This window comes from Anopheles gambiae, chromosome 3 (genome assembly GCF_943734735.2).
Source record: "Anopheles gambiae chromosome 3, idAnoGambNW_F1_1, whole genome shotgun sequence".
Lineage (NCBI taxonomy): Eukaryota > Metazoa > Arthropoda > Insecta > Diptera > Culicidae > Anopheles > Anopheles gambiae.
In genome coordinates, this window is record NC_064602.1 from 52,506,298 (window position 1) to 52,630,402 (window position 124,105).

The 124,105-nt window shown below is 43.6% G+C and overlaps 5 protein-coding genes and 4 long non-coding RNA genes across 9 annotated transcripts; 4 read left to right on the forward strand and 5 right to left on the reverse strand.

The window, feature by feature from the left end:
- Positions 1-53,006: 53,006 nt before the first annotated feature.
- LOC133393683 (uncharacterized) lies at positions 53,007-54,624 on the reverse strand. The gene is made up of 2 exons (XR_009766329.1): positions 53,424-54,624; positions 53,007-53,316 (listed from the first exon to the last, which is right to left on the reverse strand). It is a non-coding gene; the product is annotated as an uncharacterized LOC133393683 (long non-coding RNA).
- Positions 54,625-55,051: 427 nt separating this feature from the next.
- Positions 55,052-56,728, forward strand: LOC133393830 (uncharacterized). The gene is made up of 3 exons (XR_009766417.1): positions 55,052-55,326; positions 55,387-55,536; positions 55,824-56,728. It is a non-coding gene; the product is annotated as an uncharacterized LOC133393830 (long non-coding RNA).
- Positions 56,729-56,749: 21 nt separating this feature from the next.
- Positions 56,750-59,995, forward strand: LOC133393829 (uncharacterized). The gene is made up of 2 exons (XM_061660513.1): positions 56,750-59,604; positions 59,670-59,995. Exon 1 carries the CDS (start codon positions 56,875-56,877, stop codon positions 57,940-57,942), a length of 1,068 nt encoding a protein of 355 aa, XP_061516497.1. The 5' UTR covers positions 56,750-56,874; the 3' UTR covers positions 57,943-59,604; positions 59,670-59,995.
- A 5,964-nt stretch (positions 59,996-65,959) lies between these two features.
- On the forward strand, positions 65,960-71,425 carry LOC133393757 (uncharacterized protein K02A2.6-like). Its single transcript, XM_061660083.1, has 2 exons — positions 65,960-66,204; positions 66,689-71,425. The coding sequence occupies exon 2, from the start codon at positions 68,202-68,204 to the stop codon at positions 70,029-70,031; it is 1,830 nt and encodes a 609-aa protein (XP_061516067.1). The 5' UTR covers positions 65,960-66,204; positions 66,689-68,201; the 3' UTR covers positions 70,032-71,425.
- A 1,764-nt stretch (positions 71,426-73,189) lies between these two features.
- On the reverse strand, positions 73,190-79,283 carry LOC133393783 (uncharacterized). Its single transcript, XM_061660254.1, has one exon. It carries the CDS (start codon positions 78,848-78,850, stop codon positions 73,616-73,618), a length of 5,235 nt encoding a protein of 1,744 aa, XP_061516238.1. The 5' UTR covers positions 78,851-79,283; the 3' UTR covers positions 73,190-73,615.
- A 6,928-nt stretch (positions 79,284-86,211) lies between these two features.
- LOC133393357 (uncharacterized) lies at positions 86,212-90,815 on the reverse strand. Its single transcript, XM_061658025.1, has 2 exons — positions 89,093-90,815; positions 86,212-86,327 (listed from the first exon to the last, which is right to left on the reverse strand). Exons 1-2 carry the CDS (start codon positions 90,420-90,422, stop codon positions 86,281-86,283), a joined length of 1,377 nt encoding a protein of 458 aa, XP_061514009.1. The 5' UTR covers positions 90,423-90,815; the 3' UTR covers positions 86,212-86,280.
- Positions 90,816-90,819: 4 nt separating this feature from the next.
- On the forward strand, positions 90,820-91,115 carry LOC133393359 (uncharacterized). Its single transcript, XR_009766121.1, has 2 exons — positions 90,820-90,897; positions 90,963-91,115. It is a non-coding gene; the product is annotated as an uncharacterized LOC133393359 (long non-coding RNA).
- On the reverse strand, positions 91,103-92,154 carry LOC133393360 (uncharacterized). Its single transcript, XR_009766122.1, has 3 exons — positions 91,718-92,154; positions 91,549-91,647; positions 91,103-91,470 (listed from the first exon to the last, which is right to left on the reverse strand). It is a non-coding gene; the product is annotated as an uncharacterized LOC133393360 (long non-coding RNA).
- A 20,979-nt stretch (positions 92,155-113,133) lies between these two features.
- On the reverse strand, positions 113,134-117,046 carry LOC133393878 (putative nuclease HARBI1). Its single transcript, XM_061660792.1, has 3 exons — positions 116,304-117,046; positions 116,171-116,248; positions 113,134-115,118 (listed from the first exon to the last, which is right to left on the reverse strand). Exons 1-3 carry the CDS (start codon positions 116,676-116,678, stop codon positions 114,330-114,332), a joined length of 1,242 nt encoding a protein of 413 aa, XP_061516776.1. The 5' UTR covers positions 116,679-117,046; the 3' UTR covers positions 113,134-114,329.
- Between the last annotated feature and the right edge of the window lie 7,059 nt (positions 117,047-124,105).

The following is a 124,105-nucleotide window of genomic DNA, read 5'->3' on the forward strand; positions in this document are numbered from 1 at the left end:
ATTTTAATTTGTTAAATGCCTTTTGATGCTCAGATTTCCAGCAGAAATTTTGGTTCTGGCCTGTTAATTGTCGTAATGAAAACGTTATTGTTGCCAAATCCGGTATAAATCTCCCTAAGTAATTAACTAGTCCCAAGAAGCTACGAACCTCTTCTCCAGACTTTGGTTCTCTAAATTTTCTAATTGATTCTACTTTATTGTTATCTGGTTTAATTCCATTCGCTGACAGAATGTGTCCCAAAAACTTCGTTTGCCGAACTCCGTATGAGCACTTTTCTGTATTCAAAATTACATTCCACTCTACTAAGCGTTGGAGAACCTTTTTCAGCCTTGTATCATGCTGTTCCTGGTCAGATCCAAACACAATTATATCGTCGATAAAATTCAAACAGCCATCGCAGCCGGTTAAAATTTGTTCCATTATCTTCTGAAATATTTCCGGAGCACAATTTATACCAAACATAAGTCGTGTATAGCGGAATTAGCCTCTTCGTGTGATGAATGTTGTTATACTTCGAGATTGTTCCGATATCTCTACCTAAAATTGAAACAAGTACACAGTTAGTTTAGCTGCAGAGAACTTTTTTTTTAAATTTTATTTTAACCTAATTACAAGTGTTACAAAAGAATTCTCAAATGTCAAAAAACTCCAAAACTTTTCTTATGCTGCATCGATGTTCATTTTCTTCATACCTGGTGAAAAGCATTCTTTACATCTTACCGGGAGAAAACATTTGCTTTCGCTAATTGTGGAAGAAAATCTTCGAAGGTTGGTAAAGGATGGTTCTCTCTTTCCACCGCTTCGTTAGCTCGCCGCATGTCTACACAAATGCGAACGTCATTATCTCCTTTTGGGACTACCACTACTGGAGATATCCACTTTGCTGGCTCGTTTACTTGTTCAATAACTCCTTGATGTAGTAGCTCGTCCAGCTTTTTGTCCACCAGCTTTTCTAATGCTATTGGTATACGGCGATATGGTTGGGCTACTGGTATTGCATTGGGTTTGATAGGCAAATCCAGAACGATATTATTAATGGTTCCCAATTTCCCTATTGTGTTTTCAACTGCATTTACTGGTATGCTTATTTTCAAAACGCCCATGAAGGTGGCAGTATCACGGCCGATAAGAGTTATTCCGTCTCCTTCTACGACGTAAAAATCGGCAACTGTTTTAGCCATGCCCAGTGAGATCGTAGCTGTAAACATGCCGATCAGTGACAAAGATTGTCCCCCATATGCTTTAAGATCAAGCGCAGATTCGCGTCGTTGATTTGTCACGTGAACATGTTGCGATTTCATCTCCTCCCATGTTACCTTGCTGATTAAATTGTACTTGCATCCCGAATCTATTACTGCGGTTAACGGAACACCACCAACATTACATTTTACTTCGCTGTTGTTGCCTGAATTAGTTAGATGAAAAACATATTCTGTGTTTTCATTGGCGATGTGGTTTACAATGCTTGGTTTTTGGTCTCCTTTGTTATTACTTGCGATGTAGTTGCGGTCCTGCTTTGAATATGTTTTTCTTGTATAGTCTGACTGCTTGGTACGGCATTTCTTTGCAAAGTGGTCTCTGCCACCACATTTGTTACACAATTTTCCTTTTTCTGGACATTTGTTTTCTTTTGCAAGGTGTCCTGAGTATCCACATCGATGACACTCCCGTTGACTTGATTCAAGAAATTTTCTTTTCTTGCCATACTGAGGTTCTTCGATTTTATGCACCTGTTCAACTTGTTCTTTGTTATCAGCGAATAATTTTTCTTGATACGCAACAGTTTCAAAAATTTTGGCTACGCTCACTATTTTGTCAAGGCTAGCATCACCTTGCTTAAGTAATTCTCGGCGTAATGAAGCGGATTGGCAATTTTCAATGACCTGATCTTTCACGTATTCTTCCATCTTGTTTCCAAAACCACAACGGTCTGCTTGTACACGCAATCTCAAGATAAAAGAATCGAAACTCTCTCCGGATTTCTGTTTTACTTGACGCAACAGATGTCGTTCGTAGGTTGGGTTTTGTTTTGAAAGAAAAAAAATATCCAGTCTGGCAATTGCTTCTTGATAAGCAGTCCTATTCGGGATATATCTTTCTACATTTGCAAGTGGCCCGCAACTGTCGGTGTTCGGTAATTCTGGTAGTGAATCAAATATTTGCTGTACGTTTGAGCCAACAAAATGTCGTAAAAGGTCTTTTTTCCAATCGTCATCGTCGATTCGACAAGCCCGTAGCATAATTTCGAACGATCTGAGCCACTTTTTCCACACCTATATTTTCGGAATACCCTTCGTAATTGAACGGTTGAGCCGCAAGGCCCGGCATTCGCAAGATGTCTGAAATAAAATTCATAGCACAAAAAAATTAGTCCAATACTCATTTACATGCATGTAAGCATACATGTGCACACGTTTACACAGCCACTCACACCGGTGTTAACCAGTGCAAATTTTCTCAATGTAACCATGAACATGGAATTGAAGAGATTGTCCATCCCTGCCTATTGTATGGGGGCGTGTGTTTGTGTCTTTATGTGAAAGGACAATACCGCGTTTATTCTTTCACTTTTTTCGTTTCTAAAAATTCTGCATTGAAGCAACTCCTATCGTCTCATCATACTCGCACACGCACACACATTGGAAGGACAAAACCACGTTTTGTCGTTATGTGTTGCAAAATTCTGCATTGAAGCAAATTCCAACGTCCCATCACGTTCGCACACACACACACATTGAAGGAACAAAACCCCGTTTCACCGTTACGTTCCGTAAAATTCTACCTTGAAGCAAACTCCAACGTCTCATCGCGCTTGCACATACACACTTGGAGCCCATTCTTTTCACGCTTTCCGGGTACTTCTGCATTGAAGCAACTGATGACAAAATCCGGCGTCATTACGATGAAAATTATTTTTTTCATTTGTCACTTAACGGCATTTAAGCTATCGTTTGCTAGCTGTATTTTAGCACTGCATTTAAGCACGCAACCAATATTCACTTTTCCCACAGAACAAAACAAATTTATCATTCACTGCATTTAAGCAACCAAACCGGTAGTTTGGACATTCTTGTAGTACCTTTCCTACACTTCAACTTTAACAATGCTTACCCATAGAATTCATAACTCTGCCTTCTTTGAATTTCACTTCTTTTTGGAGCCGGGTTCGTTTTTTTTTTCTCGTCGCCAATGTAGTGTCGTGGTTTAGCACGTCTGGATCCTTCCTCGGTCTCCACACAACTGACTCTTTATTCTTCTCTAGTCCATCATTCCCAACTGACATACCAAGGTTGCTTAACTAAGATATCCCCCAAAGGTTGCTACACTACAATAATGTGCTGGAAACTGCCAGACGCGCTCGTTCTTCGTCACAGTCCTACTGCAATGCGGAGGTGATCTGTTTCGCAGCTTAAGCGATCCTACTCCATTTTTCTTGACTTTGAAGAAGATGAAACTGCAGTGTTTAGGGCGTAATCGCGTCAGTGTTGGCTTCACCAAGCAACTGTTGTCTGATTTCCGCAAATCTGGGGCACTCAAACATTGCGTGCTCGGCAGTCTCCGGAACACCCGGACACCTGATGCAATCTGGCGACGGTGTGAACCCCATCTGACACAAGCCGTCACGGAAAAAGCCATGACCGGACAAAACCTGAGACAGATGGAAGTTAACTTCTCCGTATTTTCGGGAATGCCATGCCGCGATGTCAGGGATGACACGATGTGTCCATCGAACGAATCTGCTGGCATCAGCTTGACTTGCGTCCGCGTCCCATTCTTCCTGCCAGCTTTGCATGGTGTTGATGCGATCCTCTACTCGAAGCGTCCCAGCCGAAAGGGCTCCTCCCGCCTCTTGTTGTCGTTGCTAACATCGAGTGTCTTCTTGTACCAACAGACAAATAGGTATCATGCTGGCTAGCACAACTGCTGTTTGATAACGTATCGTCCGAAATGCGCTTGACACTTTTATTGCACAATGTTTTTGCACCCTTTGCAGCATCCTCCGGCATTCCTGACTCTTGGTAGCTTCATGCCAAACGGGCGCGACATAACGAAGGATGGAGTCTACAACGGATGCCAGAAGACGTCGTTTTGCACACTTGGGGCCACTGTGGTTGCGCATAAGACACCCAAACGCCTTTGCTGTTCGAAGCGCTAGCGAGGTTTCCGTCGGTGTGCAGGACTTTGTCGATGAAAACGACGCTGCTATGGTTGAAGATGGTGTAGATGACGTTGAAGTTGTATACCATTACCTAAAACAGATGAACTGTCAACAGAAAATCGGACATAACGATGATCGCTATACGAATAACTTTTGAGCACTTCCCATGTATTGTAGCACACTATCGATGGGCTTGCAAAAGTCACATCTATCACGCTTTCTCCTGCGATTCCTCGTCCGGTGAAAGTTGAGGTATTACCACGGTTTAGCACTATTAGCCCGAGCTGTTCGACGATATTTAGCAGCTCCTCGCCTTTTCGCTTCGTTCTAGCACTTCCCCAAGCCTCGTGCCAGGCGTTGAAATCCCCTCCTAGCACTACGTTAGGGAGCGCACTTACTTCGATTTCAACTGCGTTAAGGAATTCCTCAAATTCAGCAACAGTCATCCGAGGAGAAGCATAGCAGCTGATGAAGGTTATACCACCAATGTCAGCAGCAACTAGACCCGGTACAGCGCTGCCCCACATCCACTGGATTGGTCGAGATCCAGCAGCTACCACCGCTACTCTTCCCGATGAGTCCACCGCCCAATTATGTATTTTTCCCAATTTGGTGGTTGTCGGTATAGCTGCGATACCAGTATCACGTCAGCATGTTGTTCCTTCGCTGCTTGAAGCATGAGATTCTGCGAAGTACTACAGTTCGAAATATTAATTTGCAGCGTAATCATCATTGAGCATTAAACGGAACACATTGAGCACTGCCCACACGATGCGCGCCAGCACAAGAAGCGCAACGTACTTCTGCCTCGCAGGTGGTCGCTAAGTGACCACTACTGCCGCAGCGGATACACACGTTCGAACGATTGTCTGGGCTATGATAGTGTCGCGATAAATGGCCCCTTTCCAAACACCGGTAGCAACTCAGTTTTTCTATGGGAGTCTGAGGAGCTTGTTTTCACTCCACACATGGTGTATAACACCTTTAGGCGCAGTCCAATTATTAGTTTTGCATGAGCCAGAGGCAAGCGAACTCGTGCCCTCTGGGAACCATCTGACAGCTGCCATAGTTGTATAGTCGCGATGCTCGAAGCAGACCCAGTTACCTTCCCGATGGAGCTTCGAATGTATCCGTCATTTGCCAAGGAATCTACATTCGTTATGATGACCTCAGTCATCTGGGTGAGTACACGGACTGAGCCCTCACCTCGAAGAACTCTTTGTATGCGTGCCATCGCCTCAGAACTGTCAATGCTACGAGCCACTTTCATGCGTAGATTGAGCTAGGCTGTACGACGACCAATATGCAATTTGTCGTTCATCTCCTCCATTTCAGGTGCTTCGCGTATTTGTTTGTACACCTGATACCACATTTTACCTATAACGGAGACTCACCAGGTACGCGGTTCGACTCCTTCCATGGCAATCCCACCACGCTTGGCCCTCCTACCATCAGCGGTGTCTCCTTCTCGGATTTGAACCACTCTGCTCTCGACGTAAAAACGCCCAATGCCTTTTCATATTCCGGCTCCTTAACGGAGAGATCGATTCCCCGGCATTACTAGCCAGCATCAATTTGTTCGCTCACTGTCGGATTCTTAGATCCAATTTCCATCTCCGTGTACCGCGTACCCGCAACAACCATAGCCAGGGACACCCTATTATATGTATGTCCCTCGAGTTCAATGAAGTGTTAGATTTGTTCGATTTTAGTATGTCTACTTCCACGTTCAAGGAGAAATTGCGTATACGTCACATATAATGTTTGCTTATAACTAGAGGTTTATTTATATGCTCCTTAATTTAATTATAAGGTTGCCGATTAGACACGATGGTCCGTCGGTTATATATATATGAAATAAATAAATAAATAAATAAATAAATAAATAAATAAATAAATAAGTGATGTTACCTCCATTATGTCTTGCCGGTTCGGACGTGTAATCTGAGGTCGATGTTGCGCACCATGCTGCTGGCCCCGGGAACTGTTTTGAGATTGATGCACGCTTTGTTGATATTGCATAGATTCCCTCTCGTTCTGGAGATTGTCAGACCGACGTGACTTGCGTCGAGTCACCTCGCGCCAAATACCATCTGATTCCACGAAATTAGGAATTGGTGACCTCCTATTTGCTCTGTAATGGGATGGGATCCGAAGCCCTCCGAGGGATAACATAGGCTCTCCCATCCAACTCCTATTCCGACACGTCCTCGTCGTGCCGAGTGGTAACATGTGTCACCACATATCCAAGCTTGGGTACACGGGCTAGATCCAACCCCTTGGGCGGATGGTGGCATATGGTGAACCAGGAGGGGGGTGGGTATCCCGGGAAACTGGGTGCCTGAACGTCGGGGGGGGGGCAACCCGACGCTAAATAAAACGGCCACGTGGGCGCAGGGCCAGTCACCCAGTATCACGGAACAACTGACTACAGAAAGCACCAGAAGGATACGAAACGGACTTAACGATACCGACTCAACGCAATGCCCCAGGACAACGATCAAAATGGGCTCATGGAACGTACACACTCTACGTACGGCAGAGCCTTGAAACAAATTGATGATGCCCTAGCCACACTGAGCATGGACCTCGTAGCTCTACAAGAGATTCGGTGGCTAGAGAACGGTGTGCACAACAGGCGTGGTAAGTAATGCTACGACATTTACTACAGCTGCCACGACCGCCACCACGTGCTCGGAACGGGTTTCGCCGTAGGTCCCCGGCTGAAATCCGTAACCATAGATTTCAAGGCTATAAACGATAGGCTATGCACCCTGCGCATGCGAAGCAAATTCTTTAATATAAGCCTCATAAACGTTCACGCCACTACCGAAGATAAAGAGGAAGAGGAGAAGGACCTTTTTTACGGCCGCCTCGCTAGAACTATAGATGCGTGCCCCAGGCATGACCTCAAAATCATCCTGGGGGACTTCAACGCAAAAGTCGGTAGGGAGCCAATGTACCGCCAATACACTGGCTGTCACAGTCTGCATGAGCACAGTAACGATAATGGTAGTAGATTGGTCCAGTTCGCCGCAGCGAACAATCTGGTTGTAGGAAGTACCAAATTTGCGCGGAGGGACATCCACAAAATGACGTGGGCGCACCCGGATGGCGAATCCTTCAACCAGATCGACCACGTGTTAATAAGCCGCCGACGACAGTCGAGCCTGTTAAACGTCAGAACTTATCGAGGAGCCAATATCGATTCCGATCACTACTTGGTTGGCTTAGTGATACGTTGTAGAATCGCCCGCCCCCGCGCCAATGGGGGCGGAGAAAACACGCAGCCTCGGCTCAACACGGACTCTCTAAGGGACATTACAGTCCAACAGGAATTCAAAGCCGCTTTAGACGAGTCTCTACTACCAGAAAACAGATATGAAACTACGAGCGAGAGGTGGAACGCTCTAAAAACAAAAATAATAAACTGTGCAAAAAATATACTACCACCACGTCGTGGCAACACCAAATCTGGCTGGTTCGACGATGAATGCAGACTAGTGACCGAACGTAAGAATACTGCATACCGAGCAATGCAGCAACGGCATAGAACGCGGGCATGCGCAGAGGAATATTCACGGCTCAGACGCGAAGAGAAACGAGTTCACCGCTCCAAGAAGCATGCTTTGGAAGAGCAAAACATGCGGGAACTCGAGCAAACCAGAGAGGCGTACGGACCGACACGAAAGTTTTACCAAGCGATAGCAGGTCACCGAAACAACGTTGTACCTAAAGTAACCTGCTGTCGCAACAAGGATGGAGGTCTGGTTAGTAACCAGCCAGAGGTCCTCTCGCGGTGGGCTCAGTACTTTGATGAATTACTCAACGACCAGTTTAACGAACAGCTAGAAGCGCCACTAGCAGATAGTGTCATGCTACTGCCACCTAGCATAGAAGAAACACGAAAGGCTATCCGTCGGCTGAAAAATAACAAGGCACCCGGAACCGACGGAATTGCAGCTGAACTGGTCAAGAATGGAGGTGCACGACTAGAAAACGAGATTCATCAAATTGTTACTGAGGTGTGGGATAGCGAATCGATGCCTTGTGATTGGAATCTCGGCATCATCTACCCCGTATACAAGAAGGGAGACAGGTTGGACTGCAACAACTACAGGGGTATTACGGTGTTGAATACTGCCTATAAAATATTCTCCCTGATCCTCCAGGATCGCTTTGTCCCGCACGTCGAAGAGATAGTAGGAAACTATCAAAGAGGATTCCGAAACGGAAAATCAACCACTGATCAGATCTTCACCATGCGGCAGATCTTGGAGAAGATGGCTGAATACAGAAACGACACATACCATCTCTTCATAGACTTCAAAGCCGCATATGATAGCATAGCCAGGGTAAAACTGTACGACGCTATGAGCTCATTTGGAATCCCGGCCTAACTGATAAGGCTAGTTAGAATGACTATGACCAACGTCACATGCCAGGTGAGGGTGGATGGAAAACTCTCAGGACCTTTTGCTACCACCGAGGGTCTGCGCCAGGGGGACGGGCTTGCCTGTCTCCTATTCAACTTGGCGCTAGAGAGGGCCATCCGCGACTCGAGGGTGGAGACTACGGGAACCATCTTCTATAAGTCAACCCAGATCCTGGCATACGCTGATGATATAGACATCATTGGTCTGCGGCTCTCCTATGTAGCAGAAGCCTACCAAGGGATTGAGCAGGCGGCAGAGAACCTCGGATTGCAGATAAACGAGACAAAGACCAAACTGATGGTGGCAACATCAGCGGACCTACCAATAAATAATCCGAATCTACGTAGGCGTGATGTACAGATAGGTGAACGCACTTTTGAAGTCGTCCCAAAATTCACCTATCTGGGGTCAAAGGTCAGCAACGACAACAGTATGGAAGTCGAGTTGCGCGCAAGGATGCTGGCTGCCAACCGGTCATTCTACAGCCTGAAAAAGCAGTTCACCTCAAAGAACCTGTCGCGACGGACGAAGCTGGGACTATATAGTACCTATATAGTACCAGTACTCACATACGCCTCTGAGACATGGACACTGTCCAAATCTGACGAAGCCCTCTTAGCCGCGTTCGAGAGGAAGATGCTCAGAAGGATACTTGGCCCCGTATGTGTGGAAGGACAATGGAGGAGCCGATATAATGACGAGCTATACGAGATGTACGGCGACCTCACTGTCGTACAGCGTATAAAGCTCGCCAGGCTCCGGTGGGCTGGACATGTTGAACGCATGGAAACGAACGAGGAAGCCAGCCCGTAAAGTCTTTTTAGGCCGTCCACAAGGACAGAGGAAGCGTGGTAGGCCCAAATTGAGGTGGCAAGATGGCGTGGAGACGTCCGCCATTAAGGCCGGGATAACGGACTGGCAGACGAAGGCGCGAGACCGTGAGCGGTTTCGAACACTCCTGAGGCAGGCCAAGACCGCAAAGCGGTTGTAGCGCCGGATAAATAAGTAAAGTAGACCTCCTATACTGTCTTTGAGTCAGCGTCGCCTGGCGAGATGTAGACGCTGTGTCTCCAATTGCCACTACCGATGCCATAGAAGGCTGCGGAGAAGATTGCTGCCTCTGCGATAAGGAAGCGGAAGGAATGCTCTCTGCAGTTGTTGTAACTGCCTTCATTGCCATTAATTTGGCTAGGAGTTTTGTATTCTCCTCACGGATTAGTGCCATGTCACGCCGGTACTCCTCACGATGTCTGATGGCTTCTTCTTTATCACGACGTGCCTCTTCCTGGGTCTCTCGAGATTCTTTCATCATATTGCTAATTTGAGCTTGTGGTTCCTGTAAAAGCACGATGAGCTTCATCTTCTCCTCTTTCTCTGCTGCTAGCGCCCGCTGTAAGTTTTCCACTGTCTTGGAGACTACGGAGCCAGCGTTCCCAGCGGCCATTGGAGCGCGTAGTGTTGGTATTCCAGAAGCAGCCAACTGCTTCCCCACGTTTGTTTTTGATGTATCCGCTGACATGCTCCGAGTCAATCGCGCATTCTGCATTTGAGATGAAACACTCATCTTTACCACCAAAACTTGACCCCCTTTGTGAAAAAAGATTAACTGCCTTCAGCTGTTGTGTGGCTGTCATTTCGATGTGTGTGCATAAAATTCTCGGAGTGTACCAGCACCCTAATCTGTCGTATGACACTGGGTCGAGTGTAAACGCACCTTAAGCACGCGATGGATTAAACCAACACCAATCTTTTTACTTTAATTTTATTCGTTTTTAATGCGGTTTTCTCACTATTTCAACAAATTTGGCAATTAACTGTTGTTATCTTATGAAATGCCTATCTTCTTGCGTCTTTTAACAACAAAATCTGGAAGAAAAACACGGAGCTCCTTTGCCTAAACTGTTGACACTTAACCCCTTCGGAAACGTCCAAACCGAGCTACATGAACTTTGGCGTATGTTCCCCGCTGTGCAAAGCGACGGAAAAAATCATGCCGTTCGGAGAATTTTATCATGCCTTCTTTTTCCCTCCAACGGCAAATTTGTCAAGCAGCTCGTCGAGCTACCCCAACAGACAAAGCCGAAGTCGCTCGAAGGAAATAAGGTTCGAGATGGGTTCGAGGGAGCTTATCGCTCGAACCCTTGCTGGACTTCGAGCGGAAGCGATGGCTCGAACCTTTATTCGTGCAAAAAGCCGAAATTAGTTCGGGTTTCGAATGGGAAAGAAGCAAAACAACACACGCACACACACTGTGCAGTTTGATTTTGGGGCGTTCCTTTTTTTCGCGTTCGCCTTGGGGGGGCAAGGGCCAGGTGGGGTGGACGGCGGGTTAAGCCTGGAGCCGCTTGTGCTTTGTGGAATCCTCTTTGCTGCCTGTTTGCCTGTGAACTGATGGAGAGTTATTTTTGTATATGGATTAAAGGGTATTTACCGCCGGGTCTTGATCCAGCGTTTGTGATGGGAGAAATGTCAAACCAGCCGGTCAAACAATTTAACCATTTATTACATCGCGCTTGGCGAGATTATTAATGAAATAAGAATGGATCTTTTCCATCGTTTGATTTTTGTCTAGTATCACAGGCGCTAGCTTCCGCGCAATGAACAGATACCCGCTTACTGCTGAACATTTCAAATATGTGTGTTCGAAGAAAGCAACAGGTTTTTGATAAATATCTTTGTAACTATTCATCGTATCCAAAAACGATCTTCGAGAGCTAGATTCAGCAACTCAAAATATACTTAGAAAAAGTTTTTCGTATTTTTGTTTTTTTTTTTTTCATTACGGGTTCAGAAACTTTTTTTTTAAATCGATAATATAATCAATCTTAGCGGCTGCGGCTTTTTAGCGCCGTTCCTATGAAAATATTATCTATAGAAACATTCACGTGTATTTAAATGAAATATTTGAAAAGTGGTGTGCCTCGTAGTACTGTCGTCAACTTGTACGACTAAACAACATGCCCGTCATGCTTTCAATCCCCAAAAATAGACCGTGCCGACATACGTAGGATTGACTATCCTGCTATGGTGGGAAATCAATTAGTATCGAAAGACAAGCCCAAAAGTGGTACAGGCAGGTCTTAACCGACAACGGCTGTTGAGCCAAAGAAGAAGAAGAAGATTGGAAAAGTGGGGAAAAATTTAGAAAATGGTGAAAACAATAACATAGTAAGCAAATGTTGCAAAGAACATACAGTTTTTCATAATCATGAGCACGAATCCCACCGCGCGAAAAACTAGCACACCCTTCCCTCAGCAGCGTTGGTATTGGACTGATAAAACCATGGGGAATTGTTCGGGTCCCTCAACTGAACGAGAAAACCCCGCTGCTTCCCATCTTCATCCATACATTCGCTCCGCACACACACACACATCTACACGCGCTGTGTTTGCAGCTGTAGAACTTGATTCAGAATGCATGTTTTCTCGCTCTGGCACAGAGTAAAAGGTTCGAGCGACTTCGGCTTTGTTTGGTGGGACCCGTCCCTGGCTCCACCTCGTACCCCTCGCCTGAGCGCGCTGTCGAAGGTTTGAATGTGTTGGTGCGTCAGACGGCCAATCGCTGTCAGCCGTCGTCCGTGCTTTTTCCCTCCATAGCGCTATCTCTTTCTCGCGTGTGGACAATGCTCATGCGTTGCTGTGGCGCTTAAAAAACCGTTTACACACATTGCTGCGATGCATTTGAATTTTCACAAATCAAACAAAAAAAGCGCAATAAGTTCAATTGCTGCAATGTAAAAATGACAAAGGAATCGCTAGCTAACGCTGGAGGGTTTGCTGTGCAACGCGCTGAACCCTAATTCGCATTGACACGTTCATCCCGGCCCTGATTTTCATCAACTTTCCTTTCCACCAGCACCTAGAACGCAGGCTGGAAAGTTCACTGGCAGGCATTGGGGTCTGCCATTGATCTGAACGTGTTAAGCATTAAACATAACTTTGTTACACTAAGCTTTTGCTTTCGTATGTTGTAGATTACACAGATATGCTGTGCCGTCTGCGCAAGGGTATGAGCGTGCGTGTGTGTGTGCAAAACTGTCGCCAAATGTGTTTTCTTCCGAAATGTTGTGATCCATCGGTCAAAGAAAGGAAGGTGTTCATGAAAGGCGGAAAGACGAATTGAGGCCTCTGTCAATGGTAACTTATGACCGGGAGGAGGGGGTACTGGCACACTGTCATCGGTCACAGGCCCTAAAATTTGTCGCCATGGGGGGGAGGGGAGGTGCAAATGGTTCTCCAGCCACGGAGCCCCAACGACCTTCTTTCCGGGGGCCCTTGTCGCTAATACTCTGTCCACTTGTAAACATACGGCATACTACAGACTAGAGATCTTCGGCGTCCGCCTAGTCCGCCTACCGTTAGATCCGCCGCTGGTTTATGACGGTGTTTTTTTTTTATTGTGGAGGTGCATCCTTCCCCCTGCCTGCAACGTATGCATCGAGCAGGAGACAGTGTGGCAGTTTGCAAGTTACCCGCTGGATAGGAGAGGTCGCGCGGCTACGCAATCATTCCGCACATCTGCATGCCCGTCGCGGGTTCTAACCGCGTATGAACCGTCCGCCGTAGCAAGAGCTAACTATCCGGCTACGTAGTACTCAAGTCCTGAAAAGGCCGGCATGATCGCGTAGGCCATAATGACAATAATAATAATAATCATAAGAAGAAGAAGAACTTAGCATAACAGTCCACACCCGGTGAAGAGTTTGTCATGACTTTGGTGCTGCCGGGTCTACCGCTGTGGCGCGACATATCAACGGAATGCAATCGACCAAAACATGAACCTACTGATCCGAACCCATTCCAAGGCATTGCCGGTCAATCGGCGTCATGATAACTACTCCAAACCAACAAGCCACCAGATTCTGGACGGACATGTGCAGCACCATACGCGCACCGTAATAAACAAATCCAGAATCCTCTTTTGTATGAATTCAATTCAAAATGTTGTTTCCACTTGCGTCCGCTAGCTGAATTAGAAATAAATGTGCAACATATCACACGCACGTTTGCTTAGATCATGTGTCTTTTTAATACCCCCAGCAGCAGAGCCGATCGCAAAGATGCCAATGCCAATGGTTGTGTTGTCTCTCAGGGAGCGAGATCGAAAATGCATGGACTTTGTAGCCGCAGCGGATGAAAATGTACGCATCAGAATCTAATAGTTTTGGAGTTTCCAAACGCACGCACAAACACGCGCACAAACTCACACACACACACGCACACATGCATGAACGCGCGCACGCCAGCACGCACGCACTCACGCAAGCACACACACACGCACGCATGCACGCACACATGCACGTACGCGCGCTGTTTGACCTGCGCCCGTGCTTCGTCATCCGAGGAACTTACTTACACTTGCGACGGCTTCTGCAAGCGATGGGCTCATCGTTCGTGTCTTGGTGTGAGTAGTGCCGCAGTCAAGGATCTCATCAAAGAAGATTCTCAAATTCTGTGGCTTTGCCACAATTGTTCGGAGAATCGCCGCTACCGACACTCAGTGATGATTGCTGAGCTAACGGCGGCACTCACCGATCTCAAATCTCAGCTGTCAGCTGAGTTCCAAACACGTATGGATGCTGCTGCGGAATCGCTAAAACGCACGATGTTATCCTCACTCGATCAACACACAGATACTCGTCCTGCTTCACACACTTCTACATTCACCATTCAACGCAAGACATCGACATCCAAAGCACCAGTTCTTTCGTCAACACCAGCCATCGAACTTAGCAACCCGGCAAAACGTCGTTTAATGGACCGTTCTCCGCCGTCCGTTGTCGCCACCTCTCCGCTTCTAAATGGCACCGCACCCATCGCCACTTCAGCTCATGCCACATTGCTCCTACCACCAGAAACGCCTAAATTCTGGTTGTACCTGTCGCGCTGCCGCCCGACAGCCACAATCTTAGAAGTGGAGACTTTCGTCAAGGAGCAAATCGGCATCGAGGATGTCACCGTTTTTAAGCTGGTGCCACTTAACCGCGATGTCCGCACTCTGACTTTCTCTTCGTTTAAAGTCGGTTTGTCGCCGGATTATAAGGAGAAAGCATTATTCTGCTCATCGATCGGAACTGTCTTCAAAGAGTTCACGGATCGTTGGAATGCTCCTATTTCTACATTGTCGGCAAATCTCCTGATCACTACCACTACAGCACCAACAAATACACACGCTTGCCGTTAACCCTGCCACATCCTAATTAATAGACGGATTAGCTGAATTCAATCTGCGTCAACTTTCAGGGGTCGTAAATATTTTTCGGAGGCAACTAGATTTAGTTTTTGTTAATGAGTTAGTGACATATTCATGTTCACCAGTTTCTTGTAGTATTGACCCTATTGTTAAATTAGATCATTATCACCCACCTCTTGAATTCGTAGTAAATGCTCCTTTACCGCATAATGGTAATAATGTTAGAGATAACAAATCTGAGTTGAATTTTCGGAAAATGAACTTAGAAAAATTTAGGGAAATCATAACCAATTCTGATTGGAATTTTTTAGAAATTAGAACCGATTCTCCCTCCACTGTGGACGTAGCGGTGGAGCAATTTAGTAATATTGTTAAGGCAGCTCTCCCTTTATGTTGTCCTCGTTCTAAACCTTCCTCTCGCCTTCCTTGGTACGATGGTACATTGCGGTCATTAAAGGCGGATAGGACACGTGCCCTCAAAAAACTCGGTTCAACTCCTTCTGAGTATAATCGTAGAGTTTTCAAATATGCCGCTTCTGCTTTTCGTATTTATAATCGGGCCAGTTATAGGTTGTATCTTGGAAGGCTTCAATGCATGTTATACCGTAATCCTAAACTTTTTTGGTCTTATGCCAAGAAGCGTCGTAATCCCTCTTCCCTTCCTACTTCCATGTCGCTCGGTTCGGTCACTACGAACAATGCTGCTTACACCTGTTCCCTATTCGCTGAGCATTTCGCCAATGGTCTGTCTAAACCGGAGAGTCAACCTTTGACAGAGTCTGAGGGCATATGGCCTGGTTTAAACTCCGTCGCATGGGCTGAGGGTATTGTCAATGTTAATACAGTCTCTGAAGCTCTTAAAAAACTTAAGCCATCCTTCTCCCCTGGACCGGATGGAATACCAGCCTCGGTTTTAAAAAAGTCACCTTTTCTATTCGTCCCTCTATTGGTAAAATTGTTTAACCTATCTTTGTCCTCGTCTTCATTCCCTTTATTGTGGAAGCGAGCATGGCTAGTTCCCATTCACAAAAAAGGTAACCCGTCTGTCATTTCCAATTACCGTGGCATCTCAATACAATGCGCAATAACCAAGGTATTTGAGCATATTATCCATACCTATGTGTTTAAACTCACCTCTTCTACTATTATCCCTCAGCAACATGGCTTTTTTCCTAACCGTTCTACAACAACTAACCTTATGTCCTTCACCTCTTTCGTATCATCCCAGTTAGAGTCAATTAAACAAGTTGATACTATTTATACTGACTTCAAATCTGCATTTGATCGTATTCCTCATTCCTTACTTCTAAATAAAATTTCACAACTTGACGTCAATAATCTTTTTGTATCTTGGTTACGTTCTTTTCTATGTGATCGTTCCTATAGTGTTAAATTTAATGATATGTTTTCGACTCCCTTTTCATGTAGTGCAGGCGTACCGCAAGGTAGTGTTCTAAGTCCTTTGCTGTTCATAATTTTTATTAATGATGTCCGTACCACCCTCCCTCCTGAGTGTTTCCTCTGCTACGCAGACGACCTCAAAATCTTTCTCCCAGTTTCGTCTCCTAGAGATTGCATTTCCCTACAAAATATTCTTGATCGTTTTTCGTCTTGGTGTTCTAGTAATTCCCTCACATTATGTCCTGATAAGTGTAACGTCATTTCGTTTAGTCGTTCGCAGTCTCCAATCACTTACTCGCACGTCCTAAATTCTGTACAAGTCAATCGTGTTTGTGTCGTAAAAGACCTCGGTGTCTTGCTTGACAGAGGCCTCACCTTCAGCCACCACATTGACTCAGTTGTCAATCAGGCGCGGAAAACATTGGGTCTCCTAAAGAAAATTGCTTGCAACTTCTCCGACCCAATGTGCCTGAAGACTCTGTTCTGCTCTCTGGTCAGATCGATTTTGGAGTACTGCTCAGTAGTCTGGTCCCCTACAGCTCGAACCCACGTGGAACGTATCGAGCGGGTGCAGCGATCGTTCACCAGGTTTGCTATATGTAAAATCCTGGGTAGATTGTCCTCCCCCATACCTCCTTACGAGGACAGGTGTCGGCAGCTTGGCCTGGAACTATTGGAAAACCGCCGTTCCCATGCCCAATCCACCTTTATTGCCGCATTACTCCTTGGTAATATTGATTCTCCTTCCCATCTTTCTTCTATCCCTTTCTACGCCCCTAACCGTGTTCTTCGAAACCGCCCTCCCCTAGTGATCCCTTCCCGCCGAACTGCAGTGGGCCGTAATGACCCCCTTCTTCGTGCAATTCGTCGATTTAACTGTGTATATTCTATGTTTGATTTCAACCTTCCCTTATCCTCTCTCCGATCCCGCATCAGAACCCTCCATAATCCCGTGCTGCCTTAATTTTTAATTTTAAAATTTTAGATTCTAATTTTCTAAAAAAAAAATTTTTCTCAAATTTTTGATAATTTGTGTTAATTTTTGTTTGGTTAGGAACATAGGTAATAAGTATTATTTAAGTATTTGTGTAACCAAAAGGTAGACAAATAAATATGAATATAAATATGAATATGAAACTATTATTATTATTATTTATTATTATTATTTATTGTTTAATCTTCAACGGCCGTACGGCCTAATTAAAATAAGTAACAGACAATAAAAAAATACATAGCATCAACAAGATTTGTAACGCAATTCACTGCAGCTATGTCAGAAGCCGGAGACGTTCCTTGAAGCACTGAGTTAAGATTTCGAAGTCGGAGCAATCCGAAACAGTGTTGAAAACAGCCGACATGCGGAACATAGGGTCAGACCGACCAGCGCTGGAACGGGGTTGAGCGAGCAGTAGAGTCTTTCTAGACATAACTGTTCGGGATGGTGCACTCGATGCAACAAAGGCGATGAGTCTATAGAGCCATTTAGCAAACCTGCGATGAAATAGCACAGTGCGTTGCGTCTTCTGACCGTAAGAGGTTCAAGGCCTAGAAGACGGCACCGCGCAGCATACGGAGGAAGATTATTGCGATCCTGCCAGGGAAGTAGGCGTAGGGCATATCGCGTGAGCTTACGTTGAATCGCCTCAAGTCGAGCAATTGAAGAAGCAGTGGGTGGGCTCCAGAATACGCACAAATATTCCAGAACCGAACGAACGATACAGTTATAGACAGCTTTGATGCACATGGGGTTGCAAAATTTATTAGTTGTCCGGATAACCACGCCAAGTAATTGATTTCCTCTGGCTACAACGTCATCAATATGCTGTTTAAAGTTCAAACTTGTATCAAGCAGAACGCCCAGGTCTTTGGCATGATTTTTTCGAATATCTGCAGTGCCTTTCATGAAGTAGGTACCAGTAACTGGGCTCCTGCATCGATTAAAAGACACACAGAAGCATTTCTCGATGCAGATAGTCAGTCCATTGCGCTTGCACCACGATCAGAAGATTTCAATGCAGTCTTGCAGGAAAATACCATCACCTGTGTTTTTGCATCGTCGGCAAACAGACTGACACTGCAAAGGGAGGTAAAGCGAGGGTAACATCGTTGATGAACAATATGAAGAGAAGCGGGCCAATATTGCTTCCTTGTGGCACACCCGAGCTGCTGACTATTTCATTGGACATGTGCTTATCAATTTTCACGATGTATGTGCGATTAATTAGGTAAGACTTAAGCCACTGTACGAGCGAGCAGGGAAATCCTAGCTTATCGAGTTTAGCGAGAAGAATTGCGTGCGGAAGAGAGTCGAATGCTGCTTTCAGATCTGTATAAATTGCATCGACTTGAGCTCCGGCATCAATTTGACTAGTGCAATAGGTTACAAATTCAACCAGGTTCGTGGTAGTCGACTTTTTTGGCACGAATCCATGTTGATACGGGCTTAGGTAGCTGCAGCATGCATATAGCAGATGTTTGTATATCACTAGTTCGAACACCTTGGCAATGGCACACAAAGATGTAATACCCCGGTAGTTGATGGCATCTGTCCTGTCGCCCTTTTTACAAATAGGAACCATCCAAGATTTCCTCCATGTTTTGGGAAAGTAGCCATTGGCTAGTGATGCATTGAACATTTTTGCAAGGATTTTTGGGCATTTTGGACAGCGTTTCAGCACTGTAGAAGGTATTCCGTCGGGTCCAGGAGCGAATAAAGGCTTTAGTACTCATGTTAATTGCGCCAGCGGGAGTGTTGACGAGAGCAGCATCAATGGTATCGGTATCATTCATGGCTGGTGAAAAGCAATCTGCGAAGCGATCCGCGAAGAGATTGCACATTTCATTAGTGTTGACACTTGTTGCTCCTTTGTACGTAATAGATTTCGGTGTATGCGTGGATTTTGTTTTGCTCTTGTAGAAGCGCCAAAACGAGCCAGGTCACCTGCAGAGGTTACGTTGAATGTTACTCAAATATCTGCCATATCGAAACCTGTTATAGCTGCAGTATAAAGAGTGCGTGTCAAAGTAGATCGAGCGAGATCTTTGGCAGCGACGCGTTTGGTATTGTCGATAAGCAGCTCTTTTTACACGTTTGAGTCGTTTGAGTGTGCCGACCGCCCAGGGGGGCTAGGTTTAGGACGCTGAACTGGGACGCATACAATAAAGGCTTGCAGCATAAAGGACGAGAATGAACATAATGCTTCGTCAAGTGAAACAAAATTGGAACAGTGAAAGCTATTGTTAAACATTGATATCATGTCGTTCAGTTTCATATAATCAGCTTTAGCAAAGTTATAACGATAAAATGCTGTTGTCGTCGTGTTTTGTCGAGTCGTCGAATTGCATCGGGTCGGCGAGTTAATACGTATATTGAAGTCAAACGCCGTATGGTAGGAGTCAAGAGGTACAAGCGGAACAACACTTGGAAAGACAGGCGAACACGATTTAGCTGCAGCATTGTTAGCGTAGAGCAGGTCAAGCATGCGTCCGTGCGAATTATTGATGTGATTAAGTTGCACTAATCCGTTAAATTTAAATCCATCCACAAAGGTGTTGTTGGCCAGTGAGCGCGCAGTTGGTTCATAGTGCGTGATTGATGAGTATGCTGGCGAGGACGAAGGATCAGCTGTGGACCAGCTTACAGGGTTTTCGAGGATTATATAGACATGTTCAGCGAGTTGTAGATTCGTTCAGGCATATAATAGACTCTTTCAGCGAGATATAGAATTGTTCGGAAGTAGACGTAGACATGTTCAGCTATTGTGTAGTGTTGTCATTTGTTTTGTTTACACACTGTGCCGCAGGGTTCAATTTTTCATTCTTAAAAGTCCTAAAAGTTGCTAATAATCATTCTCCAAGCTGTTGAATACATAAATTAGTTGAAAAAAGCATATTTTTTCGAAAACCGTTTGTTTACCTTCTGATGAGAATGATCCAACTTGCAGTCCAAGGGGTACGAAAGTGACAGCTCTACAGTATAACCGAACATGTCTACACCTACTTCCGAACAATTCTATATCTCGCTGAAAGAGTCTATTATATGCCTGAACGAATCAACAACTCGCTGAACATGTCTATATAATCCTCGAAAACCCTGTATGCTAGGCTGATTGAAATCGCCAATAACAAACAGCAGATCCGAAGGCTTCAGTGTGAGAGTGAAGCCGCTGATACAATCATGTAAAGAGCGAAGAGTCGATATCTCGGAGCTAAGCTGCGGTGGAATGTATACTACCATGACGTACAGATGTGCGTTATTGCAGGCGACGCGCACACAAATATACTCAAGAGAACGATCACGGGAAGGTAATTCTATCGACTCGTAAGCGTTAGAAACGGCTAGCAAAACACCACCACCGCGAGAGCTAGAGCCGCTGAGAGAGCGATCACTGCGTTAAACAGAGAAGTTGCTGTTGAAGAGAAGAACAGATGGAATGTTGTCAACAAGCCAAGTTTCCGTGAGGGCGATGAGATCGAAGTCAGCCTCCGAAACAGCTAAGTGAAATTCTTTTGTTTTAGTAGGCAAACCTCTAACGTTTTGATAAAAGAAGCTTAAATACTCAGCGGTACCGTTGTCATTGTGGCGGTTGGATAAAGCGGGTATATGGTAATGTAGCGCCCGATAGTTAGGCAATTAGTATAATACTAGGAATAATCAATTATAGTAAGCAATTATGGTAGCGATCGTTTATGGTATGACAGGAAGGATAGGAAGGATAGGAATAATTATAGCAAGTAAATTACATAAAAATGCATTAGCTAAATAAGGACAGAATATAGGGCATATGATAGAATAGGATAGGGAGATAAACTAATAGCCACATAAGATATGTTTAAGATAAATACTTTTAGCCAATAGAAAAACGTAGGGTAAATTTTGGCGCGAAAAGGAGTAGTATAAATAAGAGTTAGGAATAGGAATTAGGTCATTAAGGAAACTGTATACTAAGAGGAAACGCTGCCCGAAAATATAAAGAGTAAAAAGTATTTCTAAATCGGTGTAGTTATTTCGAGTTGGATGTAAAGAAACCTGTGTCCACCACAAAAAGTATTTCTAAATCGGTGTAGTTATTTCGAGTTGGATGTAAAGAAACCTTTGTCCACCACATGACGACCGTGACAGTGTGCAGAAAGTGATAATTTAGTAATGCACGATTTTAATAACGAGAAACGATTTTAATAACACGAGGTTACTGAACTTACGTAAGTGCGTAAGAATGTGTCGCGTAAGTGCGTAAGTGTGCAATATCGGGAACTGCATAGAATCTACGACATATATTCATATTCATATTTATTTGTCTACCTTTTGGTTACACAAATGCTTAAATAATACTTATTACCTATGTTCCTAACCTAACAAAAATTAACACAAATTATCAAAAATTTGAGAAAAAATTTTTTTTAGAAAATTAGAATCTAAAATTTTAAAGTTAAAAATTAAGGCAGCACGGGATTATGGAGGGTTCTGATGCGGGATCGGAGAGAGGATAAGGGAAGGTTGAAATCAAACATAGAGTATACACAGTTAAATCGACGAATTGCACGAAGAAGGGGGTCATTACGGCCCACTGCAGTTCGGCGGGAAGGGATCACTAGGGGAGGGCGGTTTCGAAGAACACGGTTAGGGGCGTAGAAAGGGATAGAAGAAAGATGGGAAGGAGAATCAATATTACCAAGGAGTAATGCGGCAATAAAGGTGGACTGGGCATGGGAACGGCGGTTTTCCAATAGTTCCAGGCCAAGCTGCCGACACCTGTCCTCGTAAGGAGGTAAGGGGGAGGACAATCTACCCAGGATTTTACATATAGCAAACCTGGTGAACGATCGCTGCACCCGCTCGATACGTTCCACGTGGGTTCGAGCTGTAGGGGACCAGACTACTGAGCAGTACTCCAAAATCGATCTGACCAGAGAGCAGAACAGAGTCTTCAGGCACATTGGGTCGGAGAAGTTGCAAGCAATTTTCTTTAGGAGACCCAATGTTTTCCGCGCCTGATTGACAACTGAGTCAATGTGGTGGCTGAAGGTGAGGCCTCTGTCAAGCAAGACACCGAGGTCTTTTACGACACAAACACGATTGACTTGCACAAAATTTAGGACGTACGAGTAAGTGATTGGAGACTGCGAACGACTAAACGAAATGACGTTACACTTATCAGGACATAATGTGAGGGAATTACTAGAACACCAAGACGAAAAACGATCAAGAATATTTTGTAGGGAAATGCAATCTCTAGGAGACGAAACTGGGAGAAAGATTTTGAGGTCGTCTGCGTAGCAGAGGAAACACTCAGGAGGGAGGGTGGTACGGACATCATTAATAAAAATTATGAACAGCAAAGGACTTAGAACACTACCTTGCGGTACGCCTGCACTACATGAAAAGGGAGTCGAAAACATATCATTAAATTTAACACTATAGGAACGATCACATAGAAAAGAACGTAACCAAGATACAAAAAGATTATTGACGTCAAGTTGTGAAATTTTATTTAGAAGTAAGGAATGAGGAATACGGTCAAATGCAGATTTGAAGTCAGTATAAATAGTATCAACTTGTTTAACTGACTCTAACTGGGATTATACGAAAGAGGTGAAGGACATAAGGTTAGTTGTTGTAGAACGGTTAGGAAAAAAGCCATGTTGCTGAGGGATAATAGTAGAAGAGGTGAGTTTAAACACATAGGTATGGATAATATGCTCAAATACCTTGGTTATTGCGCATTGTATTGAGATGCCACGGTAATTGGAAATGACAGACGGGTTACCTTTTTTGTGAATGGGAACTAGCCATGCTCGCTTCCACAATAAAGGGAATGAAGACGAGGACAAAGATAGGTTAAACAATTTTACCAATAGAGGGACGAATAGAAAAGGTGACTTTTTTAAAACCGAGGCTGGTATTCCATCCGGTCCAGGGGAGAAGGATGGCTTAAGTTTTTTAAGAGCTTCAGAGACTGTATTAACATTGACAATACCCTCAGCCCATGCGACGGAGTTTAAACCAGGCAATATGCCCTCAGACTCCGTCAAAGGTTGACTCTCCGGTCTAGACAGACCATTGGCGAAATGCTCAGCGAATAGGGAACAGGTGTCAGCAGCATTGTCCGTAGTGACCGAACCGAGCGACATGGAAGTAGGAAGGGAAGAGGGATTACGACGCTTCTTGGCATAAGACCAAAAAAGTTTAGGATTACGGTATAACATGCATTGAAGCCTTCCAAGATACAACCTATAACTGGCCCGATTATAAATACGAAAAGCAGAAGCGGCATATTTGAAAACTCTACGATTATACTCAGAAGGAGTTGAACCGAGTTTTTTGAGTGCGCGTGTTCTATCCGCCTTTAATGACCGCAATGTAGCATCATACCAAGGAAGGCGAGAGGAGGGTTTAGAACGAGGACAACATAAAGGGAGAGCTGCCTTAACAATATTACTAAATTGCTCCACCGCTACGTCCACAGTGGAGGGAGAATCGGTTCTAATTTCTAAAAAATTCCAATCAGAGTTGGTTATGATTTCCCTAAATTTTTCTAAGTTCATTTTCCGAAAATTCAACTCAGATTTGTTATCTCTAACATTATTACCATTATGCGGTAAAGGAACACTTACTACGAATTCCAGAGGTGGGTGATAATGATCTAATTTAACAATAGGGTCAATACTACAAGAAACTGGTGAACATGAATATGTCACTAACTCATTAACAAAAACTAAATCTAGTTGCCTCCGAAAAATATTTACGACCCCTGAAAGTTGACGCAGATTGAATTCAGCTAATCCGTCTATAAAGTAGGATGAGGCAGGGTTAACGGCAAGCGGTGCGAAATAATCCTCATTTTGAGACCACGATAGTCCAGGTTGATTGAAATCACCGCATAAGACAAACAAATCCCTATCTTTCATGCGAGATTGTATTAATGTAATTGTATTGAAGAATGAGTCTAACGTGTCAGTATTCGAGCTGAGGTTTGGAGGTAAATACACACCACCAACAAAGAGTGAATGACCGTTCAGTTTAATTTGAATCCATAAAAGTTCTAACGAGCATTGGGATACTTCAATGTGCAGCGACAAGAGCTTAGCGGAACAGGCAATGAGTACACCACCGCCGCGAGAGCAGGTACTGTTAGCGCTTGAACGATCACAACGATAGACGGTATACTTTCGGTCACAGAAGAGGGATGAAGGAATCGAATCGTCCAGCCATGTCTCAGTTAATATTATGACATCATAGCTCGCAACTTCGAGAGAGATGCGAAGATCCGAAAGTTTGGTTTTGAGACCGCGAGTGTTTTGATAGTAAAATTTTAACGGAGATTTAGAGTGCGAGTGTGTAAGTAGTGTTGCTATTGCTGCAGTGATGATCGAGGAGGTGACGTCGAGACTGCAGTGTTGTTGGTGGAGGCAGTAATGTTGTTGTTTGTTTCCATATGAATAGATACATCAGTGTTTGTGGTGACAGGTACGTGTGTATTTGTTTGTGCTGTAGTGGTAGTGGTCAGGGGATTTGTCGACAATGTAGAAATAGGAGCATTCCTACGATCCGTGAACTCTTTGAAGACAGTTCCGATCGGCCACGATGAGCATAATAATGCTTTCTCCTTATAATCCGGCGACAAACCGACTTTAAACGAAGAGAAAGTCAGAGTGCGGACATCGCGGTTAAGTGGCACCAGCTTAAAAACGGTGACATCCTCGATGCCGATTTGCTCCTTGACGAAAGTCTCCACTTCTAAGATTGTGGCTGTCGGGCGGCAGCGCGACAGGTACAACCAGAATTTAGGCGTTTCTGGTGGTAGGAGCAATGTGGCATGAGCTGAAGTGGCGATGGGTGCGGTGCCATTTAGAAGCGGAGAGGTGGCGACAACGGACGGCGGAGAACGGTCCATTAAACGACGTTTTGCCGGGTTGCTAAGTTCGATGGCTGGTGTTGACGAAAGAACTGGTGCTTTGGATGTCGATGTCTTGCGTTGAATGGTGAATGTAGAAGTGTGTGAAGCAGGACGAGTATCTGTGTGTTGATCGAGTGAGGATAACATCGTGCGTTTTAGCGATTCCGCAGCAGCATCCATACGTGTTTGGAACTCAGCTGACAGCTGAGATTTGAGATCGGTGAGTGCCGCCGTTAGCTCAGCAATCATCACTGAGTGTCGGTAGCGGCGATTCTCCGAACAATTGTGGCAAAGCCACAGAATTTGAGAATCTTCTTTGATGAGATCCTTGACTGCGGCACTACTCACACCAAGACACGAACGATGAGCCCATCGCTTGCAGAAGCCGTCGCAAGTGTAAGTAAGTTCCTCGGATGACGAAGCACGGGCGCAGGTCAAACAGTGATCAGCCATGACGATTCAACAGGCTCACCGCGCCAAGGAGTATACACTTTATATCACGTATACAGGCTTTGAGCACTTGAGTATATGAACAGTTTATTGAGGCTTGCACAACTGATAATCAAAACACAGTGCAATGATAGAACCAGATCGGAATTTGCGAAAATAAGTGCACAAAACGCAAATAAAGCGGAGCGAAATGTAGTACGTGCTATCAGTGTGAGTGTAAGCGAAGGAAATATATAGTGACGTTATGCTAGACTATATATATTGGAAACTGTCTTAAAATGAATGGCATGTGAAGTACAGTTTCCATAAAATCCGATAAGCTATACCGTAAATTAATAATAGTTAACGATATCGTGCGTAGCCGGATTAGTGCAGTGACCTATCGATAAACTATCGACGTGTGAACACGAAAAAAAAAGAGAGAAAGAAGTACGAGTGAGAGAATTGGAAGTAAAAGTGGATCGAGAGAGAGAGACATATCATCAAATAGTCTCAGTTCAACGTGTGAGAAGCGGAAGAGACTGTAAGGTGAGCGAAAGAGCGAATCGACCGATAACGGCTGTACAAGCGAGAAGGAAAGGCTGAACCGTGCTGTGTGATGTGATGAAATTGTAGCTCCGTGAGATTATTCAGTTCGTCCAAATTAGTGCGAGTGAAAGAGAACGCTAATTAAGAAGGAGAGCGAGAGTGAGAAAACCAACACAGTCGTGACGACGAGAGATCATCCAGATCGTTTTAACGTGACAAAGATAAACTAGGGTAAACGTACCTATAGTGGTGCTAGTACCAATAGTGGTGGTATTGCACTAAAATGCGTCTCATACGATAAATTAACAGTAATTAAGTTATTTATGATAGTGTGAAATGTTCTCTAGCCTTTTACAAAGGATTTAAAAATGAAATGGGGCCATTCCGTTTCTTAGTGACCGAAAAAGCCATTATTTTGTGAAAGGTATCAACATTTTTCCAATATCCTTAGGATTTCATAACGATACTCATATTCTTGTTAACGTTCTAAATGACCACATAACAACGCAATTATTAGTTTTTTAGCATAATTGTTATCAAATGATATTGTTTTATTCAAATTCATTGGCTTTTGACCATATTTACGTATTTTTAAATGTTTTTTACGATAGTGCCATTATAGGTACACCAAACAGGCATGTTCCTATAGTGGTCCTAGTTCCAAAATCAATAAAAACAGCTAATTTTAGATTTTTTTCGACGACATTTTTGACATGTCGTACTGTTTTCATTAAAATAAGCAACAAAAATTAGTTTTCTGTAAGTAATTTGTGAAACAAAGGCCTAAATTCGCTTATCTGGCTGAGTGAAAAATCGACTTCAAATCGAGCAAACTCTTCTGAGTATGGGTTGACGACAGGTACTGAATAACGTACTTCAGTCAATATTTTCATCAACCAAATTCATACATTTTTTACGATCAAATTACGAAAGATATCATTATTATGGCAGTAATCCATGCTATTCATACGAAAACTTAGTTTTGAGGCTAAGTTATATTAATATTATACACTGTTTTGAGGCATCTTTGTTTACCACCACTATAGGAACACAATACGACGACTATAGGAACCATACCACCATTATAGGTACAACGAAGCAATCACAAAAATATGTATTTTTTTCGTAGATTCGATGTGTTTTATGGTAAAAATGGTTTTGATTGCGAAGATAAAACATATTCCAACTGTTATGTGTTGAAATATTCAGAAATTGTCGTTTCTGACACTTTAAATCCATTAAAATACATCTGTACCACCACAAATTGCACCACTATTGGTACATTTACCCTATACACCGTTGTAATTCGGTAGAACGAGTACGAAGCTCAGCAAGAGAATCGGAGCTTACAGTGAATGTGTTTATACGGCGAAGAGGTGACGTGACGAAGCGTCGAAGCGACGAAGCAACGAAGTGGTGAAGCGACGGATGGCGAGCGGAAAGCAGACGTATTAATATATCGGGCAGCGGCGTAAGGACTAAGCGTAAGTTAGGAAATAGAACAAGGTAGGCAATAGAATAGAGAAATTTATAAATGATATTATTGTAATTGCTCAATTAAATATACGTTTATTTAATTTCGTGCACTGGTTGCTCACAATATTACAAAAAAACATCCTTCCTTTACATTACCCAACTTCCCACTTTTCAATGCTATCAAAAATAAACGAGAATGTTCTAAGATAAAAAAAAAATTGAAAAAACATTATCTGGTGATAGAAAGTTTCGCGGATGTCTGCTTGAACACTATAGTGCCTCTGCAAACCGCCTATTTGAAAAAACTAAGACCTATCTGAATAGTTATCAAGAAATAGAACCATTAACAAACAACATTGAACTCAAACAAATTTTAAAAGAGATCATTGAAATTTTTGGTAACATTCAAACCCACATAAACTATCATCAATCAAACCGTATTGGGATTAAATTTAAAACCTTAGCCAAACTCGTTGTCGTGTTCGGTCGTTGGAGTGAAAGCAAAGTGGACAATTTTGACATCAAAACAGCTACTGCACTGGTACACACATATGATGGCAACCCAGATGGGTTAGACAATTTTGTAGATTCCGCCAACTTATTAAATGAGCTTTTTCCAAAAAACACACTAATGTTGGTTAAATTTTTAAAGACCAGATTAACAGGAAAGGCACGATTAGGTTTATCGCCTAAGATTGATAATTTTGAGTCATTAATAAATGATGTTAGGTCCAGGTGTCAAGAAAAACTAAACCCCGACAGAATTATATATAAATTAAAAGCGATTCGTCATGGAGACATTAAAACTCTTTGTGATGAAGTTGAACTACTCAGCACTAAACTTAAAAACGTTTATTTACAACAGGAAATACCCGAGCAGGTAGCAAAAGAAATGGCGTTAAAACAAGGTATTAACACTCTTATTGAAAAAGTAAAAAATCATGAAACAAGAATCCTTTTAAAAGCGGGTAAATTTTCTTGTATTTCTGATGCTTTTGAAAAGATGTTAGAAAATGAAAAAAATAATAATGATATGCAAATATTATCCTTCGGAAGAAATTACTATTACACACCACACATAAATAGTAACCGAAGATTTTTCCGCAGCAAATTTCCCCATAACACAAATAGTAGATATATGCAAAATACACATAATAGAGGGTTTGGCAATCGTTTAACGTACAATAACAATCAACCCGATAACAATCGATTTCAAAATAAAAAATATTTTCATAACAGTCAAAGGCGAATGCCAGCGTCAAACACAAATTTTAATAGGCTATACACAGGGCAAGCTGAAGAACAGGAGCATTTTTTAGGGGATCCAGATACACTGGAAGAAACTCTCCAGAGTACGGAAAACTATCAACATTCGCAATAAATTTCCATGCTAGTAATTTCATAAAAGTTCAAATAGAAATGGCTACCAATAAAACAAGTATACTGATTTTAGATACTGGAGCAGATGTGTCATTATTCAAAGTGGATAAAATAAAGTTAAAACAACAAGTTTATAAACAAAATAAAATAAATCTAACAGGTATTACTAATAATTCTGTAAATACATTAGCAGCCACGTTTACTAATATATCATTTGGCAACGTGTCTGTTAATCATAAATTTCATATCATACCTAAAGATATAGATATAAAGGCAGACGGTATTTTGGGAAGAGATTTTCTCACAAAACATAAATGCGTAATCGATTATGATCACTGGCTTTTAAACTTCAACTATGAGGGCATAACAATATGTCATCCAATCGAAGATAGTATCGATGATGGTTTTATACTGCCGTTACGTAGTGAAGTAGTACGAAGAGTAAAATTAAATAAGTTACCCGAAGATTCAATCGTTCTTGCAAATGAAATTAAACCAGGAATTTTTTGCGGCAACTCCTTGGTATCAATCGATAAACAGTATGTAAAGTTCATAAATACTACTGATAATAATGTGTTCATCGCCAATAATTCATTCAAACCTCTGGTTGATCCAGTTAAGAACTATACAACTAAAAATAAAATATCCAAAAATAGTTTAAAACGCCAGTCTAAATTAAACGAAATTCTCAAACAAATAGAGTATAAAAATATTCCAAATTATATAATTTCAGATTTAGAAAAAATTCTCATTGAATATAGTGATGTATTTTGCACTGATGATGAGCAAATAACTACTAACAATTTTTACGAGCAATCAATAGAGTTGAAAGATAATGTACCATGTTATATTCCAAATTATAAACAAATTTATTCTCAAATGAATGAAATAATGAAATAAAAAATCAGGTAGATAAGCTGCTCAAAAATGACATAATAGAACATTCAGTCTCACCATATAATTCGCCTATCCTCTTGGTTCCAAAAAAAATCCAGATACCAGCAAAAAATGGAGGTTAGTTGTTGATTTCAGACAACTAAATAAAAAAATTATGCCTGATAAATTCCCTTTGCCTAGAATCGATACTATTTTGGACCAATTAGGTAGAGCAAAATATTTCAGCACCTTAGACCTGATGTCCGGGTTTCATCAAATCCCTTTGAACAAAGAATCAAGAAAATATACAGCTTTTTCAACATCATCTGGGCACTATCAATTTAAAAGATTACCTTTTGGGTTGAATATAAGCCCTAATAGCTTTCAGCGTATGATAACCACAGCAATGGCAGGATTGACCCCAGAGAGTGCTTTCGTCTATATTGATGATATCATAATAACAGGTTGTACAATAAAACATCACCTTGAAAATTTAAGAAAAGTTTTTGATAGACTACGTTGTTACAATTTGAAGCTGAATCCATCAAAATGCAAATTCTTCCAGAGTAGTGTAACTTACTTAGGGCACAAGATCACGGATAAAGGTATATATCCTGATGAATCTAAGTTTGATACCATTAAAAATTATCCTTTACCCAAAAATGCCGATGATGTTAGAAGATTTGTTGCCTTTTGCAACTACTATCGTAAGTTTATTCGTAGTTTTGCAGAAATAGCAAAACCACTAAATAATTTATTAAAGAAAGGGTCAATGTTCTGCTGGTCGAAAGAATGTCAGTACGCGTTCGATACTCTTAGAAGGAATTTAGCATCACCAAATATATTACAGTATCCAGATTTTGAGAAAGAGTTTATTATCACAACAGATGCATCGGATGTTGCATGTGGCGCAATTCTATCCCAGATAAAAGATAATTATGATTTACCAATTGCCTTTGCAAGTAAAAGTTTTACAAAAGGGGAAAAATTCAAACCAACGATAAAAAAAGAACTGACAGCTATTCATTGGGCAGTAAACCATTTTAAACCATACATTTTTGGGAGAAAGTTTAAAATCCGAACAGATCACAGACCTTTGGTTTACCTATTTAATATGAAAAATCCCACGTCAAAATTAACACGTATGAGGCTGGATCTTGAGGAATTTGACTTCGAAGTAGAATTTGTTCAAGGTAAATCAAACACAGGGGCGGACGCACTATCAAGAATCGTCATTGATTCACAACAACTTAAAGACATGCAAGGAAAAACATGGAGGTGCTAAAAAATAAATCTCTGTTGATGGTAAACACTAGAGCAATGACTAAACAAAAAACATTAAAGATACCACAGAAAGCTATTGAAGAAGAAGAAGAAAATAGGTCCGTAACAGAACCTACTTTTTGGCAAACTGAAAATCCTTCAGAAGTAAATAAACTCTTAAAGATTCAGTCGGTAAAGCAATTTAACACAATTAAATTTGTAGTACTCAATAATAATCTTAATAAGGAATTGGGAAGCACATCTATAAAATGCAACGTAAATGGAAGTCAGGCACTCGAGTCTGCTCTTCTACAAGTATGCAAAATTGTGAAAGAATATAAACGAAACAGGGTAGCGATTTCTGTACAATATTCATTATTTAAGCAATACTCGATACAAACCGTAAAGGAAATCGCGGATAAAGCCATTTCCGGTTTCGAAATCATTGCATACACTCCGCCGAAATGGGTTACAGAGCAGGAAGAAATACATAATATTTTGAAAAATTATCATATGTTACCTTCGGGAGGACATGTTGGTCAATATCGATTGTATTTAAAAATACGAGAAAAATTTAAATGGAGAAATATAAAAGAAGAAATTAAGGATTTTGTACAGGGATGCAAAAAATCTAAACAAAATAAAATAATGAGACACACAAAAGAAGAGAGCGTAATTACGACTACGCCCATGAAACCATGTGAAGTGGTATGCATAGACACAGTGGGCCCATTACCAAAAACACAAAAAAACTATAGGTACATTGTAACGATGCAGTGCGAGTTAACAAAGTACATTGTTCTCGCTCCAACACAGAATAAAGAAGCGAACTCAATTGCAAAGGCTATGGTAGACAATTTTATTCTGAAATACGGAAAATTTCTTGAGATGAAGTCCGACCAAGGCCTTGAATATAATAACGAAATTTTAAAGAAAATAGCAGAGATACTCGAGGTCAAGCAGACTTTTGCAACCGCATATCATCCACAAACAATAGGTTCTTTGGAAAGAAATCATAGAACATTAAATGAATATCTAAGAGCATTTACGAATGAGCATGGTGATGACTGGGATGATTGGGTAAAGTTTTATGAATTCAGTTACAACACAACACCTCACACAGATACAAATTATACTCCGTATGAATTGGTATTTGGAAAAAAAGCTAACCTTCCACAGGATTTACGGAGTAGTAATATTGAACCAGTGTATAATTATGATGCATATTATAACGAAATGAAATACAAATTGAAAAAGTCTAATGAAATAGCACGTAAAAATTTAATTGAGCAAAAATTAAAAAGGCAGGATAGTGCAAGAATTTAGGAGGAAGAAGAACGAGTTAGGAATAGGAATTAGGTCATTAAGGAAACTGTATACTAAGAGGAAACGCTGCCCGAAAATACAAAGAGTAAAACGTATTTCTAAATCGGTGTAGTTATTTCGAGTTGGATGTAAAGAAACCTTTGTCCACCACAGTAAGTTAATTGAGCTGCGTTGTCATAGCTTGTGGCTTTACGTGTTTGTTGCGTGTTGTTATGTCTACGTTCTCAACTTGACGGTAAACAAAACATATACAGTCGCAGGTGATAAAACTTATATCTATTACAATAAAACTTATATTCTACAAATGCTTAGACGGAGACCCGCTCACGTCTATCTCTCGGCTCGGTTCGTGGGGGAGTGACCTCTTCGTGCTTACTTCGTCTCTAGGTGACAGTCCCTGTCACCTGAGAGAAAGGAGGCCCATGCAGCATCTGCATCTGTAAGGCCTTCTACACGAGGGCACTCCCCAACATCCCCTTGCTTTAATACGGTTTGTACATAGCCATCCACCGTGGCGATCTTCGTGTTCGGGAAGAACGGCGTACAGGCTGCACTGGCATCGCAGGCTCACTATGCATGTCTTCCGGGAATGTTTCCGAACGTATGGCAATCTCTTTTGATGGTGGTGGACAAGGAACCTGCAGTGGTGGCGAGCACGTAGCTGCTGCGCTTGCTAGTGTGGAATCGGACGGTTGCGCACAGACATTTGGAGCCGAGTCTGGTTATAACCACGATACCATGAATTTTGATCGATTAGTGGCGGCGACTGTGGAGCCATTGGTTGCTGTTGATGTTGGTGCAATGCGTGTGGTTGGTATGGGAACTGAAACTCCCGTTGCGAACGGTAATCGGTAAATTCACGAAACGCAACTTCAGCTGTCCAAGTATTTTGAGACAGAGCCACATTCTTCACAGTTGATAGGATGCCGACTTTGAAAATAGCCAAAAACGAGGTTCAGGATTAGCCACGGTTTTTATCTTAATACCATTATCATCAGTGTTAGTGCCTCGCAGTAGTGGTCGGTTGCGATTTTCGAGTATTTCCCGTTGAATGTGTGAGTGTTGTCCGAGATGAGTGCCTTCGTAAAACTGTGTGCGTGTTGACTCTAAGGTACGGATTTTAGTCGGGGCAACAACCCTATTCTCCGTAAAAGGTAACTCTTTCAATAGCTCGACTTTCATTAGTGCCAGGGAATCCGTGATTGTTGATGTTAGTTCCTTGATGATAGGTGAAGTTGATGCCTTTTCGCAATTCTTGCAAAACCATTTTAACTGGGAAAATCTTCGTAAGTCACGCAATGATTCACTTGAGAGGCTAGTGTAGGACGGATGAAAGTGTTGTGCGCAGGCACCATCACATACAAACGGGACACCAGTAGTGAGCTCCAGGCAGATTCCACAATTCATCTTGCTCACTTTATATATGTGCAGTTGGATGTGAGTGTAGTGATAAGTGCATACGCGTATCGAGTTGATAGTAGTGAAGGCGATAGATGCAATGTGCGTGTGCAGATAGCTGTGTGTGGAAGCACCTCAGGCTATGATGGCGAACACTCGAACTTCAACACCAGCACGGTACGCCAAAATTAAATTCACTAAATAAACCTGCAATCGGGCGACAATCACTTAATGCAACATCCAACCAGCACGATGGGCAAGTTCAGTGATCAGAATTTCCGTGATAAACGTGTCACAGGCGAGTAATGCACGGACAAATAAACTATTTGAAGCGGAGAGCTAGACGAATCGAACCACACTCATGAATAGATACCGAATGATCAAGATACACAAGATCAAGATACTCATATCCAAGGCACGTTTAAACGGTGTGTATGTGCTTGAAGAATTTGCAAGGGTATAAGAATTAGTGTAACGAGGATTTAACTGATTGATATGTGATCGAAATATTTTTCCTTCTTCATCGACTACTTGGTACATGACCTTCCCCATCCTGTCTTCTATAACACCTTTTTCCATTTCCATTTGTTTTGTGCATAGACCTTCGCGTATACCAAATCGCCTCGTTTGAAACAGCGAACGCGTTGTTGGGGCACAGGAGATTTACGTTCGGGAGGTATACGAAGCAATTCCATACAGGTACGCATTCTTCTCCCTAGCATCAGTTCCGCTGGTGATTTGCCGTTTTCTAAATGCCTATTGGGAGAGCTTCTATACATCAATAAGAAGATGTCCAGTGACTCTTGGGCCGATGCTCCTCCCTCCACGAATCAATCCGCCTGTCCATTCGACTGGGGGTGGTAAGGAGCGGTTCATATATGTTCTATCCCGTTGGTGGTACAGAATTTTCCAAATTCCTCACTTGAGAACTGAGTGCCATTGTCACTAACTGGTACATTCGGCATACCCAGTCTTGCGAATAATTCACGTAAAATACGAATCGTTGCTTGAGTCGTGATTTTGGTCGTTTGCACTATCTCTAGCCACTTTTAGAAAGAATCGATTGCAAGGAGATAATAAAATCCATCGATTGGTCCCGCATAACCCACATGCACTCTTTGCCACAAAGCAGACGTAGTGGGCCAGGCTATTGGCGTACTATGTGGAGCAGATTTTGCTGCTGCTGCGCACTGTGGACACGACTTCACTAACTCAGCTATTTCCGAGTCTAAACCAGGCCAGTAAACATAGCTTCGTGCCAGTGACTTCATACGCTGCATTCCGGAGTGTCCAAGGTATAGTTGTCTACAATCGATCGCTTTTTTCTCAACTAGACGAAGTTCCGCTCATTGCACGCAACAAACACGCCAAGCCTCATGCTCTGACAACGCAGCTCAATTGACTTACCGTATACCCGCTTTATCCAACCGCCACAATGACAACGCTACCGCTGAGTATTTAAGCTGCTATTATCAAAACGTTAGAGGTTTGCGTACTAAAACAAAAGAATTTCACTTAGCTGTATCGGAGGCTGACTTCGATCTCATCGCCCTCACGTAAACTTGGCTTGTTGACAACATTCCATCTGCTCTTCTCTTCAACAACAACTTCTCTGTTTACCGCTGTGATCGCTCTCTCAGCGGCTCTAGCTCTCGCGGTGGTGGTGTTTTGCTAGCGTTCTAACGCATACGAGTCGATAGAATTACCTTCCCGTGATCGTTCTCTTGAGTATATTTGTGTGCGCGTCGCCTGCAATAACGCACATCTGTACGTCATGGTAGTATACATTCCACCGCAGCATAGCTCCGAGATATCGACTCTTCGCTCTCTACATGATTGTATCAGCAGCTTCACTCTCACACTGAAGCCTTCGGATCTGCTGTTTGTTAATGGCGATTTCAATCAGCCTAGCATAAGCTGGTCCACAGCTGATCCTTCGTCCTCGCCAGCATACTCATCAATCACGCACTATGAACCAACTGCGCGCTCACTGGCCAACAACACCGTTGTGGATGGATTTAAATTAAACAGATTAGTGCAACTTAATCACATCAATAATTCGCACGGACGCATGCTTGACCTGCTCTACGCTAACAATGCTGCAGCTAAATCGTGTTCGCCTGTCTTTCCAAGTGTTGTTCCGCTTGTACCTCTTGACTCCTACCATACGGCGTTTGACTTCAATATACGTATTAACTCGCCGACCCGACGCAATTCGACGACTCGACAAAACTCGACGACAGCCGCATTTTATCGTTATAACTTTGCTAAAGCTGATTATATGAAACTGAACGACATGATATCAATGTTTAACAATAGCTTTCACTGTTCCAATTTTGTTTCACTTGACGAAGCAGTACGTTCATTCTCGTCCTTTATGCTGCACGCCTTTATTGTATGCGTCCCAGTTCAGCGTCCTAAACCTAACCCCCCCTGGGCGGACCGCACACTCAAACGACTCAAACGTGTAAAAAGAGCTGCTTATCGTCACTACCAAACGCGCCGCTGCCAAAGATCTCGCTCGATCTACTTTGACACGCACTCTTTATACTGCAGCTATAACAGGTTTCGATATGGCAGATATTTGAGTAAAATTCAACGTAACCTCTGCAGGTGGCCTGACTCGTTTTGGCGCTTCTACAACAGCAAAACAAAATCCACGCATACACCGAAATCCATTACGTACATAGGAGCAACAAGTGCCAACACTAATGAAATGTGCAATCTCTTCGCGGATCGCTTCGCAGATTGCTTTTCACCAGCCATGAATGATACCGATACCATTGATGCTGCTCTCGTCAACACTCCGGCTGGCGCAATTAACATGAGCACTCCTTTCATCGACAATGAGATCGTTTTATCTGCCCTAGCACAACTAAAGCCTTCCTTCGCTCCTGGACCCGACGGAATTCCTTCTACCGTACTGAAACGCTGTCAAACGACAGTAGCACCTATCCTTGCAAAATTGTTCAATGCATCGCTAGCCAATGGCTACTTTCCCAAAACATGGAGGAAATCTTGGATGGTTCCTATTTACAAAAAGGGCGACAGGACAGATGCCATCAACTACCGGGGTATTACATCTTTGTGTACCATTTCCAAGGTGTTCGAACTAGTGATGTACAAAAATCTGCTACATGCATGCCGCAGCTACCTAAGCTCGTATCAACATGGATTCGTGCCAAAAAAGTCGACTACCACGAACCTGGTTGAATTTGTAACCTATTGCACTAGTCAAATTGATGCCGGAGCTCAAGTCGATGCAATTTATACAGATCTGAAAGCAGCATTCGACTCTCTTCCGCACGCAATTCTTCTCGCTAAACTCGATAAGCTAGGATTTCCCTGCTCGCTCGTACAGTGGCTTAAGTCTTACCTAATTAATCGCACATACATCGTGAAAATTGATAAGCACATGTCCAAAGAAATAGTCAGCAGCTCGGGTGTGCCACAAGGAAGCAATATTGGCCCGCTTCTCTTCATATTGTTTATCAAAGATGTTACCCTCGCTTTACCTCCCGACAGTGTTAGTCTGTTTGCCGACGATGCAAAAATTTATGCGCCTATTCACAACACAGGTGATTGTATATTGCTGCAAGACTGCATCGAAATTTTCTGTTCGTGGTGGAAGCGTAATGGACTGACTATCTGCATCGAAAAATGCTACTGTGTGTCTTTTAGTCAATGCAGGAACCCAGTCACTGGTACCTACTTCATAGACGGCACTGCAATTAATCGACAAAATCATGCCAAAGACATGCCTGGGCGTTCTGCTTGACTCTAGTTTGAACTTTAAACAGCATATTGATGACGTTGTAGCCAGAGGAAATCAATTACTTGGCGTGGTTATCCGGACAACTAATGAATTCCGCAACCCCATGTGCATCAAAGCTGTGTACAACTGTATCGTTCGTTCGGTTCTGGAATATTCGTGCGTAGTCTGGAGCCCAACTACCGCTTCTTCAATTGCTCGACTTGAGGCGATTCAACGTAAGCTCACGCGATATGCCCTACGCCTACTTCCCTGGCAGGATCGCAATAATCTTCCTCCGTATGCTGCGCGGTGCCGTCTTCTAGGCCTTGAACCTCTTACGGTTAGAAGACGCAATGCACAGTGTTCTTTCATCGCTGGATTGCTAAATGGCTCTATCGACTCATCGCCTTTGTTGCATCGAGTCAATATCCATGCACCATCCCGGTCTAGAGAAACACTACGGCTCGCTCAACCCCGTTCCAGCGCTGGTCGGTCTGACCCTATGTTCCGCATGTCGGCTGTCTTCAACACTGTCTCGGATTGCTTCGACTTCGACATCTCAACTCAGTGCTTCAAGGAACGTCTCCGGCTTTTGCCATGGCCGCAGTGAATTGCGCTGCAAATCATGTTTTGTTATGTTTTTTTTTAATGAACTGTTACATCTTAATTAGGCCTTAGGTTGAAGATTAATAAATAAATAATAATAGTTGTCTCAAACATTTCCTACGCAATGCTTCTGGAACGACCAATCGCTCTCTAAATAAGATGCATTCTCTAAGCGTGCTTAATGCTTCACTTCGTGCCTGGAAGCTTCTCAACATTATTTCGTTTGATTTTCTCTGAGTGTTGTTTACCAACAGCGGTTCTAGTTTGACAGCTGCGTTGTGGTGAAGTGAGAGAGAGGGACAGGTAGCACAGGCGAAGCAAACACGGGCGAAATAGAGAGAGTAGGAATGGTTCATCCCGAAGGAGCTTCGCGTGCAACGGATGAACCTGCGCAAATTAAGTGGAATGACCGCAATCGGGTTTGCGTGAAGTTTTAAAACGGGCACGAAGACGAAAATCGACCTCTTTCTACCATCGCGCCAAGAGCAGAAAGTTCGGTGAATTTTTTAATACAGTTTAAGTGAATTAAGAAAACTGAAGTTTCAACTTTAAATTCGCAAAAGAAAGAGCTTTGTTGCTGGACGCAACACTGAGGCCAACCCTCCTGAATGTACTTTGATACTGTTTTCAACGTAGGATCTCTTTTAGTTGCTTCCCTAACATCGCGTATGTTAGCGGCATTGCTTTAGTTACGTTATCTATAATAGCATTCATATCATTGTCTAATTCGATGCTCGCTATAACATACGGCCTCAGCACAATTTTTCGATCGAAAAAATTCGATAGGCGCTCAGTATAACTATTTCTTTTATACCCCTACATGAAGTTGGCCCCCCAGGTAAACAATTTTTAAAATAATTTTTTATCACCCAAAACATTGAAAAAGAACCAAAACATTTACCAACTTGCTTTCAAATAACGTTTTTCAAAAACATCAACCTTGATTTATGGCATTTTTCTGATATTCGATAATTTCCGCAGCTCAATGTGTCGCGTATTTTTCCCCATACAAAGCGGAACGATCGAATTTTTGTAGCATAGTTCATTTTGCTCGTGAGTGTCATGGTATACCAGTTTTCAAAAAGACCAGTAAAATGAACACCTTGGCGGCGAAATGAGTGTCAAATGACACCAAAATGACAGCCGGATCGATCGAATTTTTTCGATCGAAAAATGGTGCTGAAGCCGATAATCTTCTTCTGGGTGCTCGTGTTCTTCTATCAGTCGGGACAATATATCAGCGTTACCAAATTTGTCTGTTGGTTCGTACTCAATTTTAAAATCATAGAGCAGCAACGTTAAAGCTCAACGCTGGAGCCTATTTGCTGTGTAAATGGGTATACCTGTGCGTGCACCGAAAATTCTTGACAGCGGAGCAGGATCCGTTTGTAACATGAATCTACGCCCATAAATGATGCGGTGGAAGTTTGTAACAGCAAATATCACGGCTAAACCCTCGCTATCTGGCTGACTGTAGTTCATTTCTGCTTTTGTCAATGTTCTTGCTGCGTGCTGTACTACTTTCAAGGTTCCATCCTTGATGGCTAATCGTCTCTCCGACACATACAGAAGAAGCATCAGCAGCTACTATAATTTCTTTACTGGAGTCGTAATGTGTCAAAAGTAGATCCGATTTTAAAATTCGTTTGAACATTTGAAAAGCATTTTGACATTCAGGAGTCCACTGAAAAGACCCTTACTTTTTCAACAACTCATCCAAGGAATACCGCAGATTGCGCATGTGTAGTACAAATCGACCGTAAAAATTGATTGCTCCTAAGAAAGATCGCACCTCAGATAGTTGCTTTGGAGCCGGCATCTTGAGTATAGCCTGAACCTTAGTAGGGTCTGGTCGCAAACCGTTACGATCCAATATATATCCTAAATACTTTATCTCCTTTTTCATAAACATACATTTCTCTTGTCTAAACGTCTAATTAGACTCATGTTCACGCAGTCTGGTAAACACTGCTCGCAGATTTTGTCTGTGTGTGGTTTCATCAACTCCACCTACTACGATATTATCCAAATATGCGGCCACATCATTCCATCCCGACAACATAGTGTCCATGAGTTGCTGGAAGGCCTCTGGTGCAGATTTTATACCCGGTGGAAGGCGATTGTATACATATAAACCCCTATGGGTATTCACGGTAAGGAGCTCGCGGCAATTTTCCTCTACCTCTACTTGGAGAAAATCGTCTAATAGGTCTATCTGACTAAAAATTTTCGACTATCCTAATGCGGTAAAAATGTCTTCAGGGCGCGGAATCGGATACTGATGGGGTTGCAACGCATCGTTCACCCCCGTAGAATAGTCTCCACAGATGCGTATTGACCCTTTGGCCTTGCGCACTACCACAATAGGCGCGGCCCATGACGAATAATCTACGGGGTGATAATTCCCTCTCGCTCCAGCCGATCCAGTTCTCCATTAACAGCTGCCATCATAGCGTACGCCACTGGTCTCTTAGGACGAAAAACTGGAATCGCGCCTTCTTTTAGGACCAACTGGATTCTTCCTTTCTTACAACATCCTGGTTCATCTAAAAATAGATCTTCAAAATCTTTAAAATAGTTAGAACTCATGCTCACCAAAGACAGTTGGTTGCAAACAGTTTCCAGCGGTACGTTCCAGAGGTTGAAAATGTACATCGCATCTCTTCCAAAAAGTGAGAGGTTCTCCGAGGCAACTCGTATCACACAATCTTTGCGTTGTTGGGCTGGTTTAATTTCAGCAGTAAACTCACCAAGTAGATACAGCTGCTCTCCCGATGCCGTTCTTGCCGTTATCGTTGATGGTTTCAACACTGGTTCCGCCATCTGTTGCCACAATCTCGATGAAACGATGGTTATGTCTGCGCCGGTATCCACCATCATTCTCATCCTAGTTTGATTTATCAGCACATCGATGTTTCTTCCTCGCCCGCTTCCAACTTCCATAATCGTAACGCTTCTGATCGCACTTTTTCTTCTGTTCGCGTTCCAACGAAATGCCAAGCTACAGTAGCCTTCTTTGTGTCCCATAGTGTTGCAAATGGAGCATTTATAATTTATAAGATTGCACTTTATTGCATGACGGTCGCCTCCACACAGCCAGCAGCTTCTAGCGCGGCCATACTGATAATTTGGCTGTTGTGTGTGTTGAATATTCTCGTAACCATTTTGTCTTCTACCATATTGTCGATCATTGCTCTTTACTACTGCTGACACTTTTTCTATGGGTGTTTTTTCTATCATTGCGCTATCCATTTTAAAATTTAGTACACGTTGGCACTCTTCCGTTAAATCTTCAAAGCGTACCTCCGGCCGGTTTTCTATTAGTGAAAGAAGTCAAGTACGAATCTCTTCGTCGCTCCGTAACCAGCGCACGAAGATGAGACACTTCAGTTGGTCTTTGCTTATTTTGCCAACCTCAAAGTCCAAACACGCTCTGTTCACCCGGCAAGCAAAGGACAGATAATCCTCACTATATGCGTTAGTGGTATTCAAACACTTATAACGTCTTCTTAAAACGGACTCTTTGCTACCAAAAAGAGCTGTGAGTTTCTTTACGGTTTCGTCGAACATGTTATCGCGAGCATGTTTTGGCAAAATAAAATTTGGCGTATCTGTTGTACTCGCTACTGCCCAACTTCCGAATTAATAGCCGCACTTTTGCTGCATCATCGAGCTTCGACGCGTCCTTAGCGTATAAATCTTCGCATGAGAAAACCAATTCGCGAAGATTTAACCCTTTCCTCTTCATCGAAGCGAAACTCCTTTCAATGACCACTAAGCGAACTTAGAATTAGCTCGTGGTTTGGGGCTGGTGTTGATACAAGCGGTGGTTGTGAAACATTACCTTCACAATGAATTAAAAGTAATTTGTTCACTTGTGTTTGGAGTTGCAGCACGATTTGCATTACATCCTACGCTCCCGGCGTAGGTTGATGACCCGACGTTCCTGCGATTTGCGATGGCGGTACACCATTCTCGGCTGCTGGCATCTGAAATGGCGGCATCGCTGGCACTGGAGCAGGATTTGCCAGTCCTGTAGGCAAAGCGTGTTGAAACCATTGCTGCGACCGCCTACGCTGCTCATCCACCTCATGGTTGCCTTGGCTGTTCATTCTAGCCCTTTTTCGTCTTGGTGGTATTTTAAAATCACTTAACTCGAACGCACGTCAAACGAATAAATAAATATGACGCGCACTACGTAACTTCGGGTTTCAAATGTTGCTTTTGACGGATACAAAACAACGCGATCACTTTAAAACTCGTCGCCAGTTGTTATGTCTACGTTCTCAACTTGACGGTAAACAAAACATATACAGTCTCAGGTGATAAAACTTATATCTATTACAATTACTTATATTCTACAAAACATAGACGGAGACCCGCTCATGTCTATCTCTCGGCTCGGCTCGTGGGGGAGTGACCTCTTCGTGCTTACTTCATCTCTAGGTGACTTCGTCTAGTAAACTTCGTCTAGTTGAGAAAAAAGCGATCGATTGTAGACTGGTGCAGGTGCGGAGATGAAGCGAGGTGGTTTTGGGGCGGTCCGGAAGCAAGTGTTGAGTTCCGCAAGTTACCGCACAGTTACTGTGTGTGTTATCGTATAGGTTGTGTGCTCTCACAGTTACTGTACTAACGCACAGTTTTAGTGCTAAAGTTTATTTTAATGTTTTAGTGATTTTTTTTACTTTTGACTCAACAACCGTTGTCGGTCAAGACCTGCCTGTACCACTTGCGGGGTTGGCTTTCAGTGACTTTTGGATTACACCCCATAGCAGGATAGTCAGTCCTACGTATGGCGGCACGGTCTATTTGGGGGGTCATGGGCTTGAACCCATGACGAGCATGTTGTTAAGTCGTACGAGTTGATGACTGTACCATGAGACCGGCTTAGGGATTTAGGGGCTCTTTTTATTTATGTGGTTTTTTATGTAAATAATACTTATCAAATCATGTTGAATGCTGTAACAAAGTGATTGTTTCTAAGAGTTTTTAGAACAAAAGTCCATTTTTTGCAAATTATTTTCTTTCGGGTTTTCCAGATGTTTTTTTTTTATTATTTCATTCCAGACAAGCTTTTTCATTTCATTTCTAATCGTTCATATTGCATTGAGATTCGCCAATCATTATTTCTGATCAATAAACTCTGATTCTACCTGAAAAACTATAATTTACCTTAATTCCTTATTTGTATTGAAATTGAAATTCCTTAATTTACAATTCTATTCTAATTCTAAATTCCTTTATTACTATTCTATTCTATTTGGTATTCCTTAATTTACAAATTGTAATTCCCATAGATTCCTTGTTCCTAATCCACCAACAGAACCTACAGATTATAGGGGTTTTCAGTGGTTCTCATAGTTCTGGGTCCTTTTTTGACTCTTTCATATGGTTAGTGAACTTTATATGAAGGGAATGGGACTCTATGACACCTTTTTTGGACAGGCTCGTAGCAACTTCCTGATAGATTTGTCCAAAAAGTTTGCTATAGAGTCCCATTACTTTCACATTAATTTGTATTCCCATAGGAAAGAGTCAATAAAGTGTACCACAACCATGGAAACCCCTGAAAACCCCTTAATACCTTTGGTTCAGGCTTAGGCACAAGCCCTGCCAGTTGATTCGTGTTTAACGAAACACGAAGATCGTTCGTTGAGTTCGGAGCGTTCGGGAACGATCGATTAGTTTATAAGTATAAGTGAATTGCGTGAAATAAACTCTCTTCTAATTGTGCAATACAAGGAACAACACCAGGTAATTATAAAACGCTAGAAAAAGTTACACCGAAACGCCAAAGAACATTATCCGAAATCGTAAGATTGATCACCTTTTCTAGATTATTCGTCTTTTAAGTTATACTTTATGAACTAGATTTTGCTTACTTTGTTAGCAGACAATCTGTTTTGCTTCGCTGTTTCTATGTCTCCCGCCTTCGAAAACACGCGCTCACAAGGTACTGACGAGGCCGGTATACTAAGTGTTTGTAACATTATTCTATAAATATTTGAGAAGTTATTTTTTTGGAGCTTCCACCATTCTAGTGGATCGTCTTTACGGTGTACCAACGGTATAATTATCTAATTATCTAGTAATCTGGCTTAGTAATTATTATCTAATTCTTTTTTGCTACTTGTTCGCCGATGGAGGACTAGTTGTGAATTCGAATTTTCATCGAATTCGTTCCATATACTGTCTACAGGTTCATCCCGGTTTGAAGATTCATTGACTTGTATTACTTCTTCTATATCATATTCACATTCTTCTTCATTATCCATTTAAGATATCAAGCTGCGGCATTTTTCCTCAAATTTTACATCATTTTCATACCCTTTTTTCTTAAATCTAGGGTCTAAAATAGTGGAATGCGCAATTATTTCCTTACTTAAATAACGAAATTTTCTACCTAAATTATCAAGCAAATTATGTACAACGATTACTACTTCTGGGCATAAATTCAAATTACTAAAACTTCTTATCTTACAAAGTAACAGACGTTTAATTACACTAACTTTCGATAATGTAATGTTTTTTTTTTTCTGCCGAAATTTCTTGTGTGATGCAATGGAACACTTTCAGTACACTCGCTGCATCTGTCATTATCACCCAATCGTTTTCTTCTATTGGGTTAGTTACTCCTAAGAGTGCAAGAGAAGAAATTATCGGTTCCTTGTTTTCGTTGAACCTTTCCAGCATAAACAAAGTAGAATTCCACCTTGTTGAAACATCAGGAATAAGTTTTTGTTCTTTGTGGTGGAGGTTTTTTTGTAGCTCGCCTAGTTTAGCTGTGGCGATCGAGCTTCTTTTATAATAAACCACTATTTTCTTCACTCTCTCCACTGTATCACTAATAACGGCATTGATAGAATTTTGTACAACAACTCCAGATAACATGACTGCATTTTTCATATTGGCAGCATTGTTTGTAACTACACATACCACTTTACTTTTTATGTTAAATGTTTCTTGGACAACAGTTAGCCATTTAGCAATATTTTCCGATGTGTGTCTACCTGTAAAATTTCCACACTCTAAAAGCTGGGATTTTAATAGTCCACTTTTCTCATCGATGTAGCGAACTGTTGCTGCCATGAAGTTATCGTTATTGATTCCTGTCCAACCATCTGAAGTTAAGGCAACAGCTTTGGCTTCGGTAAGATTGTTCTTTACCTTTTCTAAAAGGTCCTGATAACTTGCATCTAGCATAGCATTGCTCAGAATTTTTCGTGCCGGAAGATTGTAGCTAGGACATGTGGCGACCACATTATGACCTCACCACTAGTGATGCGCAAAACGGCTCTGAAGCCGGAGCCGGCTCCGACCGGCTCCAGACAATTTCGGAGCCGGCTCCAGACAATTTCGGAGCCGGCTCCGGAGCCGGCTCAGCACCCACGGCTCCGGAGCCGGCTGCACACCCACGACTCCTGAGCCGGCTCCGCACCCACGACTCCTGAGCCGGCTCCGCACCCACGGCTCAGGAGCCGGTTCTAACACAAAGGACCAAAATAACTTTTTCAATGAAGTTTCAATCGAGAAAATCCGTAAATAGCGGAGTAGGTCATGTTTAAAAGAATTTATCAAAGAAAAACATCGATGACTTTTGAATATTGTTACGAAAGGCGAGACTAACAAATGCTACACAACGTAATGCATGTCAATACTGCAATCACATCGTGTATTGGTTTCCACACGTGCGAGAAGATATATTCGTTTTTTTTATTACGCTATCATACAATGATGTCTCTATTCAACCGTTAGTTCGGAGCCGTTGGTCTGGAGCCGTTGATTCGTCGCCGGCCCCGGAACGGTGGGCCTGAAGCTGGCTCCGAAGCCATTGGAATGGAGCCGTGAGTGCAGAGCCGTTAGTCCGGAGACGGCTACGGAGCCGTTGGTGCGGAGCCGGCTCCGGAGCCGTCGGAGCAGAGCCGGCTCCGGAGCCGTTAGTCCGGAGCCGGCTCAGGAGCCGTTGGTGCGCTCCGAAACGCCCATCACTACTCACCACAGTCTGGAGCTGACGTCAACTGTCAATTCAAAATATCGGGCACCCTGATTCGAGCACCCAAATTCGAGCACCTGTTACCAACTTAGACAAAACTATTTCCTGTAAGAAAGATTATAAAAAGCCGTCGTTCCCACCACGCGCTCTCTTCTCTTTTCGTTCTCATCCGCTCCTGGACGTGCTCCCGTAACTGCGTAACGCCCCGCTGCGTAAATTCGAGCAGTTTCCTGCGCAGGAAACCCGCCCGCTGCGCAAATTCGAGCAGTTTCCTGCCCGCTGCGCAAAGCGACGGAAGAAATCATGGCGTTCGGAGAATTTTATCATGCCATCTTTTTCCCTCCAACGGCAAATTTGTCAAGCAGCTCGTCGAGCTACCCGTCCCTGGCTCCACCTCGTACCCCTCGCCTGAGCGCGCTGTCGAAGGTTTGAATGTGTTGGTGCGTCAGACGGCCAATCGCTGTCAGCCGTCGTCCGTGCTTTTTCCCTCCATAGCGCTATCTCTTTCTCGCGTGTGGACAATGCTCATGAGTTGCTGTGGCGCTTAAAAAACCGTTTACACACATTGCTGCGATGCATTTGAATTTTCACAAATCAAACAAAAAAAGCGCAATAAGTTCAATTGCTGCAATGTAAAAATGACTAAGGAATCGCTAGCTAACGCTGGAGGGTTTGCTGTGCAACGCGCTGAATCCTAATTCGCATTAACACGTTCATCCCGGCCCTGATTTTCATCAACTTTCCTTTCCACCAGCACCTAGAACGCAGGCTGGAAAGTTTGTAGAGACCGTGAACGGTTTGCGAGATTTAGAGACAGGGTGGCCTCAGGCCTGAGGCCTCAGGAATTAAAAGGCTTAAAGGAACAGATGCGAATTTCTCGCGGCCGTGATCGATCGATTGAACGAAATCGGATGCGCAATCGTAGTACTTCTCGCGGCAAAGTAGGAACACCTAGAAAACCTTTTTGTTGGTATCACTATAAGTTGGTATCACTATAAGTTTCAACGGTGGAACACATTTTAATTAATTGTTTTGAATATTCCGCAGAAAGGCAGAAACACAGACTTGGAGATCATTTGGATATTGTACTTTCCAACAATTACAAGGAATTTGAAAAACTTTTGAATTTTTTAAAGGAAACCAATCTCTACAAACAAGTGTAGCAAATATGGATAAAAATATTTATAAAAACATAATTGAAATGAAAAAAGCACTAGAATTAACAAACATTTTCAACTTTCACCAATACCATAATAACTCTTGTAATTTTTTCTTCTTTTTCTTGAACTTTTAATTTATTCTTTTTTTGTATCTCAAATAGTATTAGCGACTTCTGAATTTTAAATTACGAGAGGCGAATGCTAAAAAGCCTCGTAAAAAAATAAAACAACAACAACAACATCACTATAAGTTTGGCAGTGCCGCAACAAAATGTGTGGAGCCATGTAATTTCTATAACAATGACGCGCAAAAAAAACGAATAAACGCTGCAGATACGGCGGGATCTGTGAGTGTTTTTTTTCTAATTCAAGCCACCTTTTTCTTTATGACGAAGAGTCTAAGCTAACATTTCTTATAGATAGTGGGGCCTATGTTTCTGTCATTCCTAATTCCATTTTTGGCATTTCAGCAAAATCGAATGATACGTTAGTTGCAGCAAACGGAACTCCCATTCCAACTTATGGGGTAAAATTCTTAAAGGTGTCCTTGGGGCCACGTCGTTCTTTTCCCCATACTTTTGTGCTTGCTGCAGTGAACCATCCGATCATTGGGGCAGATTTCCTCAAACGATATGGTCTATTGGTTGATCTGAGTAACAAACGGTTAGTTGATCCACTCACTTCTTTATCTACCAAAGCGAGTATAGCCAAAGTTGATACTCAGTCCCCAAAATTGTTTGCGGTTTCTGATGTTTACACAAATTTGTTGAAGGAATTTCCATCCTTAATGGAAGCCCCGGATTTCAACAAACCAATTAAACATAATATTGTCCACCACATTCAAACCAAAGGGCAGACCTAAACCACGCAGATTAGACCCAGTAAGGCATAAAGCTGCCCAGGCGGAATTCCAGCATATGATGGAATTGGGCATCTGCCGTCCTTCATCTTCACCTGTGTCATCTCCATTGCACATGGTGGCTAAAACAGACAATGATTGGCGCCCGTGTGGGGATTATCGGCGTTTAAACGCTGCCACAATACCCGATAGATACCCAATTCCACATATTCAGAACTTTGCCATGAATTTACATAATTGCTCATTTTTTCAAAATTAGTTATTATAAAAGCTTATCACTTGATACCGATTGCTCCAGAGGATGTGTACAAAACAGCGATTACTACTCCTTTTGGGCTTTTCGAATTTTTAAGAATGCCTTTCGGTCTACGAAATGCCGGTCCAACCTTTCAACGTTTTGTGAATTCAATTTTCCAGGATCTAGACTATGTATATGTTTACATCGATGACATATTGATAGGAAGCACCTCACAGGAAGAACACCTTGTTCATTTGAGGGAGGTTCTAAAAAGATTGTCCGAAAACGATGTAAAACTAAAACACTCCAAATGCGTTTTTGGGGTACCACAGATAGAATTCCTTGGTCACAAGGTTAATAGTCAGGGCATCACCCCTACTAAGGATAAGGTCGAAGTAATCACGAATTTTCCTCAACCAACATCACTAAAACAATTACAGTGGTTCGTGGGGATGGTCAATTACTACCATAGATTTATCCCTCGTATCGCAGAAATTATGAGACCTTTACATAAGCACATAGCCATGTACTCCAAATCAAAGACTCTTCCATGGAGCTGGACATCAGATTGCGAAACTTCATTTGAAGCGTTAAAATCCAGCATATCGAACGCTACTTTGCTTAACCATCCGAGAGACAACACACAGTTAAATATCACAACCGATGCTTCCAATGTCGCGGTCGGTGCAGTACTGCAACAAGAGAATAACGGTTGTTGGGAACCTCTAGCATTTTTCTCGAAGCAATTGACAGTAGCAGAACAGAAATATTCTACATTTGATAGGGAATTGTTAGCAATATACCTTGCAATCAAGCATTTCCGGTATTTTGTAGAAGGGCGAGATTTCTTTGTTCTCACGGACCACAAACCACTCACATCGGCTATTTCATCGAAAGCTGAGAAAACTCCAAGACAGGCTAGACATCTCGACTAAATTTCTCAGTTTACTGCGGATATCAGATACATAAAAGGAGATAGCAATATTGTTGCTGACACTTTGTCACGCGTAGGAGAAGCTAGTACCATAAATTCTCTCAATTATGAGGAATTAGTAGAGGGCCAAAAACATGATATAGAGCTGAAAAAATGTTTAGAAAACCAATCAAGTGATTCAAGGTATAGACTTAACAAATTAAACGTAAATAACCAAGGTTTATTTGTTTATTTGTTTATTTGTAAATGTTAAGTGATTGGCCATAATTGGCCTTATCACTGATCTTATAAACTAAACTTATAATAACATAAAGCATCACGGTACAATGTAACATCAGCACAAAATAAATAACACAGAGTATCACAGCAAGAAAAACAGGTTAAATTAGGGAATTCCAGTCAAAAGAGTCATAATGTGCATTAAATCTGATAGCCATCGCAGTCAAAGGTTCATTATCGCTATATGCACGTCTAGTTTGGTCAACTCTTAGTAGCCTAAAGTTTCTTAAAATACGAGCAGGTACGTGGAAATTAACTCTAGCTAAAAGGTCCGGTGAATCTATCTCTCCTAGGATGATTTTTTTCATGAACAATATTTGCGCCGTTTCGCGACGAGTAGCGAGAGATTCGAGTCCAAAAATTAAACACCGGGCATGATAACTAGGTCTCGCTGCTACGTTACGCCAGGGTGTGAACCGTAAGACCAAACGGGTGAATTTTTTCTGCACTGACTCAATCTTATTCGACCATAACGACGACGATGGGCACCAAACTACTGAGGAGTATTCTAAGATGGATCTGACTAGTGATTTGTAGAGTGCGACAAAACAATGTGGGTCGGAGAATTCTCTCGACTGCCTGCGTATAAATCCTAGCATTCTGTTCGCTCTATCAATAATTTCGTTATGATGCACATGAAAGTCAAGTTTACGGTCAAGAGTAACTCCTAAGTCTTTTACTGCACTGTGTCGTTGTAATTGTGTACCGGAGATGCAGTAGTTAAACACTATTGGACAATTAGAACGGTGAAACGACATGGACAAACATTTATCAACAGAAATTTGTAGGTCGTTGTTCAGACACCAGTCGGAAAAAGAGTCGATCGATGCTTGCAGGACATAACAATCACCAAAACACCTCACAGGAAAAAAAAGTCTAAGATCGTCCGCATACAATAAACATTCAGATTCCCTTACTACAGTAGTAACGTCATTGAAAAATAGAGAAAACAGCAAGGGTCCAAGGTTACTACCCTGTGGCACGCCTGAACAACTCACGAATTCCCTAGATGTCATACAATCAACTTTAGGTATATACTTTGGAGACATACTTGGTATATATCAAGGTATATACTTTGGAGACATCAACAGGTATCAACTGTCCTTACATCCCTGAACCATTTAGATTTTCCGTTTTTAAGGATCAACACAATCTATCACACCCCGGGATTAGAGCCACGCGGAAATTAATAACATCAAAATATTTCTGGCCTAGTATGAATAAAAACATAACAAAATGGACCAAAGCTTGCGAAAATTGCCAGAGGGCTAAAATCAATAAGCACATGCACTCACCATTAGCACAATTTGATCTTCCAGCTGGTAGATTTGATCATATTCACATTGATATTGTAGGACCGCTTCCAATTTCCGATAACAAATCGTACCTTTTAACAGTTGTAGATAGATACACGAGGTGGCCGGAGGCTTATCCAATAGAATTCAATATTCACGGAGGCTTATCCAATATTCACATTGATATTGTAGAACCGCTTCCAATTTCCGATAACAAATCGTACCTTTTAACAGTTGTAGATAGATACACGAGGTGGCCGGAGGCTTATCCAATAGAAGATATTACAGCAAAAACGGTAGCCAAAACATTGGTGTCAGAATTCGTATCAAGATTCGGTTGTCCTATTAACATAACAACAGATAGAGGTAGACAATTCCAGTCAAAACTGTTCATAGAGCTAGCTAAACTGTTAGGAAGTCATCATATATCGACTACAGCATACCATCCTCAATCCAACGGTCTTGTGGAGAGATTTCACAGGCACTTAAAAGGCTCACTGATGGCTAACGATATTTCTGAACGATGGACCGAACGATTACCTCTCGTGTTGTTAGGAATCAGAGTTAGCTATAAGGAAGACTTGAAATGTACTCCGGCCGAATTAGTATACGGACAGAATTTGCGGTTACCAGCATATTTCGTTTCACCATCAGACAAAAATATTCCTGATTTAACTGATTACTTAACCAGGCCTAGAAACGCGTTTAGCAAAGTATCTCCGACATCACCTCGCGTCACAGAAACAAAGGTTTACGTAGCTAAGGAATTAGAAACATGCAACAGGGTGTACGTCAGGATAGATAGGGTTAGGGAAGGCGTCGAACCGCCATATGAAGGGCCTTACAACGTGGTAAAGAGACTCAGGAAGTTTTTTGTGATAGAAAGAAATGGTAAGCAAATGTCCGTATCAATTGATAGGCTCAAACCAGCATACCAACTGAACAGAGTAGATAGGAAAGTAAATTTTTCACTCCGAGAATTTAGGGGGGAGTAGTGTAGAGACCGTGGACGGTTTGCGAGATTTAGAGACAGGGAACGGTTCTGGAACTTTCGTTAGGAACAAGGATGAGAACATTTCTTCTCTTTCACGCAAGGGTCAAGGAGGATATAAAAAGCCGCGATCGGCCGGAGCAGATCAGAAGGTTCTGGCTCGGCTTACTGTATGTATCGTCGTGGAATTGAAAGTGAAATAAAGGCTCACAGTTGTGTTACACTTTAAGTTCACTGGCAGGCATTGGGGCCTGCCATCGATCTGAACGTGTTAAGCATTAAACATAACTTTGTTACACTAAGCTTTTGCTTTCGTATGTTGTAGATTACACAGATATGCTGTGCCGTCTGCGCAAGGGTATGAGCGTGCGTGTGTGTGCAAAACTGTCGCCAAATATGTTTTCTTCCGAAATGTTGTGATCCCTCGGCCAAAGAAAGGAAAGTGTTCATGAAAGGTGGAAAGACGAATTGAGGCCTTTGTCAATGGTAACTGATGACCGGGAGGAGGGGGTACTGGCACACAGCTGTTGGGAGATTGAACATTATACTTAAATTGCAGGCGGATGGAGGGGGGATGGCCATGGAACCCCTACGATCATCGGTCACAGGCCCTAAAATTTGTCGCCATGGGGGGGAGGGGAGGTGCAAATGGTTCTCCAGCCACGGAGCCCCAACGACCATCTTTCCGGGGGCCCTTATCGCTAATACTCTGTCCAATTGTAGACATACGGCATATCACAGACTAGAGATCTTCGACGACCGCTTAGTCCGCCTATCGTTAGGTCCGCCGCTGGTGCATGGCCGTGTTTTTTTTCATCGTGGAGGTGCATTCTTCCCCCTGCCAGCAGCGTATGCATCGAGCAGGAGATAGTGTTGCAGTATGCAAGTTACCCGCCCGCTTGGCAAAATGTCGCGCGACATGCATGCTTGAAATCGATGCTTGTTAACATTATATTTCAAGCATCGTGAGTGTCCCAGCGTGAGCGCTGAGCACACCTCCTCTCATTCTCAATGCCGCGTTTTTGGTTAATCCTCACTCCCACCCTTTCTTTCCTTCTCCTCTATGGACACACCATTCCCGCGAGCGTAGGCCGACCAAATAATTCCTGGAAATTCCGACAGTAAATGTGCAGTTTTTTATTCACAAAGCTATTCGGGAATATTTCAATTCTTGATGGTGCGCGCTGGGCGAACAAAACGTTAGCTGCTTGCTCCACCGATGGCGCGTGCTGTTGGAAGAAAAACACTTGCTGTTTGATGCGTTTTCCTAAGGAATGAAAGATAAATCGAGCATTAGAATGGTGAACAAAACTAGGACTATTTAAAACTTACCGATCACGAAGATATTTTAAGTTAAACGGCGACTCTGTAAGCCCGATTCACCTGCTCTGATCTGTTATCAGGAGTTTTGGTAATGAAATAGCTACGTGTGATGGAAAATAACAGAAGAATAAACAAAAATTTAAACCAGTACGATTGTTATAACACAAACATCATTGGGAAGATTCTTCTTCTTATGCATACACTTACCCGTAGATCATGTAACAAAACATACTGCATTTACGCCTGCGTTGACATCTTTCACGATTTACTTAACCACTTTTCTATTAACATTTCATAATTTTCGCTGCATCTACCGGCACCAATCCTTCCCAAATGAAATTTGCATTTGTTCTGGCAATGAGTTTCTTACGTTCACAACACAGCGCGAGAGCGAAGAACACAAAGTAAATGGCACTATGTTGCAGTGTTGATCATAAGGTCATAATAAAGTATGGCCGCGGGGCCACGGGGCTTTCTCAAGCTGAGAAAACGTTCTCAAGCACTCATTTAAGTTTCTCAAGCACTCAAAACTTGTTCTCAGACTCAAGCCCGTGGCCGTCGTCAGTTTTTTCTCACCCTGAGAGACTGATATAGACACTCAAGCTTTATTTAGAGCTTTAAATAGAAAAACAGTTTTTAATCGCATATTTTTTTAACGTTTTCAATTATAAACATTGAATACATTTTCCAAAGTGATTTCCGATAAACAAATAGCACAATTTTCCATATTTTAGTTAGCCGATCGCTGCATCGTCAACTTTCTCAAAGATTCTCAAAGATTCTCAAAACCGATTTTGTTCCGATTCGACAAACGCTGAGAACGAGGATTTCTCAAAAGCACTCATGAGTGCTTGAGAAAATGAGCGTTGAGAATCCCCATGGCCCCGCGGCCTATAATGGAATTTATTTTGCTTCCAATAAATTTATTTTTTCTGATTCACATTTCATATATTGTTATCAACCTAGTTGTTAACGTTTAAATTTTTGATGAAGTAAAAACATCATTACCAGATAAATAAAACGATAATCGACGCATTTTGACCATATCGAATTATGACTGTCTTTCACACATAGTGTCATCTCTTGCGCTTCAGGATCTCACGCTCAGAGTAAAAATTCTCCCATCTTCGCAACGGTGGGAGCGATCGGCTATGAAGGACTGGAGGAGTGCGAGTGTGTGTCTCATGCACACAGCGAAATTTTGGTCAACACCTCGATGGTGGGAGCGTTTTTCCATGCGATGGGGTAGTGGAGTGCGAGTGTGTCGCATGATTCCTTCAAAGCTAGGGCCAGGGGTAGCGAGAGGCATCAAAATGAGTTACTCTTTGCCAAGCGGGCGCTGGATAGGAGCGGTCCCGCGGTACGCCGTCATTCCGCACATCTGCATGCCCGTCGTGGGTTCTAACCGTGTATGAACCGTCCGCCGTAGCAAGGGGTGACTATCCGGCTACGTGGTACTCAAGTCCTGAAAAGGCCGGCATGATCGCGTAGGCCATTACGCTAATCATAATAATAATAATAATAGTAATAATAATAATAATAATAATAATAATAATAATAATAATAATAATAATAATAATAATAATAATAATAATAATAATAATAATAATAATAATAATAATAATAATAATAATAAGAATAATAATAATAATAATAATAATAATAATAATAAGAAGAAGAAGAAGAAGAAGAAGAAGAAGAAGAAGAAGAAGAAGAAGAAGAAGAAGAGCTTAGCATAGCAGTCCACACTCGGGGAAGGTTTTTGTTTTGACTTTGGTGCTGCCGGGTCTACCGCTGTGGCGCGACAAATGCACGGAATGCAATCGACCAAAACATCCCCGCGGTGCAAAATATGAGAACCCCACTCACGGATCTCAAAGTTGCAGTGTTTCTCCCTACCTCCGCGATATTTTTTACCCTTTTGGCCCAAGTTCTGCTTTGTCGCGCGATTACATTTGTTCTCACTCCATGGTTTGCTTGGTTTTTTGTTATTTTCTCGTGCGAACTCACTTTGTGCTGCTTCTTCTAGTCTTAGCTTGATTCCTGTTCACGAAGACGTTGTTTTCACCGTGTGTTTTGACAGTTTAATTCTGTTCCATTTTTCAAAGCGGTACGTTCGGTTTGCTGCATTCTCGTATTTATGAATAAAGTATACTTAAATCTATTTTAGAATAAACCATCATGTCTAAGCGTTCGAAACAGACGGGAAATTTTTATACGAAGAGGGCTCGGTTGATGGATGAGGTCGAAAGGAATGTGGATGCATTAAACATCACGCTTGAAACGGCTTCGACTTCTGTTTGGCCGGACCTTGGAGTGGGTAAGTAGAATCAATGAAATTGAATGTTTCCAGCAATCTACGAACAAATCAGCTTAGCCACCGTTAGCTTAAAGAAAGTGATTAAAATAGTGTGTGTGTGTGTGTGTGTGTGTGTGTGTGTGTGTGTGTGTGTGTGTGTGGCGAGGGGGGAGTTCATTTCTTAAGAAAAATATCCTTAGTTGTTGGGTATAATCTGGAATTCAGGATCCATGTTAGGCGAGGTTTAGTCAGGTCCTTGGTACATACAAACCATCATTTTTAATATTCCCTTTTATTTTCATCTCTAGAAGTTACACCAGAAGATTTGGAATTGTTGTTTGCAGGATGTAGTTCGGCAGAGCCAACAACATCTACCACTACAACAACATCGAACGCAACCACGACATCGAACGATTTTCATGAATTTGAAGATACCTATAATTCGGCAGATGTTGTGACTGATGCCAATGATCGCTTCGAATTCATGAAAAATTTGAATTTGAAAGATGCACTTGTGCATCTTATCATTCTTGGCCATGCTTCACGTTTTTTAACAGAAGGCTTCCTTGCCAACTTAAGGAAGTTCTTTAAAGCTAAAGTCCCTAAAACAAAAAGAACTTTGCTAAAAACTGAAGCCGATATTAAATCAGAAATTACACCAATTAATGGGGGTAAATTATGGTACCGTGGCATAGAAAAAGTGCTTCTTAAATATTTTGAGTAAGTATTTTTGAAACATATTGGTACTAAATGAAATTTCTCATTCGATGTGTGTATATTACAGAGATATTGATCCTGAACCGGACATATTTACCATCGATGTTTCTATCGACGGGCTTCCACTGTTTATAAGTTCCCGTAAACAGCTTTGGCCAATACAAATAAGGGTGGTCGAATTACCAAAAGTTCCACCATTTGTCATTGGAACTTATGGAGGCCCGAAGAAACCCCATAGTATTGGAGAATTTTTGAATCCTTTGGTAAAGGAAATAAACGATCTCCAAAAAAGAGGCCTTCAGTTTAAGCATAAGTTGGTGCCAATGTTTCTTCGGGCTTTTATTGCAGATTCGCCGATGCGGGCCACTTTGAAAGGTATGTTTATGATTTTACTATGGAAGTAATTATAGCTTCCATACCATATGTTTCACCAACTTTTCCATCCGTATATTTGCAGCTACAATGAATTTCAATGCAAGACACATGTGTTGGGACAACAATTCAGGTTGGACCTAATAAAAAAAAATTATTTTAGATTCCATCGATGCACCTCCTCGCACGAACGTTGGATTTAGGCAAAGAGATGACAAAGCTCATCATAAAGAATGGTGCAGTCCTTTGGAAGCCATCGATGACTTTGATATGGTCGAAGGAATGCCAGTGTCCGACAGGTTGCATTTATTGGATGAGGGAATATTCCAAAAAATACTAGTAGGGTTTTTGAACAACGTTTTCGAACTATTAGGCCATATTTATCCTCGTCAGAAGGAAGTAGTATCTGCCTATATAATCAAAATTAGGCTTCCCTATGAAATACCTCGTAGAATCCGGTCCCTTGATGAAATTGCGCAATGGAAAGCTACTGAATACCGTATCTTCTTCCATTATTTAAGCGTAGTTATACTAGACGATTTTTATCAATATGAAGGTTCATTTAACCATTTTTTGATGTTATTTTCTGCGATAACAATATTTTCTTCAAGGGCCCATCAACAATATTGGTCTCTGGCAAAAATAATGTTGGACGAATTCTTTAGACACTTTGGGAAATATTATGGACGTTCTAACATAACCAGCAATGTTCATAACCTTCAGCATGTTGCTCATGAAGTTGAAAAGCTTGGGCCTCTGGATTTATATTCCGCATACGATTATGAAAATAATTTAAGATTTATTAAGCAAGACGTAAAATCAGGCACTAATATAGTTGAACAAGTAGCTGGTCGTCTAACCGAACGCAGTCAAGTAGTAAAAGCCAAAAACATCGCGAAACTTATATACCCGAGACTTAGACCAAACGGCCGTTTCTTTATTACCGAGGATTTTTCCCTTCACACACAGTTCCAGAACCAATGGTTTTTAACTGAAGAAAGGAACATTATTAAATTTGTAAATGCAAAGAAAGATGCTTGTGATTCCTTTATAATTGTTGGCGATTTAATCGAATCATGTGAGGAACTCTTTAATGTAGTGTCTGATGAGGACAATGTGATAACAGATATACATTTATCATCGACTGAAATTTGTATCTACAAAGTTAAGCTTAATGTTCCTACAATAAGGGTAGAGGTCCCCTGTACATCTGTGCTATGTAAGCTTGTTCCAATTTTTAAACCATCGCGGTCTTTATTGCAAATGCCTGTAAGGACAACACCCCAGCCAAATTCAATAGCTTTATTTCCTTTGTTACACACGTTTAGGAACGCATAATATGTAAAATAGTTTATTAAAAATTATTCAACAAAAAACAAGTCGTTTATTTATTTACTAATCGTGATTTTAACTTTAATAAATGGTATGATTTTTATTAATTTAAAATTTCAGTTAAATAAATAACTTTGGTTTTTGCGGCACCGCATCGAACTCAAAATAGAAAAGAGCTTATGGGTACCAACTGTAAAAGTAAACGAATGAACATGTTTTAATAGTTCACGTATATTTAACTAAACATTATTTATAGAGCCCAGGTCTATTCCATCTCTTATAAAACTAATATGTTCCTAACAAAGTAATAGTCAACAATACTAAAATAACTTAACTAGTTCGTTTGTTTTTTGTTTCGCTTGTGCGCTTTATGCACTACGCTTTTAGTTATTCCTCTTGTTAAGCTTGCACTTTTTGCATTACTAATTTTGTTTTTTAAGAATTGCTCGACATCTTTTTCTGTTGTCTGGGCACCTCCTACCCGTTTGAAGACATTCAGAATGTTTCGGTATGCCACTAACGCTACCTTTTCCGAGCCATTTCGCGAAACACCTCTCCAATTGCACTGAACCACAAACTGACGACAAAACACATTGTAAAATGATTCGTGAATCCTTTGAAATTTATCTGTTGATTGCATTTGTGCTTTTAACCAGTTTTTTAACGCTTCTGCATTAGATGTTAATGAAAGACTGGACTCTAAACTGTCCAGTTGTTGCTTGTTGGTAACGACCGCAGGATGAAACATCGGTCGCTGGACAGTGCTTTCTGTTTCCAGGTTAATTTCGCTGCTTCTTTCGTTAAATGCATCCGTATTTACAATATCCTTTATTGCAACAGAAATGCCAGCCACAACCGTGGTCATTCGTGCCGTTTGTACAAGATTTGCTTGTGTAGCAGATTTGATAAGCTGCAACTCCTGCAAAATGTTTTTTCCAGGATTGTTCGCCATTTTGTTCTTGACTGTAACATTACCAAAATATTAAATGGAAATATTTTAACAATTTGTGGTAACTACTTACTTTTGTGAACTAAATTATCGTTTAACTAAGCGTATTGTAATCGTAAAATTTAAGCAGTCCACAATCTGTTTCGGCGTACATAAACAAGTGCATTCACGTTTGAATCTTCAACATTGAATGGAAAAGGTTTTGCATGAAAAACAGTCAACCTTATGTCATATAGAGGCTAAAAATAATTCAAGTGAATATTTTCTTAGAGATTGTTAAATTATTTCGCCGTAAAGTTATAATTTAGAACATATATTTATTTCTGATTTAATTTTATTTTAAAATAATGACGACAATGCCCTTTTTCAAATAGTTTTAAGCTTTAAAAAGAAATATAACACACATACACCATCAATAATATTGACATTATGGCTGCTGTCACAATCATTGACCGACCTGTCTCAAAGCAATGTTAGCGCGCTTGACAGTTCCATCATTGTTGTTGTTTGCAGCAGCCATGGCGAGCAAAGGAAATCTGTTTGCCGAAAAAGTTGTCTTTACAAGGCAAAATAGTTAGTTCATGTAAGTTTAATTGTAATATAATGTCCCATTAAGTATTTTTTAACAGGTGTGTCGCAAATTCTAAGCGTGATGTGAATAACAAGACGGAAAAAGGATCCTCGAAATTGCTCAACATCTAGCAACCAACAGCACCATGGTATGTTGGAAAATGTCTTTCCCGATTGTGTTTATTTCCTAATTTGTTTGGGTTATTTCTTCTAGCTTCACTGCATTACCAATAAATGCATTTATTCTACGCTGTGCCATTCAACTATGGTGTAAAATATTTCATGAACACACGGAGGAAATCATCATACGAAGAAGTGCCGGTACAGAAGGAAAAAGGCCCCCAAAAGAGTGATAAATTAGTCGATGAAGTGAAGATTATTATTATAATGCGTTGTAAATTGCTTATTGATACGTTAAATGTTAAAATATATCCCTTTTTTGAAACGATGGAGTGTTTCATTTTGCATTTGGGGCTAGGAGCGGGTGGTCCGGGGTAGGAAACGAACTAAAAAGCGGGGAAAGGGGGGCTGGGCACTCATAGACACTCAAAATCACTCATCGTCACTCAAAATCATGTCGCGCGCTTGCTTAACCACCGTCTTCCTTTAAGCAATCGTTAAGCAAAGGTTAAGCAAACGTGTGACGCGATTTCGCGTCGCGGGGATGAACCTACCGATCCGAACTCATTCCAAGGCATTGCCGGCAATCGGCGTCATGATAACGACTACAAACCAACAAGCCACCAGATTCTGGACGGACAGGTGCAGCACCGTACGCGCATCGTAAAAAACAGATTCAGAATCCTCTTTTGCAATCGTTAGGCAAAGGTTAAGCAAACGTGTGACGCGATTTCGCGTCGCGTGGATGAACCTACCGATCCGAACTCATTCCAAGGCATTGCCGGCAATCGGCGTCATGATAACGACTACAAACCAACAAGCCACCAGATTCTGGACGGACAGGTGCAGCACCATACGCGCATCGTAAAAAACAGATCCAGAATCCTCTTTTGTATGGATTCAATTCAAAATGTTGTTTCCACTTGCGTCCGCTAGCTGAATTAGAAATAAATGTGCAACATATCACACGCACGTTTGCTTAGATCGTGTGTCTTTTTATTAAAAAGACCCCCCAACAGCAGAGCCGATCGCAAAGATGCCAATGCTAATGGTTGTGTTGTCTCTCAGGTAGCGAGATCGAAAATGCATACGACCGTATCGGGGTGGTCGTTCGTTCCCGGGAACGTTCGCCGCGACGCTCATTTTCACTCATTTCATAGCCCTCTATGATCAAAAATTAGAAAACCGTCTAGGTTTTGTTCTGCCAAATCTAGTGGTACAACCCTGTCCACTCATGAGCGACGAACGTGCTTCGACGAACGACCACCCCGATACGGCCGATGGACTTTGTAGCCGCAACGGATGAAAATGTACGCATCAGAATCAAATAGTTTTAGGGTTTCCATACGCACGCACACACACAAACACACAAACACGCGTGCTCAAACTCACACACACACACGCACACATGCATGAACGCGCGCACGCCAGCACGCACGCACTCACGCACTCACACACACACGCACGCACGTACACATGGACGTACGCGCGCACGCGAGCACGCACGCATGAAAGCGCGCACGCCAGCACGCACCCACGAAAGCGAGCGCGCGAGCACGCGCCCCCGAAGTCGCGCAAGCGATCACGCACCCTCCACCAACCCCCACCCCCACACCAACCCCCCCCCCCCCCACCATCCCGCACGAGCGAGTACAGCTCCCTTATCGGAAGAAAGGCTGGTTCAGCTATCATGTAGCGCATCCTCATCCCTAGCGCCGGGTGGGGTGGGGGATCGCGACATGATAGAATGAACGGTCACTTTCCCCGCGCTGTGTGCGTGTGTGTCGAGACCCGAAAACTCGAGACAGATTTCGGCACATTAAAAAAAAAATATTGCCACTATACATTGTGCTACATGATGCTTAGAAGGTCGTTGAAGTATCAAACATGTTCAAATTAAAAAAAAATATTAGATTAGTGTTAGACGTTCTCCTACGCTTGTTTTAAATAGGCTTCTTCACCCTCGATTGGCACGGGCATCGAATGGTCTCATCAGCAGCGGCACGAAGTAAAATAAACCATCAATACACCGATAACACTTCAAATCCCAATCCAGCTTCTCCCACAGCGTCTCAAGGTCACACACAAATTAATAAATGCTAACACCCACCAATAACAATACACAACCGCAATGCACAAATGAGTATCAACGCATACACCGCAACAGCCAATCAGCTGGCGGCGGAAGGCACGGGCAGACGAGCAAGAGAGGCAAGGCAGGGTGAGGGAGGGAGAAGAAGCGGACGAAAAAATGGGCGCCAATATTTTTATTTTTTTTGACCGTTTTTTTTTGCTCCGCCGCCATAAATAGTTCGTCCATTTCGCCAACAGATGGCGCTAAACCTGCGCAGGCCTGCGCAGGAATCGCTGAAGTCCCGCGCGGGAGACCAGCCAAAATCTGCGCTGGCCAGCGCAGGCTTCGGTACATTTCCTGCGCAGGAAACTGCTCGAATTTGCGCAGCGGGATGCGATTAGTTCGGTAGCAAAAAAAAACATTTTCTGAGTGAGCCTTGTATGGGTGAATGTGAGCGCGCACAAAAGACGAGCCCGGTGATAACCGTAGCATCGGGAAAAGAATTTCGAGAAGTGAGCCCGGTATGACCGAAGCATAAAGGACGAGCCCGGTGGTACCCGTAGCGACCAAGTGGAAAAAAACAATGATACTAATACTCCAAAAGACAAGACCGGTGGTACGTACCCGTAATGTTAGGAAAAAAAACGTTTCTCGAGAAGTGAGTCCGGTTCAACCGAAGCACAAAAGACGAGCGTGGAGGTAACCGTAGCGTCGAAGCAAACGAGGAAAAGAGGAAGGTAAATAAGAAGCAGATAAAACCAATCCACCAAAACACGAGCTCGGTGGTACCCGTAGCGTGCAAGTGGAAAAAAAGAACAATCATACTAACACTACAAAAGACAAGACCGGTGGCACGTACCCGTAGTGTCAGAAAAAAACGATTCTCGAGAAGTGAGTCCGGGTCAACCGAAGCACAAAGGACGGGCCCGGTGGTAGCCGTAGCGTCGACGTGAGAAAGCTCAATCACAAGTGAGCCCGGTACTATCAAAGTAAAACAGACGAGCCCGGCGATAGCCGCAGCGTTGAAGTGAGAAGGATTATTTAGAAGTGAGAACGAGTATTCACGAGTGAAAACGGCATGATTGAAATGCACAAGACGAGTCCGGATGTACCCGCAGCGTCGAAGTGAGATGGAAGTAACACAGAAATAGTGAGACCGGTTTAACCTCAGCTTAAGAAACAAGCCCATGAAATCAATTAACCTCTATAATGTTGTCGAGATGAAACAAGTTGAAATTTTGATAATCAAATAAATGGCCTAACTTAATCGTACGTCGATAGTACCAAAGGTTTCAACTGTACATATATTTTACAATGCTTTTCCAGATGGATCCTGGAAAATTTCCGCTAGAACCCTTCAATTCCGACGTAAACTGTTCTGATTTACGTACGGAATGCGAAGAGTGGTTTCGAGCTCTTCTCCGAATATTGGAACTAAAAGGGTCACTTTCACAGCATGAGAAATTCGTGTATATGCTGGCCCGAGGAGGTAGAGATCTTCAACGTATATTTTTCCACCTAGGCCAAGCTGAGGACGAAATCATTCCATCACAGACGCAGGTGCCATTTGCTGCTCAAGAAACACCTGAATTTGACAACGCCATCAAACGCCTAAACAAATACTTCGTAGGAAAACGAAACGAACGCATAGAATTGAAGGTGTTTAGAAATATTAAGCAGGCAAACACGCACAGGAAACAAAAGGCCGTCCGCAATGTCATCGGAATGTGATCTGTGCGGATCTCGTGAGCACACAAGAGAATCCACCGGTTATTTCGCCCGGAAAACCCGATGTAACGAATGTGGAAAGATAGGACATTTCGCCCGAAAATGCAGCAATGGGAGCAACAAACGACGACAGCCTTATTCTCCCTATGTTTGGAAGCAACCAAGATCAACAAACAACATACGAGAGATGGATCGTTCTACTGCACAAGAAACGCGTCCTACAAGAGAGGTAAACGCACAACATATGGCTGTGCAGGTTGGGTTTCAGGCAGCCCTCACAGCTGCTGTTGATGCCATGAAGGCTAGCTTGGTCCCACCGGTAATACAGGAGATTCGGGATGGCTTTGCCGGAATCGCCACGGCCCATTCGGCATCCTTGCAACATAGCAATCAATTGCTCCCAGATGCACTACCAAACGGAAAAAGACGAAGATTATTTCGTGATGCAGTTGCATCCTCAGATGCCGTGTTTGTTGACAGTGCAGCAATCTCAAACGTCACAAATACAAACAACACTCACCGGATCGATCGACCTTCATTACCATCAATAATCACAGGTACTAATACAACCTCCGCTTCAATACCAACTGTTTCACAGACACCAAGAACCGGTTATTTATGGCTGCATCTTTCAAGGTTGGCTGCGTCCGTCACCATAGAGCAAGTTGTCTCGTTGGTGTGTTTGCAGTTGGACACTGCAGACGTAATTGCTTTTAGTCTGCTAAAAGCAGGAACGGTTCCTAGCCCATTGAGTGCTGTATCGTTCAAGGTCAGAATCCCTGCTGCCCATCGTAGTAAGACACTTAACGCAGCCTCCTGGCCGGTCGGGCTCGGTGTGCGTGAGTTCATCTCGCTCCCGCTGCGATCTCTACATTCACGCACACAACACACGAACACTTACACACCGGTACCGCAATAACCCCGTACTCAGCAGACACCGGCACCACTATAGCCTCGCACTCAACACTCACCGGCACCACAGCAGCCTTGTACCCAATACAATAATCCCCACAATAATCCATACTCACCTGCACATATCCATGAACCCGCACGAACACAAACCGAACAATCACCAACCGATATGAACTGCACTCTCCCTTCACCCACTCTTCCGTCCACGTCACGTTCAAAAACACTTCAAACTTCTTCTTCTTCTTCTTTGGCACAACAACCGTTGTCGGTCAAGGCCTGCCTGTACCACTAGTGGGCTTTGGCTTTCAGTGACTAATTGAATTCCCCACATAGCAGGATAGTCAATCCTACGTATGGCGGCACGGTCTATTTGGGGATCCAACCCATGACGGGCAGGTTGTTAAATCGTGCGAGTTTACGACTGTACTACGAGACCGGCTTAACTAGACTTCAAACTACACTGGTTCAATTTTTTCCGAAGTAACCGCACTACAGCAGCGCACCCATATTTTGCGCATGCGGCTCGAGCAATTCCTTCGACAACAAACACAATACACTCACCTTCTACGATAAGCTCGCTCTATTGCAACACCCCAGCGCCTACTAACACTATGCAACAAGCACCCACTGATCGAGCGGCTTGTATCACTGTGTACTATCAGAATGTGCGTGGCCTGCGTTCTAAAGCCGATGAGTTCCGTTTGTCGGTTCTTGAGACGGAATACGACCCGTCCGGCAAAATGAGTGTATTTTTTGAGTGATTTGAGTACCGTCCCCCGTTAGCAGTTACTCTTGGAGGAATGAGTTACACCCTCGCGCGAGCCCTCCCCCTCCACACCCGTAACGCACGGTGCGCTCTGCAGTTCTCAATGTGTTGTGTTCTTTCCAATCATGCTACCAACACATCCACAGATATTTGTTTCTTTCGTTTATCGTTTTCTTTCATGCATTGCCACGATCGCAAATACGCACTTATTCCAACAACAAACACAAACACGGTCATTTTTTATTTCATTAAACACTTTATTGAAACATAAATTACACTTTCACAACACATTTAGAATCCTTCATACTCACGAATGGCGTCATACTGCAAAGTACCGGGTCGAGCCAGGCTGCGGGAAACTTGTCGACAATCTGCGTTGCCTCTGTTCAGCAAATTCTTACCTGTCGATGCACGCACTGCATGTGCGTCTGTACACACTGTTTATTCACTTCACACTTTACCAAAACACACCAGCGCACGAGACTTATAACGAAATGCACACCAACGCACAAACACTGCGCGCGGGACTTATAACGAAACGCGCACAACCATCTCCGGCAAAGCGTCGCGCTGTACTGGTGGTTTTGCACGCGTAGGAGGGGGGGACATACGGAGCGATGGTTCGATGCTGTAGTGTAAGCGAGACAACACGATGTGACGAGCAGCTAAAAGTTGAGCTCGCTGAAAGAAGACACACACACATTCACAGACGGCTCGTCAAAGCACGGTATTTGTATTGGTGTTAGTGAAGCGCGCGTGTAAAACAGAATGCGAACTCTCATCGCAGCGCGCTTCTCCGTGCTTCCTCAAGCTTCCTCATACCCCTCGGCCTGAATCACTCAAAATTTGGGGTCTCATTGTTTGCGTGGGATGTATTGGTACTCACTGAAACTTGGCTCGATCCCTGTGTGATATGGCAACCAAGCATGCCCATCACTAAGGCATGATGACAAACAGGGATGACAAGTCCGGATGGGACGGCGACACGGAACGATAATCCGGTGCGAGGTGCACCATCCCTATTGCACGGCAAACAGGATACGACAGGTTCAGTTGGTACGGTGACATCAAGCGAAGCGGAGCAGAGCAGAATACCACAACTGGCGACGAGATTAAAACGGTGAACTAGATACTAGATAGATACTAAAGGTTAATAATAAATGTAGTAGTTGTGAATGTCTTAAGTGTAACTGTGTCCTAGTTTATGTGTTATGATCATCTGAAGGACAGCGAATGATCAGAAAGAAAGGGTTGCCAGAGGGCATGCTTAGAAACACACACACATGCAAATGCGTGGATAGCAAGACATGAAATGAAAGCCGAAGTGCACGGGTCAGAAGCATACACATGCAAATGCGTGGATCGCAAGCAAACAATGAATGCCGGAGAGCATGAGAGAAAAAAAAACACACTTGAAACTGCGTGGATCGCCAGCTAACAAGGAATGCCGGAGAGCATTAATTAGAAATATGATTTCTTGCCGGAGCGCAAACAACACGAAAAAAAGGAATCTGCCGGAGAACAGAAAAGAAAAAAAATGGAGAAAGGGTCAGATGGGTTTAGAAAAAAAAACAAAATGGGTGGACAAACAAAAGAATGAGCACATGTGCTAATAATGTATAATGGTTTCAAGGAATGGACACTTGGAACATTTCTCATTTCCTTTTTAGGTCAATGGATCGGAATTCTATCAGAAGCGAATGGGTTAAGTACAAAAGAAATTTTGACTTCATCATTGCGGTAATCGAAGAGAACAACAGAACTAAGATACGGAACATTTTTTTGGCAAGGGCGGGACCAGATGTGCAGGAAATCTTTGCCACTATACCAGGCGCGGATGTAAAGGAAGACGCGAGCCAAGGTATCGATCCTTATCATGTGGCTATTCAAAAGTTGGACGAATACTTTTTTCCCAAGCAGCACGAGGTTTTTGAACGGAATCAATTCTGGACGCTAAAGCCGGAGCAGGGTGAAACGATTGAACAGTTCACGTTCAGGTGTCAAAGTTTGGCCCAAAAGTGTTATTTCGGCAAGACCGAAGAGGAAGCTAGAGCGAATAATGTCATCGATAAGGTAATATTATTCGCGCCAAATGAACTAAAAGAAAAATTGTTACAACATAAAGCGATGAATGTAGAACAAATGATTCAAGTAGTTAGCTCGTACGAATCAGTTAAAAGGCAGGCACGAGAAATACTCGCACCAGGAAAAGTCGAAACAAGGGACTATAATGCAAGCGAACAGGTTGGTTCCGGCCAAGAGAGAGTGTTTCAGATGCGGGAAAAAGGATCATTTGGCGGCTGATCCAAAATGTCCTGCACGTAATAAGGAGTGCTATAAATGTAAGAAGGTCGGACATTTTGGTTCGCAGTGCCGCACACCTGGATCCACCAAAAGGCAAGGAGGAAATGACAATAATGGGGCGAAACGTTACCGACAGGAAAGAGTTAGGGCTATTGAAAACCGGACTGAAGAAGAAGAAGAAGGAAAATGAAGCACAGAAAATTTCATCTACAACATCAGCAATAGGGGAGAGATGCTGTGGATTAAAGTGGGAGGTGTGATGCTGCATGTTTTAGTTGATTCGGGATGCAACAAAAACATAATAAGCGAGAAAGCATGGGAATATATCAGAAGAAATATTATAGAAAGAGGGGTAAATCTAACAGAGTGCAAGGAGATATTTTTACCATATGGGGAAAAGGCTAAGCCGTTAACGGTATTAGGAAAATTTGAGGCGTCGGTTGAAATTGAAGATGAGGAGAGACGGATATGCAAGCCAGCTTCATTTTATGTTATAAAAGGAAGCCAACAGTTGCTACTAGGTCGAATTACGGCTAAGGAGTTAGGAGTGTTATTTATAGGGTTGCCGAGCACCCACGGGGTTAAGGCTATAGAGCATAGTGAACGGAACGTTTTCTCGAAGATAAAAGGGCTAAAGATAAAAAATACCTATTGACTGCGATGTACAACCCGTATGCCAACATCCGCGACGCCCACCAATAGCACTGTTAGATAAGATAGAGGAGAAGATTAGGTATCTGCTTGAAAAAGATATTATAGAACCGGTGGAGGGAGGCTGTGAATGGGTTTCACCACAAGTACCGTTCGTAAAAGATAACGGAGATCTAAGACTATGTGTTGACATGCGTAGAGCAAACGCGGCGATTGTAAGAGAAGGGCATTTTATGCCTACAATAGAAGATTTTTTGCCTAGATTTACATCGGCTAAAATCGTTAGTAGATTAGACATAAAGGATGCATTTCACCAGGTGGAACTGGATGAGAAATGTAGATACATAACAACATTAATAACCCATATGGGCCTATTCAGGTACAAACGACTCATGTTTGGTATTGTGATAGCACCGGAGGTTTTTCAGAAAATAATGGAGGAGGTGTTAGGAAAATGCAGTTCAAATGCAATCAATTACATTGACGATATTTTGGTTTTCGAAAAATCTGAGAGGGAACATGATGAGGCCCTACGAGCGGTTCTGGACGAGATACGGAAACAGGGCATATTATTAAACCAGGAAAAATGCATATTTAAAGTACCGGTGATCGAATTTTTAGGGCATAGAATTTCGAGTCACGGCATCGAATCCACAGAAGGAAAAATTGAGTCGTTGCGAAAATTTCGGGCACCTTCCTCCGCAGAAGAAGTTCGAAGTTTTTTAGGCCTAATAACATATTTAGGAAGATTTCTACCAAACCTGGCAACAATAACGGCACCACTACGCAAGTTACCACATAAAGGAAACAAGTTCGAATGGGGGAATAGCCAAAAAGGAGCATTCAAGAAATTGAAAACAATGGTGGCGGACGTAAAACTTTTACATTTTATTGATAATTCCATGAGAACAAGAGTTATCGCTGACGCTACGCCGGTTTTATTAGGTGCAGTACTAGTTCAATTCGAGGGCTCACAAGACGATCTACCTAGACCAATAGCGTATGCTAGTAAGAGTTTGACAGACACTGAACAGCGTTACTGCCAAACAGAGAAAGAAGCTTTGGCATTGGTTTGGGCGGTAGAGAGGTTTGCTCCGTACTTTCTAGGGCGTATCTTTGAATTGGAAACGGACCATAAACCGTTAGAAGTCATTTTTAAGCCCTCATCACGTCCATGCGCCCGTATTGGAAGATGGCTGTTGAGATTGCAGTCTTTTAATTACGTGGTAAAATACAGGAAAGGCTCCAATAATATAGCGGATCCATTATCGCGATTAGTGGATAATAAAGAGGGAATTCCATTCGAGCAGGAAAATAAACATATGATATGGGCCATAATGAAATCGGCAGCCATAGACGTACAGGAGTTAGAAGACGCTGCCAAGACAAATGAAGAATTGTTGAAGGTTAGAGATAGCCTCCAATCTGGTAGCTGGAACGAGGTAGAAACCAAACCATATTCCCCTATCAAAGAAGAGCTAGGTATGGCGGGGGATATGATTATTAGGGGTAACAAACTAGTTGTACCGAAAGCGCTACGGCCAAGGATGTTAGAGCTAGCCCACGAGGGACACCCGGGGGAGTCCATCATGAAACGCCAATTAAGGAATAGAGTTTGGTGGCCCGGAATGAATCAAGAGGTTGCAAAACACGTTGTTGGATGCGAGGGATGTCGTCTGGTAGAAAACCCGGAAAAGCCAGAACGCTCGTTACCTTTAAGACCGTGGGTCGACGTTGCACTTGATTTCCTAGGGCCATTACCGTGTGGTTCATATTTATTGGTACTCGTAGATTATTTCAGTAGGTACAAAGAAGTGGAAATAATGACCAGAATAACAGCCAAAGATACGGTAGGGAAGTTGGCAAAAATATTTACGCGACTAGGGTTCCCGAGAACTATAACATTAGATAACGCGAAACAACTGGTCGGAACGGAATTAGAATCGCACAGCCGGGAGCATGGCATACATACATCTAAATCATTCCACCCCATACTGACCTCAAGAAAACGGTCTAGTTGAACGCCAAAATCGATCGTTGTTAAAAAGACTAAAGATAAGTGCAGGTTTAGGAAGGGATTGGAAAAAAGGACTTAGAGGAATATCTTATGATCTACTACACAACACCGCACTCCACAACAGGGAAAACACCTAACGAGCTATTATACGGAAAAACCATTCGTTCAAAAATACCGGCATTGGAAGATATAGAGACCGCCGTAATAAGAGAGGAAATAAGGGATCAAGACCAAACGCGGAAATGGAAAGGAAAAACAAACGAAGATGAAAGGAGACGAGCACGCAAGTCGTCCATCTCAGAAGGAGATATAGTGCTAGCGCAAAATATGCTCCCGGGTAACAAACTGCAAACAAACTTCAACCCAAAGGAGTTTGTGGTGATAGGAAAATAAGGATCAAGGGTAACGATTGAGGACCAAGAAACGAGCAGATGCTATAAGAGAAATGTAGCCCACTTAAAGAAAATTGAGAAATTGGTTGATAAGGAATCGGGAACACAGGAAGCGAAAACATCGGGGGAAACATTGAGTAAAGACATAACGCATTGTCAGAGAAAGAGAAATCCACCAGCTAGGTTGACAGATTATGTAAAAGAAAAGGAATTTATTAAGAATTTAAATTGGTCTCATAGGTGATGGCACATGGGAATCAAATGGGAATAAAAACAAACAAAAAAAGGAATGATGTGGTATGGCAAACAAGCATGCCCATCACTAAGGCATGATGACAAACAGGGATGACAAGTCCGGATGGGACGGCGACACGGAACGATAATCCGGTGCGAGGTGCACCATCCCTATTGCACGGCAAACAGGATACGACAGGTTCAGTTGGTACGGTGACATCAAGCGAAGCGGAGCAAAGCAGAATACCACACCCTGTATTCCCACCGCTCTCCTTCTAGGAGATGAGTATCGTGTTTACCGATGCGACCGGGATGCCACTAACAGCTCTCACTCTCGTGGGGGTGGTGTTTTAATTGCCTGCAACGTTTCTCTTCTCTCTTATGTGCTTCCTACGTTGACGCAACTGTTAGAACTCACTTGCGTATGTATTCAGTTATGCTACCACCGTTTGTTTATTGCCGCTGCCTACCTGCCTCCTAACCATAGCATGAATGAGGAGAAAAGAAATGCATTGATCGACTTCGTTTGCTAATATCTGCACTACTCTTGGTCCGAGAGACCGGTTCATGCTTATTGGTGATTTCAACCAGTCTACGCTATCCTGGACAACGGCGTCAGAGGAAAATGGAGCTACTTTTGATTTCTATGAGCCTCATGCACGCTCCGCGCGCAGTGTCCAGTTCGTTGATGGTTTGCATCAGAGTGGACTATACCAGCTTAACTTCAATACTAACTCATCGGGGCGAATCCTTGACCTAATTTACGCAAATTGGCCAGCTGCATCTACATGTTCTTCAATACGTGTCTGTGAATATCCCCTTACTACTATCAACGAACACCACCCTCCGCTTGACTTTGATTTGGACAACGTAACCCCAGTTACGATCGCTACAGCCATTGATGCTGATAAAAGACTGAATTATGCTCGTGTTGACCTTCCAAAATTGGAGCGATTGATTTCATCTTTTGACAATTCTTTTAACTGTTCGGACTATTCAACCATTGACAATGCCACAGCAGCTTTTTGTGAGTTCATGAGATCTGCTATATGTTAATGCACTCCTGTTAAAATTCCTTGTCCTGGACCACCATGGGCTGATCGCACACTAAATGCATTAAAAAAAAGAAAAAAGAAAAGCCTATTCTGATCAACGAGCAGAACGAAACAGCACGTCACGTCTTTATTACAACAGAGTTCATTCTCTCTATCGCCGATATAATAGATCCTGTCACCGAAGTTATTTGAAACAAACTGCACGTTCCCTCTGCAAGTACCCTAGGCGCTTTTGGAGTTATATGGACAAAAAACGAAAATCTGCTGGGCTACCAAGCATTATACGTTATGATGGTGACAGTGCCTGTTCCCTGCCAGAAATGTGTAAATTGTTTGCCTTGCGCTTCAAGGACAACTATGCTTCTCAAATTACTGGTCCAGAAGATGTGGCTGATGCTCTCTCTAACACACCTGTTGGTGCACTGCTCCCTATGCTACCAGTCATCACTGTCGATACGATCAGCTCTGCCATCAAACGTGTCAAATCTTCATATACCCCTGACCCAGATGGTATACCGGCCGTTATCCTAAAGTGGTGTGCTTCTGCGCTTGCTCCCTCGCTGATGAAGATTTTTAAGGAGTCCCTGAGATGTGGAACCTTTCATGCCACTTGGAAATCTTCTTGGATGACACCCATCTACAAGAAGGGCTGTAAGAATAATGCTGCAAACTATTGTGGCATAACCTCACTCAGCGTGTGTGCAAAGGTGTTCGAAATGCTAATCTACGAGCCATTGTTGGCCTCGGCCTGCAACTATATTAGTGTGAATCAACATGGTTTTGTACCCAGGCGATCTACAACGACTAATCTACTATAATTTGTTAGCAAATACCATAAATCTATCGATAATGGTTTACAACTAGATGCTATTTATACGGTTACCAAGGCAGCATTCGATAGTGTATCGCACTCCATCTTGCTAGCGAAACTCGACTTACTTGGTCTCCCAAACCCTATGATAATGTGGCTTGGATCGTACCTTACAGATCGTCAATATTCTGTGAAGTTAGACCCGTACATGTCAAGTCCAGCGCATCCTGGGTCCTTTGCTGTTCCTTCTTTTCATCAACGACGCGACATTGATCCTTCCGGCTGATAATCATCTACTGTACGCAGATGACGCGAAATTTTTTCGTGTTATTCGTGAACCAGAAGACCACGCCCGACTGCAAACTTCCTTGCATGAGTTCCAGTGTTGGTGCAACCGTAATGCTTTATCCCTATGCACACATAAATGTGAAGCCATCACTTTCAGTCGTTCTCGCTGCCCATCATTGTATGAATATGCGCTTGATGGACAGTCCTTGGCGCGAAAACAATGTGTTAAGGATCTAGGTGTTTTGCTTGATACAAAACTTTCATTTAAGGATCAGCTGGATCACGTAGTAGCCACCAGCAATAGAATGCTAGGACTAGTTATCAATATGTGTGAAATATATTCACGAAAAGGGGCTGGCTGTGATATTTGGAGGAAATTTGAATGGGAAAGTGTACACCTTTATCGTTGGTCGGTTTGCAACTGTATATTCGTTTGTCCTTTTTTTGTATATAATAATTCATGCAGTTCATAATTCGTGTAGATCGAGCAGTTTCTAACGTCGAGTAGTTTATAACCTAATCTTAGTTTCCTAACGCTTTGTTTTATGCAATTCAAATTTATGTTCGAAAATAATTATTCTAATTCCAACATTCCCGGCCACCAAAGAAGAACTTCTTTAAATTTCATGCAAAATATAAATGCAATAATGAGTTCAAAAAAGAATTCAAAAAGAGTTCGAGTCTTGAACCTGCCGCTTATCTCCTATCATACTGCTCGTGTGTGTAGATGTGTGAATGTGTGTTGCGTGTATCTTGTTCTGCCATGAGTGCGAAATGTAAACAATGTCGCGTGGCTTGCAGCTGCGCGTTACTCAGTGCCAGTGGTTTCCTTCTGCTCTAAGTTGCTAATTACGTCCGGATTAGGCAAAACCGCCAGACGATTAGCTGCGCGGACGATTTGCTTCCCTGAAGCAGTGCGCAGTGTAACGACGCGAACAACATCGTCCTTTCCAGGGTGTACTGCAACGATGCGCCCCATCGGCCACGATGTAGGATGTACATTGTCTTCCTTAATAATCACCAGCGTATTTTCTTTTAGAACCGCTGATTTCCCGTTGCAATATTTGGCTCGAGCTTGTAACTGCTGCAGGTACTCCGGATACCATCGAGCCCAAATGGTTTGCAGATGTTTTTGTACCAACTGGTATTCCCTCAAATAGGTGCTCGGTGTCTCGGTGTAATCGATGATTGGTACCGCTTGCAGATTGCCACCGACGAGGAAGTGTCCCGGTGTCAATGGTTCCAAGTCCGACGGCTCATCGGATAGAGGTGTAATCGGTCGCGAATTCAAACATTGCTCTACCTGGGCAAGTAGGGTAAGCATGCTCTCCTGTGTGATGCTTGTTGTTCCTATTGTTCTGACTATATGCTTTTTAGCTGCCTTCACCGCTGCCTCCCATAAACCTCCAAAATGTGGTGCTCTTGGTGGGATGAACTTCCACTTCATATGATTCATCGCGCACCAATCAAATATAGCAGCTCGATCATGTTCGTTGCACTTTAGCATCTTGTATACGCGATTCAGCTCATGTGCCGCTCCCTTAAAGGTGGTTGCATTGTCGGAATGCAGTTCACTGATTTGACCACGACGTGCAATCAAACGACGAAGTGCATTGATAAATGCTGTTGATGTTAAATCGCCAACCAGTTCGATATGTACCGCTCTTGTTGAAAAACATACAAATATGGCGATGTATGCTTTAATCGGACTTCTGTTGCGTATGGTTTGTTTTATATAGATTGGTCCGCAATAGTCCACTCCGCATACTGAGAATGGTCTTGTTGGTGTGACTCGTGATGTTGGCAAATCGGCGATACTTTGCTTAATAAGTGTGGGTTTGGCCTTAAAACATGCGTGGCAACTGTGGTACACAGACTTGCATAAATTGCGACCGCCAATTATCCAAAAGCTTTGGCGTAGTGTTGTTAAAAGCAGTTGTGGAGCAGCATGCAGCTTACTCAAGTGTATCGAAACAGCTAGTAGGGCGGACAGTGGATGTTTCGATGATAATATTACCGGGTGTTTTTCTGATTCTGACAGATGTGCGTTACTGAGCCGGCCAACAATGCGCAGAATACCTTGCGTATCTATGAAAGGGGAAATCCATTTTAATTTGGAGTTCTTCGGAATCTCTTTGCCCTTCTGCAGGTGTTGTATCTCCTCAGAAAAGGTGTCTTGTTGCGAAAGATAACACAACTTGAGTTCTGCCGCCTTGAGTTCGTCTACAGTGAGTGGTGGGATGTCCTTAGCATGGACCTTGTTTCCTACACGACGCTTTGCGTTTTGTATAAAGCGCAAACAATATGAAACAACTCTTTGCAGTTTGTGGTAGATCGAAAATCGTGAGAACAAACTGTTTCGAATTTCGCAGATTAATGCTGTGCTTGCAACCCGTGACGATAACCTTTCTTCTTCTGCGTTCTCATCTTCGCCTGGTGATGGTGTGTTCTGTGGCCATTCTTCCGTGTTGCGTGCTAACCAATGTGGCCCGTGCCACCAGCGCTCACACACTAGCAACTTTTCCGGAGTTAAACCTCGCGAAATGTCGTCTGCTGGATTGTCCGAGCCTGGAACATGCTTCCAGCATTGTATTCCAGCCGTTTGCTGAACTTTTGCAACCCTGTTTGCAACGAAGGGCTTCCATCGATTTGGTGCTGAATTCAGCCAGTGAAGGACAGTCATGGAATCGGTCCAACAGATGGTGGTAGCAGAAATTTTCAGTGATTGCCGGACTTTCTCATATAGGAGTGTGGCTAGTCGCGCTGCACATAATTCCAATCGAGCGATGGAATGTGAATTGGATAACGCAACGACCTTTGACTTGGCTGTTAGCAGCTGCACGGTGATTACTTCCATGCTTTCAGCCCGAATGTAGCAACAAGCACCATATGCTAGTTGTGATGCGTCAGCAAAGATATGAATTTGCAGACTTGTTGCCGTGCATTGCGATATGTACCGTGGGACTGTCAAATTGCGTAGTGAAGATAGTGTAGAGTGAAATTTCGACCATTCATGCTGTAAGTGCGATGGTAGCTCGCTGTCCCAGTCATATGCCTTTCCATGAATCTTGAGAGCCCATAGTTGCTGCATGAACATCTTTGCGATGATGATCGTTGGGCCCAGTAACCTGAGAGGATCAAATATTTTGGCGATATATGACAAAATTAGCCTTGTTGTCATGCTGGGTATTGTAGATGGTATCTCAATACGAAACCGTAGTGTATCAGTTGCCGGTTCCCAAACGATGCCTAACGTGGATACTTGTTTCGAGCTCTTCCACTCGTGCGAGAGTTGTACCGCCACATCTTCTGAAGAAACGTTCTGCAATGATTCGGTGCGGTTCGATGCCCATTTCTTCAGCGTGAAACCAGCTGAATTTAGCATGTCTGAGATTTGCCTTTGTATAACGATTGCTTCGGACAAATCATCGGTACCCGTTAGCAAATCATCTACGTAAAAATCGTTCATGACCGCGTTCATTGCCAAAGGATACTCTTCCTTGTGGTCAAGAGCAATCTGTTTGAGGGTCCTGGTTGCCAAAAATGGAGCAGAGGCTGTGCCGTACGTAACCGTCTGTAGCTCAAAAGTCGATATAGGATCTGCAGGATGTTCTCTGTACCGGATGCGCTCATAGTTACGGTCATGAGGGCTATGTAAAATTTGCCGATACATTTTCTCTACGTCTGCAGTGAGAGCAATGGCACGAGAACAAAACCGAAGGATAATCGATAAAAGATCTTCTTGAACGACTGGTCCCACTAAGAGTTTGTCGTTCAATGAGTAACCACTCGAAGTCTTACAGGATGCATCGAACACGACACGCACCTTCGTGGTTGTGCTTGACTCTTTAACGACAGCGTGATGTGGGAGGTAGTAATGCTCTACCGAATCGTTTGCAGGACTGGTAAGCCGCTTCATATGCCCCAAATGCTCATATTCTTTCATAAATTTCACATACTCTTCTTTCATTTTAGCATTGGTGTTCAACCGCCGTTCGATACAACGCAATCTGCGATCGGCTATTTCCTTCGACTCTCCTAAAACGATATTAGGGTTGGAGTTAAATGGCAAACTAACGACATACCTTCCACTTGAGTTGCGAACAGTTGTTGCTGCGAAATGCTTCTCGCAAGTATTCTCCTCAACCGATAGCACAGGATCCTCGGCTATGGTTTCACTCTCCCAGAACCGCTGCATGGTCTCCTCCTGTGGAGTGTCGTATGCAGATAGATGGCACAGCCGCGGACCGACTGACGAATGATGAGTGTTGCCGGTGACAACCCAACCAAAGTGGGTTTCGACCAGCCACGGTTTGCCTCTACCGATAGAGCGCTTGCGACCGGTGTGGAGCTCCCAGAACGTATCGCCTCCGATGACGATGTCGATTTGCCCCGGACTGTTAAAGGTGCTGTCCGCCAATGCCATGTCCGGCATTTTCCATGAAGAGACGTCCGTTGGCGATGTAGGGATGTTTGCGGATGGCGTGTCCAGAACCAAGAAAGTCATCTCCGTTGCGAAGGGTTGTGTCTTGGACTGAACGGTAGCGACGATGGAACCCTTGATCTGCTGTACTGCATTGCCCATGCCCGATACAGCGACGTTGACCCTTTTGCGACTCGTCAGCAGTTTCTGTGCGAACTCCTCAGCGATGAAATTAAACATGGATCCCGAATCCAACAAAGCCCTTGCTTCATGGGTGTTTCCGTAGTCATCCTTGATCTGGATGTTTGCCGTCGCCAGAAACACATTGTCTTCATTCGACTGAGCTGACAATGTTACCGTTGCGGGTGGAGCATAGGGTGGTGAATGATGTAGAAGTGTGTGATGATGCTCACGACACGTGCGACACGAATAATCCGACTTGCACGCTCTAACCTGATGATTGCTGCTCAAACAGTTCCAGCACAGCCGCTTCGATGCGACGACGTCCCGTCGCTGTTGGACCTGCTTGGCGATGAACACTGGACAGTTGCGCAGTGTGTGGTCTTCGAAACACTCCAATGGACACTTTGGCTGTTGGGTGTGCGCAGTCGATGCAGCAGGAGCCGAGCGAGATGTAGCTGCATTCGCGATGAATCTCCGTTGCCCTGGTTGACGAATGAGACCGGCCACCTTGATACCACTAGCTGCTTGATCCTTCACGAAGTTGTTGGTTGATTTCAAGATTTGGATACGATCTTGCACGAAGTCGATCACATCCTTATATTTGTCCGTCGTGAAGTGCACGGAATGTTTCTCCCAAGCCAACAATGTCTCTCGATCCAACTTCATCAGCAGCATGTTTGAGAGGGTATCCCACGAGTCAACCGGTTCATTCAGCTTTTTCAACCCGTTGACGAAGCGGGTGAATTCATCCACCAGGTGTGTGAGCTTATCAACGCACACCAATTGCACTCCCGGAAGGTAGTGCAATTTGCGATAGTATTCGCGAATCAAAAGACGAGAATTGTCGTACCGTTTAAGAAGCGCCGCCCAGGTAACCGAATAGTTGTCCGCCGTTAAAGGTGTATGCTCGAAGGGTACCGCCGCGTCCCCCTTCAACGAAGACAGTAAGTATTGTAGCTTCGCGATATATGGAAGCTCGGCTGAAGCGTCGATCATTGCGATGAATCGATCTCGGAAAGAAAGCCATTTTGTGTGATCTCCGTCAAATGTTGGAAGTTCGATTTTGGGCAAACGTAAATTTGGCGCGTGGGGTCGACCGAATGCAAGCGTTGAGGAAGCCAAGCCCGTTGTATCGTTGAGCGAACCTTCTTCCTTTGGCTGTTTTTCCCGTAGAAATGATTTTAGCTTGCGACAGCGTTCTTCAATGTCGATCCGTTCCATTTTGCTGGCTTCGACCGCTTCGTCTTTATCTTCAAGCTCTTCCAGTTTCGAAACTGCGGTGAAAAACTCTTCCTTATGTTTCGCCAGATCTTCTAACACCTCCGGAATCTGCTTGGCATCATCACTCGAATATTTCGCCTGGAACCGTTCCAGCGATTTTATATTCTCCAGGGCGATCCTCTTTTTCAGTTGCACTGCTTTAATTTTCTTATCCATTGCACAAAGAAAATACTGCGATATCACACGAAAATAACGAACAAAGCGATGGCGCGAAATTCAAAATGATGGCGTGTAACCGACCGTTGCCCTTGATGCGGGGCGATATGCGATGGCGGGAATTGTCACGGAATGACTTGCACACTTGACGACGAATACCGAATTCCACTCTTGATGCAGAATGAAACTTATTTCTTCTCCGTAAATCACTATCCGGTTCGAAGGACCAAAAATGTGAAATATATTCACGAAAAGGGGCTGGCTGTGATATTTGGAGGAAATTTGAATAGGAAAGTGTACACCTTTATCGTTGGTCGGTTTGCAACTGTATATTCGTTTGTCCTTTTTTTGTATATAATAATTCATGCAGTTCATAATTCGTGTAGATCGAGCAGTTTCTAACGTCGAGTAGTTTATAACCTAATCTTAGTTTCCTAACGTTTTGTTTTATGCAATTCAAATTTTGTTCGAAAATAATTATTCTAATTCCAACAATATGACTCGCGAGCTTAATGATATACCTTGCACCAAGGCGCTCTATTGCTCAATTATCCGGTCGTTGATGGAATATGCAAATATCGTATGGTGGCCAACTGCAGCGCGTCCGTTAGCTCGATTGGAATCAATCCAGCGCAAAATTTCACGATTTGCACTTCGCTCATGGAACCAAAGGCTCGATTACCGGACTAGGTGTTTACTACTTGGGCTACCCACCCTAAATGAGCGAATACGAAAAGCCAGGTTGTCGTTCATCACGGGACTTCTCGAGGGCCGTATTGACTCTACATCACTACTGGCTGCCATCAACCTGTACGTTCCGGCCAGGCCGCTCCGGACTCGGGCAATGTTGGCCCTCGACGACCGTAGAACGCAATTTGGCTCCTCTGATCCGTTCCTTCTCATGTGCCGTGCTTTCAACGCAGTCAGCGACGCTTTTGAGCCGAGGATTTCGCCAAGTGAGTTTAATGATCGTGTTTCTGTGTTAAATTTGGTTCCATAGTGCACATTTTTATGTTCTATGTTATTGTAATCCATTGTAAAGAACTCATAGTAAAACATTGCTAAAATGGTTCGAGAGGGCATTATTGTCCATCGATAGACAAATAAACATAAACATAAACATAAACATGATAACGTAAGTACTTGACGGAGGGGGGGGGGGGAATATCTGATAAGATAATTGGATAAGTGGAATTGATCATACGAGGGCTAGTAGAATCCTAGTAACCTGAGTTTCGGCACGACTAAGCTTGATGAATCCAATAATTATATGGAAATAACTTAAACCCCACCACAGGCTAATCGTAGTGACAGCTGTATAATAACTTGTAAAATTTATACATACTTAGTAGAATTTATTATTGACTCTGGAGCAGCAATCAATACGGTTACGGAAATCGTATGGAAATCCTTTCTTACTGCTGGCATCACAATTTACAAAAATAAATATGGCTGCGATCGCCAAATAACTGCTTACGCCAGCCATAAACCCTTGGAGGTCATTCTCATCTTCGAAGCAGTCATTTCTGTTAATGAAGCAAAACCAACAGCTTATGCAGAGTTTTTTGTAGTAAAAGGGGCGCACAAGTCTCTGTTAAGTAAACGAACAGCGGAACAACTCAAAATTCTTAAAGTCGGTCTAAGCGTCAACAGCTTACACAGCAAGTGCAACCCTTTCCCCAAATTTCCAGGCATACAAGTAAAGCTTTGCATTGATACAACTATTACTCCAAAAAAAATTGCTTATCTTCGAATCCCAGCGGCCATGGAAGAGAAAGTAGATGCAAAAATTCAAGAAATGTTGGGACAAGAAATTATAGAACCTGTTACAGGCCCACCAGAATGGATCTCGCCCATGGTGGTGGTCCCAAAAGGGAAGGCAACAACAGACTTTGCATAAACATGAAACACCCGAATCAGGCCATACAAAGGGAACACTACCCGATACCCATGATCGACACGCTACTGAACAAATTTAAAGGGTCAAAGTTCTTCTCAAAATTTGACATTACATCTGCATTCTATCATATAAAGTTACACCCAAATCTCGCGGTATAACTACATTCATGACAAGTAGATGGCTCATGAGGTATACTAGGCTCATGTTTGGCATTAACTGCGCACCCGAAGTATTCCAGAGAGTGATGTGCCAAATGTTGGAGGGCGTAAGCGGAGTTATATACATTGACGACATAATAATCGCAGGCGAAACCGAAGAGGAACATGACCGAAGAGTGTTGGAAGTGTTGTCGATATTAAAGGAAAACAACGCGACCCTCAACAAAGAGAAATGCGTTTTTACTTGTCTCTTGTCACTTATAGCGGCTGGTTGTGCTTTCTCACTCTGCTATTTCCAAGTTGATTTTTGCGCTATTTTGCAATGGCGTCTGTGATCTGTAAGAAATGTGAAGGTGCTATTAGCAACGACCCAATTCCGTGCTTCGGTCTATGTGAACACTACTACCACGATAAGTGCATTGGACTTTCAACCCCGCTCCTGCGTGATTTTAAGAAGTCATAAAATTTATGTATTCTGGGCTTGCGCAGATTGTGCTCAGCGTTTGTGGGCCGTTGACACTTTACGCTTCTCGCACGGCCTTTCTCGTGACGCTGCCTACCTGTTGGAATCGTTGCAGTCCGATTTCCGCGATACCTCACGTTCTGTGCAGGCGACATCAGCTGGCTTGCGACTTGAACTTTCCTCTTCACTGGATTGTTTTAGAAACGAGATAGCTTTGATGAAACAGGAGTCAGCATCGTCAATTCGTTCCGTGAAAGATTTCATCGACTCACTTACTGCTTCTCACTCAATGTAACGCAACTACTCTCAGGCTCCACTACTCACAACGCTTGATGAAGTTAAGCATGGCATCAAGGAGCTTGATCTCAGGCACCGTGAGCTTCTCACTTCCTTCAACACACTAATGAACAAGCTCAATTCTCATCTTGCCACGCATACTACTACATCGAGTGCTCACCATTCTACGCACTCAACGACCACGATTCCAGTTGCGGCCTCTGAGCTCACCATCAATCTGCTGGTGAGAATCCTTCTAAACGTCGATTGATGGATCGCTCTCCCGACCCATCGCCAATACCAATACCGTTACACGCGCTATGCTTTCATCGGGTACAGGGTTGTCCTGCAATAATATTACGACCGTTTCTGAACGCCCACCCCGTACTTGGGTCTTTATCTCCCGTATTGATCCTGATACTCCGATTGACGCGATCCGTGAATTGGCCTGTTCTAACATAGGGACAGACGACATCTTGGTATATAGCCTTGTACGACGCGACCAGGATCTTTCTACGCTCTCCTTCGTATCTTTTAAAATTGGTGTACCGGATTCCCACCGGGCTATTGCTTTGGCCGCTTCAACATGGCCTCGCGGGATCTCTTGTAAAGAGTTCATCGACCTTAATCCTCGCTCCGTCAATGTTTGGCGACCCACTACTGCAGCATCCCTTGCCCCTTCTACCCCTATTGCTCGTGAATCGGATCATCCTTCATCGCCACCTTCTATCAACCACACGACACAACTGCGAAACGCTGATTTCACTATTTCGCCCGATCATGGTCCTATGAGCTTGCCCTATACGCAGTACTTTCAGCAAGCGTAAACCGGCTGATCCGGCTGAAGATTCTCATGAACTACCGACTTTACCCGAAGTGATGGAAGCTAACCCTGCATCTATTACACACAATCCGTCTGATCGATATATGAAATACCAGGGTTCATGTATAACAATCGATGTTATATATGAACCCTGGTATTTGACAATTGTGTTATAACGCCTGACAGGTTGACCCTACCTTTCGTTAGTTGTTAAATGTCATTCCTTCCTTGCACATTATTGATTTCGTTTGTTACTTTTTGCATCAACTCCTTAAACAAACCTCATGTGAACTTTTCTGCCTAATAAAGAGAATTAAATACTAAACAAACGATACATCACACACACATCCCAAGCAGAAAAGTGAGGTTAGCATCACCCCGTGCGAACAACATTACGACAAGGAGGTTTCTTTCGCTGTACGCTGAAAACAACAGAAAACGATGGCAAATGATAACCGTGAGTTGCTGGAGGCTCTTTACGGAATGCTTGTGCATGCACTTAAGGCATCCATCGGACCAGCCGTCGAACAAGTAAGTGCAGAACTACGCAACACAAGTGAAAATATCCCAGCGCCGCTTCCGAAAGTACCGTCATTTGCTATGCCCGAATACCGTGCCAACGAGGGAACATCGGTCGCTGATTATACCAGATAGCAAAGCCGAAGGCCTTTGTATGGGAGCCATCGCGCTCATCAAGGCTCACTGCCTGCGAACAAACGGCGTCCACGGGCCTGCCCACGCCCGAATGCACAGCCATGTTATCTTCACCATTAACATGAGAGGGATAGAGCTTATACCCCGAACGTACCCGAAAGGTATGCATGCTTCACTCATCAGGATCTAAAGGCAAAAACAAGGCAAAAGAGACACAGAAAAATTTCCTCACGGCTACACATGTCCTTTTGATGCGTTGTCTATGCGTCTCGCTCGGTATCACAGCGGCATACGGCAGGCGAGCAGTACAAATGCTGCTACCTGCTGCGCACACATGTTTATCGAACACAACTATTCGGTTCGGCTCGGTAAACTTCACAAGGACGTCGGAACACAAGGGCGCAGACATTTTCATGATTTTGTATGACTTCGGGTGTTTTGGACCGTACGTGTGGGCGCAGACACTTAGTCGCGCGCATAAAGCAAAATGTGCGCGAAGGCAAAAAAACCCGAAAGCACATCGTGTGGCCCTCTCTCGTGTTTCTAGTTTTATTCTCTCTCGCATGTCATCACTCTCTCCCAGTTTGTCGGATTGAAATGAGAAATCACTCTCTTGATTTGGTTGCGGCGGCCTAGCTGCTTCCCCGCTTGGCAAAGAGTAACTCATTTTACAGGGTTTACCTAGCCAATCGGGCGTCGTCAAAACGTTATCGGTCGCCGTAAATACTTTTTCGGGCGACGTAAACCCTCAATTGGGCACTGTCATTTCTATTCGGGCCTTGTGAAGTATGAATCGGGCAAAGTACAGAATGAATTGGGCCTACTTTATATTTTGTTGCTTTCTAGCTGTAAAATAATACTTTTTTGCGAGTAGTTTAACTGATATGTAAGAAAATTCTCTATTTTTAAGTTTAATTACATAAAAAAATATTCAAAATCCTTTTTTTTTAATTTTTGATTCAACCCTGTACAATGCAATTTGGTTTTATATATTTTTTTAATACAATATGTTTGTTGATTTAATTAGGTAAACATTTTAAAATAACACATAATAAGTTAAACAACATGCAAAATACGTATTTTTAAACTGCTTCATGGATCAAACACACCGGAGCGACCGATTTGACACCTTCAAGAGTAGGACGCTTTCATTCTGTACTATGCTCGATTCATACTTCACAAGGCTCGAATAGAAATGACAGTCGGGGCGACTATGGGCTTCGAACGACGAGATCCGTTCGCCGCGGTTGTCAGAAGGCGCTCACTTGGCGCTCAGTTTTAAAATAACGTACCATTGAGAGCCTGTAAGAAGCGCGTGAAAGAATGAGTTCTACCTGCCGGGGTCGAACGTTCCCTTTTGTATGGGGAGAAATCCGCGAGGTTTTGCGCCGCGGATTTGGAACGAATGTTGTTTTCAATGTAACGTTTTGCTTTAAATTTTGCTTTAAATGATTGAAGTGAATTAAACTTAGAGGTATGTAACATTTTGAAAATGTTTTGTGATCAATTTCCAATGAAATATATTTTCATCAGTTTTGAAAATGTATATAAAAACATAAAATATATCGGAATATAAATATACATACAAATATCTATAATAATATAGTTATATAAATACAATATGTATATATATATATATATATATATATATATATATATTTATATATATATATATATATATATATATATATATATATATATATATATATATATATATATATATATATATATATATATATATATATATATATATATATATATAAAGAAAGTGAGTAAAGCTGCCTTATAATTATAATTGATGAAAATATTTTATTATAATTGATAACAAATCATCCAATAATGATGTATCGAATGAAATCCAATACCAACGGCAAAAAAAATCCAAATTCAAAACATAACTATCCTTAAATCGTAGATATAAACGTCTTTAAATGCTTGACAGTTGTATCTCATGATTCTCATTCTCTCATGAGCGTCGAACGGATTTCGTCGTTCGAAGCCGGTACTCGCCCCGATTATGTGTAAAGACGATCATAATTCGATTTGGTCAAAATGCGTCGATTGTCGTTTCATTTATTTGGTAATGATGTTTTCACATCATCAAAATTTTAAACGTAAACAACTAGGTTGATAACAATATTTGAAATGTAAATCAGAAAAAATCAATTTATTGGAAGTAAAATAAATTCCACTATACTTTATTATGACCATATGATCAGCACTGTTACATAGTGCCATTTGCTTTGTGTTCTTCACTCTCGCGCTGTGTTGTCATCGTTCGAAACTCATTGCCAGAACGAATGCAATTTTCATTTGGTAAGGATTGGTGCCGGAAAATACAGCGAAAATCATTAAGTGTTAATAGACAAGTGGTAAAGTTAATCGTGACAGATGTCAACGCAGGCGAAGAATGATCCAAATGATGTTTGTCTTCTAATAATCGCACTGCTTTTAATGTTTGTTTATTCTTCTGTTATTTTCCAACACACGTAGTTATTTCATTACCAATGCTCCTTTTGTGATATTTGTGGGGCTTTGCTAAAACGACGTTGTACTTATTAAAAACAAAACAGTAATATATAATTTATTAATCCTAAGCCCTTTTTGTGTGTGACCGTCCCGCTCGGCCGCCTTAATCCAAGAGAGCACGATCGTCCTTTCGATCGTGCTGAGTGGCCTCTCGGCTCGCTGAGTGACCAGCCAGTCGGAGCCGGACTGTTTGCGCAGGTTGGCTCACTTATCGCATTTCGCCCTAAACGCCTCCATAACATCTCCCTCTCTTAAAATAGACGGTACACATCGAACCGACTGGGCAATCTTCTATTGCGAGAAGAGCGTCGTGGTTCCTGTACCTGATACAGCCTTCTGGGACGTGCAGTTGTTGTTTTTCCAAATGTTTGTGTGGACGTAGCAGGAGGAAGCACCGGTACCGTTTGGTGGTCGCTGATGCTTGAAGGTAACGGTAAGTCTGCTGGTGGTGACGGTGCAGGTGCAGGTGGACTTTGTACGCGATCCAAATTCCAAGCTTCAAGCAAAACATCTAGAGGTAAGCGAGGCTGAACTACTGTTGAAGATTCTTCTTGCGTTCGCCGACGTAGCTGATGAATATGCCGTCGAATGATCTTTCCATCAGCCGTCCTGACCACGTACATGACTCTACCTTGTCGCTTCAGAACCGTACCGGTTATCCATCTCCATCCATTCTGGGAATAATGTTTAGCATAAACGTTTTGATTAGGGCAAAATTCTCTTTCTTCTACAGTAGGGCTTATCTGTGGTGGGTTTTGTAATGGTGTTAATAAATCCAGCGGTATTCTTGGGCGTCTACTCAACATGATCTCCGCGGGAGACTTTGATCCTTCCAGACAAGCGTTTGGGGTAGACCTGTAAGTTTGTAAGAATATGTCCAAACTCTCCCGAACCGTGTAACCATCAACTTCGATTTTCCTCATAGCTCGCTTAAAAGTGTCCACAAATCGCTCTGCCTGGCCGTTTGATTGTGGATGGTAAGGCGCCGTTCTAACGTGTATAATACCGCTTTTCTTACAAAATCGTTCAAATTCAATACTGCAGAATTGTGTCCCATTATCAGACACTAGCGTCATCGGCATACCAAAACGTGCGAAAATACTACGAAGAATAGCAATTGTAGCCGCTGATGACGTGTTGCTAGTTTGAACTATTTCAGGCCATTTTGAAAAAGAATCCACTAATATAAGATACCACTCTCCCTTTAAAGGACCAGCATAATCGATATGAAGGCGTTGCCAAGGAGCTGAAGATTTTGGCCAGCTGGTTTTATCGGTGCTTGGAGGTGATTTGGCGGCTGCCTGGCAGGCATGACACGAATTAACCCATTCAGTAATATCACGATCCATAGATGGCCAGTACATGTAGCTTCTAGCTAAGGCCTTCATCCTTTGAATCCCCGGATGACCATGATGGATCTGACTCAGGCATTGTTTCTGTAGCAGTTTGGGGATCACTACCCTCTCTCCAAATAGGATACAGTTGTTTACTGCTGACAAGGACTCTCTTCTATCATGGTAACGTGCAAGCTCTGATCCATACGATACGTTTGTTGGCCAGCCCTTTTTTATATGTGTGTAAACCTGTCGTAGTACGGGATCGCTCTGGGTTTTTATCTCAACGTCTCTGAACGTGAGGGGGAACGAACTAATCGCATTGATAACTACTGCCTCCAAGTCTTCTTCTAGGCTAGCGCTCGCGATCACATATTCTGGCTCTGGCTTTGCATGATTTTGTATAAGACGAGACAGGACATCCGCATTTCCAAACTTGTCTGATTGTATGTATTCCATTTCAAAATCATAAAGCTGTAGCGTCAGCGCGAATCTTTGAAGACGATTTGCTGTATAGATCGGAATCCCCTTTTTTGAACCAAATATTCTAAGCAGCGGTCTATGATCTGTTTGTAAAATAAAGTGTCTCCCAAACAGCATTTTATGAAATTTGGTTACAGCGTATACTATGGCCAATCCCTCTCTATCGATTTGGCTGTAACCTGTTTCTGCTTTGGTTAGCGCTCTAGATGCGTGCTGTATTACTTTAACGGATCCATCAGAGAAAACATGGCTAATGGTTGCTCCGACCCCTATAGAAGAGGCGTCTGCAGAAACAACAATTTTGGCTCGGGGATCGTAATGTGTGAGAAGCAAATTTGATGATAAAATTTCTTTAAACTTTTTAAAAGCTTTTTCACAATCAAGGGTCCACTCGAATCTTCCGTCCTTTTTTAAGAGCATGTCTAAAGGATACCTTAACTCGCGCATGTTGGGCACAAACTTGCCATAGTAATTAATGGCACCTAAGAATGATCTTACGCCACTTAAATCGGTTGGTGCTGGTAAGTTGAGAATTGCCGCTATCTTTTCTGGATTTGGTTTAATTCCTTGATGATCAATTATGTGGCCTAGGTATGGAATTTGGTTCATTTTAAAAGAACATTTCTCGGCGCGTATTGTAAACCCGTAGCTTTCGATCCGTTGCAATAGTTTGTATAGATTAGCATCATGTTCAACCTCAGTTTTACCCCCTACTATCACATCATCCATATAACCACACACTCCATTCAATCCAGCTAGCATGGTATCAATAATTTGCTGGAATGCGGCTGGTGCAATCTTTATACCTGGTGGTAATCGGTTGTATGTGTACAAACCACGGTGTGTATTTATTACCAAAAACGATCTGTATTTTTCTTCTACTTCCACCTGAAGAAATGCATCCGATAGATCGATTGTGCTAAAATATTTGCAACCGGCAAGTTTGGCAAAAATGTCTTCGGGTAATGGTAAAGGGTATTCATGCGTCCGTAATGCTGAATTTAGGCCGGTGGAGTAGTCTCCACATATTCTTATAGTTCCATTTGCCTTTCTAACAACCACTATTGGAGCCGCCCATTCCGAATAGTCTACCGGCGTAATAACTCCAAGTTGCTCTAATCTGTCTAGTTCCTTATTCACAGCTTCTTGCATAGCATAAGCGACTGGGCGCTTTGGACAAAAGGTTGGTTGGGTGTTCTCTTTTACTTGCACTTTTATACGTGCCTTGGTGCATAAGCCTGATCCCCTAAAAACACTGGGAAACTTGGTTTCTAATTGTTTTGCAATTGGTGTCGCTGTCGAAACCGTTCCACAATATGCATTCATCGGTAACGATCCGAGATCAAATGCGTCGATGATATCTGCACCCAATAATAAGAGATTTACGCAAGCTACGCGGATGGTAGCTGCTTTTGTTTTCTCTCCAACCGTAACAATTCCTTCGAATTCCCCGTCTAAGTGAAGGCTAGCCCCTGAAACTGTTTTTGCTCGTATCTCGCATGCATTTAGAGGAGGTTCGCCTAAGCTTTGCCACAGAGATCTATTTATGATCGTAATATCGGACCCCGTATCGAGTTGTAACCTGGCATTTTTCCCATTTATTAGTACGTTAACGTACTTACGGTTTACCGCGACGGCACATGCATTCACCGTGACGATACGTGTCTCCACCGATGGGCTCTGACGAAATTTTCCTTTTTGGTTCGCGGTATTGCAGTGGCCTTCCCGATGTCCTATTCGTCCGCAATCTTGGCACTTGTGCGATTTATAGCCACAATATTGCACCCAATGTCTGTCGCCACAAAGCCAGCATGGTCGACTGGGATGGGTGTTCCGTGCGGGAGGACGCTGCTTATCATATCTTTGGACATTTTTTCTTCTGGGGAATTGCCGGTGCTGAAAACTCGAATTTTTAGCTTTAGTATGATTGTTAAATTTTTTGTTATTGTTATGCAATGCGAGTACTTGCCGTTCATTTTCTTGAATCATTGCGCTGTCTCTTTTTAGCGCGGCAATGCGACTACATTCCTCTGACAGTTGCTGCAACGTAATCTGCTCTCGATCCTCGATTTTCGCCAACAATCTGGTTCGCACTTCGACGTCTCGTTCTTCTCTTAATCCACAAACGAATAAGAGGCACTTTAGCTGTTCCTCGTCGAGCTTGCTGAGCTCGAACTCTACGCATGATTTATTTACCCGACATGCGTAGGTAAGCAGATCCTCTTCAGGTTTCCTTGTAAGCTGCAAACACTTGTACCTTTTGCTTATCAAGGATTCCTGCACGTCGAACAGCACAGCGAGCTTCGCGATCGTCTCCTTGAATGAAAATTCACTTGAACGTAGGGGCAGGATAAACGACAAATACCGATCATGCTCGGCTGCACCTAGCTTCCTTAAAAGAAGTCGCACTTTTGCTGCATCACTTAACCGACAAGCATCCTCGTTGAACAGCTCCTCGTACCGGGAAAACCATGTTCTAAAGGTGATGCCAGCTTCAGGATCGAACCGAAATTCCATAATCGAATTGGCTAATGCTTCCGTTGCTTGCTCTGGATTGAAATTTGGCGTAAATGCGGGCTGGTTTGTTTGCTGGGACATTATTTTACTAATAAGCTGCTGTTGCTGGGTCATTTGTTGCTGCATCATTTTCAGCGTTTGTAGGAGTACGGCGTTATCCACTACAGCTGAGCCCGTTTGCGATGGCGGTTGCACAAATTGCGATGGCGCTGATACCGGCGGCGCTGATGCGGGTCCCAATTGCGATGGCGGATAGAGGTGCCCATTTGGGGACACCTGATGATGGAACGCTACTTCGTGCACGGAGGGAACGTGCGGCTGCGATGCTCCGGGTTGCTGCATCACCGCCGGGTTGAAAAATCCCGGCCGGCCTAAGGATGCACGTCGCTGCTCCTCCTCCGTCGGTAAATCCATCGTTGCATCAGCGGGGTTCATCTTGCGCTTCTTGGGACGTGGTGGCGCAATTGTGTGGGTGTATGTGTGTGAGCGGGACACGGAAGAAAACGAACAAAAAACGAATTAAAATTTGGTCAGCACTTTACAACACGAAACGATCACATTAACTTTTCTCGTCGCCACTTTTGTGATATTTGTGGGGCTTTGCTAAAACGACGTTGTACTTATTAAAAACAAAACAGTAATATATAATTTATTAATCCTAAGCCCTTTTTGTGTGTGACCGTCCCGCTCGGCCGCCTTAATCCAAGAGAGCACGATCGTCCTTTCGATCGTGCTGAGTGGCCTCTCGGCTCGCTGAGTGACCAGCCAGTCGGAGCCGGACTGTTTGCGCAGGTTGGCTCACTTATCGCATTTCGCCCTAAACGCCTCCATAACAGCTCCTAATAACAGATCAAAGCAGGTGAATCGGGCTTACAGAGACTCCGTTTAACTTCAAATATCTTCGTGATCGGTAAGTTTTAAATAGTACTAGTTTTGTTCACCATTCTAATGCTCCATTTATCCTTCATTCCTCAGGAAAATGCATCAAACAGCAAGTGTTTTTCTTCCAACAGTACGCACCATCGGTGGATCAGGCAGCTAACGATTTGATCGCCAGTACGCGCCATCAAGAATTGATATTTTGCCAAATAGTACTGTGAATAAAAAACTGCACACTTACTGTCAGAATTTCCTGGAATTTTTTGATCGGCATACGCTCGCGGGAATGGTAGGTCCGTTGAGGAGAAGGAAAGAAAGGGTGGGAGCGAGGTTTAACCAAAAATGCGGCATTGAGAATGAGGGGAGGTGTGCTCAGCGCTCACGCTGGGTCACTCAGGATGCTTGAAATAAAATGTTAACAAGCATCGATTTCAAGCATGCATGTCGCGCGACATTTTGCCAAGCGGGCAATTCTGTCTTCTCTTCTTCCTCTCTCTCTTTACACCGCGCTGGAGCCCGTTTGGTGGTGCGCGTGTTCAGCCTGCCTGGTTCGGGGAAGATGTCATCAAATTTGGCGCGCCTCAACCGCGGTGTTGTATGAAAGCTGTTGATGAAAATACACAATTAATAGACACACTTGGTTAAAAAGATTACGCTTGATTTAAAGATGTGACAAACTTACCTTTGTGCTTGAGGATCAATTGAACATGTGCCTGTGCACACAGTGTCGCAATTTGAAGAAGTTTTGGGAACAGCTAGCGGTAGCAGCACACATCTGAAACTTGTAAAGTGCAATGTTTTCATTAGAATAAATGTCACGTAACACTAGCCACTTAGAAAAGGACACTTACCAAAACAATTAGATGATAACAATTCGTCCTCCGATAAAGCAGAAAGAACACCGCGGATGATCCAGTACGGAAAAGTGTTTTACGCAGGAAATATAGTTCACGCAGCACACAAACACACACTCTCACGTTCACGGTTCAGAGCACACTGAAGTCGCTGAAGTCTTGTATGGAAAAGAGCAAACACCCAGATGAGTGCGATGGAAGAAAATGACTTGTGTTCAACAGGGATGGGTAGAATCAAACATACGAAGTGTGCAGGAGATTTCGCTTCGTGTGGCAAGAGAGAATTGACTAACACCCGCAACAAACATGAGCGAGAAAGCAACAAACGTTGTGGAATGTAGAAACGGGATAGGAATAGTGAGCGAAGGCAGTTTGTGGACATGAGGGGGTTGAAACTGGGAGAAAAAAGCTTCGGTTGCTACTTGGGATTTTAACTGCTTTGAGTGGGCGCTTTAGCTAAGTAAAATTCCGGAAATACAGTACGCGGATTATGCTCGTGTGCATATGGGAGCCGCAAACAAGCAGCATGCAAACTCGCCAGAGAACACCGCATTCAAAAATACACACGGTAACCAGCCAGTAGCTTGTAATGGCTGTAGAGGTCCACACCTCAGAAGCGAGTGTCGTTTCCGTAGCGCCAAATGTAACAATTGCCATAAGAAAGGTCATATTGCTAAGGTCTGCAAATCGGGTAAGTCCAACCATCACATTTCACAACAAGATATCTCTTCGCCCTCCGGTAGTATTGATCAAGTGCAACGGCTTAACCGTATTCATAACATACCTTTGAGTGAGAAAAAAATGGTCGATGTTAAGATCGATGGTAAATCGCTGAAGATGGAGCTTGATACCGGTGCACCTTGCGCAATCGTATCAGAAGCAACCCTCAAATCAATTAAACCACATTTCACCTTGCAGACAAGCGACAGACAATTTTCTAGTTATATCGGGCATCGCATCAGCTGTATTGGTAGGATGAATTTCAATGTAACGATTGGAGCCACAACGCGAAAGGAGCAACTCTAAGTAGTGTCCGGAGCACACGATTCACCCCTGGGACGCGAATGGATCTCTCACTTTGCAGATCAGATCGATTTAAATCACATGTTCTCCTCGCGTACATCCATCCATACAGTGTCAAATAGCACATTATCTCCAAATTGCGAAACGCAGGTAACAATATTATTAGACAGCTATGCTGATGTTTTCAGTGAGTCTCCGGGTAAACTGACAGGTCCCCCGGCAAAAGTACACTTGAAAGAAAATGCAACACTAGTGTTTGCTAGAGCACGCGACGTTCCCCTCGCGCTGCGAGAAAGGTATGCCAAAGAAATGGACAGTAAAATAAATTCCGGTTTTTACGAAAAGGTCGAATATTCGGAGTGGGCATCTCCTACACACGTGGTCGTTAAGAAAAACGGTAAGCTGAGGATAACAGGTAATTACAAACCTACCGTGAACTCTTTAATGATAATAGACGAACATCCTATTCCTCGAATTGAGAGTATTTTCAACCGAATGAAAGGTGCTACTCTATTTTGCCATTTGGATGTTACCGACGCATATACGCATCTTCCCATAGACGAACAGTTTCGTCATGTCCTAACCCTTAACACCACAACTCATGGGCTCATTCGACCAACCAGAGCAGTATACGGTGCCGCCAACACACCCGCAATCTGGCAACGTCGAATGGAAGAAGTTCTCTTAGGCCTTACAAATGTCGTTAGCTTCTATGACGATATTATCGTTTTCGCGAAAGATTTTGAAGAGCTTTTACAAGCCTTAACAAGTATCCTAGGCAGAATCAAGGAAAGTGGTCTGAAACTTAACCGATCTAAATGTGTCTTTGCCACACCATCACTCGAGTGCCTAGGTCACCGAATCGATCGCGAAGGTCTTCACAAGTCGACTAAACACAATGAAGCGATCCGAGACGCACCAAGACCGTCTTCTCCCGAACAATTACAGCTATTTTTGGGTAAAGCCACATACCATTCAGCGTTCATACCAGATTTGTCAACAAGAGCAAAGGTATTGCGTGAGATATTATCAGCAGATCGTTTTGAGTGGACGGCTGAAGCCGAAGAAGCCTACCGCGATATCAAAAACATTTTAATTTCACCACAAGTCCTTACTCAGTATGACCCAACACTACCACTGATATTAGCTACAGACTCGAGCAAGACGGGTCTCGAAGCAGTGCTCTCCCATCGACTCAGTAACGGGGCAGAAAGACCGATAGCTTATGCAAGCTGTACAATGTCGGCGACAGAACAACGCTACCTGGTTCTCGACAAAGAAGCTCTCGCTATCGTTTGGGCAGTCAAGAAGTTTTTCAACTATTTATATGCACGGAAGTTCACGCTCGTCACGGACCACAAACCGTTGACGCAGATCCTGCATCCCGAGAAGTCACTGCCTACACTTTGCATAAGTCGCATGGCAAACTACGCTGACTACTTAGCGCACTTTCATTTCGATGTAGTGTACCGATCGACTAACGAAAACAAGAATGCCGATTATTGTTCGCGCATTCCAAATCCCTCGACACAATCCAGTTTCAACAGCCTTTCTCTTCGTAGAGGAGGAAATGAGGATCAAGACGATTTTGAAGATTTTGTGCTTAACCAAATCCAGCAGGTGCCCATTAAAGCCGATCAAATCGCACGCGAAACGCGAAAAGATGAGCACTTGGGTAAAATCTTGAAAGACCTCGAAATGGGACGAAACCTATCACAAATCGGCTATAAAGCACCAGAAGCCAAATACACCATGGTCGCCAATTGTTTGCTGTTTGAACTCCGTGTCGTGATTCTCGTCATCTTCCATCCTGCAATTCTGCATGGTTTGCACGCAGCACATGTTGGTGGTGGTGAGAATGAAGTCTTTGGCCCGTTCATATGTCTACTGGCCGGGCATAGACAAAGACATCGAGCAGCTAACCAAATCATGCCACGAATGCGCTCAAACGGTCTCAGTACCTCCTAAGTTCAATCAACACCATTGGGAATATTCATCTAACCCTTGGGAGCGTGTGCATGTTGACTATGCGGGACCCGTTGCTGGCGCGATGCTACTGATCATCGTGGTTGCGTACAGCAAGTGGGTTGAGGTGAAAGTGACTCACTCAACCACTACCGAGGCGACCATAAAAATCCTCGACGAGCTATTTGCATCCTATGGAGCCCCCTAACTGTTGTAACAGACAACGGAACACAATTCACTGCAGCAGAGTTCACCACATTTCTTCAACGAAGCGGTGTCAAGTTCCACAAACGCTCCGCTCCATACCATCCGGCAACCAATGGGCAAGCAGAGCGATACGTTCAGCACTACATCCCGCTAACCTCCAAGCTAACCTGAATGAGTTCCTGCTCCAGTACCGCAAAGTCCCGCACAGTGAAACCGGTGAAGCACCAGCAAAGCTTTTCCTAGGGCGAAACATCCGTTCACGTCTCGACCTGGTTCGACCACAATCCGTCCAGACAAGAACAGCAGAGAAGCAACGAGTCGCTTTTGAACCATCGTACCGAACATTCTTGCCCGGACAACTCGTCTACTGTCTCTCGGGAAGTTCGAGAATGGATAAGTGGATCCGAGGTACAGTGGTATCCCGACTAGGCGATCTACACTACTCCATCAACTGCAATGGTAACCAGATGAAACGCCACGTGGATCAGATGCGACCAGCCCTGGACGACAACAGGACAGAATAGCCGTGAAGTGTACCTGTACCAACTCAGACTCCGGAGGTAAACCATCACCGCAGGCCCTACTACGGGTCAACCAACTCTCCACAAACATCGAGTGTCCCCGTTTCATCTCGGACAGTCTCCGTGTCATCAGACTCATCTACTTCGTCCGATTCATCGTATGACACACCGACAGGAAGCCCGATCCGAGCCAGTGACGCCCCGCCCTTTGTCCGCCGTTCTACAAGACTGCGAAACCCGCCGTTGCGATACTCGCCGTTCTAAGAAGGGAGGAGTGTTATATATGAACACCTTGTTTTGACATGCAACATTGGTGCTTGCGCTTGTGCTTGTGCTTCGATCGTGCTCCGTTTGTTCTGTCTGTTTACGATTGCTTCTACGTTGTGCTCAGCCAAAGTATTTTGCACTTCAGTTGGTGAATGGACCGTAGTGCTCTACGACCATTGGCAGAATCTCATAACAATCGGTGTCCTGTGTATTTTGTGTTTGCATCCGTTCAAAAATTCGCCGCTGCTTGCGATTTTTGTTGCTGCTTATCGTCGGATCGAGTGAGCCTGTATTAATGTGTTAACAACTATGTCGGAAGTGTGTCCATCCTGCTCTGCTCCTGTAAACGATATCGATGCATATAAGTGTGATGGTTACTGTAAGTCTTCATACCATCTTACGTGCCTGGATATTAATGAAGCTGCAGTACTGGAGTTGAAGCGGGTTGATTCCCATTCGCTCTGGTTGTGTCCTAGTTGCATGGATGCTCGCCGCCGTGGGAAAGGTGCCTTCTTGGAAGAGTTGTCAATTACACTCATGGATCTAAAATCGGAACTGCTAAGTGAATTTGATTGTCGTGTTTCTGCCGCTTTGGATACCATTCGCAAGGATGTATTATCCATGTTCGATACCCACACATCTATGAAAACGCAAAACACGTATGCAACCAACACTACTCTGAATATTTTCAGCACTGAAAATATCACCACTACCACCACACCACTAAGCTCGCGCCCAGGCGATGTCGACTGGGCTTCCCGTAACGCACCCCAACGCAATGCGCCTAAACGTAGGCTTGTAGACTTCACGCCACCTGATGCGAACCCTGCTGCTGTTTTAAACACTGGTATAGCCCCCGTTACACCTTCGTCTCGTGTTGTGTTGACCGTTCCATGGAACGTCCCAAACGGTCCCAGATTCTGGCTATATATTACGCGTATCGCCCCTTCGGTTACCGACGAGGAAATGCGTGAAATGGTAACTACTCAACTGGACACTGATGACGTCATCATCTACAAGCTGTTACCAAACGGCAGAGAGGCAAGCACATTGACTTTCATCTCATTTAAAGTCGGGATGTCGCTTGACCTTAAGAGCAAGGCTCTGTCCGCATCTACATGGCACAAAGGAATCATCTATCGTGAATTCATCGACCAACGCAACACTACAGCCCCAAATTTTTGGCGACCAGCACCTCGAGACCCACCTTCAACGATCCAGGAGCCTGCACCTCTCCATCCTTTGAACATAACAATACACCATCCGTTGACACAAACAATAGCACCATCCACAATAGCACAATCACACAATACGCAAACAATAGCACCAGAACAAATGTAAACACCAGAGCAGCACCACAGCTGCAGCACACCAATTTAAACACCACAGCAGATTCAGCTTCCCTTTCAACAACCAAACCTGATCTGTTTTTCTATTATCAAAACGTCCGAGGTTTATACGGACGTCACACGAAGCGTAAACTCAAAAAGTTTACGCGTAAACTGGGTTGCCAGGCGTAAACTTCATGTCAAAAAGATTTCAGGTCCGAGAGAGTGAAATCTTGGCGTAAACTTTGAGCGTAAACTTTTGACAGATAAATTCTCTCACTCCAAACGTCACTGTGACTGGTCGAAGATTCTCTGCGCTCCGACTATTTTCTATATTATTCCGTGGAAACCTGTATCTTTGCTGAACCTGTTGCTGGTGTAGGTGATTCCATTGCCTGGTGTTGTTTAACAACTGGATTATTCACCGTCAATCACCTGGAAACGTTTTCCGGCCCACAATCATTACGTCGCTTCAACATCACAATCAATCGCTCATCCACAAAGCAATGGCTGGTATTTGTTCCGCCTGCGCTAACGACATCGTAGCTGCCGATCGCATTGTGAAATGCCAGGGTTGGTGCAACTCTGAGTTTCACTTCTCATGCAGCGGACTTTCTGAGGAACTGTCCGCTACTATAGAGTCCTGTGCACAACTTTTTTGGGCCTGTAAAGCCTGTGTAAAGTTTCACAAGGATCCGCGTACGGCCGTGTTGAGGTCATCCACCCCGTACACTCACACTTCTGTCGACCTACTGTCCAGCATAGCCGACCTCAAAGTGAGCCTGCGTAGCGAGCTGTCACAACAGATCACAGATAATAAGCGAGAGCTCCTGAAAGTGCTTAAGGACGAGATCCGTTCTTGTCTGTTTTCGTCGAACATCGCCACTGAATTGCCGTCACAACAACCCATTCATCGCAAACCAGCATCATCGAATCCAGGATTGTTTACTTCAGGGGTAAACAATATTTCATCGTCACAACAGTTTCCATCCTTGGCCGCTTCATTTAGTGTAAGTGCGAGCGGATCGTCGTCCAACACTACCATGCCACCACCTATTAAGCCGCTATCACCACTACTTAGAGGATCCGGATCGCCACTTGACTCGGATTCATTGGATATCATTCCACACACTGACACGCGAATGTGGCTATTCTTCACACGCTTTGCCCCATCGGTCACCACTGAGCAAATCTCACACATGGTGCAAGTACGTCTAGCACTCGACAAGCGGGATGTGTTCGTTCACCGTCTGACGAAATTTGGCGCTGACACCAGTACACTCTCATTTGTCTCATTTAAGGTGGGCATACCAGTCACTCTACGCAGCAAGGCTCTCTCACCTGAGACATGGCCCTCCGCTCTAACGTACCGTGAGTTCCGTGACTATCGGACCAATAATTATAACACTAATACCTGTGCAACAACTGAAACAAATTCGATGCTCGATCAAAACGTTACTCTCGCTACCGACACTTATCATAATCCTCTCTCACATTCTGGAGGGAGTGCCGCGATGCCAACTACTTCAACAGATACTACAACAACAACTACAACAGATACGCTCGCACAGCCCGTTACGATTTCCTCACCTGCCATGACCACTACAGACACAGCTTTGTTTACAAACGAACCACATCTTGACCTTAATGAGCGAATGCTTGTTTCCACCACACCTACCAGGTCACCTCCCGAATGCTTAGCCGCTCCTAAAAAACGACCGAAGCGAAACGCTAAACGGACTGATGATTCTGCTGACGCTGGCCCATCGGATGAATAGCAATCTTGCACTGCATCCGGCGATGCACCTCGCTCAGCTCAACCCAGTCTCTCTATCTACTACCAAAATGTACGTGGTCTACGAACGAAAACTACAAATCTTCGCCTGGCGCTATCAGAATCAGAATATGATTTTATCATTCTCACCGAGACTTGGCTTACTCAGTCCATACCTTCTTCGCTCCTCACTGACGATCACTATCATATCTACAGGTGCGATAGGAATCTTTCCAACAGTGCCCTCTCACGCGGTGGGGGTGTTTTAATTGCATGTTCCTCTTCAATACCGACATGTGAAATCGCATCGCCTAATACCATACTAGAACAACTTTAGATCAAAACATTGCTGCCAAGTGTCTCTGTTTACATCGGCGTTGTTTACATTCCGCCAAGTCATGCGAATGACCCCGCAGTGATGAACGCTTTACATGATAGTGTACGTGAAATTTCAAGCCGCATTAAAGAGAGCGATTTATTGTATGTCTTCGGAGATTTCAATAAACCTGATATCAGATGGGAGCTGACTAATACATCAGAAGCCACCGATTGCTCTCCATGTTATTCTGTCATGCATTATGCACCTTTATGCAATTCCGTGGCTAATACCGATTTCGTTGATGGGTTGCATAGTACCGGATTATTTCAGTTGAGTGGTATTGCAAATCAATCTGGGCGTCAATTGGATCTGGTCTTCGCAAACCTTGCCGCAACCAATATTTTGTGCGACTCAATCATACCTCTGCACTCTGTGAATGGTACTTCGGCTCTAGAGAACTTCCTCCCATACGTAACACACTGTAGTATTCCACTTCTCAGTGAGGACTTTCATCATCCTTCATTGGATATGATGATTTATTATCCCGTACAGCTATCCCACACCACCAACAGTCATACTCGCAGTACAGTCAATAGAAATTTCTTCAAAACGAATGTGGAACGTATGAATGCCCTTATTGTGTCGTTTGACCGCAATTTTGACTGCTCCAACTTTTCCACTATCGACGAAGCCACCGATAGCTTTAGCGTTTTTATGCGCTCAGCGATTAATTCCTGCGTTCCTGTTGCTCAACGAAAGTCTGGCCCCGATTGGTCTAATGCATCTTTAAGACGGTTGAAAAAAATAAAATCAAAAGCCTACGCGGATTACAGCAGAACGAGATCATCGCTGCATAGGAGAATTTTTTTCGATGCACTGAACAATTATCGTCGACATAATCGTGTGCTCTACCGCTCCTTCATTCGCCGTACTGAAAGACAGCTGTTTTCTAAGCCGACACGGTTCTGGAGCTTCTGGAACAAACGGCGCAATATAAGAAGTATCCCTCCGTCAATGAGCTACAATGGCCAAACTAGTATCGATACATCCGATATTTGCAACACTTTCGCCAATCGTTTCGCTGATGCATTCACCCTTCCTGTTCACAATCCTAACACACTAGCAGAGGCCACTTGCAATACTCCATCGGATGCTATCGATTTTATTATACCCACAATTGACGAAGCATTAATTGCGCGCACACTCAACGATATAAAACCATCTACATCATCTGGACCTGACAATATTCCCGCATACATATTGAAGCACTGCCGTCAATCACTCGCACCCATTCTTGCCAAAATATTTAATGATTCCCTTATGCGTGGCACGTATCCTGAGTCCTGGAAACACGCGCGAATGATTCCTATCCATAAAAAAGGCAGTCGACTTCATGCTAGTAATTATCGTGGCATTGTTTCCCTATGCGCTTGTGCAAAGGTGTTTGAGCTCATTCTATACAATCCGCTACTCACAGCAGTTCAAAACTATATGAGCCCTAGTCAGCACGGATTTCTCCTAAGGAGATCTTCCACCACAAATCTTGCTGAATTTGTTAGTTACTGCTTCGACAACATGGATCGTGGTACTCAAGTTGATGCAGTATATATCGACTTCAGGGCTGCGTTCGATAGTATCTCTCATGATATTCTACTCTCGAAGCTAAAAAAACTCGGTTTCCTCGACTGGCACATCACCTGGCTGCGTTCTTATTTAACTGGTCGTTCGTACTACATAAGCATAGGATCTCATCGTTCTCACTCCTTCACCAGCTCCTCCGGTGTGCCTCAAGGGAGTAATTTGGGACCGCTACTCTTCCTCATCTATATAAATGATCTATCTTTCGTTTTACCGCCAGGCCAACACCTAATGTACGCCGACGATGTAAAAATATTCGCTCCAGTTAGAAACGACAGTGACTGTGTACGCCTTCAAACGATCCTTGAGAATCTGGATAGCTGGTGCAGCAGAAACGCCCTCCAAGTGTGTGCTGATAAATGCCAGTGTATATCATTCAGCAGAGCCCGTCACCCCATCACGTTTACATACACTATGCTCAACACGGCTTTGGCTCGCACGACATGTATCCGTGATCTGGGGGTGCTACTCGATCAGAAGATGTCATTTCGCCCTCACATTGATAGCGTTGTTGCGAAGGGAAATCAGCTACTTGGTTTAATTACGCGGACCTGTAGCGAGTTCACCGATCCCATGTGCGTCAATTCTATCTTCTGTGCCATCGTAAGGTCGTGCCTGGAGTACTGCTGTCCGATCTGGTGCCCGCTTGGTGTTGGTGACATCAATCGCCTCGAAGCCATTCAACGGAGACTCACCAGGTACGCGGTTCGACTCCTTCCATGGCAATCCCACCACGCTCGGCCCACCTACCATCAGCGGTGTCTGCTTCTCGGACTTGAACCACTCTGCTCTCGACGTAAAAACGCCCAATGCCTTTTCATATTCCGGCTCCTTAACGGAGAGATCGATTCCCCGGCATTACTAGCCAGCATCAATTTGTTCGCGCCCTGTCGGATTCTTAGATCCAATTTCCATCTCCGTGTACCGCGTACCCGCAACAACCATAGCCATGGACACCCCATTATACATATGTCCCTCGAGTTCAATGAAGTGTTAGATTTGTTCGATTTTAGTATGTCTACTTCTACGTTCAAGGAGAAATTGCGTCTACGTCACATTTAATGTTAGCTAGAGGTCTATTTATATGTTATAAATGATCATTGTCATATATATCTCAATTTAATTATAAGGTTGCCGATTAGACACGATGGTCCGTCGGTTGTGTAAAAAAAAAAAAAAAAAAAAAAAAAAAAAAAAAAAAAAAAAAAAAATTACCGCGCGCTTTTCATCGCACATGGTAAACAAACGAAAAACAAAAAGCGAGCGGTATGTATACAACTTTTGTGCATGTTAAAAAGAATCAGAAAATAAAAATTTTAAATGGTTTTAATATAATTTTAGCAATGGAAAACACAAAAAAAAACAGTCCGGAACTACGCAAAACAGGTACTTATTTATAAAAGTAGCTAAATATCTCACTATACTGTATTTACATATTCGGTCCAACACCCACACGTTTATTATTTTTGTATAAGTGATATGTATACATTTATATATTTTTTAAGGATATCGAGCAAAGCCGTGCCGTGATAGAGGCAGTAAGTAAGCGTCCATCCTTATGGAATAAAAAGTTGGACAGCTATAAAAATCGAAACGTCCAAAATGATGGGTGGACGGCTATAGGTAGTGAGGTAGGGCTTCCAACTGCTGAAGCTAAAGCAGTGTGGAAAAACCTCCTCAACTCCTATAGGACGTACAGGAGTAAAGTGAAAAAGTCAGGGCATAGTGGGGCAGGTAAATTGATGATTAATTAAGGATTAAAAGATATATTTGTTAGAAAACGAAAATAACCAAAAACGGGAGGAATTCTTTGCCAAGCATTTATTACGTGAAACGCGCCAAAAAATTAGTCGTTTTATCCCGCTAATTGGTTCAAGAGCCCCGAATGTTGCCCTACCGCTCCTTTTTATCCCTGCCCTGATCAGTTTGGTTCGTATTGGTTCGGGTTTTCTGGCTATCTTCGGATGCCTCCTGTTTATGACAGGTCGTTGGGCACTCTCCCATCAAACAGTCCCAACATTGTCCCCCCAAGTGTGCCACAGTTGATCGTATTAACCTTATCTGATATCAACGGTGGCCTCACTTCCTTCTGACCTGTCAATTAAGCGCGTGTGGTTGTTTTGGTACGTATCGTGCTTCTTCTTTCGTGCTAACGCGTGCTATCTATTTTATCACAGTCGTATGTTTTAACGTACCGTACTTTTTCTACTCATGTGCGGCTGCTGCATCTAAAGAAATAAGCTGTACACCAGTAATAACAAGTACCGCATCTTTTTTCTACATTGGGTTAACCTGCTCTGCTATTGTACAGCCGTCTGTATCGTTTGTCAAAGTATGCGTGCGACGTTAAAGCACTAAAACTAACTAAATCTGTCTAGTTTCAGCAAAATGTAAACAATTGATACATAAATACCACGGTCGCTGTCGCTGCTGAATTCTAAAGTTATCGCCCCTAGCTTAATAATCCTAACAACAATCAACATCACACTATTAACGTGAACAAACAAACGGGTAGGTCCCTCAATACCGGTTATGATAACGCTATCCCGTTCTGGTACGGAATATTGCGATGATTTCCAAGTGATGTGTACCATAAACGTGTAGTGAACCTAGAGTTTTGAGTGTATTGTTGCCTAAAGTCCCCAGTATGTGTTACGTAGGCTAAGTGTGATGCGCATCTTGAGCGATTCGCGTATACGGGTTGCGGCGTAAAAATAATACATTTAGGATGCTGTTGCGGTGCGCAGTGGTTGCTAGTGTTGGTGTCATGATGATGCGGGTCATGACCTACGGACCGTAAACAGCCATCTTCTTTTGTCATGCGATTTATTTGGTCCGTCTCGATAACGCGAAGACAAATTTCGCCTTCTGGATCCCATCTAAGTTTAGTTTTTGCGACAACGAGCATTCGAAACTTGTGTTTGTGCTCGACATTTTCATATCGCCACCTGTCGCACGCATATTTTGTCACTATAAACCTTTCATGCGTTTGGGCTCTATCGTCGCTGCTAACGTTCTTATGCAGCCTGTGTCGGTAGAACTCACTCGCCTTACTTTGCACCGAGTTATGAGGGATCGCGTCACCTGCTTCAAGGATGTTCCTCACGGTGTCTACTTCCGACGGGATGAGTTGATATTGATAAAACTCACCGGCCTTACTCTGCACCGATTTGCGAGGCGTCTTGTCTCCTGTTTCAGGGATGCTCCTCCAGGTGTCTTCTTCCGACAAGATGAGCTCGCGGTGATGTGAGGTTTTCGCCTTACTTTGCACCCATCGATGAGGGGTGGCTACTTCCGACGAAACAGCAACTTCGCGCAATGTTCCCGGGGCGAACGATCCTCCGCTACGGCTGTTGGTCCTGTCCTCATATTTTATAGTGGGACCCGACCCTGTGGTAGCTGGTTGCGCCCTTGGCATACGACGCGTAGTCTGCTCCTCCATATCACGTTGCACTTCCAACACGGTTTTGCACTTTTCTTATTCGCGCGCGCGACTTACTACGATCTTCGATCCGCGAACGAGTTACTCATAAAGTTGATCTAATTTTTTGGAATGTTAGAAAACGAAAATAACCAAAAACGGGAGGAATTCTTTGCCAAGCATTTATTACGTGAAACGCGCCAAAAAATTAGTCGTTTTATCCCGCTAATTGGTTCAAGAGCCCCGAATGTTGCCCTACCGCTCCTTTTTATCCCTGCCCTGATCAGTTTGGTTCGTATTGGTTCGGGTTTTCTGGCTATCTTCGGATGCCTCCTGTTTATGACAGGTCGTTGGGCACTCTCCCATCAAACAGTCCCAACAATATTATTTATATTATTTATATTTTCTTTTTCTTTTAGGCGCATCGGAGGTGTACGTGCCAAGATGGTTTGCCTATGAAGCCATGGCGTTCGTCGAGGACACGATGGAGGATGCGAACCATCAGGATACCGTATGTATAATATATGTTTGGTTTAAGTATATGTATGTTTAATTTAGTATTAATATTTATTGGTTAATGTTTAATGTTCAATATTAACTTTAATTAATTGCTTTTAATACTTTAAAATTAGATTTTTTATAAGATTATAAACTATAAGAATATTGAGGTGATCCCGCGGCATTTCCGCGTAGGACGTTTACGCCAAGTAGAAGAAGAAGCCGGTCTCGTAGTTCAGTCGTCAACTCGTACGACATAAACAACATGCCCGTCATGGGTTCAATCCCCAAATAGACCGTGCCGCCATACGTACGATTGACTATCCTGCTATGGGGGGATTCAATTAGTCACCGAAAGCCAAGCCCGCAAGTGGGTACAGGCAGGCCTTGACCGACAACGGTTGTTAAGCCAAAGAAGAAGAAAGAAGAAGAAGAAGAAACTTAGTAATTAGGTGCTAAATTAATTCTAATTTTAATTTATAGTTTATCATTTATTCGTTTTAAATACAGTGAGGTGGTGGAAAGAGCACATGCTCTAGTTTAGGCTATAACATAAAATAAACTTTGATAACTCCTGTACGCAAGAACATTACTGATGACTCAAATTATAGGTTACATATATTAAACAAGTTAAACGAAAACCACATATCATATAATTATCCAGGTTTTTGAATTGTCAGGGATGAATATAATAATAAACCATTACCACGACAATCGAACTATATAGTTCGTATAACAAAAATCAATATAAATGTACAGGCGGTCCCCGAGATACACGGTTAATGGGGACCGAAAACGGCCGCAAAATACCGCGTATCTCGAATTTCCGCGTAAGTCGAATCTCGTGATTTCCAGCTGAAATATCACTAATTTTCGTGTAATTTTGCAAGTAAGGGGTGGTTTTAGTCACTTTATGAATTATTTGATATTATTCTGACTGAATATAATAGTTTTAAACCTTTTTAAATAGTTTTTAACATTCGATCAAAACGGAAATTATTTGGCAATTTGCAATTGATGTGTCAAATCAGTACAATTTGCTCAAAGAATTGTCAAATTTAGAAAACCGCGTATCTCCGAATCCGCGTATAAGAGGTACCGTGTATCTCGGGGACCGCCTGTATTGCTAAAACATAACTTGCTCAAAGATAATATCACAAACGTTATATGCGGGACGACGCGCATCTAAAGGGTCGATGCCATAGCAACACGAAGCTGTTCTGGTTCAAACTAGACATGGGCAAGAAGAGCGGGAATCATAAGGTTCGCTCGCTCCCATTACCCACCGGGCACCAGCACTCAGAGATCGCTTGAATACGCGCTTGAAAAAGAACTTGAGTTGGCGAAATTATTCAAGTGATCCGTCGGGTCCCGAAGCCGAAGCAAACCCGAAGCCGAAGCAAAACCCGAACGGGGGTCTGCACGAATATTCGTTTTAATTAGTCCCCTCCCCCTTTTTTGCCAGGATTTCTTTCCGAAATTATACAGTGCACACCATTATACTATCGTAATTCGATTTATTGAATATCGAACCAACATAGAACACAAAAAAACACAACACTTGCACAATAATCACTGCACTTAATTCTAAATCAACGCACATAATTTAAAAAAAAAAAAACACTTTTTACACTCGCACAGTGAAAAAAAAAACAAAATCAGCACAGCACTTTCTGCTCCTCATCGCTGTTGCTCCTGGTTTTTCTCGCTGCACTGTACGGGCCAATGCTCCAACACTACGACACAGCCACAGGTTTTTGTTGTCTCCGTTCGCCGTGAAACACACATGAAATGGAAAAAAATGATATTAATTAGAAGGGGGGATGTTGGTTGATAATTTTAATCACTTTTACTTACCTCAAATTAAACAAAACTCCATTTTTTACGGGGTTTATCCGCTGACTACCAAGCGCTGAAACACCACACAAGCACCAACCTCACTGGACTGAAAGTGAAGCCTACTGCGTGAATGTGTGTATGCGCTTCTGCCAAGTCAACCGCGCCGTACTGCGTGTGTAGCCAAGTACGTGTGTGTGTATATTTGCACCACTGGACACAGAACACAAACCTCACCGCACAGCAGAGCGTGTGTCGCCAAGTGTATGCATGTATTTGCACCACTGAATTCTGAACGTCCACCGCACCGCACCACACAGCGTGTATCGCCAAGTGCGTGGCTGTGTGTAGTATCACCGTGGACTGCAGAAAACTACCTGCACTAGAACAGAGCGCTGGTGTGGCCAAATGTGTGCATGTGTGTACTTGCTCCACTGAAAGCCGGTATCGCACCAGATTTCGGGTGTCGCCTTGTGCGTGTGTGTGTTATTGTCACAGCACACTCGTTCGTCATTTTTTTTCGTTTTTTCGCTTGAGCCACTCGATTTCGTTCTTCGCTGATTTTGGCAGCGCACGAAGGGGGTTCGGTTTCATCTTCCAACAACAACAACCACACGAGGAGGCTCGGGGACACTCATCAGGGGAAAATCGCTCAAATTAGAGCGAGAGACAGATAGAAAAAGTGAAAGGTCAATATAAAATCTTCGGCTTTTGACTGTTGGGTACCCACCGCCCACCAGGCACCAGCACTCAGAGATCCCTTGAGTACGCGCTTGAAAAAGAACTTGAGTTGGCGAAATTATTCAAGTGATCCGTCGGGTCCCGAAGCCGAAGTAAACCCGAAGCCGAAGCAAAACCCGAACGGGGGTCTGCACGAACCTTCGTTTTAATAGCCCCCTTCCCCTTTTTTGCCAGGATTTCTTTCCGAAATGATACAGTGCGAACCATTATATCAATATGATTCGATTTATTGAATATTTTATATAACATAAATACAAAAAAACACAACACATGCACAATAACCACTGCACTTAATTCTAAATTAACGCACATAATTTAACAAACACTTTTTACACTCGCACAGAGAAAAATCAGCACAGCACTTTCTACTCCACATCGCTGTCGCGCCTAGTTCTTCTCGCTGCACTGTACGGGCCACCATCTCCAACACCACGACACTGCCACAGGTTTTGTTGTCTCCGTTCGCCGTGAAACACACATGAAATGGAAGAAAAATTATATTAATTAGAAGGGGGGATGTTGGTTGATAATTTTAATCACTTTTACTTACCTTAAATTAGAATGATCTCCATTTTTACGGGGTTTATCCGCTGACAACCAAGCGCTGAAACACCACACAAGCACCAACCTCACTGGACTGAAAGTAAAGCCTACTGCGTGAATGTGTGTATGCGCTTCTGCCAAGCCAACCGCGCCGTACTGCGTGTGTAGCCAAGTGCGTGTGTGTGTATATTTGCACCACTGGACACAGAACACAAATCTCATCGCACAGCAGAGCGTGTGTCGCCAAGTGTATGCATGTGTGTATTTGCACCACTGAATTCTGAACGTCCACCACACAGCGTGTATCACCAAGTGCGTGGCTGTGTGTAGTATCACCGTGGACTGCAGAAAACTACCTGCACTAGAACAGAGCGCTGGTGTGGCCAAATGTGTGCATGTGTGTACTTGCTCCACTGAATGCCGGTATCGCACCAGATTTCGGGTGTCGCCTTGTGCGTGTGTGTGTGTGTTATTGTCACAGCACACTCGCTCATCATTTTTTTCGTTCTTTCGCTTGAGCCACTCGATTTCGTTCTTCGCTGATTTTGGCAGCGCACGAGGGGGTTTCGGCTTCAACTTCCAACAACAACAACCACACGAGGAGGCTCGGGGACACTCATCAGGGGAAAATCGCTCAAATTAGAGCGAGAGACAGATAGAAAAAGTGAAAGGTCAATATAAAATCTTCGGCTTTTGACTGTTGGGCGGTCACCAGCACTCAGAGATCCGCTGAGATTGAAGCTGGCTTTGAAGCTGAGTTGGCGAAATTATTCAACCGATCCGTCGGGTCCCGAAGCCGAAGCAAACCCGAAGCCGAAGCAAAACCCGAACGGGGTTCGGCACGACCCTTCGTTAAAATAGCCCCCTCCCCCTTTTTTGCCAGGATTTCTTTCCGAAATGATACAGTGCGAACCATTATATCAATATGATTCGATTTATTGAATATTGTATATAACATAAATACAAAAAAACACAACACATGCACAATAACCACTGCACTTAATTCTAAATTAACGCACATAATTTAACAAACACTTTTTACACTCGCACAGAGAAAAATCAGCACAGCACTTCCTGCTCCACATCGCTGTCGCGCCTAGTTCTTCTCGCTGCACTGTACGGGCCACCATCTCCAACACCACGACACAGCCACAGGTTTTGTTGTCTCCGTTCGCCGTGAACCACACATGAAATGGAAAAAAATGATATTAATTAGACGCAGTGGCGGATCTAGGGTATGGGGGGGCCCTAGGCGGAACGACGAGTTGAGGCCCTCTGTAAATGGTAAATGTTGTTGGGGGGGGGGGGGGGGGGGGGGGGGGGGGTAGCGGCACTAAAGTTGCTGTTGGGAGATTGAACAGTAAACTTGAAATGCCGTCGGGGCCCCCTTCGATCATCAGTCGCAAACTCTTCAATTTTTGCTGACGGGGGAGGGGGGGGGGGGTGCAATTGATTCAGCGGGGGGCCCTTCGCAAATCAAATCCTTCACAAATCATCTGTCGCAAACTCTTTAATTTTTGCTGATGGGGGGGGGGGGGGGTGCAAATGATTCGCCAACCTCGGGGCCCCATCGGCCATCCTTCCCGGGGCCCTTGTCGCTAGTACTCTGTCCATACGTCATACTATAGAATGGCGATCTACGGGGCCCCTAAATCGGCGGGGCCCCAGGCGACCTCCTAGTCCGCCTACCGTTAGATCCGCCGCTGATTAGACGGGGGGATGTTGGTTGATAATTTTAATCACTTTTACTTACCTCAAATTAAACAAAACTCCACCGCACCGCACCACACAGCGTGTATCGCCAAGTGCGTGGCTGTGTGTAGTATCACCGTGGACTGCAGAAAACTACCTGCACTAGAACAGAGCGCTGGTGTGGCCAAATGTGTGCATGTGTGTACTTGCTCCACTGAAAGCCGGTATCGCACCAGATTTCGGGTGTCGCCTTGTGCGTGTGTGTGTGTTATTGTCACAGCACACTCGTTCGTCATTTTTTTTCGTTTTTTCGCTTGAGCCACTCGATTTCGTTCTTCGCTGATTTTGGCAGCGCACGAAGGGGGTTCGGTTTCATCTTCCAACAACAACAACCACACGAGGAGGCTCGGGGACACTCATCAGGGGAAAATCGCTCAAATTAGAGCGAGAGACAGATAGAAAAAGTGAAAGGTCAATATAAAATCTTCGGCTTTTGACTGTTGGGTACCCACCGCCCACCAGGCACCAGCACTCAGAGATCCCTTGAGTACGCGCTTGAAAAAGAACTTGAGTTGGCGAAATTATTCAAGTGATCCGTCGGGTCCCGAAGCCGAAGTAAACCCGAAGCCGAAGCAAAACCCGAACGGGGGTCTGCACGAACCTTCGTTTTAATAGCCCCCTTCCCCTTTTTTGCCAGGATTTCTTTCCGAAATGATACAGTGCGAACCATTATATCAATATGATTCGATTTATTGAATATTTTATATAACATAAATACAAAAAAACACAACACATGCACAATAACCACTGCACTTAATTCTAAATTAACGCACATAATTTAACAAACACTTTTTACACTCGCACAGAGAAAAATCAGCACAGCACTTTCTACTCCACATCGCTGTCGCGCCTAGTTCTTCTCGCTGCACTGTACGGGCCACCATCTCCAACACCACGACACTGCCACAGGTTTTGTTGTCTCCGTTCGCCGTGAAACACACATGAAATGGAAGAAAAATTATATTAATTAGAAGGGGGGATGTTGGTTGATAATTTTAATCACTTTTACTTACCTTAAATTAGAATGATCTCCATTTTTACGGGGTTTATCCGCTGACAACCAAGCGCTGAAACACCACACAAGCACCAACCTCACTGGACTGAAAGTAAAGCCTACTGCGTGAATGTGTGTATGCGCTTCTGCCAAGCCAACCGCGCCGTACTGCGTGTGTAGCCAAGTGCGTGTGTGTGTATATTTGCACCACTGGACACAGAACACAAATCTCATCGCACAGCAGAGCGTGTGTCGCCAAGTGTATGCATGTGTGTATTTGCACCACTGAATTCTGAACGTCCACCACACAGCGTGTATCACCAAGTGCGTGGCTGTGTGTAGTATCACCGTGGACTGCAGAAAACTACCTGCACTAGAACAGAGCGCTGGTGTGGCCAAATGTGTGCATGTGTGTACTTGCTCCACTGAATGCCGGTATCGCACCAGATTTCGGGTGTCGCCTTGTGCGTGTGTGTGTGTGTTATTGTCACAGCACACTCGCTCATCATTTTTTTCGTTCTTTCGCTTGAGCCACTCGATTTCGTTCTTCGCTGATTTTGGCAGCGCACGAGGGGGTTTCGGCTTCAACTTCCAACAACAACAACCACACGAGGAGGCTCGGGGACACTCATCAGGGGAAAATCGCTCAAATTAGAGCGAGAGACAGATAGAAAAAGTGAAAGGTCAATATAAAATCTTCGGCTTTTGACTGTTGGGCGGTCACCAGCACTCAGAGATCCGCTGAGATTGAAGCTGGCTTTGAAGCTGAGTTGGCGAAATTATTCAACCGATCCGTCGGGTCCCGAAGCCGAAGCAAACCCGAAGCCGAAGCAAAACCCGAACGGGGTTCGGCACGACCCTTCGTTAAAATAGCCCCCTCCCCCTTTTTTGCCAGGATTTCTTTCCGAAATGATACAGTGCGAACCATTATATCAATATGATTCGATTTATTGAATATTGTATATAACATAAATACAAAAAAACACAACACATGCACAATAACCACTGCACTTAATTCTAAATTAACGCACATAATTTAACAAACACTTTTTACACTCGCACAGAGAAAAATCAGCACAGCACTTCCTGCTCCACATCGCTGTCGCGCCTAGTTCTTCTCGCTGCACTGTACGGGCCACCATCTCCAACACCACGACACAGCCACAGGTTTTGTTGTCTCCGTTCGCCGTGAACCACACATGAAATGGAAAAAAATGATATTAATTAGACGCAGTGGCGGATCTAGGGTATGGGGGGCCCTAGGCGGAACGACGAGTTGAGGCCCTCTGTAAATGGTAAATGTTGTTGGGGGGGGGGGGGGGGGGGGGGGGGTAGCGGCACTAAAGTTGCTGTTGGGAGATTGAACAGTAAACTTGAAATGCCGTCGGGGCCCCCTTCGATCATCAGTCGCAAACTCTTCAATTTTTGCTGACGGGGGAGGGGGGGGGGGGTGCAATTGATTCAGCGGGGGGCCCTTCGCAAATCAAATCCTTCACAAATCATCTGTCGCAAACTCTTTAATTTTTGCTGATGGGGGGGGGGGGGGTGCAAATGATTCGCCAACCTCGGGGCCCCATCGGCCATCCTTCCCGGGGCCCTTGTCGCTAGTACTCTGTCCATACGTCATACTATAGAATGGCGATCTACGGGGCCCCTAAATCGGCGGGGCCCCAGGCGACCTCCTAGTCCGCCTACCGTTAGATCCGCCGCTGATTAGACGGGGGGATGTTGGTTGATAATTTTAATCACTTTTACTTACCTCAAATTAAACAAAACTCCATTTTTTACGGGGTTTATCCGCCAAGCGCTGAAACACCACACAAGCACCAACCTCACTGGACTGAAAGTGAAGCCTACTGCGTGAATGTGTGTATGCGTTTCTGCCAAGCCAACCGCGCCGTACTGCGTGTGTAGCCAAGTGCGTGTGTGTGTATATTTGCACCACTGGACACAGAACACACACCTCACCGCACAGCAGAGCGTGTGTCGCCAAGTGTGTGCATGTGTGTATTTGCACCACTGAATTCTGAACGTCCACCACACAGCGTGTATCGCCAAGTGCGTGGCTGTGTGTAGTATCACCGTGGACTGCCAAAACCGTGGCCAAATGTGTGCATGTGTGTACTTGCTCCACTGAAAGCCGGTATCGCACCAGATTTCGGGTGTCGCCTTGTGCGTGTGTGTGTGTTATTGTCACAGCACACTCGTTCGTCATTTTTTTCGTTTTTTCGCTTGAGCCACTCGATTTCGTTCTTCGCTGATTTTGGCAGCGCACGAAGGGGGTTCGGTTTCAACTTCCAACAACAACAACCACACGAGGAGGCTCGGGGACACTCATCAGGGGAAAATCGCTCAAATTAGATCTGCAAATTTTCTGCACGGATTTTGGATAGGCAGTGCGCTCGCGAGCTAGGCAGTTTTTTTCTGCATGGATTTTGGATAGGCAGTGCGCTCGCGAGCTACCCTGTTTTTTTCAGCATGGATTTTGGATAGGCAGTGCGCTCGCGAGCTACCCTGTTTTTTTTTGCATGGATTTTGGATAGACAGTGCGCTCGCGAGCTAGGCAGTTTTTTTCTGCACGGATTTTGGATAGGCAGTGCGCTCGCGAGCTACCCTGTTTTTTTCTGCACGGATTTTGGATAGGCAGTGCGCTCGCGAGCTACCCTGTTCTTCTCACTGCGTATTTTTGATAGACAGTGCACTCGCGAGCTAGGTTGTAGAGTCGCTGATAAACAGCTGGTTTTTAAAAAGCAAGGTATATTTCGACATACACAAATCGGATTTATGGTGGTTCTAATACATATTACCTAGTTTGAATTTCTTCGTTGTATTCGCTGCACAAAACCAGTGATTACGATAAAGAATATCAATTGTTTTGTAATAGAAAAAAAAGTATTCCAATTGCCGTACGCTATGTTTTTTTTATACAGGAGGACAGCTTTGCCTTATTGCTTAAAGACTCACTATAATAATGATTTGTGTAACATTCGTTCCCATCGAAGATGTAAAAAATGTGTATTTTTGTGTATTGATTTTTTCTCACCATTAACTGTATACTCTATTATTCGAGAACAAACTGCATTAATTAAGCAATACCTCACGAAAAATATCACCTATATCTCCTGTCCAATTAAAGGTATGGCTAGCGCGAGCGGACGAATCACCACTCGCTCGTGATTCGCAGTAAGCAAAAGAGCCAGCTCGCTCGAATCGTCGCAAAGAATCATTTTGCCCATGTCTAGTTCAAACGCGTAAGTGAATGGTAAATGGATTCAAATCCGAAAAATGGGTGCAGCGAGTTTGGCTAGAACTACCCCGCCACTTCTCCATACCATTTGTAGTAATGCAACGAGCAATTAAAGTTATCTAAGGCCGCTAATATACGACTTGCGTTTTCGCGCCCGCGGAAACGCGTATAACAATCCAGCCATATAAATGAAATGTCATTCGAACGCGCTACCGCGGTAACGCAGAGATGCTCATGCTGTATTTGTGGCCTAACATGCAGCGCAACAGAAATACTGGCAACAGTGACACGCGGAGTGGAGATCTAATCGCCGTTGATTCTTGAATACTGTAAGTTGTCCTACATAATCACTAAAAGCGAGTAGTAGTTATGAAACAAACCATTTTAAAAGAACTCAAGTTTTTTCGATCTTTAACCCCTTCAGATAGAAAACGCAACATGACCAGTATCTGATGAAGAAGGGAAACAAAGAAAAACAAATTCATTTCTTTCCAAGACCAAATGGGGATAATTATCTTTTTTGTTTCTTGTTTTATTATCTTAAACGATTGTTATTCACGAAGTCCTTGGCCATGTGAATACGTATATCTCTCAGTGTATTAGAAGGCCGGGATGAAAAATACTCTAAAGGAGCCAACGTGTCATTACTCCTCCAATCACCTGCCACAAGCCTCCCGTCAACAACTCTATCAAATGCCGTTGCAGGAGCATACAAAGTTCTTGACGATCTTTTGCAGAGAAAATTATGCAAATAAATTGTAGTTAGTACAACTTCAGTAGCTTTTTCTGGTTGAAGTTGAATTGGGGTTTGGTATATCCAGAACCGATTGGATATGTGGCCTAAAGCATTTTCGGCAACCGTACGGCCACGAGAATGACGATAATTGAACACGCGTTCAATGCTGCCCGATGCATGTGTCCCAGGAAATGGACGGATACAATAATCCGTAAATGCAAACGCCTGATCGCCGAGTATAAAATACGGAACGTCTATTGCATACGGCACACGCAATGGCTTCGGCTCCGGAATATTCAACTGTTTGTTCTCGAATTTTTGATATAATCGAGTGTTTTTAAAAATTCCACCGTCAGAAATGCCTCCTTTGCCTCCAGCATCAGCACACAGGAAATTGTAGTTAGCATCAACTACAACCATTAACACAATGCTATTAGAACCCTTGTAATTAAAATATTCAGAGCCGCCGTGATTGGGTTTTCGAATACGGACATGTTTGCCGTCGATGGCACCAATTGCATGTGGAAAGTTCCAGCGTCGTTCAAATTGCTCAGAAATATCGAGCCATTCATGTCGCGAACACGGCGTCTTTAATTAAAAAGGAAGAAAACTTGTCTTAAATATCATCAAATAATCAATATATTCTTTTCATTTTGTAGTGGTATTGTAGTATTCATAGGTGAAAAGTTATGTTTTTCTAACAGAACTATTCAATCCTTTTTTTTCGATTTTTTTCAGATAACTGTTCCACAGCCTCCAGCCCCGTTTCCAGCCCCACTTCCAGCCCCACTTCCAGCCCCACTTCCAACCTCACTCCCATCCCCACTCCAATTTCAATCTTCCCCGGAAGATGATTATTTCCTGGTCGGAATGGATGATGTTGAAATCATCCATTTCGATCATGAATATGAGCCTTCCATCCCTGTCCTTGGTCCCTCCTCATCGCTCCCTGGTCCCTCCTCATCACTCCCTGGTCCCTCCTCATTACTCCCTGGTCCCTCCTCATCACTCCCTGGTCCCTCCTCATCACTCCCTGGTCCCTCCTCATCACTCCTTGGTCCCTCAAATTCCACCCCGGTCAACCCAAGGAAAAGAAAACGGGATAATGAGCTGGACGAGGTCCTCATAGGAAGTGTCAACCGGCTGATGGAGGAGACTCTTGCTGCCGCAAATAGCAGAGAGAACACGTTCGGCCGTATGGTGGCTGATTTTTTGCGGAGGTTTACCCCTCAGGAGCAGGATCGGGTAACCTCCAAAATTTTGCGACTCCTGCTTGAAGAAGAAGAATCGGTGATGGCTGCTCGGGCCAGTGAAGAAATGTAGGAGAAATAAATTTGTGAATTTTGGTATAAAACGAATTTCAAACAATGTTATATAATCCCGGGATAACGGACTGGCAAACGAAGGGCGCGAGACTGTGAGAGGTTTCGGACAGTCCTGAGGCAGGCCAAGGCCGCAAAGCGGTTGTAGCGCCGGATAAGTAAGTAAGTAAGTTAAAATTTTAAATATATCATCAACTACAAAAACATGAATAAAATGTAGTAATATTAATGAGTTAACTATTAAGCAATACGGCAAAGCCGTCCCTCCTGAATGAAAAAAATGAGTTAAGTAAACAATCATAATACTCCTGGTCTTACCTTAACATAGTCACGTAGAGCCTCTCGAATGCATTTACACACTTCCATTACTATTTGGGCAATGCATGGACGAGACACCTGTAATAAGGATCATTTAATATTTCTTGCTCTAGCAATGCTGAACTTCACTTACACGAAACATATACTGCAGGCCTGTAAACGTTTCGCCAGTTGCCATATAACGCAACGCGATTAATACTCTTTCCTGGGTAGTAATCGCTTCCCGCATGTTTGTATCCATGCGCTCGATCATAGGACGAACAAGCCCCACCAAAAAGTCGAAATCTTGCCTATTCATGCGAAGGAATTTCAGCAGCATCGCACCTGTACGTTCGGCAGATACATGCTTTAGCACATCGTTTCCAATTTGCCGGCGCTCCATAAACAACGATTGAACCCAATAGCAACGGCGATTTGCTGGCCGGCGACCGGCTTCCCTAGCTTCAGAAGCCTCTAACACTTTTTCAACTGCAGAGAGCCACGATTTGTTCATTAGTAGTGAGTCCATTTTATTATATTAAACTTTCTTCGACGTTTTTATAAAATATCAACACAAAACACAATGGCATCCACATCAACAATCCGCCGGTAACAACGATTTGACAGCAAGTTTACGCATCAGCGCTATTGACCGACCAAAAACGCCGTCACACGAAGCGTAAACTTTTTGACAGATGTTTTGATCAAATTCCAAATTTACGCCAAAGTTTACGCTTCGTGTGATGTCCCTATTATACGGACGTCACACGAAGCGTAAACTTTGGCGTAAACTGAATTTCAGCCATACAACCCTGAAATCTTTTGACAGGAAGTTTACGCTCTCCCATACAAATCAAGCGTAAACTTTTTGAGTTTACGCCTCGTGTGACGTCCGTATTACGCACAAAATTAAATGATCTCCGGCTCACTGTATCTAACTCTGATTTCGATGTATGGGTGCTCACCGAGACATGGTTAGGCGGCGCTCTAGCAGCAATCGAACACGACATCCGACACGAACAAACCCATATAATCATATGGAGGTGCACTGTCAGACACAAACAAACAAACAAGACAAACGTCGAGTCGAACATGTCAGTTGATTCTGTCTGTGATGTTCGATACCCACCTGTGCTGTGAGTACCTTGGCTGTCAAACGCTTCACAGCTACAGTAGATAGAATTCAATTCAAGACATTTTTAAGTTTGTTTACGTAGTTTGTCTCTTTTTCTTCTTAAAATTGCGTGCAAAATATTTAAAATAGCTATCAATAATTATTGTTAAACTTTTCAATCAATTATAACATCAAATATAAAGGATTGAAACGTATTAAACTATTGTGTGTACATAATCCATGTGTATGCACTGTATGTGTTTTGGCATGGACGTTTGTTTACATTTTTCAATGTTAAATTTGAATGATTTCTAAGTTATTATAGATGTGAATAACTAGTAAATTATGAGTTGAATCTTCCCCCTGTAGGTGGATATTCATTTAAACTATGAAAATGCTTCATTTTCGAGACGAAAAGAAAGGCGTATTGCAGTGCATCATGACAGGTCTATAAGACATCGAACAGCTGACAGAGCACCTATCGAACAGAGTCGTGTTTGTTTGTCTCGTTCGATTGGTCCCAGAGCGCCGCCTTAGACGACTCAATACCATCATCGCTCATCACCGACGACTCTTATCAGATTTTTCGCTGTGATCGTAACCCAGCGAATAGTTCTCACTCTCGCGGAGGAGGCGTTTTAATAGCATGTTCGGCTAATCTATCGTGTTCGGTACTCACTCACACTAACGCTTCGCTCGAATCGCTTTGGGTATGCATCAGACTAAGCCACCGTTCACTGTATGTCGGTGTTATATACATTCCTCCGGACCGAAGCTCATCATCAACAGTATTCGACGCTATGCATGACGATATTAGCGCGATTTGCGAAAGAATGCGCGCTACCGACTTACTAATATTATTTGGTGATTTCAACACGCCGTCACTCGCTTGGGAATTCCCCCACCCTTCATCGAGACACCTATATCCTTGCCGTTCATCGTCGAGTACAATGTAATGTAACAGCTGTCGCTCTGTGACAGTGTAATGTCGCTCTCATAGACGGTATGGTGTTCAACGGGCTTCATCAACTATCCGATGTAAAAAACGGATTGGGTCGTCAACTTGATTTAGTTTTCGCCAATGCTGCAACTACCGATATTGTTTCCTGCATAAGCCCTTCCGTTGCACCTTTACTCCCATTGGATCGACACCACTCGGCACTTGAATTATCCGTTCCTGTCTCTACAAGTTCAACCATCATGCCGCCGCAACACCATTCCCATCGAACCACACCGGCATGCAGATTCAACTTTAAAAGAATGAACCACGCCCACTTCATCGAGACATTATCAAATGTCGATTGGTCTTTTATCGAGGATGCGGGCAGCATGGACGATGCAGTTACTGTCTTCAATACTGTTATTACTTCCACATTCCCTATATGTTGTCCTCGTCTCAAACCCCCACCTTACCCCCTGTGGTCGAATAGGACGCTCAGATCGCTGAGAGCCGAGGCACGTCGTTCCCGCCGAATTTTTCACAATAACCGCAATCATTACACCTTACGTATGCATAATTACGCTACAAATGCATACCGCTCCTACAATCGATGGTGTTACTCATCATTTGTAGCACGGCTGCAAGTCCAATTTAGATCGAACCCGCGGTCTTTCTGGCGTTTCTGTAAATCGCGTCAGAAACAGAATGGCATCCCTTCCAACCTATCCCTTAATAATGAGTCCGCTTCTTCTCCCGAAGACTCGAGTCAACTTTTTGCCAAACATTTTTCTAGTGTTTTTGTTGACCCCAGTAGCAGTCCAGTTAATGTTTCTGATTGTCTTGTTCATACACCGTCGAATGTGATTTCGTGTAATAATATCTCAATTCATGTTGATTCTGTGTTGGTTGCCCCATCCAAACTCAAACTATCTTTTTCCCCCGGTCCTGATGGGATACCATCAGCATTATTAAAGAAATGTTCTACATTTTCCGCTCCTCTACTTTGCCGATTATACAATAGATCAATACAGGATGGCCATTTTCCGTCACTGTGGAAAAAAGCCTGGCTCATTCCAATCCACAAAAAGGGCGATCGTTTTTCATGTACTAACTATAGGGGTGTGTCCATATTGTGTTCGTCTTGCAAAGTGTTTGAGTCAATTGTTCACTCGTCTATTCGTACGTGTGTTACAAGTGTAATTTCAGAATATCAACACGGATTCATGCCAAAACGTTCAACCTCTACTAACCTAATGTGCCTTGTATCCTCGATCTTTAACAACATGGAGCGTGGCTCTCAAGTGGATACTATATACACCGACTTTAAAGCAGCTTTTGACTCTATATCGCTAGCCTGTTTACTTTCAAAGCTCGAGAAACTCGGAATTGGTGATCCCCTTCTATCCTGGCTTAAATCTTACCTTTACGGTAGATCTTATAAGGTCAGAGTCGAAAATAGTTTTTCCGAGCCTTTTATTGCCTCTTCTGGGGTACCCCAAGGCAGCGTACTTAGTCCCCTACTTCCCAATTGACATTTTCGAGCACGAATAATCGGGAATTCGAGCAAATTCCCTTAAACTGGAGCCTTAAACTTCCCTTAAACTGCACCAGTTTAAGGGAATTTAGAAAAAGTCCTTTAAAATCAATTGTGATACGGCTTTTTCGTTGTTTTCTTCTAGACTCGCTTGGAAATGATGTTTTCTATCATTATAATTTGTCATGTAGCCATTTTATACTTAAATAATATCGATTTTAATAAAATAACGTCACAAAAAATTTGCTTTTGTTTTTCATAAATAAATCCAAACTACGAATGTAAAATGAGCTCGACGGCATCGTTCATTGATAAAAGAAAGTCTAATTTACGAACTCACCAAATCTTAGCGCTTTCAACACACTTGATCACACACAAATCCACAATTTCAGGCGTATCGAGTACTAATCGAGCAGATATGGAAAAACAATTTCGAGCAAATGTCACTTGGGTTTTCATACTGTTTATCAACGATTGTGTTAATGTTCTTCCTCCTGATAGTTGTTTGCTTTACGCTGACGACATCAAAATTTTTCTACCAGTGACCTCGTTAACTGATTGTGCGCGTCTACAGGATTACATAGATTGTTTTAATGTTTGGTGTAACTCTAACGGTCTTAGTCTGTCTCCGGATAAATATTGTGTGATTTCTTATGGCCGCTCGTCCAATAAGATCGAGCACGATTACGTTCTTTGTGACACTGTACTTAACAGAGTTACTGTAACAAGGGACCTTGGAGTGTGGATCGACGAGAAACTCTCGTTCCAAGAACACATCGAAATCACCCTTAATACAGGGTTTTCCAATTGAGTTTAGACTCGTCGCATACTTTTTTTGAATAGTCGTGTTGGGACCGCGAAAAATAATACCGAATGATTTGATGTTTCGCGTTGATCTCGTGTAGATAGGGCCTAAAAAAGGTGACGTGAAACCTTACGAAGTTTCCACCGTTGTAAGGCTTTGCCATCGTGAAAGAAGATATAAAGGAGCGGAAGGAGGCAAACTATCCCTTTGCTTGAACAACTATTACCACTGAAGAAAGTTACTATATAAAAGGACAGTCAACGAAAAATTAATCGTTCTTGTTTTTTTTGTGACCTTTAAATTACGAAAGAAACGAGTGCGGCGGGGCCGCAACAAAACTTTTATATAAACTTTGATAAGTGGCGCGTGTTTAAGTGAGCATTACTTGCGAGCAAAGTGTTAGCGTGGACAATCTGGCGAATTCTAGTCGTGGACTATACAGATTCCTAGAAAGTGTCGCACATGCATAGGTACCGAGAGTGCTAGGAACAATTCGTCGAACGTAATCAAGGATTACACAGATTCACGAATAGTGTTCGGAACGTTTGAGTGAACAATATTGCGAGTGCAAACCTGATGGTTTAGCACGGTAAATGTCGCGAAAAGGTTCACACAAATTTCTGCGAAGGTGTTAGTTACCGTATGCGGTAAAAGTGGCCAGGCAAATTCCCAGTGAATAACCCAGCACGCACGTGTGTAAGAAATTCGGTGACGTTTTTAGCGTGATTAGCGAATTGTTTGAAGTGTGCGCGTGTGCGTGAAGTTCAAAGGGACACGTTTCGCAGGGACTGTTCGCGTCGGTGGTCCGATCGTGGACAAGCGTCAACGTGAGTGTGTGAGTTGGAAAGCTAGGTAAACGTTTCTAGGAGCAGTTCACGTCGGTGGCCCGATCGTGGACGTGCGTAAATGTGTCAGTGTGTGCACAATCGGTAAGCACGCTGGTGCACGAGAAATTCGGTAAATTTCATTGTAAGCTGTTCGCTAAGCAGTGCACCTGCTCATGTGTGTATGCGTATTAGATAGGGAATTGCGTTGGAATCCGTTAGTGCGGTACACAGGAGCACGTTGCCTCCAGGACAGTGTCGGTGGTCCGATCGTGGACACGTGTTAACGCATACGTGTGTGTGTGTGCGCTCTGTAATGGGATGGGATCCGAAGCCCTCCGAGGGATAACATAGGCTCTCCCATCCAACTCCTATTCCGACACGTCCTCGTCGTGCAGAGTGGTAACATGTGCCTCCATATATCCTAGCTTGGGTACACGGGCTAGATCCAACCCCTTGGGCGGATGGTGGCATATGGCGAACCAGGAGGGGGGTGGGTATCCCGGGAAACTGGGTGCCTGAACGTCGGGGGGGCAACTCGACGCAAAATAAAACGGCCACGTGGGCGCAGGGCCAGTCACCCAGTCTCACGTAACAACTGACTACAGAAAGCATCAGAAGGATACGAAACGGACTTAACGATACCGACCCAACGCAATGCCCCCGGACAGCGATTAAAATGGGCTCATGGAACGTACGCACTCTTAGCAAAGCCGGAGCCTTGAAACAAATTGATGATGCCCTAGCCACACTGAGCATGGACCTCGTAGCTCTACAAGAGATTCGGTGGCTAGGGAACGGTGTGCACAACAGGCGTGGTAAGCAATGCTACGACATTTACTACAGCTGCCACGACCGCCACCACGTGCTCGGAACGGGTTTCGCCGTAGGTCCCCGGCTGAAATCCGTAATCATAGATTTCAAGGCTATAAACGATAGGCTATGCACCCTGCGCATGCGAGGCAAATTCTTTAATATAAGCCTCATAAACGTTCACGCCCCTACCGAAGATAAAGAGGAAGAGGAGAAGGACCTTTTTTACGGCCGCCTCGCTAGAACTATAGATGCGTGCCCCAGGCATGACCTCAAAATCATCCTGGGGGACTTCAACGCAAAAGTCGGTAGGGAGCCAATGTACCGCCAATACACTGGCTGTCACAGTCTGCATGAGCACAGTAACGATAATGGTAGTAGATTGGTCCAGTTCGCCGCAGCGAACAATCTGGTTGTAGGAAGTACCAAATTTGCGCGGAGGGACATCCACAAAATGACGTGGGCGCACCCGGATGGCGAATCCTTCAACCAGATCGACCACGTGTTAATAAGCCGCCGACGACAGTCGAGCCTGTTAAACGTCAGAACTTATCGAGGAGCCAATATCGATTCCGATCACTACTTGGTTGGCTTAGTGATACGTTGTAGAATCGCCCGCCCCCGCGCCAATGGGGGCGGAGAAAACACGCAGCCTCGGCTCAACACGGACTCTCTAAGGGACATTACTGTCCAACAGGAATTCAAAGCCGCTTTAGACGAGTCTCTACTACCAGAAAACAGATATGAAACTACGAGCGAGAGGTGGAACGCTCTGAAAACAAAAATAATAAACTGTGCAAGAAATATACTCCCACCACGTCGTGGCAACACCAAATCTGGCTGGTTCGACGATGAATGCAGACTAGTGACCGAACGTAAGAATACTGCATACCGAGCAATGCAGCAACGGCATAGAACGCGGGCATGCGCAGAGGAATATTCACGGCTCAGACGCGAAGAAAAACGAGTTCACCGCTCCAAGAAGCATGCTTTGGAAGAGCAAAACATGCGGGAACTCGAGCAAACCAGAGAGGCGTACGGACCGACACGAAAGTTTTACCAAGCGATAGCAGGTCACCGAAACAACGTTGTACCTAAGGTAACCTGCTGTCGCAACAAGGATGGAGATCTGGTCAGTAACCAGCCAGAGGTCCTCTCGCGGTGGGCTCAGTACTTTGATGAATTACTCAATGACCAGTTTAGCGAACAGCTAGAAGCGCCACTAGCAGATAATGTCATGCTACTGCCACCTAGCATAGAAGAAACACGAAAGGCTATCCGTCGGCTGAAAAATAACAAGGCACCCGGAACCGACGGAATTGCAGCCGAACTGGTCAAGAATGGAGGTGCACGACTAGAAAACGAGATTCATCAAATTGTTACTGAGGTGTGGGATAGCGAATCGATGCCTTGTGATTGGAATCTCGGCATCATCTACCCCATATACAAGAAGGGAGACAGGTTGGACTGCAACAACTACAGGGGTATTACGGTGTTGAATACTGCCTATAAAATATTCTCCCTGATCCTTCAGGATCGCCTTGTCCCGCACGTCGAAGAGATAGTAGGAAACTATCAAAGAGGATTCCGAAACGGAAAATCAACCACTGATCAGATCTTCACCATGCGGCAGATCTTGGAGAAGATGGCTGAATACAGAAACGACACATACCATCTCTTCATAGATTTCAAAGCCGCATACGATAGCATAGCCAGGGTAAAACTGTACGACGCTATGAGCTCATTTGGAATCCCGGCCAAACTGATAAGGCTAGTTAGAATGACTATGACCAACGTCACATGCCAGGTGAGGGTGGATGGAAAACTCTCAGGACCTTTTGCTACCACCAAGGGTCTGCGCCAGGGGGACGGGCTTGCCTGTCTCCTATTCAACTTGGCGCTAGAGAGGGCCATCCGCGACTCGAG

Bases quoted from the DNA above. Each gene is read 5' to 3' on its own strand.
- LOC133393357 (XM_061658025.1), bottom strand. From the start codon at position 90,422: ATGAACCCCGCTGATGCAACGATGGATTTACCGACGGAGGAGGAGCAG. The intron at 86,328-89,092 runs GTAAGTACGTTA...CATTATTCCCAG, and splicing joins ATGTGCCGTCGCGGTAAACC to AATGGATGGAGATGGATAAC.
- LOC133393829 (XM_061660513.1), top strand. From the start codon at position 56,875: ATGGTCGAAGGAATGCCAGTGTCCGACAGGTTGCATTTATTGGATGAG.
- LOC133393757 (XM_061660083.1), top strand. From the start codon at position 68,202: ATGCGTAGAGCAAACGCGGCGATTGTAAGAGAAGGGCATTTTATGCCT.
- LOC133393878 (XM_061660792.1), bottom strand. From the start codon at position 116,678: ATGGACTCACTACTAATGAACAAATCGTGGCTCTCTGCAGTTGAAAAA. The intron at 116,249-116,303 runs GTAAGTGAAGTT...TCCTTATTACAG, and splicing joins GCCTGCAGTATATGTTTCGT to GTGTCTCGTCCATGCATTGC. The intron at 115,119-116,170 runs GTAAGACCAGGA...TTTTAATTAAAG, and splicing joins CTCTACGTGACTATGTTAAG to ACGCCGTGTTCGCGACATGA.
- LOC133393783 (XM_061660254.1), bottom strand. From the start codon at position 78,850: ATGGATAAGAAAATTAAAGCAGTGCAACTGAAAAAGAGGATCGCCCTG.